Genomic DNA, 143,490 nt, shown 5'->3' on the forward strand with positions numbered 1-143,490 from the left:
AGAGAACTGTATTTAAAAAATGGATCTGGGGAGAAAGAAGCTAACACCATTGGAAAAATGTTTGCAGACCAAGCCCAACTGTGTTTATTATGAAATAAGTGCTTCCCTGTTCTGAATTGATACGGTTCACGCTGTTCTAGCAGCAATCAGGGTTCTCGGGGGAAGTTCTAACTAGTTTGTGGGTACAGGGCTTGGAACACCTTTTACATCAACCCCATTCTATGCAATGCAAAGCTAGGGTCCTTTCTTGAATTCCTTGACGTCAGTGGGAGGTTCAGCTGCAATCCAGGACTGTGTCTCTGTAGAGCAGCATTTCACTAACCTGTAATTTCATTTTATTTCTCTGCAACATTCCTTATCTAGGAAGCTGCTGAAACGAAGGGCCAGTGTGCAGTGCCAAGAAGCAAACAGTTGTTGGAACAAGAACTCTGCGTGCACATGCTCTGGGCTCTTGTATTATAAACCTAACCCCATTTTCAGGGGTAGCCAGATGCTTGCCAGCGGTGAAGTGTCTCTTACACACTTCCTATAGGTTTCAGAGTAGCAGCCGTGTTAGTCTGTATTCACAAAAAGAAAAGGAGTACTTGTGGCACCTTAGAGACTAACAAATTTATTTGAGCATAAGCTTTCGTGAGTTACAGCTCACTTCATATAAAACCGACTAACTCAACTGTAAGGATTTGCTCTAAGAGGAGAGCAATCAGAGGAAGTCTGACCCTAAAAATACATTTCTCACAGGTGCCAATTCAGAATCAAATAATAACAAATAAATAAAATAATAATAATAATAATAATTCTGGACATTTTAAAGTTAGATGATTTTTTTTTAATGGAAGTTTGCTATTTTCAGTCCATTCTCCCACTCCAGTAAAGCAAATGGCTCTGTTTGCTCCAGTGAAATGTTGCAGGCAGTCAGGACTCAGTTTCTAGGTAAATCCCCTCCTCCATCTTAAAAAGGAAGCAGTGAGCTGATCAAGATATCTTGGATGATTGCTTTCATATTTTCTTCTTCCTCCTCTGGAGTCCAGCTCCAAGCCACTTCTACTGGGGCAAGGTAATCAGCACTGCCAATCCCAGCATTTCCACAGTTTTGAGTCAGAACCTCCAAGATCATGAAATTAAGAAAAATTTAGGCCAAAGACATTTAGGCCAAAGAATAAATCCTGGGTTTGGGTCTGACCCCACTAGGTTCCTGTAACCCCCACTCCCTCTGGCAGGCTCCCAGAGATCCCCATTCCTGCACCCAATCATCCAGAGCCAAAATCCCCTAGCAGGTTCCAAGAGCCCCCCCATGATCCCAGTCTCCCCACTTCCCTGATGGGCTCCAGCAGCTGCCCCTGTCTCCAGTCTGCAAGGGAGGGGACTTCCTCTGGGCCCTTACTCCCATGAGCTATCCCTTCCCAGCCTGCAGTGGAGGGAGAGTGCTAACAAGCTTGGAGAGAGGGGCCATTTCTGAAGCTCTGCCTTGGTACTGCAAGGCAGCGCAGTGGCTTCTAGCTGGAGAAATGGCAGGTGGCACAAGCAGAATTCCTGTTTTATTGAGAGCCCCCCAAAACCAGCTACATAGAGTTGACATTATAGTGTAATTAAGAACAGCCCAGGTGGAAGGAGCCATCCAGAGACTAGCAGGGGTGGGGTCAGTATGGTACCTATGCATCTTCATACTTAAGCCTAGTACTGCTAATTCCCTCCCCAGGCACAGCATGGGGGTGTCCCCTGATGTCCCAGACAGGTGCCACCCCAGCAGAGCTATCAGATGATAGCAGTGGCTCCCAGGACAGGAGTGGGAAGTGAATGGAGTCAGCGGAGCTGGTCAGAAAATGGAATTTCCATTCTGCTGTCAATTCTGACGTTTTGCAATTTGTTTTGTCCAGAACTGGGATGAAATCTTGGACTATTTCGATTCAGAAACATTTTGTTTCAGTAATGGCAAAACATTACAACAGAGACCATTGACATGTATGTTATTAGAATAGAATAAGCATTGAAATGAAAGACTCCATTTTTATTTCAAACCTTTTCCATCAAACATTTTGTTGATATCGACACGTTCCCACAAAATGTTTCAATTTCAACAAACCAGCATTTTCTGGGGAAAACTGCGAGACCAGTGCTAGGTGACAGTAATTAAGCACAAGCTTTCCTCCCTCCAGCCTAAGCCCTTGGATGCAATCTTAAAAGGAGGAAGATGACATAAAAAGATTTCTGCCGGAAGTTATTTGTATAAGGAGAAAATGCAGGAACAGAAGTGGATAATTTCACCGTTACTTCACTCATACATTCATTAATGAAAACCTCTCATCAGCCAGAAGAATCATAGCACACGATGGGAATAAATCAAAAAGGCCATTAAGTATATCTAGAATCTAGAGGACATTATTAACCTTCGCCATCAGCATTCAATTCAATACTATGCCAAGGTCCATCAGTGCTAATGAATCATCCGCATTTGATGTCTCTCCTTTTTATTCCGTGTATTTAAACAGGGTAGGCCCTGAATTGTGGTTGGGGAGGGGTCCCCTGAAAAGCAACAAATTGTCCTCTGTCTCAGCTTACGATCAGGTCCCATATCCCCCTTGGGGTGCCCTCCTGCCTAACCTGTGATCCCCTCCCTCACCTCTGTGGAAGGTTGCACAGCCTCCTGTGATTGTCCTATAGAGACCAGAAAGCCAGAAGGTGGTGTTGGAGAGCTATTTTCCAGGTGGGCAACTGGTGATTTAAGCTGCTGGTGCCAGAGGTGTAGAGGACATAGAATTGGGAATGATTCCAAGGCTGGATGACCAGGGAGGTGGGTAGGTATGTATGGATATTTTATTAGCATAAAAGGGAGTTAAATTCATTGGAGATTTTAGTCCTTGCCAAAATATTCTCTTAGCTTTACAAATATTCTCAACAGTGAGAATGTTGCATGGAAAAAGTCAGAAAACTGTATTTAAAAACAGTAATCTATACTCAGCACGCTTAAAGGATGAGAAAAGTTCACCTTTAACTCCAGCTTATAACTGTAGTCATAGCATTCTACAGGGCTATGAAAAACTAATCAGGATTATCTCAAGGCAGCAAAAACAAATACTAATAAAAAATCCAATTGAATATAAATGACTACTGGTCTCAGTATAGGGATTGTATCCGTTTTCAGGTGTCACTGCAGGCTACAGAAGGGTGACCCCTGTTAGCCAGGGCTTTAGCAAAGGGGGAAAAGGTACTTTTGTCAAATATAAATGTGCAGAGAGGCTAGTTTTATTGGGGCTATAGTCTTGCAATATTCGTGCTTCTTCATTCTCCTCCCAGCAACCTATCTCAGTCCAGTTAAATTATACTGTTGGCTTTGTTATCCTCGCTTTCATCATCCTCAGACACCATTGTCAGCTGCAATGCAAAGACAGAGGTGACACAATCCTAGTGGTTTAATGGAAGGACTTTGTAATGTGCGCTCCCTTGATAATATATCCACGCTGTCTGTTCCTTTGGGAGCTCCAAATGCATCTATCCATGTCTTCATTCATTACTGAGTGTTCCACCTGCTCCTGGAGGTTCTGATCCCATTCCTGGGAGGGCTTGTGTTATTATTTGTATTATTGTAGTATCTAGGAGGCCTAGTCAGGACCCTCTTGTGCTAGGTGCTGTACACACACACACACCACAAAGACAGTCCCTGCCTAAAAGAGCTCTCAGTTTAAGTGCCCTCAACTCCTGTTGTCTTCATTGTGAGTGGAGAGAGCTTATCAGCTTGTAGAGGATGCTCAGCACTCTGCAGGGGTTCGTCAGCCAAGAAGGGAAGCAGTATCGGAAAACCCGACCCTCTTGGATGGCTGAAGAATCTGGCCTTGAATCTCCTGCCTCGCCACTTATACTACCTCCTACTCCCCCAGGGGTATTATAGAGTCTTGCCACAAACCACCGCACATCATGGATGAGACCCTGAGAATCGGCACCAGGACGCGCGCGAACTCCATAACCCGGTAAAGAGTCCAACAATGGAAACCTCAATGAAAGGATGAGCTAAGGGCCAGCTGGTCCATTGAAAGTACTGGTGAACTTGCTCACTTTAGTGAGCACTTATGCAAGTGAGTCCCACTGAAAGCAATGGGTCTACTCATGTGAGTACATGCTCCATAGTTTGCCCTTGAAATGGCAGTATGTAACCCTGTAACACACAGGAGGCCAGAATCCGATAGCCTTACTCTCAATGACTAGTTCTTTACTCTGCAAGCTGCCCCATTGAGATCAATGGGGCTATGTGCCTATTAAGATAAGGCCCTACAAAGTTACCCAAGAAGGGTTTCTAAGCCCCTAGCTGCTAACCTGCATGAGAAGTATAGTAGTTATATACGTGTGACCTGAAGTTCTCATTCCCTTGCAGGACTGTGATTTGAGTGCTTGCTATCTTTAATTGCGTATGGCATTTGATTTATTATTTACACTGCTTGATTATAAAAGGTAGAGGACAGCTTGAATTGATTTGCTGTGCTCTGATTATAACCACATGGTGTTACGTGATCTGATAAGTGATAGGTACGTACTTGTGAACTGCAAACTATCAGCCTGCGATACAGTTATATTACACCCCGAAAAAACTCACACTAAAAGAACATTAGTGAGGCTGCAAAGTCCAGCCCTCAAAATTTAAGAAATGCCAGGCTGCCCCGAGGCTGCAGCAGGGAGAAAGGATTCCCCACAGCCCTCTCTTGCTGCAGCAGACCGGGGCTGGGGGAGAGTGCCTCTCCTGGCCAGCTCCGGGGCTGGGGCCAGGGGAAAGGCACCTCTCCCAACCGGGGCAGCCCTTTATAGCCAGCTGTGTGGCCACGCAGCTTAGACAGGATCTATGAGACAGGCCCTGCTAATTGTCTCTGGGATATCGGCAGGCTTAGGCAGTGGCAGAATCAGGTTTTACAGCCAGGGGTGGTGATGGGTCACTGGTGGTGGGCTGGAGAGCAAGTCTTCCCCGCGTGCACCCAGCAGTGGTGGCTTCTATCAGTGCCTCACTCCAGGCATTATGACCTGGTGCACGGGGTTGTAACGCCATTGAGGTTTGGCCCAGCTATGATGGAGGGGAGGGATGGCTGGGCCAACTATGAGTGAGTAGCTTTGGGACCTGGCACATGGGGTCCCAGCGCCACATGACCCTCTTCACTATCTTGCAATGCTCAGGCCAGGTGAGCATGGGGCAGATTCACTTTCCTGTCTTTGCGTCGGACAATTCCTTTTGTCAATTGCAAAATATGCTTGAAAAGGTGCCACACATGCATATGAAGGCCACTGCAGGTGGAGGACATTATCCATGACTCTCTTATTAGCTCTGCCACTGGGCGTAGGGGGAGATTTTCAAAGGCTCCAAATTCTTCCTGAACATTAATAGGAATTAGGCAGCCACTTACCATTTGTGCCTTTGAAAGTCTCCCCTATGATCGGCAAGGTTTGAGCATCTGTTTCCCATCCTGAAGCAAGCAGATGTGGTAGTTGTATCCTGAGGGAGCCCCTCAGGATTGCTGCATGGGACTACTTAATATTTCAGGAAGTATATTTACCTAATGCAGAGTTGATTTCACTAAGTAGGACATCCTGTCTTCTGAGGATTCGGCAGCACTGATCAAGTGAGAATAGTTTCCAGACGTGTTAATTTAATAGTTGATGAGGCAGACACAGGATTAAAACAAGTCCTTTTTATAGCCCTTTCTCTCACTTTCATAGCTGAAATCTAAGTCATCATCACACTGAGGCTTATAAAGCAGCAACACCTAAACAGAGCTAGTTATTTGCAAAGTGCAGGTGCCAATTTCCCCAGATGTGGCTTTGCATTACATTCTGGGCTCTGGGCTTGACATCTCTGTTAGCATGAGACACCTCACTGTAATTTTTCCCCCTCCTGAGTTGCAGCCCTACCTTACAGCTCCAAGGAGCCACCTGCAGCTACATCTGTGCTCCGAACTAGGGGTGTGATTCCTTGCTTGTGTGCACAGACTCTGGTAGCTCGAGGAAAGCTAGCATGAGTATACATAGCAAAGCCATGGTAGCATGGGAAGTGGCGGCTTGGCTGAGCTGGGCCGAATGGGTGGGTTTGTAGCTAGACTGCTATTTATAAATATGCTAGTTCTCGCCAGGAGAACTAGTACATGAGCTGGGAGTCACCCCCCCCCCCAGTGCATAGCATAGATGCGGCTTTAATGTTATGCACAAGTCATAGTGTTTGTGCGAGAGAAACAAAGGGCTGGTCTACACTTGAAACACTGCCTCGGAACTGTGCGGCTGGAGCGCTTTAGTGAAGCCACTTTACGCCGCCAGGAGAGAGATGGTAGCTATGTTGGCAGGAGAAGCTCTCCCACTGACAGCACTGTCTACACAGGGGGTTAGGTTGGTGTAACTGTCACTTGGTCTACACTACGAGTTTATGTCGGATTTAGCAGCATTAAATCGAATTAACCCTGCACCCGTCCACACAATGAAGCCATTTTTTTTGACATAAAGGGCTCTTAAAACCAATTTCTGTACTCCTCCCCGACGAGGGGATTAGCGCAGAATCAACATCACTGTGTCGAATTAGGGTTAGCGTGGATGCAATTCGAAGGTATTGGCCTCCAGGAGCTATCCCACAGTGCACCATTGTGACCGCTCTGGACAGCACTCTGAACTCGGATGCACTGGCCAGGTGTACAGGAAAAGCCCTGGGAACTTTTGAATCTCATTTCCTGTTTGGCCAGGCGAACTCATCAGTACAGGTGACCATGCAGAGCTCATCAGCACAGGTGACCCTGCAGTCCCAGAATCGAAAAAGAGCTCCAGCATGGACCGAACGTTAGGTACTGGATCTTATCGCTGTATGAGGAGAGGAATCCATGCTATCAGAACTATGTTCCAAAAGATGAAATGCCAAAACATTTCAAAAAATCTCCGAGGCCATGAGGGACAGAGGCTACATCAGGGATGCAACACAGTGCTGCGTGAAACTTGAGGAGCTCAGACAAGTGTACCAGAAAACCAAAGAATCAAACGGACCCTCCGGGACAGAGCCCCAGACATGCTGCTTCTACGCTGAGCTGCATGCAATTCTAGGGGGGGTCGCCACTACTACCCCACCCCTGTCTGTGGACTCCGATGATGGGGTACTCTCTGCCATGCCTGAGGATTTTGTGGATGGGGAATATGAGGAGGAGGAGGACAAGCTTGAGGAGAGCACACAGCACACCGTTCTCCCCGACAGCCAGGATCTTTTTATCACCCTGACTGAAATACCCTCCCAACCCAATGAAGCCGGAGAAGGGACCTCTGATGTGTGTACCTTTTTAAATGTAATACATGTTATAAAAGCAAGCGTTTTTTAACCTGAGGACTTGGGATGCATTCGTGGCCAGTACAGCTACTGGAAAAGTCTGTTAATGTGTCTGGGGATGGAGCGGAAGTCCTCCAGGGACATTTCCATGAAGCTCTCCTGGAAGTACTCTAAAAGCCTTTGCAGAAGGTATATGGGGAGAGCAGCCTTATTTTGTCCTCCATGGTAGGACACTTTACCATGCCATGCTAGTAGCAAATAATCTGGTATCATTGCATGACAAAGCCTGGCAGCGTATGGTCCCGATGTTTGCTGGCATTCAAGCAACATCCATTCTTTATCTCTCTGTGATATCGTTCATGGTAACCTGGTTGAAATACAGGAATTTAATTAAGGGGACATTCAGAGGTGGCTGTTCCTACTGGGCTGTTTGCTGTGGCTGAAAAGAAATCCTCCCCGCAGTTAGCCACGCAGTTGGGGTGGGTATTGGTGCTGAGCTGTTTGCGTTTGGCTAGCAGGGATCTTCCCTGATACCAGCCACACGGTGGGGTCAGGGGTAAAGCGATCATCCCAGAGAATTGGATGGGGGGGAGGGGTTAGTTTGGTTTCTGCTGCTGCACGTTAACAGGAAAACCGCAGCACTAAATGGCCAACTTAACGTGCTTTGCTTGGTATGGGAGAGGAAGGCGCTGCTGTTATGAAGGTTGCAGAAGCCAAAAGAGTATGGCTTACCATGGCCGCCTGCCAGCCGAATTCTGTTGCCCAGCACTGCGTGTGGGATCTCTAACACCAAAGCCGCAGGCACTCAATATAAGATGCAAAATGCAACCTTGTACCAAAATCACATGTGCTATGTAATGTGAATAGTGTTGTTCACCGTGAAAGAGTATAGCCATTGTTCTGTAAAATGTATCTTTTTAAATACTTCACTCCCTTTTTTTCCTCCAGCAGCTGCAAATGTTTCAAGCCTCCCTCCTCCGTCCCAAAAGCTATCACAGATAAGGCAGCGAAAAAAAACGCACGAGCAATTAAATGTTCTCTGAGCTCATGCAGTCGTCTGGCACTGACAGAGCTCAGCAGAATGTGTGGAGAGACACAGTAGCAGAGTATAGGAAATTGGCTGATGAACGTGAGGAGAGGTGGTGGCAGGAAGATCAGAGGAGGCATGAGGCAATGCTGGGGCAACTGTGGGAACAAAGGGACATGCTCAGGCATCTGGTGGAGGTTCATGAACGGCAGCAGGATCACAGACTGCTGCTGCAGCCCATTTAACCACTCTCCCTCCTCCCCAAGTTCCATAGTCTCCTCATCCAGATGCCCAAGAATGCAGGGGGGGAGGCTCTGGGCACACAACCACTCCATACCAGTGGACAGCCCAAGCAACAGAAGGCTGTCATTCAAGAAGTTTTAAACTGGCCTTTTCCTTCCCTCCTACCCTCCTCCCACACCCCACCTGGGCTACCTTGTGAGTTATCTCCCTATTTTTATAATCAATTAATAAAGAATACATGTTTTTTAAATGATAGTGACTTATTTCCTTTGCAAGCAAGCTGTGATCGAAGGGGGGAGGGCAGGTGGCTTACAGGGAATTTAGAGGCAACCAAGGAGGCAGGTTTTCATCAAGGAGAAACAAATAGAAGTGTCACACAGTACCCTGGCCAGTCATGAAACTGGTTTTCAAAGCTTCTCTGATGCGCAGCGCTTCCTGCTGTGCTCTTCTAACCTCCCTGGTGTCTGGCTGCACGTATTCAGCGGTCAGGCGATTTGTCTCAACCTCCCACCCCATCATAAACTTCTCCTCCTTACTCTCACAGAGATTGTGGAGCACACAGCAAGCAGCAATAACAATGGGAATATTGGTTTCGCTGAGGTCTGTGTGAGTCAGTAAACTGCACCAGCGACCCTTTAAACATCCAAATGCACACTCTACCACCATTCTGCACTTGCTCAGCCTATAGATGAACAGTTCCTTACTACTGTCCAGAGTGCCTGTGTACGGCTTCATGAGCCAGGGCATTAAGGGGTAGGCTGGGTCCCCAAGGATAACTATAGGCATTTCAACATCCTCAACAGTTTTTGTCTGGTCTGCGAAGGAAATCCCTTCCTGCAGCCATTTAAACAGACCAGAGCTCCTGAAGATGCGAGCATCATGAACCTTTCCCAGCCATCCCACATTGATGTTGGTGAAATGTCCCTTGTGATCCACCAGTGCTTGCAGCACCATTGAAAAGTACCCCTTGCGGTTTATGTACTGGCTGCCCTGGTGTTCCGGTCCCAAGATAGGGATATGCGTTCTGTATATAGCCCCACCACAGTTAGGGAATCCCATTGCAGCAAAGCCATCTAGTATGACCTCCACATTTCCCAGAGTCACTACCTTTGATAGCAGCAGCTCAGTGATTGCATTGGCTACTTGCATCACAGCAACCCCCACAGTAGATTTGCCCACTTCAAATTGATTACCAACTGACCGGTAGCTGTCTGGCATTGCAAGCTTCCAGAGGGCTATTGCCAATCACTTGTGAACTGTGAGGGCTGCCCTCATCTTGGTATTCTTGCGCTTCAGGGCAGGGGAAAGCAAGTCACAAAGTTCCATGAAAGTGCCCTTACGCATGTGAAAGTTTCAGAGCCACTGGGAATCATTCCAAACCTGCAACACTATGCGGTCCCACCAGTCTGTGCTTGTTTCCTGGGCCCAGAATCGGCGTTCCATGGCATGAGCCTGCCCCAGTAACACCATGATCTCCAAATTGCTGGGGACCGTGGTTTTAGAGAAATCTGTGTTCGTGTCCTCATCACTGTGCTGCTCTCGCTTCCTCACCTGGTTTTTCAGGTGCTGGTTCTGCATAAACTGCACGTAAATGCGCGAGGTGTTTACAATGGTCATAACTGCTGCAGTGAGCTGAACGGGCTCCATGCTTGCTGTGCTATGGCGTCTGCTCAGGCAATCCAGGGAAAAGAGCATGAAATGATTGTCTGCTGTTGCTTTCACGGAGGAAGGGAGGGTTGACTGATGACATTTACCCATAACCACCCGTGACAAATTTTTGGCCCCCTCAGGCATTGGCAGCTCAGCTCAGAAGTCCAATGGGCAGCGAGGAGTGCGGGAACTGTGGGATAGCTACTCACAGTGCACTGCTCGGAATGTCGACCCTTGCCACGGTACTGTGGATGCACATCACTGAATTAATGTGCTAAGTGTGGACGCATGCACTCGACTTTATACAATCTGTTCCCAAAAATTGACTTCTGTAAAATCGGAGTACTTTCGTTGTGTAGACATGGCCTCAGGGTGTGGATTCTTCATACCCCTGAGCAACATAGTTATACCTGTATAGGGCTGTAGTGTTGACCAGCCCAGCCTGGGTTTAAGACCTTTTCCCATATATTTATGGGCCTAATTACTCCATAAAATCACTTTGTGCAGACACACTAGTTAATTGCACTCGCAATTGACCAAGGTTGGTTATTTGCATGAACAACCTTGGTAACAACACATATAAATTAAGCATGTAATTGCCACACTCTTCGAGAACCTTCTCCTTGGAGCCCATGGCTACTTGCCACTGACTTCTATACATCCATTGAAATCAATGGGGAGGTGCTCAGCATCTGCAAGGCTTGGCCATTGGAGGTTTGCCCATGTAAAGAAAACAGCAGGATTTGGTCCTTAGTAATTACCCCCAAGCTCCAGGAGTCTCTATGTCTACACACCAAAAGCTGAGCAGGGGTTAGCTGACCCGACCTAGCCTCATTCAGTTAGCAGGAGTAACAACAGCAGTGAAGATGGCTCGCCAGTGCGCTCTGCTCTGAGTACATACCCAGGGTCCACATTGGACTTGTTCTACCTGCACTGTCCTCACTGCTATAGTTACCCTCTCTAGGCTAGCTCATGTGCAGACATACCCTTGGAACTATACTCAGGAGATCCTAAACTAACTACCCTGGGACCAACTCCAGATTTGGGGGAGAGAGATAATCACTCGTTATTCATTTGCTTTGCAGTGCATGGTACTCTAGTTACATTACTTTCTATACACATGTAGAATTCTGAGTTTCTCTCTGTCAGATAAAGCGCTAGCCGGCTTTGGAAGCCTGAAGGAAAGGACCAGGGATTCCCAGAACCTGGTTATAACCCCTCCACTGTTTACAACAGATCTTGCAAAAGATGTTAAGAAAATACCATACGCAGCACCGAGGGCAACAGAGGTCCTAGGGGACAGGCTGGCTTTGCCTGGAAAAGTGTCCTCACTAGCCATCTCCACGGAGACACTGGGCTACTCATCAGGCTGCTCGCCCCGCTGACAAGCCTGTGACACTGGAGGATTTGTGAAAAACAAGAAATCAATCGGAGATGGAAACAGACCATGCATTGTCCAGAGGAGTGATGGAATAGTCGATTGGCCCTGGCTCCCAACACACTGGAACTGAATAGCGTGGGCAGAGGCCTGATGAATGCAACCCCATTAAGCCCACCCCAGCTCCCTCGTCTTGTATTTCTGTTGTCCTGGGAGAAGAGGACAACTTGGTGGTCCCTTCCTTGTTGTTAATGCTGAAAATAGCCCCGCTCAATGGAAAAGGAAAGGCCTGTGCTAGTCTGGTCCTATCCTCTGTGGCATTTGATTTTTCGGAGGCTCAGAGGAGGGCTTCTGTGATAAAGGGGGCATTGGAAATGACATCATGTTAATTTCAGTCTGGTGGAAGCAGCCAGAGCGTGACTCACAGTCACATGCCTGAAGTTCGACAGCCTGGCTTCCAGCTGCTTTCAGTGTTAACAGCAGCCCACGGAGACTGGGGATCCCAACACACAAGCGGTGCCCCATCTCCGGCCAAGCAGGCGGCTGCTTTGGATACTGGGATCTGCTCTCCCTATGGCCTCTTTGTTAAAGAGGACAGATGCTTTTTTCAAGAGGGGAGTATTGTACAGTGGGGCCTTCAATCTCCGTGGACAGTGCCCTCTGTAGCAAAGAGTTTACAGTCTGTTCCATTTTCAGCTGTCTCTTGTGCTCCTGGCAAGAAACCAGCGTGGCTCCTTGGTAAGGCCAAGTTTGGACACCCTGACTGTCTGGGAATTCCCTATGCCATTAGTGGGTTCAGCTGTTGGCTGCATTTGTGCTGTACACACCGATTGTATATCTGTAAGGAGTTACTGTGACAGTCCCAGAAGCATGGTTCTGATGTGCACCTGGCATGGTAAGGGACAGAGAACGATGTTCCACGGGCAGCAGTGGGAGGAGGGAGATGGAGCGTGCCCTGAAAGCCGGAGGAGAGGCATACAGCCTTGGGTACAGATGGCTCTGTGCCTCAGGTGGGCCCCTTGAGAGCCATGTAGATCTGCAGGGTTTGGCTCCTGTACTACAGAGACACAAACCCCACTCTTCTGCTGGTGAAATTCACACAATATTTCTCCGGATTTGTCCTCTTACGGGTTTTTCAGGACGGCATCCTCAGCATTAGGACTGCAGGACTGTACGCGTGAGGGACTGACAAAAGAGAAGACTCAAGGTACATACAAACAGACTCTAAAGGGAAATGGAGGAAACTCTTGGGAAGCTGGGAATTGAAAAACACGTGTGTGATAATTCCCCCCCGGGTGCCACCGGGAACTGGGATACAGCTGAGCCCTCTGTCTCACCAATCTGGATTCCCTATAACACTATGATGCTGTGACGAGCTGCAAAGCCCTCCAAGTTTGCACTCACACGAACATCCACAGGCAGGGGCCACACCCAGCTGTGTTCATGAATGCTCTGCTAGCCACTGCATGAAGCAACAATAGAGAGGCTTCAGCCAAAATATCCCCAGCTCCGAAGGCTAGGATCCAAGAGCGGTACCGTCCTGCCCTGGTCAAAAGCCTGACCAGCATATATGAATTATTACCCAGTCTGCCACTTCTACAAAGGAAAGTGGATGTGTACCAACTCTTGTTCGTGAGCTGAGATCTTTCCACCAAGCACTCCCCTGACAATTGCTGCAGAGTACAGCGACCAGGACAAGTGCTTGGTGCTTTCAGGCAAGTCCATGCCTCAGTCTTATTCTCTGAGGTCGTTATGGAGAGGTTCAAATACCATAACAATGAGCAGCACAGAATAAGCATCTAAAGGATACAGAAGCTTAAGCTCTGTTAGGGTCTGTGACACCACACCCAAAGTCTCACTGATGCACTATGGGTGGGGGCCAAAGTGGCAAGGTTCATAAGGAAAACTGAAAGGACAGAATAAATATTCTGGACTGGAAAAGCAATATCAAGTATAGGGCTAGTAACATGTGCCAGACTGAGCCTCGGAGAGTGACGTCCTTAACTGACCCACAGAACAGGTGTAGTCTGGGTAGTGGTAGTGCAGCCTACCCCCTCCCTGCCCCATCCATCTTCTTTGATGCTGAGAGGGAGAAGACATTCCTAAAACGGGGGTGGGAAGCTGATCATCTACGGGGACGGGTCCTGGATCAAGTGAAACAAAGGGGAAAAATACCCTCAGTGGCTTGAGTCAGAGTCTCATGTCACTTTGGATTTACATAACGATGACTGAGATCAGAATCCGGATCACTGTCATTCACACTCTATTCTTGGGAAGTCTTTATGCTCTGTAAGCTCTTTGGGCAGAGACCATCTTTTTGTTCCGTATTTGTACAATGCCCAGGACAGCAGGTTCTGATCCGCAACTGGGCCCCCAAAGCACCAGCACAATACAAATAAAGAAATCATTTTGTCTACGTTCCAAAACCCCACAACTTAAGTATCAACCCAGTGAAAGCAAAGCCAGATGAAATACACTGTCACGACAAGGGGCCAAAATGTTGAGGCCTAAGACAGAATCAGTGCTTGGGCAGATTTGTAAGGAAAAAGATATTAAAGGGCCTGGAATACATCTGCCTGCCACTGGGATGGTAACAGGCAGTGTTGTTGTAGCCGTGTTGATCCCAGGATATTAGAGAGACAAGGTGGGTGAGGTCTAATGAAAGATATTATCTCAGCCACCTTGTCACTCTGATTGTAAGTCAGGATCAAAAGCGAGCAGTTCCATAATGGCAGTAAAAGGGTGCCTGAAAATAATATTAAGAGGCCAGCTGGCAAGTAATAAAGGGTTAAACCCTTCAAGGTGCAATGTACCCTCAGTCACCCTGTGTGGTAGGTACTATCATCCCCATTTTATAGATGGGGACACTGAGCCACAAAGAGGCAATGCGACTTGTTCAGTGTCACACAGGCGGTTGCTAGCACAACTGAGGATAGACTCCCAATCTCCCATCTGCGTGCCTGAGCCGCAAGACACTTCTGTCAGCCTGTTTTTCCTCCACCTGTGACTCTAACACCAGTGGATGGCTGTATGTACCGATGTGAATTTTATGAGTGCAAGAGATGTGTATTTTTTGCAGGCTCTGCCCTTTTACTTGCCTTTGAAAAGGACACGCAACTTTGCCACACCAGGTATTATGGAAATCAAGTAGTTTTGTGAAGAGTTTAAACTCTTCTTAGTCTACTGCGGAATGTCTGGGCCTACCGAGCGATCAGGAAATGATATGCCCTCTTCTCTTCATGGGTGCAGAGGTGAGCCCTGGGTGATTCTATCCTAGTTCCCCTAGCACATGAATCCACCTTTTGTATTTTAGAACAACAGGGTCTTTTCAGAGCCATGTCTCTAAATTAAAAAAACAAAAGCAACACCACACATGCGTGTGCGCACACACACACACATACAATCTGCTTGCAGACAGATGCAGTGACTGGGAAGGGTCCACAGTTCACTTGCTGCACCCAGTGATGAAGAAGATATTGTCACATTTGTCTGGAGAAACAGATCAATCTTCTCATCTCCCAGCTGAATCTATGGCCCAGCACTTTGTGTTTGTAGCCAGCCAGGAGGCGGAGGGAAGAAGCTGAGAGAGAGAGAGAGAGAGAGAGAGAGAGAGAGGGGTCTGGCTAGGTAATTTTATCAGTGAAATTTAATAAGGCTTTTAAGATTTCACCCAGAGACTTATATGCAGTGGCACCTCTTCCTTCTGTTGACTTAATGTGCCTCCAACCTTCACAGCCTGCTGAAAGACAGGTAAGGTCACCTTTGCAATTCCCATCACAGCCTGTACCTGTCTGCCTTATACAAAGGGTTCCCCTGATGAATCACTGTTTGATGTGCTTTCTGAAGGGACATTGGCTGACAGTATTAACCTGGCACCCAGGCTGCCTGTGAAAACAGATTTACCCTGCCCTCAACCTGCTGCTCAACCCCTCTTTGGAAAGGAACTTGTACAAGGGTGGGACACTGTCTTATTTCTCCCATCCCTCTTTCTCAGCTTCCCTTCCTCCTCTGTGATGTTACTAACCAGGGAAGCTGCAAAGCCGGCTCCTTCAAGGCCTCTGCTGCCTCAACACAGGCAACTCTTGGCCTGACCTTTCCTCTCTAGTGAGTGCCAGGCCCTGCCCTGAAAGGTCCCTTAAGCCATTACTCCTTCAGCTGTGCTCTCCTCCTCCAGCGCCAGAGAGCAGGGAAGGAACATTGGCTGTGCGGAAGGAAGAGAGAGGAGACATGAATTTGTTCCTTACCTTCTCTTCTCACCCCCTTCCTTTCATTCTTTTTCCTCCCTGAATCTCTTACCTCTGTTCTCTCCCCTCCCCACTTTCTCCGCTGTCTTCTCCCCCTTCTTTTTGCCTCTCCACTTCCCCCCCTTCTTCCCTTCCTCTGAGCCCATCCATCCTCTCCTCTCCTCTTTCTCTGCATCCTCTTCTCTGACCCATTTGCTTTCCCTGACTTGATTTTTAACCAGTCAAGGTACCCAATGGTCCATCATACTGTTGCCAGGCCCCAGCTCCGTGACCAACAGCAAGTACTCCTCCTACCTGCTGTAATTCAGCTCAGCTGGAGGCCTGTGAGGAATGATGCCCTTGATCTGCAAAACCAGGAACCAACCAACCTTCCCAAGAGAGCCAGGCGTTCCCTGCCCAGGTTAAAACCCAGAAACCAATCAGAGAGTGACCTGTCCCTTGTGTAGGTAAAAGGTAGATAGGTGGCAGCACTGCGGTGCCTCCTCAGCCTTGCACAAGCACTGCAAGTGATCACTGTACATCTGGAGACACCATCCTAGCTCACAGGCCGGGGCCAGCCAAATTTCCCAGGAGGGAGGCAACCCACCACCTGATCTTCTGCAACAGCAGCAAGGCTGGAGGGGAGGCACTTCAATACTGAGCCCTCCTCCTTTTGGCCCCAAGTCCTTGCTTGGGGTCACAACATGATAAGTCCACCCCCCGACACAGTATGAGTACTTTTCAGAGTAGCAGCCGTGTTAGTCTGTATTCGCAAAAAGAAAAGGAGTACTTGTGGCACCTTAGAGACTAACAAATTTATTAGAGCATAAGCTTTTGTGAGCTACAGCTCACTTCATCGGATGCATTTGGTGGAAAAAACAGAGGAGAGATTTATATACACACACAGAGAACATGAAACAATGGGTTTATCATACACACTGTAAGGAGAGTGATCACTTAAGATAAGCCATCACCAGCAGCGGGGGGGGGGGGGGGGGAAAGGAGGAAGACCTTTCATGGTGACAAGCAAGGTAAGCTAATTCCAGCAGTTAACAAGAATATCAGAGGAACAGTGGGGGGTGGGGTGGGAGGGAGAAATACCATGGGGAAATAGTTTTACTTTGTGTAATGACTCATCCATTCCCAGTCTCTATTCAAGGTAAGTATGAGTACTGTCACAGAGAGCACAATTGACAAAGTCCCCCCCCATCCCTTACCCTGGTCTGCTCCCAATGAGACAAGCCAGACCTAAACACTGGCTCCCAGCTGTTGAGGCAATGATTGCAAAACACGCAGAGGGAACCTTCTAATGCCCCCCAGCTCACACCTTATGGAGAAGAGATGATTCATCTCGCACACCAACAATCCAGCCAGAGCACCCGTACAAAAGCCCAGCTGTAGCAATGACACTTTGCAGTTGGCTGGCCCCTTCCTTCCCAGGTTCTCAGAATTCAATGATTAGCAAACCAAGTCTCATGCTCCATCTGGGAGGCAGCTCAGTGTCATTAGCCCTCTTTTATGGAGGGAGAAACAGAGGCAAGGAGAAGTTAGGTGACTTGTCCAAAGTCATGAAGGGCAGTCCGTGGCAAAGCCACAAATGTTCCCAATGCTGCAAGTTAACCTCAAGACAATCCTTTTTCGTCTCACACGTGGCCAACCTTTCTTCTTTGGGTCAAACATTAAAATGGCAGGCCCAAGCCTACAACTGCATACTTACATTTGTGTGCACAAAGCAAGTAATGAACCATGCAAATGGCCATTTAGGAACTTACATGTCTGTCTGCCTAGCCAAACACCAGATTTTCCTCTAGAATCATGGTGAAAGCAATCCCCGGCCTTTTATGTGCATAGTTCTGTTTTGCCGTGCTCTCCCATTTATTACAACACTGCAAATTCCGGCAGCAGCAAAGGGATTACAGCCTGGCCTGCCATATTTGCCTAGAAAATGGCAGCTGAGCAGCTAGAAAATATTAAGCTAAACAGATTGACACTTCAAAGATAGGGTGGGGCAGCTGGGCTGCTTTATTCTCTGCTGCTTGCATTGACAGTGTTGTTCTCTGAAGATCTAATTTTAACAAATTGGCTCGTGCACAAGATGGTATAGGAAAAAAAATATTAGCAGCACCCAATCCACTACATAGTTATTGCAACTATGCTAATGGCAGGAAGAACCACAGAGCCGGGGCAAGTTTGCCTCTGGGAACCAGAGTTGCTTTGTTTTCTTCCTAAACTAGGTGAAATTTGTATTCCTAAAAGCAACTGGCTAATTGCCTTGGCTGGAGCCAGGCCTGGTGCACACAGGGAAGACTGCCCCATGCACAGCTTTCTCCTGACTGCTCCGGTCTTGGGGATTTCCTAGGGAGAGGCTGCCAAATAAGACATCTTCTGTGGACCAGCCTCAGATCTCTATGGTCATTTCCAGGGCTGGTCTTGAGAGGACAAGCAAGTAACCTCCTGGGGAGCTAGAACTTTGGAAGATCCTGCAACCACTTAGCAATTCTTGGTGCCTTCTCTCCTTCCAGCAGCAGGAATGGAATGGGAGGCAACTGACGCCAGCTCTGGGCTTGCTGATGGAATCAGAACACGGGCAACTCATGACTTGATCTCCTCCCCTCCAGCCTGGAGCAGCAGCTAACGCATGGCACGTGGCTCCCTACAGCAGTGTGGAGCCCTGTTGCTCTTGCTTGGGAACCCTCAACCTGGAACCCTGGGAACATCAAGGGAGGAGAAACTGCTTTTGTAGTTGGGGAGCCATTCACAGTCTTTGTTTAATCCTGAGCTGATGGTATCAAATTTGCAAATGAACTGAAGCTCAGCAGTTTCTCTTTGAAGTCTGGTCCTGAAGTTTTTTTGCTGCAGGATGGCTAGCTTTAAATCTGCTAGTGTGTGTCCAGGGAGGTTGAAGTGTTCTCCTCCAGGTTTTTGTATATTGCTATTCCTAATATCTGATTTGTGTCCATTTATCCTTTTACGTAGGGACTGTCCAGTTTGGCTGATGTACATAGCAGAGGGGCATTGCTGGCACATGATGGCGTATTACATTGGTGGACGTGCAGGTGAATGAACATGTACCCAGAAGCCTCCTGCTGCAAGACAAGCCCAAGAAAGAAACCAACAGAACTCCACTGGCCATCATATACAGTCCTCAGCTAAAACCTCCAACGCATCATCAGTGATCTACAACCCATCCTGGACAACGATCCCTCACTTTCACAGGCCTTGGGAGGCAGGCCAGTCCTCACCCACAGACAAGCTGCCAACCTGAAGCATATTCTCACCAGCAACTACACACCGCACCATAGTAATTCTAACTCAGGAACCAATCCATGCAACAAACCTCGATGCCAACTCTGCCCACATATCTACACTAGAGACACCATTACAGGACCTAACCAGATTAGCTACACCATCACCGGTTCATTCACCTGCACATCCACCAAGTAATATATATCATCATGTGCCAGCAATGCCCCTCTGCTATGCACATCGGTCAAACTGGACAGTCCCTACGTAAAAGGATAAATGGACACAAATCAGATATTAGGAATGGCAATATACAAAAACCTGGAGGAGAACACTTCAACCTCCCTGGACACACACTAGCAGATTTAAAGCTAGCCATCCTGCAGTAAAAAAACTTCAGGACCAGACTTCAAAGAGAAACTGCTGAGCTTTAGTTCATTTGCAAATTTGACGCCATCAGCTCAGGATTAAACAAAGACTGTGAGTGGCTCGCCAATGACAAAAGCAGTTTCTCCTCCCTTGGTGTTCACACCACAACTGCTAGAAGAGGGCCTCATCCGCCCTGATTGAACTAATCTTGTTACCCCTAGCCTGATTCTTGCTTCCATATTTATACCTGCCTTTGGAAATTTCCACTACCTGCATCTAACGAAGTGGGTATTCACCCACAAAAGCTTATGCTCCAATACGTCTGTTAGTCTATAAGGTGCCACAGGACTCTGCCGCTTTTACAGATCCAGACTAACATGGCTACCCCTCTGATACTGGGTCAATTTGTTCCCTATGCTGCATCTGAACTCTGAGATCCAGCCTCTCGGACAGAAGCCTGCCGTTCAGTGCCCAGCATTCATGATCCTCATGCAACCCCAACATTTTGCCTAAGGTGAATGATTTCAAAACTAAAACCAGAGAGCTCAATGTGAAACGCGTATGTGAAACCAAGCTATGTGTCCTAGCTACAGCTGCTTTACACTGCAAAATCCAGGGCTCAGCAACTTGGCAGGGACTTCAAAAGAGAGGGGGAGTCATTGGCCAGAGGAGCAGTGAGGTTTTCTGTGCTTGTCGGGTTCACATGCCGACATCTTTTCCTCCAGAGCCACAGGGCTCTCTCTTTTCCCTGCCCTCGCCGAGTAGGGAGTCAGTACAAGCTCCTTGGCTTGCCTGTTGGAAGAAAAATCTCCCTGGGCTTTCTCTTTCAGACAGTCTTTTATTTCTCCCCCCTTCCCCTGCTCAGATTCAATTGTACATACTACTACTGCCTCTGTACTGCAAACAGATGCCAGCCTCAAATTCCGCAGAGCCCTAATGAGAACTGCTGACGTGGCCCCAGCCAAGGCCCTAACCTTTCGTGAAGAGCTGCAGACAGCAGCTGAGCGCAGTGTGTTCTAGGATGACGGCTGTTCAGCTCCACGGGCCCGTTAAATCTGTGTAGAGAGATATTAATACTTAGCGCTTGTCATCTTCAAAACCAGTTTGCACATCTTAATGAATTAATCCTGATACCAGCTGTATGGGAAAGGCAAATTAATAAAGGCAAATTATGTTTACAGCTGGGGAAACTGAGGCAGATAGGTTAGGTGACTTACTCAAGACCACAGAGGGAATTAGTGTCAGAAACAGAATTAGAACGGAGAGGTTCCCTGAATCCCAGCCCTTTGCTTATGCTACTGAGTTGTGTAACTAATGTCTTCCCTTGTGTACACACACACACACAATTCTTCAGAGTCTGAGCTTTCATTAAAATAAAGAACCCTTTTCTCTTTGTGGTTGTGAAGACCCTTCATATGAATCTACAATTTGCTGTTTTAGGCCCCATTTACCCATCCCAGCTGCAGCAAATCTTCAGGGTAATAGGGCCTCTCTGAGTCTGTCTTCAGACAGATGGACCCGGCAAAGCAAGAGGGGGTGAACTTCCTCTACTCTGAATGGGCTGCTAAGCGGTAGAGATTGTTTCAAACTCCAGCCCCATTAGACAGCTCCCCAGTACATGCATTGCCAGTATGGCAGAGATGGAGTCAGCATGGGGATCATTTTGACTCTGGGGGATGCTGTGCCAAACGACCGCTCATCCACCTCCCCATAACCCAGAAATGGTTCCAAGTGTCCATGCTAGCACTGCAGGCTCCAGCTTGAAGGAAGATAAATTGTCTGAACTGTGGCTTCTCCCCTTGTATCTAGGTGTAACATGCATATCACTCCCGGATCGCTTTTGCAGGCTGCACCAAATGAATCATTTTCACAAAGTCTGGAATTTTGCTTTTCTACACAAAAGAAAGAGAGAGACTGACAGAACTGGTCTATGCTGAAGAATTGCCCCTACTTCAACCTAACGTAGGCAGGTGAAGATGCTACTGCCACAAATTGCTTTAGTGCAAATGTAACCTGTCCACACTAAGGGTTGTGCCAAAGGCTGGGAAACTGATTGGTGAAATTGGAGAAAATCATCAGTGCAGACAAGGTCACAAAGAGAGTGCCACCCTCCCACCCCACCTCCTGCACTGTTTATCCCTATCTTATAAAGTGACACCATTGCACGTGGCCTCTTTTGATCTATTTAGAGAGCCCCCTGTGTGGAATCCTTTTATAAGCTCTTGCATTTCTTTGTGGATTCACTCACTGGCAAAGGCTGATTGGCAGGGCTATCTCCCTGGCAGCTGCCAAGAGCTGAGCAGTGAAGAAGCATGAAGAGAGTTCAGAAACCAGTTGCATGAGCAATAAGCTGCACCAGAAATGAGACACCTTGTGTTTGCTTGTCCTTGGGCTTAGACTATGGAGACTTTTCTAATTGGTGGGTTGGCCCAGTTGACTAGAACATAGGTGGGGAAAGGAAGGTGTGGTTATGGCTGCCTGTTTTGTATAGTAGTGGGAGTAGTAGTTTTTTTATAGTAAGCAGTGTGGGCAGAAACCCCATCAATGGGCAGGTCATAAGGGCAAAGTTCCACCACCCTTACTTATGTTGAGCAGTTCTTTCCTATTTGCAGAGTAAGGGAGGCAGACTCGGACTCCATCTCGGTTAAGTAAAGGACTCAGGTTTTGTCTAAAGATAGGTGAGAAGTCGGTGTTTTCAATGGTTGACTTGGTGGTTGTATAATCCAAGCCTTGGAAAGATTTCACCCCATCCCTTACTTTGTTTAGCTGGACTCTACATGCTATGGAATTTTAGCCCCTAAACCTGCTGTAGAATTGGATCTAGAATCCACCACAGCCTAAAAGTGCAAGAAATCCAGACAGACCAGCAGCCACAGACAAAGGGCTGATGAAATTATTCAAGACACCAAAACCAATCAGCACAAAAACCTCTTCATAGTCACAGGGATAATTTGCCTTTGAAATGATTAGTATATTTTATACCAGGAAAAAAAAATCCAAGGTGAATTGAATCCTATACATAATCCAGCATGCATAGGCCAGTTCCGTGCCATGACTACTGGCACATAAAGCCAACGTAAGCTGTGTTTATGAAAGCAAGGAGGTGGCCGGCAGGAAGTTCTCTGTGAGGGTTCCAAGACTTTAGAGTTTGATCCCCCCGGGGGTCCAAAATACCCTAAATTTGGTGTCTTGCAGCACACCCTGAAAGTCACCTGTTTGATAGGGTCTTTGGAGAAGGCTGAGGATATGCTTCCTGGATGATGGAAGGCTAGGTGGCCAACCAGCCAACTTCCTGTGGAATCGATTTAATTGCTGCTGAGTTTTAATGTAATTGCATTTATTGGGTAATTAATTACACTAAGGTGCCTAAAGCCTCAGAGAGGCTCCTTTATTATTTTTTAAATCCAACTAGATAATTACACATCACTTAGGTAGAATTGCAGGCATTTTCCCATTCTGTGTTGCCAACTCTCCTAAGCCTTACACGATCTGGTGTTTTTCTTAAATCCTAGTACACCTCAAGCTCTGCTTTTGGTTATTTTAAAGCCAGGTTCCAGCCCTGAAGAGTTTGAAAATATGAACCCTAAAAAATTAATAAACAAGCAGGCATGTTTTAAAAAAACCCCTCAGTTTTAAATAAGATCTCAATTTTGGGAGGTGTGACATGATTTTCTGAATCCTTAGTGTTAGCAAAACTATGTAGTCAACCAGAATTATGAACTATATGAGTTAATACAAACACCAGTTATGGACATAGGACCCCAGCGTGCTAGACATTGTAAAAACAGAGCAGAGTTCCTGACCCAAGGTGATAATTCAAGTAATCCAAGACTGCTCCTAAATATCTAAATTGGTTTCAGAAGACAGAAGTTAGCTCAGTTCCTGATAAACAGGAGAACAAGCAGCCCTTGTACCAATAATGATAGCTTGGGGAGTAGAAGGTGGGCCTGACACAGAAGGAAAGGGTACAACAGACCAAGCAAGGTAAATTAAAATATATTAACCTCCTTTAGTGGAGAGAAAGAAGCCAAAGACACAAGAATATCAACAGGTTTCAGAGTAGCAGCCGTGTTAGTCTGTATTCGCAAAAAGAAAAGGAGTACTTGTGGCACCTTAGAGACTAACAAATTTATTAGAGCATAAGCTTTCGTGAGCTACAGCTCACTTCATCGAAATGCATCCGATGAAGTGAGCTGTAGCTCACGAAAGCTTATGCTCTAATAAATTTGTTAGTCTCTAAGGTGCCACAAGTACTCCTTGTCTTTTAAGAATATCAACAAATTACATAAGTAAAATCTTTAGACCAAAAGTAGAATGAGGTTTTCTAGCCAGCTCCAGTGTTAGACTCTCTCTTCATAGCTTCCTTATCTACCCTGCTGCTAAGTTTTCTCTTTATATTCCTGCACTTTGTGAAACTCAGGTTCCAAGAGATTGCCAATTCACTGCACCTGAGACCTAAATAAGGCTAATCCGACTGTATGAGTCAGCAGCAGCCTGGCCATCCCCATGGCAGTTCCTTATGCAGCAATGTAAGATTTATACATTAGGGCCCTGATCCTGCAATGGCATCCATGTGGGTGGACCCTTGGACCCATGTGGAGCCTCACCGAAGTCAATGGGCTCTCCATAAGCTCAAGGGACCTCCTGCATAGAGCCCTGTTGACTTCAAAGGGCATGCAGGCCTATATCCATGGATGTACCTATTGAGTTCCCAGGGCACTGGTGGGCACAAGCCCATCTAAAGGCCTATCCATGGATGCAGTTGCAGGATTGGAAACTAGGCTCAGATCCTCAAAGGTATTTAGGTACCTAACTTGGATTGATTTCAGTGGCAGTTAGGAACCTAACTATCTTTGAGGATCTGAAACAGAGAAACTTAAGGACCAGCACTAAAACCTCACTACCTGCTACTCCAAGGAGCATTTCTTTGGACTGGCCTTTTCTAACATAAATATAGAGCAATACGCACATTTAAACCCAGACCAAATCCTTAAATCCCAACAAAAACAAGGCACTTGACTGCACATGCTTGTGCCCCTGGAGAAACGGACAAGAAAACAATCCATGACAGATGTGTTAGTCATGTTAATATGCTACTGGAGGACACAGATACTATGGTGATGAACACGGAATCTACAGAGAATAGAATAGAATAGAATAGAATAGAATAGAGATTGAAAGTCTACAGCAATTTAGAACTTGCCACCATTCACACTCACATTTGCTAAGACATTCCTGCCACAGGGAAAAAGGAATATCCAGCACATGAACAAAAAAAATCAATCCTCAAATGGAAAACCTCCCCCAACAACCTCCCACCCCCCAAAAATCAAAAACAATTAGCCACCCGGTGGCAGGCCTTGCTTTTTGTCCTCTTCACTGTGGCACAAACAGGAAGCAAAACAGAAGCATGTTCATTTCAAGCGCCATTAGAAACAATGTGGGGTGAGGGGAGGAAATCAGTGTATGCCAAATGAAAAAGAACCAATTGGTAGGGGTATAAAAAATGTCTATTTCCAGCTTCTGAGATGGGCTTTGTAAAGGAAAGCAAGTAGAAAACAAAAGCTAAAGGGATACAGAAAGGAGGGAGTATGATCTAGTGATGCAGGAGTTTGCAGGGATAGTTGGGGCTTGGGAGTTCTATTCGCTGCACCGCCACTGACTTGCTATGAAGACTTGGGCATGTCACTTCACTGCTGTGTGCCAGTGCAGTCTTCCTCTGCAAAGTGGGATAATACAGAGCTATCTTACTGGGCGTGTTAAATTCATTAGCATTTGCAAAATACTTTAAGGTGTGGGGATGAAAAGCACAGCAGAAGGGCAAAATATTGTTAAGAATGTGTCTGACACCAGCTCATGCATTTCTGGAATCACCAGAGATGAGTGAGAGAATTTATGGTGTGAGAACTGCAACAAAGCTGAGTGCTTCCAACTCCTCTGGGATGCACAAAACGGCACGCTTTATACACCCACAGAGGGACATGCCTTTTATTTTATAAAAGCATTGCCAGTGTATTCTAAGGACTCAGGCCCCAATTCTGCCCATAGAACATGAGTGACTTTCCCAGGGCTCTGTGTCATTGCAGGTTGTTGCCGGCAGGATTGGGGCCTAAATCTGTGTTGTGTCTTTATTAGCCACTGTCACACTGGCCCAGATCCTCAAAGGGATTGAACTACCTAACTCTCATTGATTTCTATGGGAGTTAGGTACCTAAATACCTTTGAGGAGCTGGGCCATAGCTGCGCTCCATTTGTGTTACCTTTGCTACATCTAGCGGGTAATGGACGCGATGCCCTAAATATATATTTTTTTTAAAAACAATTTTTAAAAGAAACAATAGAAATTATTCTATGTGCAAGATTGCTGTGTGCCATTGAGAATTCACCAATGCCTCATTTATTTGGTACCTGGGATCTTTCCAATTGCATTGAGGGAATAACGTTATAATCAAATATTGAGCCGAATGAAGGACGCCACATTTGCCAGTAGTTTAAAGAGATTTACACAAACAATAATCCTGCTTTAGGCACCCTCTGCTGCAGTCTCCTTCAGAGGCCCTGAGTTATATGTGTTAACTCATTAAACCATGAAATGTGTAATTAGAGGACTGGGCAGATTAGTGGAGCTGGGCAGAAGCCTCCAGGAGGTAAGCTGCCCTGGGACAGGCTAAGGTGAACAGCAGGAGAAGGCCACTGAAAGAGATAAAAGAGTCAGAATAATTCTTTTTTTCTCTCTTCCTTTAGTCTTCGATAGGCCTTTGTTTTCCTCCCCTGGAGGCCTGGCCTCTTCCACCCTTTGATGACACAGCTGTTTTAACAGATGTGATGTGATGTAAAGGTCACAGGACATGGTAGCGGTCGAATTCTGTAATAAATTCTTGCCTCTGAGCCTCCGTGAAGTCATTTCCCTTTCCCTTAGAGATAAATGAGTGCTCTCACGTGGAAGATGAGAGACCCAGGTACTTCCCAGAGCTGTACATCAGCACATAATTCTCTCTCTGTCCTCCAACTGAGACTGTCAGATGTAGGATCTAGGCCAGCCAGCACTAGCCATGGACTGTCTGCAAACTGACTTGGACTACAGATGAATGCACCATATGCTCTTTTCCCCATCCTCTAAATCCAGGGAGTTTCTGACACCAATATGCAGAAAAATAAAAACCAGAAATTCTGCCTGATCTGCAAGCTTTAGATCCAGATTTGAAATACCCCAGATTTTGGTTGGGTTTTGGTTCATCACCTTAGAAATATAGGCAATGTTTGCAAAATCCAGAATTACCTCTGGATTCTGAACAACACCATAGCTGACAGCGGCAATGTTCAGATCGAGGGTTTTAGTGCTAGGCTGCCTCTTATATGTAATGAATAATAGTAATAATACTAATGGCCAAGATTTTCAAAAGTGAGTAGTGATTCTGGGTGCCTCTGCTTTTGAGGGCCCAACTTGGGACACCTAAAAGAGATTTGATTTTCAGAAAGCACTGAGCACCTGCTCTGAGCTCTCTGAGAATCAGAGCCCCTTGAGGTGTCTCAAGTGGCAACCCAAAGTCACCAGTCACTTTGATCAACTTGGCCACCATACTTTTCATGTAGGGATCTCAAAGCAGTTTAGAGACATTGATTAAGATTCACAGCTGCCCATGAGGTGGATAAGTATTATTGCTCTCTTTTTACCGATGGGGAAATGGAGAGCAGTTAAGGGACTCAGCAAAGGTCACACAGCAGGCCACTGGCAGAGACAGGCCTAGAACTCAGAAGACCCAACTCCCAGTGCTCTGAGCTAACCACTATACCATATTCCCAGAGACACAGAGTAGCTATAGATTCATTATGTCTGGAATAATTTACTGCATTTTTATATAAAATATGAAACAAGATCTAACATTATTTCAGATATACAATCTGGCATCAGCTGTCATTTCATTTACTTCCTCTGGATGTTTCAAAGTGAATACTGAAAACTAAGATCTAAATCCTGCTTATTTTAGTGGCTTGTGTAATCTCACTGAGTCCTATAGGAGTAATGACATGAGTAGGGTGACCATATTTCCCTATGCTGAATACAGGACACCTGGTAAAATTATTCATATTCAAGTGAGTTCAATAGCAATCGATCAGAATGAGGCAGGACAAACGTTCAAATTAACATCAAGGTGACTGAGCCCCTGTTAAAAAGAAATACTGTGTAGTTGGAGTCTTTTTATTTACCTTCTTATCTTTAAGGCCTTAGGTTTCACACGGGGTCAGGTGACATGCACCCCTACCCCCCACATACACACCTGGGGAGAGGTGACACACACACACTCATTACAACTCTCTCACGCAGGTGTGTGTGACTGACCAACCTGACCCTCCCAGCCAATGCTCTCCACCCTCCATGCCTGGCTGGGCCCCCAGGACGGACCTGCATCTGCTGGTACCTGGCACCACATATCCCTGAGGCAACGTGTCAGGGGGAGAGGGGGCACGCAGGGCCACATGCCCCCACTCCCTAGATTTCTGCCAGGGTTCGTACCAGAATGTGGCCCGGGAGGTAATGGATGGGAACTGCTTCCAGCTGTGGGGGGATGACCTGGCCCAAGTCTTTGCAGAGCTCATCTCTTCTCCCCCACCCCTGTGTGGCTAGAAACAGCTTGTCCCTTCCTGCCCCCACAGTGTCGAAAGGCAGCTAACACCTCCAGGCTGCTGCTGGCCACCGACATAACCCAGCCGCCTCTGGCTTCAGCATGTGCTGGAAGGGGTTAAGCCCTAAGGATGCAGAGGCTTCAGCGAACTGGGCCAGAGAGGTGGCTCAGCAGGGGAGTGTGCCTAGGGGACAAAGTAGCCCATGCTCCCTGGGGGCAGGATCCAGGGCGGGGTAGGGGGTGTGGGTGAAGAGGGCGCTAAGCCCCTGCCAGGGGGCTGCTGTGGAGCCTGCAGATTCAGGGTGTGACGGCTGAAAATCACTTCCTCCCTCCCCCAACCACTCCAGAGCTTAGCAGAGGGGTGGAAGGCTTCCCTTGCCAGCGCTATGTGTGTGTGTGGGGGAGAGGGTTGGCACATGCAGGGCTCAGTTCCTCCTGGCCAGCACCCCTGGCCGGAGGGTCTTGGGCTTTCCCAGGGCACCGGCCCAGCCAGAGGCAGTGGGGGAAGGAAGGAGCCTGCTGGCCAGTGCTGGGAGTAGGATGCGCCCCACTGGGGGGGAATATGGAGGAGCAGTGGGGCTGGGGGGGGCAAAGGGGCAAAGCAGGGAGAGGACAGCAAGAGGGGGAGCACGTAAAAAGCCGATGGGTGGGCAGCAGAGGCGACGTGTAACCCGGCTGCTGCCTGGCACCTGCCTGCACTCACCAGCCACCGCAGCTCACAGCCAGTGCTGGCTGGAAATGGGATGTGGGGTGGGGCCCTGCCGACCGAGAGCCAGCAAGCAGTGGGGACTGCGCTGACGGACCAGCAGGGGAAGAGGCCGGCCCCGTGCTGCATCTTCACCCCGCACCAGCCTTGCACACCCAACCCCATCATTGGCCACTGGAGCCCTTTCCCCCTGCTAGTGGGTGGGTGGCTGGTGAGCAGGGATCTGGCCAGCAGCAGGACTGGCCAGTACCGATGGTGCAGAGACAGAAAATATGGGACAATTTGCCCATTTTTAAGAAAAAGTCAGGATACCTGCAGGAGGGCTTAAATATGGGACTGTCCCATTAAAAACGGGACAACGGGATAGGTACGAGTCATGCAAGCTAGGTCAGGGCCTAAGTGGTCTAAATTTCATGTTAATAGAATTGACCTCACTGGGGCAATCTTACATTGACCTACCACATGTGTATTAATCACTTCTCTTCTAGTAGCTTTCCCTTCCTTTAAATCCAGTAATTTAAAACAAATTCTTAAAGACCTTTTTCATGTGAATTTTGTGCTGGTGAAAGATGCTGGCCTGACAGCTTTGGACACTTAGAAAGCAGGTAAACCATGTATGACAGTGAACTTCCACACCTGGACCCACCAATTTGCCTCAGTCTTGGAGTAAAAGTCTTCATGCCCATTCAGTCCTGGAGCTCTAATGAGACAGCCAGCAGAGGGCTGGTTAAATTTTGTGATGTGTACAGCCATCTTCTGGTAACTGGATTGAGACTGCCTGACTCATTGCACTTGTCCCAGGGAAGAGGATGTTACTATTTACTTTGCACTTTGCTTGTAAATAGAGCTCCCCCCCAATTCTTCTTCATCTACGTTTTTGATCCTAAAGCAAAGTAATAATTTCAGGTTTTGTGACACCACACTCATTGCTGCTGCAGCAAGAGGCTATGAAAGGAGATGAAGCTTCTAATATACCTAGGAGCCTTGCAGAGCCCTTTCTCGTTAGTTAATGTAAATCACTCCTGTATCAATGTCCCTTTTTGTCCTCACTGGGCAAGATTATGTACTGCCCTTCAGGGCACTGAAAACCTTCTCTATTTTATTGACAATTTTAACAGCGTATCCAAGAGACATGAACTCCAGCTGAGCAAATCTCAAGGCTGCTGGTTGGAAGATGAATGCAAAATATTTAACTTGGATCTTTAAATCACTGAGTGTTCCCCAGATTATTGCCATGTGCTTTGGCAGCCCAACAGCCCATTCCCAATTCATTATGTTTCCAGATATTATTCTGAAGCATTGTCCAATGCTGTGGAGGAAAGAATCAGGCTACTCCCTACAGTCACTCCATCTGCACAGCAGAAGCAAAGTTTTCTTTCTCTACCCAACGAGCTTACAGTTATGGACAAAATCCTCTTAGAAAAGACGGATAGCTCAGGAGAGGAAACACATCTATCAAAAAGACAAGGGCACAGTAGGTCTTTCTCTCTCCAGCATGATTAGAAATGAACTCTATAATTGCTTGTGCGAAAGCTTTCAGTGATCTCGGTAGAATGTCAAATCCCCATAAAATTTAAATTTCAAAGACCTTTAGTCTGGTCAATTAGTTTCCTTTTCCCTTTCCCAGAGGGCCTGATCCCAAGTCCACTGAAACCAATGGAAAGGGCTTCCATTGATCTCAATGGGCTTTGAGTCAGGCCAAGAGACAGCAGAGGTGCAGCAACACTGGGAAAATGTATAAGCAGTTTCCACACCTGTGCTGATCATCAGGGAAAGGTCTTCAGCACTGGAGACTGTTTTTCAACAGGAAATATGGACCTTCAGATCAAGAGACCTCAGCATCAGAGACTGGCCTTCTGAACTGTCTTGATCATTAGGTTTGAAATTCACCCCTATGCAAAAGGCCAGTTTAAGGCTAATGTGCCATTTAAAACCTATTAATCTTAAATGGGATTGAAGCAGGTCTAACATGGACCCTCTGAATAGGGTGAATTTCACCATTGGTGCTCTGCAATTTTTGTAATCAGCCAATCATAGCTACAACAAATAGCAAGAGCTGTACAGGTCCCCAAAAGAACAGAACCACAAAGTGGGTAAGGTGAGGCCTTTTCTTCAACCAATATATACATTACAAAACACACACTTCTGGGTGGCATAAGCCCCTATTTCAGATGAGAAATGACCCACTTCAAGTCATTTTAAGAAATGATTTATTTTGGCTTCTTGTCAATTTTGCAAAATGGCAAAACACAAATCACTTTTCGCTGGTGTAGTTTCACAAGATTTTCACTGTAAGCAAAAGGTCTTTTGCAACCATGAAAAGAAGGGGCAGCAAACCTGAGAAAAATTTTGCCACTGCAAAAGTATCATGAAATGTCTAAGTAAACCAAAGAGAATGCAGATACACATTTGATATTGTCTACTCAGCTGAGAGTAGGGTGACCAGATGTACTGATATTAGGGGCTTTGTCTTATAAAGGCAACTATCTCCCCCCCCCCCCCCGAAATAACAAAATGTCCTGATTTTTCACACTTGCTATTTGGTCACCCTGAGAATAATATATTTGAACTGTGTCTGTTTTCAGAGACAGTGTAACAGAGTTCTGGGAGCTAGCAAGGGATCCAGAACTGTGTTCACTGGCTTCCACAGGGAGGTATGATTGAGGAATAGAGTGTAATTATCTAATCGGCAGGGATTCTCGTTTTCTGTGATAAAAAACCCAAAATTCTCTGATAAAAAAACAAAAATCCATGTTTTTCCATAATTAAAATGAAATGCTGAACTTTAGTTTCCCTAGCCACACTATATATAGGTATCCGTTGAACTCGATGTTTTACTGATATACAGTAGAACCCTGTTTATCCAAGCCTCCATTATCCGGTCTCTGTATTAATCAAATCACCAGCTGCCTGAGCCCCAGCCACGCAGGGCTGAGTGCCCAAGCCCTCCCCTGCCCATCTTAAAGTAAGGGATAGAAATCTCTTTTTCAATTCTCCTGATTATCTGAATTTTTTATTATCCAGTCTGGGCCCGCTCCCAATCAGTCACCCCCCTGACTGATAAAAGTTTTACTGACAAAAGTGCTAGTGTAGACTTAGCCTCAGAGAGTTCTCAAGGAAGGGAGGTAGACCTCTTGGGTCCTGGAGATGCTGTAAATCAGGGGTTCTAAAACTTCATTGCACTGCAACCCCTTCTGACAATAAAAATTACTACACGACCCCATGACAGGGGAATGAAGCCCTGAGCCCCACTGATCGGGGGGGAGTTGAAGCCCAAGGGCTTCAGCCCCAGGCGGGGGACCTGTAACCTGAGTCCCAACATGTAGGGCTAGGAGTACTTGTGGCACCTTAGAGACTAACAAATTTATTAGAGCATAAGCTTTCGTGAGCTATAGCTCACTTCCAATGAAGTGAGCTGTAGCTCACGAAAGCTTATGCTCTAATAAATTTGTTAGTCTCTAAGGTGCCAAAAGTACTCCTTTTCTTTTTGCGAATACAGACTAACACGGCTGCTACTCTGAAACCTAACATGTAGGGCTGAAACCCTCAGGCTTCGGCCCTGGACCCGAGCAAGTCTAAGCCAGCCCTGGTGACCCCATTAAAATGGGGTTGTGACCCACTTTGCGGTCCCAACCCACAGTTTGAGAATTGCTGCTCTAAATAGTATTGTCCCATGGATCTGTAAAAGTGTTGGTGGACGGGTCTGAAATAAACTGCACAATGTGGACATCTAAGTGGTGGAGGCTGAACTGTTTCTGTGGGGCTGGAAAGCAGGAGCAGAGCTCTACCTGCAACAAGCTGATTTTCCATTTCTGTTCACATTCAACAGGCCATCCATTCTACAGACACCTCTGCATCTCTGGGAAGACAAAACTGAAAATTAAAGCCACTTGCACCTGATGACAACCTGCTGCTGCTTCTGGTACTGGATAGAAAATTACTTTGGGGCTTAATTAGTCTCTGTTCAGAAAGTGCTGTGCTAGAAAATGTTCCTGTATTAAAGTTCATGGTTAAGAAAGGAGATCAAGCCCAAGGGGCTCACTATGATTAATATGGCTCCCAGGAGAATATTGTTTTTAAACCTTTCAAATATCCCCTAAACATAAACACATTTACACAGAGGAATTCAGCAATAATGGCATTATGCCAGCTATAATGTCACATAAAGGAAGTGTCCTTTCACGTATCTAATATGCTTTGGACTATAACGGGACGATTAAAGGACAGTGAAGAAGGATGCTGAGGAGTTTGGTAATTGTTGAGAAAAAAAGTAATCCTTTCTCAGAGACCTCATTAAAAGTGTTTATTTAAAACACTGGGAAACTGTAGTTTAATAAAAAAAATGCAGGCTTAGCATTAACCTGCAATTTTCTATCTATTTATGTATTTAAAGCTCTTCTCTGGCTACTGGTCTCTGATAAGATTTACCAAGTTGTTGACCAAAGAGAGACTATTCTAGCTCAGAATTCCACAGCCTTCTTTTAGTTTCCTGTGTGGAAGGACTGTAACACATCCCAATAGTTTCCTCAGGGTGAAGCCTTCTGTTCCTCCCACTGCACTTCACTACTGACTTCTTGCCAGTAGCTGTACTCCCTTCAGTGAAATGGAGAAGTGTGATTTTTATTTTTAACTGCAAAGCCCACAACATATAGTCCATTTCTTTTCCCCGTATGTACCTTTAATCACTAGATTCCAAGCAGAGCAGAATATGGCTCCCCCCTTACTTCCTATTCCTGACAATTGTATGCCGTCCCCTTATTGGGCTAATTACCTCACTACCCAACCATTGCCCCCAAGTGTCAACAATCTCCACCATAAAAGTTTAATTGCTTCCAGTTAAACTTGTGATCTTTTCTGTTACACAATTACCTGTGACCAGCGAGCTAAAGCTAGCACACTCTCACAGGCAGATTTATTAAAGCACAATAGGTGCAATTGCACTCCCACTTTGTGCAAGTACAGTAGTTATTACAACAGCTTCTGCAAACTGGGTAATTGCACATGCAAACAGTAATTAAGCATATTTACATGTGCAATTACCCTATTTGCACACTCATCTGTGGTATCTGCATGCATGAATATGACATGCAGTACTCATTTTGCAAGCCTAATATTTTTGAAATTCTGGACCTTACTCTTTTAAAAGCAGTTTCTTCTTCCATTATTTTTGATATGCTCTGAAGTCAGGATACTCAGCAACTTGCCTGCTCAGGCCCTAGTGGCAGTGAGAGGTTAACTCAGTTAGCTCAACACTGGTTGCAAGGCAGAGCATGGATCAATGTTCATGTTGTCCCTCTTGTCAGTACCTGGCCCGGACCAGGGAAGCTAAGCATCCAACCAGTGGACCAAATTCAGTGATGAATCCTGGTCACATGCCACCTGAGGCACATTGTGCATATGCTAAGATGAAAACTGGTTGCAAGGGTGCCAATCTTGATGATGATTTTTATCATAAGGGTTTTGTCCCTTAGAAACTAGATGAAGTCATTACCACACAACCATCCATCTGATGTCAACAACTTTCAGTCTACGGCCCTGGAGTGGATTTGAACTAGTGACACACAGTCTAAAGAAAAGGAGTACTTGTGGCACCTTAGAGACTAACAAATTTATTAGAGCGTAAGCTTTCGTGAACTACAGCTCACTTCATCGGATGCATTTGGTGGAAAAAACAGAGGGGAGATTTATATACACACACAGAAAACATGAAACAATGGGTTTATCATACACACTGTAAGGAGAGTGATCACTTAAGATAAGCCATCACCAGCAGCAGGGTGATGGCTTATCTTAAGTGATCACTCTCCTTACAGTGTGTATGATAAACCCATTGTTTCATGTTTTCTGTGTGTGTATATAAATCTCCCCTCTGTTTTTTCCACCAAATGCATCCGATGAAGTGAGCTGTAGCTCACGAAAGCTTACGCTCTAATAAATTTGTTAGTCACTAAGGTGCCACAAGTACTCCTTTTCTTTTTGCGAATACAGACTAACACGGCTGCTACTATGAAACAGTCTAAAGGCAACATAGAGCATTAGCATACCTCTGGATCATCTAGCTTACCCAATCATAAATTTCTAATAAAAGATGACTTCTCCTATAGTCCTGATTCTTTTCAAAGCCTTTTGATGTAGCAGAAACCCCAGCACAGAGAGATTCTGATTATTTCAAGGGATATATAAGTTTAAATTAAGCTTTCACCATCTGTTCCAACTCTTAATTGGAAATGCAAAAGAAGAAGAACCCAATTTGTAATTAATCAGCAAAAAGATCCAAGTTATTTAAATGCATGTGCTCGTCTTTTGTTCAGTATGGCATGAATCTGTTAGGATTTTCTCATTATTAGACACAAATTAGGAGGAAAATTGCTATTGCTCTTTCTTATGGGCCAGATCCTCAGCTGTTGTAAATTGATACAGCTCCATTTTTTTTCACTGAAAATATCCCGATTTACACCTGTTAAGGATCTAGTCTTATATACTTATTTTCAGTTATTGTGCCTTTTATGTAGCAAAGCGAGAGGCACTGAGAGGAGTTTTTTTAAATCATATTTAGGCAATGCAGACTCTCCTTCTTTATGTTTACAAAAGCTCCTGAAAAGCTTAAAATTTGGAATATATCAAAGAGATGAATGTTTGGGGATGAGATGGAGGACAGGAGCTATTATTTAGACCTGGATGGCCTAACTCATAGTTACCACATATAAAGAGGTCCATCCATCAAGCAGTCTTCATTGCATGGCTGGGGATGCTAAAATGTGTCCTTCGTAAGCACTCTTCGGAACCGTCTGGAAATGCTCCAGCTATTGTCCAGGGACAGTGTCTTATGCCACTGATCTTGCTTCAGTCTCTATTGCAGGGCTTGCCTCAACAGGAATAATTTGTGAAGTAGTCCCAGTTGGGCAGTTTGTACCATCCACGATTGGCCTTGGGCCGGTACTGATGGGGTGGGTGGACTTATACCATTAGGGATTGTCCATGCAACACTGTGACCAGGATTTCGATCTCCTTCTATCTTCTAAGCAGAACTGCGGTGCCTCAAAGCAATAGTGCTGAAGAGATATTAAAGCCCTTGTCAAAGGACTTATTTGGGTTGCTTTTGATTAAGTTCAGCTATGCTAGTCCTGTGCAATACTTCACTTTTCATTTTTACAGTATCATACACACATGTTGTAAAAGTGAAATAACTGCACAATAAAAATATTTTAAGAGGCATGTACAAAATGAATTACAATTGCCAGAGGATAAGCTCTTTCTGCTGCCCTGAGCCAAAACTGAAAATGTTGCTCTGCGCCAATGGGAAGAAATAAAAAACCATAAAGCCTTGTCCTGTTTCTGGGTACTTGTCCTAATTTTGGCAAAGAAGCAAAACATCAAGTATATGCAAGGATGCATTAAGTACAGGACATCCAGTTCACAGAACATCCAGTAATAGCAAAACGTACAATGGAGTCTGGTCAAACAGCTTTGGAAACATTTTAGAAGAGTCCAGAGTTACAAAGGGTTTTATGTGTTGCAATAATCATAGTTGTTGGGCAAGCCAGCAGAAGAATGATTCTATAGCCTGCTAGTTAGAGCACCCACCTAGGAGGTGAAAGACCCACTTTCCTGTCCCATTGCTCCAGTGATTCTTTAATTATTAATCCACAATGCAACATCTTTCATAGGAAAGAGTGAGGGAGACCTACACCAGAATAGCTCAGTGGTTAGAACCCCCCGTCTCCCAAGAGGTGTTGGACTCCCCTATTCAAATCCTTTCTCTCCCCTCTGCCTGAAATGGGAATTGAACCTGGGTCTCCACATCGCAGGCAGGCTATGAGCATACCTATCAGATCGTGCCCCATGGGTGAGAGGTGCTCCTCCACCTAGCTTCCCCCTGGTTTGTGGCTCAGGCTAGGGATTTGGTAGGATATAGGTATCTAGATGTGGCGAGGAAGGCAGCTGTGCACATGTGCAGAGGCAGGAACACAGGCACCTGTGTAAGTTTAGGCACCTCCAGGGTTAGACAATGCCAAAGCAGTGGTTTTGTGAATTGTAGTGGTGCCTAAAACTGGGACTCATGCACCTAAGTCAGGGGTTTAGGCATCAAAGTAATTTTGTGGCTCCGGGCTCAAGTATATATGTATCCAATTTCTCTTTCCACTGCTGTTGTTTCCTGCTGCCCCAGGTTGCTGAATGCACATGGGATAAAACACTGAGCACGCTGCCAGTGCCAAGCAAATAATAACTCATAATAATGACACTGAGCACAGTCTAGAAGAAAAGAATAAGCCAAATGGAGTCCTAAAGAGAGAGCACGATCATTATTCACAACAGTGAAACCACTACTGACATTCAGACCCTGTCTCCAGTGGTTTCACTCCTTTCTCCACACATGTCTTCCACCCTGGATCAATTATTCACATTAAAGACCCATCCTTGATCAGCTATTCACTTTCTGTCCTGCACTTCATCAGTAGTTAATGGAACCAGTTTTACGATTCTGGGGGACATCAGCATGACTTTTTAGGAGCATCAGGGCCTTCATAATTTCTTCCCTCCACATGCCCCATAAATCCCCTCAATCCATCTTTCTTTGCACCCCTCTCAATCTCCTTTCCCCCTCCCCCTGTAATCAACGCACTGACACAGCAACACACCCCATGTAAAATATCCTACTGTTTTGCAATTTGAGGCTTACTATGAATGGAGTGGGACAGAGGGCTACACTTATTTTGAAGATCCTAAAAGCTATCAGCAATAGTTAATTCCACCCACCTATTCAGCGAAGATTTATCCCAGATATAAACATCACTGTAAAGTCCTACAAAGATGGTGATAGCAACACACCAGCTGAAAACCCTTTTGAAATAAGAATAGATTCCTAAAAGTGATCTTTAGTAGTACAATGGCAGTAATTGTCATGGTACTGAACCATGTTTGCAATAAATGGCACTTGCTGTTGATTAAATGCCACAGCTTCACTTCAGCATTTAATCAACAACAAGCTCAATTATTTGCTTTGCATATATCAGTGCCATGGATATTATCCCTTAAATAAGCAATATAGCAAAACACACCTACATAGATTAAACTTAACTTCATACAGAGAGCTAAGATATGGAATTAATTTTCTCATAAACATCTGTTACATGAGACACCAATTCACTTGATGTACAAAACTAGGCTGTAATCATTAGGCTGAAGAGTGGATAGAAATTTACTAAAGCTATGAAGACCTTTTTTCCCTTGAGTTTTGAATGAATTCTGGAAAGAAGTACAGTATGAAGATTTTACATGCTTTCATTCAGAAAGGTGGGTTTGAATGTTAAGTGTGGACATGCAGAAAGAATCTTTAGCTTCTTTCTTTTCCTCTTCAACTATGCATCTGTAAGATGATTATTTCTGATGGACAAATTCATGTGCAAAGTGCTCCATCTGGTGGTAAACAAAAAAGCAGAGGCCATCAGGAACCATCAAGATTTCACAGAGAAAAGTCTTTACTCCTCAACAAATTCTTAAAAGTCTCTCACAGTGGAAGAGTAGCCACTTGAGAGTTGAGTCAATGCAGTGGAGTTTTGTAGAGCTCTATAATATTTCTAATGCAGCTTTAAAGCAAATCTGCCTGGTTTTGCTTTGTCATGCATCCGACGAAGTGGGTATTCACCCACGAAAGCACATGCTCCAACACGTCTGTTAGTGCCACAGGACTCTTTGCCGCTTTTACAGATCCAGACTAACACGGCTACCCCGCTGATACTTGCTACAAATCTGTCCCTCAGGCCAGAATATGCTGAAAGTTCTGCCAAGGACATTTTTATGAAGTGGGGCTGAGATTCATTCCAGCGAACCTGGGTAGCTTTATTGGGTGAATGGAAACTGGGCAAAGCAAAGTAGCAGTGATGTTCTGACGATGCGAAGGACATGCTGACATACAGACATCCCATTATCATGCTGCATCATGATATGCCGAGGCAACAACAGGAAGTAAATGCTCTAACTTTACAATGTACCATTTTTCTCTCTCCAGACTACCTGCCTTCTCCACATTGATGAAGTGGGAAACCTCAGCTATGCTTCAGAGATACTTTATGAACAGAGGGCCAGAACCAGAAAGGAAACTATGCAGCTGCAACTTCACTTCCTTAACAGATTACTTTCTCCCATATCCACATTGGTTTGGGCCCAAAGACCCCTGCCTCTCAAGTACTCCCTGAACTCTGTGCTACCAATGAATGGCCCCCTTGAAAAACAAATCTGTTAATAATGCCCCACCCCACATACTCAGCACAGGTCTATGCAACACAGCTCTGTTCTACACTACAGGATTACTTCGGTTTAACTACGTATATAAGGTGCAGCTGCGCCGATGCAAGTTTCTAGTGTAGAGAAGCCCACACTGCTTGAAACACTAGTGGACACTTGGAGCTTTGTTTGCGCTCGCGCTCCCACTTGCCGGCCCAAAAGAGCAGTAGCAACAGTGGGAAATTGAAGAAAAAAAGATTAGACCTAGTGTAGACAAGGTCCTGGCTTCCTCAGTCAAAACATCCCCTTGTCGTGGCGGATGCAGCATCTGCACAGTTTGCCAAGTGTCCTGGGGCCTTTGGGGATGAAAGGTGCTGCATGTGCAATAGGGATCTTTGCAGGTCTGGGCCTAGGAAGGCTGCTGACCCCTTCTGTAACATACTGAGGGGATGTGTATGTGTGTAACACACTGTGTATGTGAGAGAGTGTGCTGATGTAGTGAGCTGGGTTAAATCCTTGTTGAAACTGATGGGTGTGCACATGCCCTTCATTTAAAACCTGTCAAAGACAGTTAAGGGACCCTACCTAAAACAATCTATAATGGAGTCTGCTCAGAAATTAACATCACATAGGCAGAGGGCTCCACTGGGCCAGTGTGTGTTTGTGTGTAAAAGACAAGCTGAAGATGGGGTGCAAACATGAAACTGAGAGAGACTTAAAGGCAGAGCAAGAAAGCCACGGAGCAGCCTCGAAGCATGATGTGGCCCTGGAAGAAGTCCAAAAAGAGGCTTTGGGGCACACATGCTGGATGAATGAAGTTTGGGCTTGTACGCAAAAAAGCTATCCCCTGGTTTTGGTTCCTCCTGGTAAGAAGTAGAACCTTGTACATACCTTGTAAATAAACAAAATTGCATCAAAGAAAATATCAAACTCCATCGTCAATTTCTGCTCCCAACTGGAATAACCTACAACGTCCTGACTAGCCATTCAGGTCAAAATGGGGGTAACAGTATATAAATAATGCATTGTGTGTGTATGTATATAATGCACTATGTGTGCCTGTGTGTATGTAATGCTGGGTGTTCACGTGCATATCACCGTGTGAATGCATGGGTAATTATTGTGTGTGCATGTGTGTAACACACTGTATATACGTGTTTGTATCTAACACTCTGTGTGCATATGTAACACACTCCACATGTGTATGTGCATATGTAACACACTGTGTATGTGTCTACGTATGTAACACTGTGTATGTAGGTGTGTGTATGTCTGTAACACTGTGTGTGTATGCAACATACTCTCTGTATGTCTATGTACGTAATATTATGAGTCTGTCTGTAGCATGTCTGTAATACTATATGTGAGCTGTAGCTCACGAAAGCTTATGATCAAATAAATTTGTTAGTCTCTAAGGTGCCACAAGTCCTCCTTTTCTTTTTGTAATACTGTATGTAACACTGTGTATGTCTGTGTGCATGAAAAACAGTGTAACATACCATATGGGTGTATGTCTATATATCACACTCTGTGTGTGTCTGTGTGTAACACGCTCTGTGGGTATATATCTATGTATGTGACATATATAACGTATGTATATGTAACACGCATTGCATGTGTCTGGGTATGTAACACACACTGTGTATGTGTAATGTGGGTATATATCTATGAATGTAACACACTGTGTGTATGTGTAACACTGTCAGTGTATGTCTATGAATGTAACACACTGTATGTGTAACATTGTGTGTGTGTGTATGTAACACACGATGTGTGTGTAACATTGTGTGTATATGTAACACACAGGGTGTGTGTGTAACACTGTGGGTGTATGTCTATCAATGTGACACACTGTGTGTGTGTTTAACATTGTGTGTGTATGTAACACACGGTGTGTATGTGTGTGTAACACTAAGTGTATGTCTATGGTAATGTGACACTCAGTGTGTGTGTGACATGGTGGATGTATGACTATGAATGTCACACTGTGCATGTGTTTGTGTGTGTGACACTGTGGGTGTATGTCTATGGTAATGTGACACACTCTGTGTGTGTGTGTGTGACACTGTGGGTATATGTCTATGGTAATGTGACACACTGTGTCTGTGTGTGTGACACTGTGGGTGTATGTCTATGGTAATGTGACACACTGTGTGTGTGTGTGTGGTGTGTGTGACACTGTGGGTGTATGTCTATGGTAATGTGACACACTCTGTGTGTGTGTGGTGTGTGTGACACTGTGGGTGTATGTCTATGGTAATGTGACACACTGTGTGTGTGTGACACTGTGGGTGTATGTCTATGGTAATGTGACACTGTGTGTGTGTGTGTGAGACGCTGTGGGTGTATGTCTATGGTAATGTGACACACTGTGTGTGTGTGAGACACTGGGTGTATGTCTATGGTAATGTGACACACTCTGTGTGTGTGTGTGTGTGACGCTGTGGGTGTATGTCTATGGTAATGTGACACTGTGTGTGTGTGTGTGTGTGTGTGTGACACTGTGGGTGTAGGTCTATGGTAATGTGACACACTCTGGGGGTGTGTGGTGTGTGTGACAATGTGGGTGTATGTCTATGGTAATGTGACACTGTGTGTGTGTGTGTGACACTGTGGGTGTAGGTCTATGGTCATGTGACACACTCTGGGTGTGTGTGTGTGAGATGCTGTGGGTGTACGTCTATGGTCATGTGACACACTCTGGGTGTGTGTGTGTGTGACACTGTGGGTGTAGGTCTATGGTCATGTGACACACTCTGGGTGTGTGTGTGTGTGTGAGACACTGTGGGTGTAGGTCTATGATCATGTGACACACTCTGGGGGTGTGTGGTGTGTGTGACACTGTGGGTGTAGGTCTATGGTAATGTGACACTGTGTGTGTGTGTGTGTGTGTGACACTGTGGGTGTATGTCTATCGTAATGTGACACACTCTGTGTGTGTGTGACGCTGTGGGTGTATGTCTATGGTAATGTGACACTGTGTGTGTGTGTGTGTGTGACACTGTGGGTGTATGTCTATGGTAATGTGACACACTCTGGGGGTGTGTGGTGTGTGTGACACTGGGTGTATGTCTATGGTAATGTGACACTGTGTGTGTGTGTGACACTGTGGGTGTAGGTCTATGGTCATGTGACACACTCTGTGTGTGTGTGTGTGACACTGTGGGTGTATGTCTATGGTAATGTGACACTGTGTGTGTGTGTGTGTGTGACAATGTGGGTGTATGTCTATGGTAATGTGACACACTCTGGGGGTGTGTGGTGTGTGTAACACTGGGTGTATGTCTATGGTAATGTGACACTGTGTGTGTGTGTGACACTGTGGGTGTAGGTCTATGGTCATGTGACACACTCTGTGTGTGTGTGTGTGACACTGTGGGTGTATGTCTATGGTAATGTGACACTCTGTGTGTGTGTGTGTGTGTGTGACACTGTGGGTGTAGGTCTATGGTAATGTGACACTCTGTGTGTGTGTGTGTGTGTGTGACACTGTGGGTGTAGGTCTATGGTCATGTGACACACTCTGTGTGTGTGTGTGTGAGACGCTGTGGGTGTAGGTCTATGGTCATGTGACACACTCTGGGGGTGTGTGTGTGTGACACTGTGGGTGTAGGTCTATGGTCATGTGACACACTCTGGGTGTGTGTGTGTGAGACGCTGTGGGTGTAGGTCTATGGTCATGTGACACACCCTGGGTGTGTGAGACGCTGTGGGTGTAGGTCTATGGTCATGTGACACACTCTGGGTGTGTGTGTGTGTGTGTTTGATGCTGTGGGTGTATGTCTATGGTAATGTGACACTCTGTGTGTGTGTGTGTGTGAGACGCTGTGGGTGTAGGTCTATGGCCATGTGACACACTCAGGGTGTGTGTGTGTGTGTGACACTGTGGGTGTAGGTCTATGGTCATGTGACACACTCTGGGTGTGTGTGTGTGTGAGACACTGTGGGTGTAGGTCTATGATCATGTGACACACTCTGGGGGTGTGTGGTGTGTGTGACACTGTGGGTGTATGTCTATGGTAATGTGACACACTCTGTGTGTGTGTGACGCTGTGGGTGTATGTCTATGGTAATGTGACACTGTGTGTGTGTGTGTGTGTGACACTGTGGGTGTATGTCTATGGTAATGTGACACACTCTGGGGGTGTGTGGTGTGTGTGACACTGGGTGTATGTCTATGGTAATGTGACACTGTGTGTGTGTGTGACACTGTGGGTGTAGGTCTATGGTCATGTGACACACTGTGTGTGTGTGTGTGACACTGTGGGTGTATGTCTATGGTAATGTGACACTGTGTGTGTGTGTGTGTGTGTGTGTGACAATGTGGGTGTATGTCTATGGTAATGTGACACACTCTGGGGGTGTGTGGTGTGTGTGACACTGGGTGTATGTCTATGGTAATGTGACACTGTGTGTGTGTGTGACACTGTGGGTGTAGGTCTATGGTCATGTGACACACTCTGTGTGTGTGTGTGTGACACTGTGGGTGTATGTCTATGGTAATGTGACACACTCTGGGGGTGTGTGGTGTGTGTGACACTGTGGGTGTATGTCTATGGTAATGTGACACTCTGTGTGTGTGTGTGTGTGTGTGACACTGTGGGTGTAGGTCTATGGTAATGTGACACACTCTGTGTGTGTGTGTGTGAGACGCTGTGGGTGTAGGTCTATGGTCATGTGACACACTCTGGGGGTGTGTGTGTGTGACACTGTGGGTGTAGGTCTATGGTAATGTGACACACTCTGTGTGTGTGTGTGTGTGTGTGTGTGTTTGACGCTGTGGGTGTATGTCTATGGTAATGTGACACTGTGTGTGTGTGTGAGACGCTGTGGGTGTAGGTCTATGGCCATGTGACACACTCGGGGTGTGTGTGTGTGTGACACTGTGGGTGTAGGTCTATGGCCATGTGACACACTCGGGGTGTGTGTGTGTGAGACGCTGTGGGTGTAGGTCTATGGCCATGTGACACACTCGGGGGTGTGTGTGTGTGTGAGACGCTGTGGGTGTAGGTCTATGGCCATGTGACACACTCGGGGGGATGTGTGTGAGACGCTGTGGGTGTAGGTCTATGGCCATGTGACACACTCTGGGTGTGTGTGTGTGAGACGCTGTGGGTGTAGGTCTATGGCCATGTGACACACTCGGGGGTGTGTGTGTGTGTGAGACGCTGTGGGTGTAGGTCTATGGCCATGTGACACACTCAGGGGGGTGTGGTGTGTGTGACACTGGGTGTATGTCTATGGTAATGTGACACTGTGTGTGTGTGTGACACTTTGGGTGTAGGTCTATGGTCATGTGACACACTCTGTGTGTGTGTGTGACACTGTGGGTGTATGTCTATGGTAATGTGACACTGTCTGTGTGTGTGTGTGACACTGTGGGTGTCAGAGTATGAACAAGAGGCTACTAGGCAGCTCTCCAACACCACTTTCTACAAGCCATTACCCTCTGATCCCACTGAGAGTTACCAAAAGAAACTACAGCATTTGCTCAAGAAACTCCCTGAAAAAGCACAAGAACAAATCCGCACAGACACACCCCTGGAGCCAGGACCTGGGGTATTCTATCTGCTACCCAAGATCCATAAACCTGGAAATCCTGGACGCCCCATCATCTCAGGCATTGGCACCCTGACAGCAGGATTGTCTGGCTATGTAGACTCCCTCCTCAGGCCCTTCGTTACCAGCACTCCCAGCTATCTTCGAGACACCACCGATTTCCTGAGGAAACTACAGTCCATTGGTGATCTTCCTAAAAACACCATCCTAGCCACTATGGATGTAGAAGCCTCTACACCGACATTCCACACCAAGATGGACTACAAGCCGTCAGGAACAGTATCCCCGATACTGTCACGGCTAACCTGGTGGCAGAACTTTGTGACTTTGTCCTGACCCATAACTATTTCACATTTGGTGACAATGTATACCTTCAAATCAGCGGCACTGCGATGGGTACCCGCATGGCCCCACAGTATGCCAACATTTTTATGGCTGACTTAGAACAACGCTTCCTCAGCTCTCGTTCCCTAATGCCCCTACTCTACTTGCGCTACATTGATGACATCTTCATCATCTGGACCCATGGAAAAGAAGCTCTTGAGGAATTCCACCATGATTTCAACAATTTCCATCCCACCATCAACCTCAGCCTGGACCAGTCCACACAAGAGATCCACTTCCTGGACACTACGGTGCTAATAAGCGATGGTCACATAAACACCACCCTATATCGGAAACCTACTGACCGCTATTCCTACCTACATGCCTCTAGCTTTCATCCAGATCATACCACTCGATCCATTGTCTACAGCCAAGCCCTACGATATAACCGCATTTGCTCCAACCCCTCAGACAGAGACAAACACCTACAAGATCTCTATCATGCATTCCTACAACTACAGTACCCACCTGCTGAAGTGAAGAAACAGATTGACAGAGCCAGAAGAGTACCCAGAAGTCACCTACTACAGGACAGGCCCAACAAAGAAAACAACAGAACGCCACTAGCCATCACCTTCAGCCCCCAACTAAAACCCCTCCAACGCATCATCAAGGATCTACAACCTATCCTGAAGGACGAGCCATCGCTCTCTCAGATCTTGGGAGACAGACCAGTCCTTGCTTACAGACAGCCCCCCAATCTGAAGCAAATACTCACCAGCAACCACACACCACACAACAGAACCACTAACCCAGGAACCTATCCTTGCAACAAAGCCCGTTGCCAACTCTGTCCACATATCTATTCAGGGGATACCATCATAGGGCCTAATCACATCAGCCACACTATCAGAGGCTCGTTCACCTGCGCATCTACCAATGTGATATATGCCATCATGTGCCAGCAATGCCCCTCTGCCATGTACATTGGCCAAACTGGACAGTCTCTACGTAAAAGAATGAATGGACACAAATCAGACGTCAAGAATTATAACATTCAAAAACCAGTTGGAGAACACTTCAATCTCTCTGGTCACTCGATCACAGACCTAAGAGTGGCTATACTTCAACAAAAAAGCTTCAAAAACAGACTCCAACGAGAGACTGCTGAATTGGAATTAATTTGCAAACTGGATACAATTAACTTAGGCTTGAATAGAGACTGGGAATGGATGAGTCATTACACAAAGTAAAACTATTTCCCCATGGTATTTCTCCCTCCCACCCCACCCCCCACTGTTCCTCTGATATTCTTGTTAACTGCTGGAATTAGCCTACCTGCTTGTCACCATGAAAGGTTTTTCCTCCTTCCCCCCCCTGCTGTTGGTGATGGCTTATCTTAAGTGATCACTCTCCTTACAGTGTGTATGATAAACCCATTGTTTCATGTTCTCTGTGTGTGTGTATATAAATCTCTCCTCTGTTTTTTCCACCAAATGCATCCGATGAAGTGAGCTGTAGCTCACGAAAGCTTATGCTCTAATAAATTTGTTAGTCTCTAAGGTGCCACAAGTACTCCTTTTCTTTCTGTGTGTGTGTGTGTGTGTGTGTGAGACGCTGTGGGTGTAGGTCTATGGCCATGTGACACACTCGGGGTGTGTGTGTGTGTGACACTGTGGGTGTAGGTCTATGGCCATGTGACACACTCGGGGTGTGTGTGTGTGAGACGCTGTGGGTGTAGGTCTATGGCCATGTGACACACTCGGGGGTGTGTGTGTGTGTGAGACGCTGTGGGTGTAGGTCTATGGCCATGTGACACACTCGGGGGGGTGTGGTGTGTGTGACACACTCGGGGGGGTGTGGTGTGGTGTGTGTGACACACTCGGGGGGGTGTGGTGTGTGTGACACACTCGGGGAGGTGTGGTGTGGTGTGTGTGACACACTCAGGGGTGTGTGGTGTGTGTGTGTGACGCTGTGGGTGTAGGTCTATGGCCATGTGACACACTCGGGGGGGTGTGGTGTGGTGTGTGTGACACACTCGAGGGGTGTGGTGTGTGTGACACACTCGGGGGTGTGTGGTGTGGTGTGTGTGACACACTCGGGGGTGTGTGGTGTGTGTGTGTGACGCTGTGGGTGTAGGTCTATGGCCATGTGACACACTCGGGGGGGTGTGGTGTGGTGTGTTGTGTGTGACACACTCGGGGGTGTGTGGTGTGTGTGTGTGACGCTGTGGGTGTAGGTCTATGGTCATGTGACACACTCGGGGGGGTGTGGTGTGTGTGACACACTCAGGGGGTGTGGTGTGGTGTGGTGTGTGTGACACACTCGGGGGGTGTGGTGTGTGTGTGAGACGCTGTGGGTGTAGGTCTATGGCCATGTGACACAGTCGGGGGGGTGTGGTGTGGTGTGTGTGACACACTCGGGGGTGTGGTGTGGTGTGGTGTGTGTGACACACTCGGGGGTGAGGTGTGGTGTGTGTGACACACTCGGGGGGTGTGGTGTGGTGTGGTGTGTGTGACACACTCGGGGGTGTGGTGTGGTGTGTGTGACACACTCGGGGGTGTGGTGTGGTGTGGTGTGTGTGAGACACTCGGGGGGTGTGGTGTGTGTGACACACTCGGGGGTGTGGTGTGGTGTGGTGTGTGTGACACACTCGGGGGTGTGGTGTGGTGTGTGTGACACACTCGGGGGGTGTGGTGTGTGTGACACACTCGGGGGTGTGGTGTGGTGTGGTGTGTGTGACACACTCGGGGGGTGTGGTGTGTGTGTGACGCTGTGGGTGTAGGTCTATGGCCATGTGACACACTCGGGGGTGTGGTGTGGTGTGTGTGACACACTCGGGGGTGTGGTGTGGTGTGTGTGACACACTCGGGGGTGTGGTGTGGTGTGGTGTGTGTGACACACTCGGGGGGTGTGGTGTGTGGTGTGTGTGACACACTCGGGGGGTGTGGTGTGGTGTGTGTGACACACTCGGGGGGTGTGTGGTGTGGTGTGTGTGACACACTCGGGGGGTGTGGTGTGGTGTGTGTGACACACTCGGGGGTGTGGTGTGGTGTGTGTGACACACTCGGGGGGTGTGGTGTGTGTGACACACTCGGGGGTGTGGTGTGGTGTGGTGTGTGTGACACACTCGGGGGTGTGGTGTGGTGTGTGTGACACACTCGGGGGGGTGTGGTGTGGTGTGGTGTGTGTGACACACTCGGGGGTGTGGTGTGTGTGACACACTCGGGGGTGTGGTGTGGTGTGGTGTGTGTGACACACTCGGGGGGTGTGGTGTGTGTGTGAGACGCTGTGGGTGTAGGTCTATGGCCATGTGACACAGTCGGGGGGGTGTGGTGTGGTGTGTGTGACACACTCGGGGGTGTGGTTTGGTGTGTGTGACACACTCGGGGGGGTGTGGTGTGGTGTGGTGTGTGTGACACACTCGGGGGGGTGTGGTGTGGTGTGTGTGACACACTCGGGGGGTGTGGTGTGGTGTGTGTGACACACTCGGGGGGGAGTGGTGTGGTGTGGTGTGTGTGACACACTCGGGGGTGTGGTGTGGTGTGTGTGACACACTCGGGGGGGTGTGGTGTGTGTGACACACTCGGGGGTGTGGTGTGGTGTGGTGTGTGTGACACACTCGGGGGGTGTGGTGTGTGTGTGAGACGCTGTGGGTGTAGGTCTATGGCCATGTGACACAGTCGGGGGGGTGTGGTGTGGTGTGTGTGACACACTCGGGGGTGTGGTGTGGTGTGTGTGACACACTCGGGGGGGTGTGGTGTGGTGTGGTGTGTGTGACACACTCGGGGGGGTGTGGTGTGGTGTGTGTGACACACTCGGGGGTGTGGTGTGGTGTGTGTGACACACTCGGGGGGGTGTGGTGTGGTGTGGTGTGTGTGACACACTCGGGGGTGTGGTGTGGTGTGTGTGACACACTCGGGGGGGTGTGGTGTGTGTGACACACTCGGGGGTGTGGTGTGGTGTGGTGTGTGTGACACACTCGGGGGGTGTGGTGTGTGTGTGAGACGCTGTGGGTGTAGGTCTATGGCCATGTGACACAGTCGGGGGGGTGTGGTGTGGTGTGTGTGACACACTCGGGGGTGTGGTGTGGTGTGTGTGACACACTCGGGGGGGTGTGGTGTGGTGTGGTGTGTGTGACACACTCGGGGGGGTGTGGTGTGTGTGACACACTCGGGGGTGTGGTGTGGTGTGGTGTGTGTGACACACTCGGGGGTGTGGTGTGTGTGTGAGACGCTGTGGGTGTAGGTCTATGGCCATGTGACACAGTCGGGGGGTGTGGTGTGGTGTGTGTGACACACTCGGGGGTGTGGTGTGGTGTGTGTGACACACTCGGGGGGGTGTGGTGTGGTGTGGTGTGTGTGACACACTCGGGGGGGTGTGGTGTGGTGTGTGTGACACACTCGGGGGTGTGGTGTGGTGTGTGTGACACACTCGGGGGGGTGTGGTGTGGTGTGGTGTGTGTGACACACTCGGGGGTGTGGTGTGGTGTGTGTGACACACTCGGGGGGGTGTGGTGTGTGTGACACACTCGGGGGTGTGGTGTGGTGTGGTGTGTGTGACACACTCGGGGGGTGTGGTGTGTGTGTGAGACGCTGTGGGTGTAGGTCTATGGCCATGTGACACAGTCGGGGGGGTGTGGTGTGGTGTGTGTGACACACTCGGGGGTGTGGTGTGGTGTGTGTGACACACTCGGGGGGTGTGGTGTGGTGTGGTGTGTGTGACACACTCGGGGGGTGTGGTGTGGTGTGTGTGACACACTCGGGGGTGTGGTGTGGTGTGTGTGACACACTCGGGGGGGTGTGGTGTGGTGTGGTGTGTGTGACACACTCGGGGGTGTGGTGTGGTGTGGTGTGTGTGACACACTCGGGGGTGTGGTGTGGTGTGGTGTGTGTGACACACTCGGGGGTGTGGTGTGGTGTGGTGTGGTGTGGTGTGTGTGACACACTCGGGGTGTGGTGTGGTGTGTGTGACACACTCGGGGGTGTGGTGGGGTGTGGTGTGGTGTGGTGTGTGTGACACACTCGGGGGGTGTGGTGTGGTGTGTGTGACACACTCGGGGGTGTGGTGTGGTGTGGTGTGTGTGACACACTCGGGGGTGTGGTGTGGTGTGGTGTGTGTGACACACTCGGGGGTGTGGTGTGTGTGACACACTCGGGGGTGTGGTGTGGTGTGTGTGACACACTCGGGGGTGTGGTGTGGTGTGGTGTGTGTGACACACTCGGGGGTGTGGTGTGGTGTGGTGTGTGTGACACACTCGGGGGTGGTGGTGTGTGACACACTCGGGGGTGTGGTGTGGTGTGTGTGACACACTCGGGGGTGTGGTGTGTGTGACACACTCGGGGGTGTGGTGTGGTGTGGTGTGTGTGACACACTCGGGGGTGTGGTGTGGTGTGGTGTGGTGTGTGTGACACACTCGGGGGTGTGGTGTGGTGTGTGTGACACACTCGGGGTGTGTGGTGTGGTGTGGTGTGTGTGACACACTCGGGGGTGTGTGGTGTGGTGTGGTGTGTGTGACACACTCGGGGGTGTGGTGTGTGTGACACACTCGGGGGTGTGGTGTGTGTGGTGTGACACACTCGGGGGTGTGGTGTGGTGTGGTGTGTGTGACACACTCGGGGGTGTGGTGTGGTGTGGTGTGGTGTGGTGTGTGTGACACACTCGGGGGTGTGGTGTGGTGTGGGTGTGTGACACACTCGGGGGTGTGTGGGTGTGTGTGACACACTCGGGGTGTGGTGTGTGTGACACACTCGGGGGTGTGGTGTGTGTGTGTGACACACTCGGGGGTGTGGTGTGGTGTGGGGTGTGTGACACACTCGGGGGTGTGGTGTGTGTGACACACTCGGGGGTGTGGTGTGTGTGTGACACACTCGGGGGGGGGTGGGTGTGGTGTGTGTGACACACTCGGGGGGTGGTGTGTGTGACACACTCGGGGGTGTGGTGTGGTGTGGTGTGTGTGACACACTCGGGGGTGTGGTGTGGTGTGTGTGACACACTCGGGGGTGTGGTGTGGTGTGGTGTGTGTGACACACTCGGGGGTGTGGTGTGTGTGACACACTCGGGGGTGTGGTGTGCGTGACACACTCGGGGGTGTGGTGTGTGTGACACACTCGGGGGTGTGGTGTGGTGTGGTGTGTGTGACACACTCGGGGGTGTGGTGTGGTGTGGTGTGGTGTGTGTGACACACTCGGGGGTGTGGTGTGGTGTGTGACACACTCGGGGGTGTGGTGTGGTGTGGTGTGTGTGACACTCGGGGGTGTGGTGTGGTGTGGTGTGGTGTGGTGTGTGTGACACACTCGGGGGTGTGGTGTGGTGTGTGTGACACACTCGGGGGTGTGGTGTGGTGTGGTGTGTGTGACACACTCGGGGGTGTGGTGGTGTGGTGTGGTGTGGTGTGTGTGACACAATCGGGGTGTGGTGTGGTGTGGTGTGTGTGACACACTCGGGGGTGTGGTGTGGTGTGTGTGACACACTCGGGGGTGTGGTGTGGTGTGGTGTGGTGTGGTGTGTGTGACACACTCGGGGGTGTGGTGTGGTGTGGTGTGTGTGACACACTCGGGGGTGTGGTGTGTGTGACACACTCGGGGGGTGTGGTGTGGTGTGGTGTGTGTGACACACTCGGGGGGGTGGTGTGTGTGACACACTCGGGGGGGTGTGGTGTGGTGTGGTGTGTGTGACACACTCGGGGGTGTGGTGTGGTGTGTGTGACACACTCGGGGGTGTGGTGTGGTGTGGTGTGTGTGACACACTCGGGGGTGTGGTGTGGTGTGGTGTGTGTGACACACTCGGGGGTGTGGGTGTGGTGTGTGTGACACACTCGGGGGTGTGGGTGTGTGTCCACTCGGGGGTGTGGTGTGGTGTGGTGTGTGTGACACACTCGGGGGTGTGGTGTGGTGTGGTGTGGTGTGTGTGACACACTCGGGGGTGTGGTGTGGTGTGTGTGACACACTCGGGGGTGTGGTGTGGTGTGTGTGACACACTCGGGGGTGTGGTGTGGTGTGGTGTGTGTGACACACTCGGGGGTGTGGTGTGTGTGACACACTCGGGGGTGTGGTGTGGTGTGTGTGACACACTCGGGGGTGTGGTGTGGTGTGGTGTGTGTGACACACTCGGGGGTGTGGTGTGGTGTGGTGTGGTGTGGTGTGTGTGACACACTCGGGGGTGTGGTGTGGTGTGGTGTGTGTGACACACTCGGGGGTGTGGTGTGGTGTGTGTGACACACTCGGGGGTGTGGTGTGTGTGACACACTCGGGGGTGTGGTGTGGTGTGTGTGACACACTCGGGGGTGTGGTGTGGTGTGGTGTGTGTGACACACTCGGGGGTGTGGTGTGTGTGACACACTCGGGGGGGTGTGGTGTGGTGTGGTGTGTGTGACACACTCGGGGGGGTGGTGTGTGTGACACACTCGGGGGGGTGTGGTGTGGTGTGGTGTGTGTGACACACTCGGGGGGGTGGTGTGTGTGACACACTCGGGGGTGTGGTGTGGTGTGTGTGACACACTCGGGGGGTGTGGTGTGGTGTGGTGTGTGTGACACACTCGGGGGTGTGGTGTGGTGTGGTGTGTGTGACACACTCGGGGGTGTGGTGTGTGTGACACACTCGGGGGTGTGGTGTGGTGTGGTGTGTGTGACACACTCGGGGGTGTGGTGTGTGTGACACACTCGGGGGTGTGGTGTGGTGTGTGTGACACACTCGGGGGGGTGTGGTGTGGTGTGGTGTGTGTGACACACTCGGGGGGTGTGGTGTGGTGTGTGTGACACACTCGGGGGTGTGGTGTGTGTGACACACTCGGGGGTGTGGTGTGGTGTGTGTGACACACTCGGGGGTGTGGTGTGGTGTGGTGTGTGTGACACACTCGGGGGTGTGGTGTGTGTGACACACTCGGGGGTGTGGTGTGTGTGACACACTCGGGGGGGGTGTGGTGTGGTGTGGTGTGTGTGACACACTCGGGGGGGTGGTGTGTGTGACACACTCGGGGGGGTGTGGTGTGGTGTGGTGTGTGTGACACACTCGGGGGGGTGGTGTGTGTGACACACTCGGGGGTGTGGTGTGGTGTGTGTGACACACACCCGGCCTGTGGAGCGACACAGAGCCCGCCCCGCCGGGCCCTTCCGGCCGCGCTGCTCGCCTGGGTAGCGCCGCCCCTCGCTCGGCTCCGCGACATGGCGGCCCCCGGCGCCTCGGCCTCCGCTTCCGCCGCGGCGCCCCCCGGGGGCTCCAACCCGGCCGGGCCCGGCGGGGCCTCGGGCCTCACCGCCTCCATCACCGGCACCATGAACAAGAAGAAGAAGCCGTTCCTGGGCATGCCGGCGCCGCTGGGCTACGTGCCGGGCCTGGGCCGCGGGTGAGCGAGAGGCGGCCTGGCCCCCCCCCCGCCGTCGCCGGGGTCCCCCCCCCCAGTCCCTCCCCCGAGCCGGGACGCTCCGGGCTCAGCGTCCCCATTTCCCGCCCTCGACTCATGTGTACGTGCCCCCCCCCCGCCATGCTGCGTGGGCGAGCAGGCGCGGCCCCCCCCCGTGCGGATGGGGGGCGCTGGGGCCGCCCGGCGTGGGTCCCAGCCCCAGCCCCACTGAGGCCAAAGACAGCCCCTCTCCTGGCACCTTAAGTCTTGTCCACATGAGAAAGTTGTACCCTGGGGTGAATTTAAACCGATTTAAATAGTGGACCTACTCCACTTCCAGGAGCGGCGGTAGAAGTCCTCCCGCTCTAAACCGGGCGGTTGGGTTGGGGTAACTACCTCGCTCGGGGTGGATTTGCGTCGGAAATGTCTACACCATGGTTGCTAGGCTACCTTGCTCGCAGGGGTTGAAAAATCCAGGCTCCCGAGTGACCCAGTTAAACTGACTGTAGGCTGCGCTTCTGTCAACCTAGCTACCGCTTCCCCCGGGGAGGTGGATTACCTGAAGCGGTGTAGCTAGCCTCTTCCCGGCGGTGTTTTAAGTGTAGACCAGCCCTAAATCAGTTTAAATTCACATCCTCAGTTAAACTGGTGCAACTTTCCCATGTGGGCAAGGCCTTAGGAGCTCAGTGTGAGAAACTAATGCAGTTAAAGAGCCTTGGGAGAGTGGGGAAAGGCTAGGGACAGGGGACTTAGGGCTTCCGAGCAGCCAACAGTCTGCCCTCGGTCTTACATATTTTTAAAAAGGCGGTGGACCTGGAGGAGTGGCAGTGTTGGGATAATAGCTGGTGGGGAAACAGGGAACAGGGCTGTATAACCTGGGTCCATCCTGCATAAAACTGTCTTTTTAAGAGGACAGTTGTTCCTGCATGATATCCTATCATTTAACTATGGAGGCCAGGTAACATACCTGTGAATTACAAGTTGGTTCGAAATGATCTGAAGCAAAAAGGATGAAATTCAATAAGGACAAATGCAAGTACTCCAGTTAGGAAGGAACAATCAGTTGCACAGATACAAAATGGGAAACAACTGCCTAGGAGGGAGTACTGCGGAAAGGGATCTGGGGGTCATAGTGGATCACAAGCTAAATATGAGTTGTCAGTGTAATGTTGTTGCAAAAAAAAAAAAAGCAAACATCCTTCTGGGATGTATTAGCAGGAGTGTTGTAAGCAAGACGTGAGAAGGAATTCTTCCACTCTACTCTGCGCTGATTAGGCCTCAGCTGGAATATTGTGTCCAGTTCTGGGTGCCACAGTTCAGGAAAGATGTGGACAAATTGGAGAAAGTCCAAAGAAGAGCAGCAAAAATGATTAAAGGTCTAGAAAACATGACCTATGAAGGAAGATTGAAAAAATTGGGTTTGTTTAGTCTGGAAAAGAGAAGACTGAGAGAGGACATGATAATAGTTTTCAAGTACGTAAAAGGTTGTTACAAGGAGGAGGGAGAAAAATTGTTCTCCTTAACCTCTGAGGATAGGACAAGAAGTAATGTTTTTAAATTGCAGCGAGGGAGGTTTAGGTTTGACATTAGGAAAAACTTCCTAACTGTCAGAGTGGTTGAGCACTGGAATAAATTGCCTAGGGAGATTGTGGAATCTTCATCTTTGGAAATTTTTAAGAGCAGGTTAGACAAGCACCTGTCAGGAATGGTCTAGATAATACTTAGTCCTGCCATGAGTGCAGGGGACTGGACTAGATGATCTCTCGAGGCCCTTCCAGTCCTATGATTCTAAGGTTTGTAATGGCTCACTTTCAGAGTGATTAAAACACACATCTGTATATTGTAGCACTATTGCTATTAGGCTAAATGGTGGCTACTGGTCTCTCAATATAGTGCCACGGGTTTTACCACCCGTTCTGATATTGGCCCAGCTCGAGATGCCAACGACCCAGTGGATGATCGTCATGCTCCACCAGGGAAGAGAACTGTTGGGGACCAGATGAAGAAAAACCAGGCCGATGATGATGATGAAGATCTGAATGACACCAATTATGATGAGGTGATGCAACTGTAGCATTCCTGTTAGCTTTTTCCTCCTGGCTGAGGGAGGGGTCTATAATTCTGCTCCCCATTACCCCTGCACACACATACACGCATACTAACCAACCCCCTTAATCATGGCAGATCTACAGTAGACGAGGAAAGGGCAGAGGTCCTTGTAGAGTCACTTAACATTACATTTTGTTTGTATAGATGCCACAGTGTTGTTTTGTTTTGATGTTTGTCTATTATGGTTTAATTGTCCATACCATGCCCTGAGTATCTTGGGAGGGATGTATAAATAAAACATTAGTCTCGGTACTTTGTGGGATGCATCTTTCATCTGCCTCCAGAAGTGAAATCTGAGCTCTGTTGCCCTTTGACGTGTCATTATTTTTATTTGGACTGTATAGTCTCTTGAGTTAAACCAGGCAAAATTGAAGGAAATGGTTTTTCCTTATGGGAATTTTTATTTACCAAAAAGTTTTGCTGTTGAAATTCATACAGTTTGGGCAAGGGAAGGGTTGCTTTTATTTAGGGTTGTGTTAGATGGATGCTCTTGTTAGAAGTGGCTTGCTGAGGTCTTTTCCTTATCCTGAATGATGTTGATAACTGTGCTAGATATATAATAGCATCTTTAAACTGAAGTTATTGGTTTTAAAATTCTCAGTTTAACGGCTATGCTGGGAGCCTGTTCTCAAGTGGTCCGTACGAAAAAGACGATGAGGAAGCTGATGCTATTTATGCAGCTTTGGATAAGAGAATGGATGAACGGCGTAAAGAGAGAAGGTATAATTATTGCACTGTCAAGAGAGGCGTTATTTGCTGATTTTAGTGGGAGGTGGGTCTAGGAGTCAGAACTTATGACTTCCGTTTCCAGCTCTTCCACTATCTCAATTTGTGTTCTTGGGCAAATCTCTAAAGGAAAAATTTTCAAAAGCAGCCACTGATTTTGGGTAGCCAATGTGAGAGATGGTGGGTCTGATTTTCAGAAGTGCTTGGCTTTTTGCATGACACCTTGAACAGATGTTAATACTGACTAGCTTTTATAGCATGTGGTTGAAGTGGCTGAGGTTTGGTGATTTAGAGATATGCTAATCCAAAACTAATATAATTGAACTTAAATGCATCATACAACAAGTGAGATATTGTTAGAAAAGTCTTCTGATCTGGATATTTTGTATGTTTATTAACAAACGTTACTAAAAACAGAGTATTTTATCAGATCCATAGGGAGCTGGGATTAAGACTAAACCTGGATGCAAAGTTCAATTTTTATTCTATAGTATTATTGCTTGAGGATCCTGAAATATGCCTTATTTGACTAGATATTTAATATTGTTCTATAAGTAGATAAATAACTTCAACTTGCTATATGCAGTATGTTAACAGTTTTCTGATATAGGCTTATGCCTTAAGAGCTCTGACCAAACAGGTTTCTTCTATTATAATGGTACTAGATTTAGAGTTTCTGTGAGCTTGACTTCAGCACTCTTTATTTTCTAGAGAGCAACGGGAGAAAGAGGAGATTGAAAAGTACCGTATGGAACGTCCCAAAATTCAGCAGCAGTTCTCAGATTTAAAAGTAAGGAGATAACTGTCCTACGCATTATGAAGAAAATAGCCCATGTGAAGAGATGGACGTGACTTTGGGCATTTATTTGCACAGTTCCTATTCTATATTATTTTGTTAAGAATGTTATGCATGTCCCCTGCCTTAAGACTAGAATTGCTTTCCATTGAATAATAGACAAGAATGGGTATGAAGGTAGTAGCTAGTGATGCAGAAACCCATTTGGGGCTGATAATGTCTTAAGTATTGTAGTATGATTTTCAGCAAATGGTTTGGGATTGTTGTTTTTCTTTTTTTTTTACTGGTCAGTATTGATTTAAACCGGAGTACTGTTGGTATATGCTGTTAACAGTAAATCAATATTATTGGTAGTTTGTGTGTGTGTGGTACTCTCAAGACTGGTAGGATTAAATACTTACCAGCCATTTAGTTATAGGTGTATGGGATCATTGCCATTCCTTCCTCTCTTCCAAATGGGCATATTAGGGTATTGAAATATACGCAAATTTTGGTATCCAGTCTTTTTGGCTCCACAAGTGTAAACAAGCCCTGCACCGTGAGACCTTGGTTGGTCCCGTCACCCAGCTGAGAAGCTATGTTCCAATTCTGCTTTGTTAAAATGTCCAGGATTGACATAACTGATGTGGAGGGAGAAAAATTTCAGTCCTGACTCTCAGCGCTTTCAAGATGGACATTGCAGTTAGTAAGATTAAACTACATATTCATAGCACCCTGTTAAAATTTAAAAACAATTTCTACCAATTAATAAGGCAAAAGTATAAAAATATCAGGTCAAGAGCCCAGTTGGTACAAAGAGGGTTCCTATTAAAAGTATACAACTCCCCTGTGCACTGAAATTCTTTAGTGTTGACTTTTTATTTCAAAATGGGACTGTTGACCCTGAATTCTCTGAAATCAATGGATTGATAGTCCACTAAACAATAGAAAAATTGTAAATTTTAAAAGCAAAATTTTCTAAAATTAGTAATGACAGCTTTTGTTTGTGTAGAGGAAGCTAGCGGAAGTCACAGAGGAAGAGTGGCTGAGTATTCCAGAAGTTGGTGATGCTAGGAACAAACGTCAGAGGAACCCACGTTATGAGAAACTGACTCCTGTTCCTGATAGTTTCTTTGCTAAACACTTACAGACTGGAGAGAATCACACTTCTGTGGACCCCCGGCAAACGGTGAGCATGAAAACAAACATGGAGAAGTTACCGCTTTACTCACGATAAATTGGAGAAAATGATTAATAGTAGCAAGAGACAAGTACTTGGCTGTGAAATGTCTTATTCTTAGCCTAGAACACATCCTGCAATTCCATTTAAAATAAAGACAAAGGCACTAGGTTTATAACCCTTTAAGTGAATAGCATATGGAAAGACCTCTTTAGTACTAGAGCCTTTAGAAGAGGTTGCTGTGTGTTGCAGTCCCAGGCTTATTGGAAACTTCTATTTTAGTCAGCAAACTCTGGAGCTGAGCAGAATCTGAGCAAGAATAATCAGACAGCCTTTTGTTTTAACATCGGAAGATTCTAAAAATCCTTTTGTTTTAGCTCCGTTTGGCTTAGGGGTGTCCAGAATTAATTTTGGTCAATGAACCAACATTGTATTTCTTATTGACTGAAACTTTTTCAAATATGTAACACGTAGTGGAATCTAAACTTCCCTTAGTGGCTGCTGTATTCAATTTCTTCTAGAATTAAGACATTTCACTTTCAGTTGACAGGTCAGTAGTTGAAGTTTTTGGATCATAATTAATTGTTTAAATGGATGCAGAGTACTGTGATTGGCTGATAGAAGAGAAAACTTATTAGACTTAAATTGACACCAAATGATTACATGACTTTATTGCTAATATTCTTTCAGTTAATATTGTCATGATCATCTTTTGACACTTCTTAATGAAATAAATCGGAGAACATACCTATTCTCATGTTTTATTGTTGAATAGTATCACTTGATAGTCTATAGGAAGTTATTCAACTCCCAATATAAGAACCAGAGTTCACACTGTGACTTGGCGGCAATTATTCAACTTGTACTGGCAATACTATGGGAAAGATTTTCAAACTCCTAAACATCTAGCACGGGGTGAGCAAACTTTCTGGCCTGAGAGCCGCATCTGGGTATGGAAATGTATAGCAGGCCATGAATGCCCTGTGGGGGAGGGGAACTTGATGGGGGTCTAGCGTGGGGGCATCTAAAAGGGATGTTACCGTGGAGGGGGGCTCTACAGGGTGGTACCAGGGACGCCTAGGGGCCCTGCCGGCAGTGACACCAAGGCTGCCGTACCAGTCACCGTCACGGGCAGAGGCACCCTAGCTGGGATGGGTGCGGCCCCTGGGTAGTTTCGAGGATCTCGAGGATGGGACCATAGGAAACCGGGAGGGGATTAGGCGTGCTGCTGCATGTGGGAGGGGAGGGCTGCCGCCGCGTAGGAGCAGGATTCCAATCCTGGAAACAGCACGGTGAAGTCACGCTTGCACAGTGTGGCTCTGTGTACCAGAAGATGGTGCTCGTCAAGGGAATTGGGAATCAGGGGCTGGGAAGTTCCGGGTGGGTGGAGCGAGGCAAGTCCCCAACCCCACTCACCGGCGGGAGAGGATTAAAACGTCTGACGGGCCGTAGTTTGCCCACTCCCGATCTATCACCTACTGAAACTCCATAGGAGCTGAGCATCTAACTCCCTTGAGTTCTGTTGTAAATCCCAGCATAAACCTTAATATGATGTCTTTTTTTTTTTTTTTGGCAGCAATTTGGCGGTCTGAACACTCCGTATCCAGGGGGTTTGAACACTCCATATCCAGGAGGAATGACACCTGGGCTAATGACACCTGGGACAGGTGAACTAGATATGAGGAAGATTGGGCAGGCCAGGAATACCTTGATGGATATGAGACTGAGCCAGGTAAGGGCACAGGAACACAATAACCCTGAAAGGTGTACCTGAGGTGTACCTGTTTTGTAATGAAGCCTGGTTTTGAAAAACTATTGTTTTATTCTCTTTGGGTTATTAAATAGTGGAAAAAAACATTGAAAAGCAGGGCAATAATAATTAAAAGAATACCCTACAGCCCTTAGCTACAGACCTGTTCTAGAGGAATTCTCTGGGAGATAGGTCAGTTCATTCTGGATCATCACAGTGGAGTTGAGCGTGCCAGTCATGGCAGAAATGAACATCAGACTTACAGAGTCAGTTTTTAGTTTGATGTGATGGTTGTTCCTCTTATCTTAATTAGTGAACCATTCAGTACACAACATTTATTCTGAAATGGTATCATGGAGTTCTATATTTATTTCAGTGATTTCAAGAGCAAATTTCCCTCTGGTTCAGAAGTGAAAAGATGGCCTTTCTTACCACCAGCACTACACTCTCCCATGGGATCTGAGTCAAGCTGTGCGCTTTTTGTGTGTATATTTGCAAATATTAAAGATTTGTCAGGCTAAATTGCACCTTTTGTTCTGCTTGGCCAACCTATTATCTGAGAGGGCTTACGCAGTATAACTAAAGGCAAAATTTGGCCAGATGTTTGGAACTTAACTAACAGTCCTGTTGATTCAGGTGAGAGAACAGAATCGGTCTTCCTTTCCTATATCTGTGTTAATTCTGCAGTGCTGTCACAGAAGTAAAAAATGCACCATATTATTAACATCATATATGATTGAATACATACACAGAGTATGTTTGTTTTTACATAATCATAGAATGTTGAATGAATAGCTGCATGAAAGGCAAATGCCCATTAGAGACATACTCATGGGGATATTTCTGTAGACAACATTACAAAAACTTTTTCTCTAATTGTCCCTTCTCCCCAGTAAAATCAAATATTTAATTGTTACTTTATTCTTCCGCGAAATTCCTTAAGGAAATCCCAGGAAAGGATTAACTAAGCAAGCCAGCTTCATGATATCTTCAATTGCAAGCTGGTACCAGTGCCATTTCTTGTAAAATCAACAGTTCTCATGCATTTGCCAACTTTTTAAAACATAAAACTAGAGTGTATGTAATATTAACAAATAACAGTTTATGGCTAGGATGACTATCAGCATAGGTGCCTGCAGCAAGTTCTCATGCCTTTGACAATTCTCTTGAATGAAACCCAGTCAATAGGACAGGTGATATCAGATGCCCTTAACTTCTCAAAACTGAAGATCTTGATATCTAATGTGATCAGCTCACTGAAGAAATTAATGGGATTTTTTTGTAAGTCTACACCATTAAACTTTTGGTGACGTGTGTCAAATATCAAATATTTTTCTGTAATTGGCATTGTATAGTAAGTGCACCAGATTTCAAGATCGGAATTCAGCAGGAACATGGAAATTCAGTCTGTCTTGGTTACACATATCTACACAGCACATGAAGGCTATTTATGCCTAGTTTCTCACATATAGAGAGGTTTGATTGCATTGTCTTGGTTTCAGTTCCTATTTTCTGATTGTAACAGGGTCTAGCTAAAAAGCATCCTCAGTGGACTGGCTCCATCCTGCTTCACAGATGTTTTTCTTCTCTACTCAGTCCTCCCCTTTCAGCTTCTGTACCAACACTAGTAACTTTGTAAAGGAAAAGTCTCCTCTGCAGCTGCCATTTGGAACACCCTTTCTGGATCTTTTTACCTCAGTAACTTTCCCTTTAATTTCTAATCTCATTTGCAAACATTTTTCTGCTTTTGATTAAGCCTCTTAATTCCCCTCTCTGTTTGCTTAAACTCTGATAATATGGCTTAATTGTGTAAATCATTCTGGGATACATTGTGTAGGAAAGATGCTCTGCAAGATAAAGCTGCATTGTCATTTGTTTTAGAAAAACAAAAAATCATGAGTATAAGCAAAGTTTTCCAGTTTACTCCATTTTGGTTTTCATACCAGAAGACCATGTAAATTAAGAGAGAACAGTTTTTGTGAGTTTTCACTCTTACTGTATTTTTCATTGCCCAAACTGTAGTGCTCTGACTGGTAATTTCATCAGCTTTGGATTTACTTTCCCAGGTGTCTGACTCTGTGAGTGGCCAAACTGTGGTAGACCCAAAAGGATATCTGACAGACTTGAATTCTATGATACCTACACACGGAGGAGATATCAAGTAAGTCTAGTTTGGGGTGAATTGGTTTGGCATTTATTAATGGCTGACCCTTCTGTATGTAAATGGAAGTTTATATTTCTAATGTATTTGGCCAAAATGGCTTAAATCTCACTTAAATATACACAACCTTCACATTGACCTCAGTCACATTGAAATATATTCTCCACAGAGGTATAGTGATAGTATACAATATGTTATTTGTGTGCAAAAATGTCTGAGGTCCAAGTTAATGTGCATCTGAGTGTGATTGTGAGGAACTGGGTGTGGGGAGCTTATTGGTTAAGGAAAACTGTTCCTTAGCTTACTAAAAGCTTTGTTTGTATTTTCTCCTTTACCAGTGACATCAAGAAAGCTCGTTTACTTCTGAAGTCTGTGCGGGAGACCAACCCTCATCATCCACCAGCTTGGATAGCTTCAGCCCGACTGGAAGAGGTCACTGGCAAACTGCAAGTAGCTCGAAACCTCATCATGAAGGGGACAGAAATGTGCCCCAAGGTAAGAGTTGTTTTGCCTCCCTGTTGATTATTCCAAAAATTTGTGAAAAGAATGTGGCTAGTTCTCTTACTAAAAGCATATTTTCATCCATTAAGCTTCTCGGTATAGATTAATATAACCTCTCCTGTAACCTCTCCTGTAACTTATCAGAGGAGCTGGAACAGTGTTTATCCAAAAGCTCTTGTTTAAACTTGTTATGGAACTTTTGCCACTGTTTTCTTTGATGGAAAGGGTGTCAATTTCACTGTTTGGTGACCCACAGAGTGAAGATGTTTGGTTAGAAGCTGCCCGGCTGCAGCCTGGAGATACGGCTAAGGCTGTGGTGGCCCAGGCAGTCCGCCACCTCCCACAGTCTGTCCGGATTTATATCAGAGCAGCAGAACTGGAGACAGATATACGAGCAAAGAAACGTGTCCTTAGGAAAGGTGAGACCTTCTACAGGGTTATAACAACTAACCCTTCAATTTCCTGCAAGCGTTCTTCTAAAAATATAATAAACTCTTTAGGGCATGGCCTGGGGGTTTAAATGTTGTTGTTCTTGTCATCAGCAAGAACATATTCTTTCACACTATGTGTGATTAAACTGTGGAAATCATTGCTACAGGAAGTTGTTGAGGCTAAGAACTTAATAGGATCAAAATGGGATTGGATATAGAGTTATAGTTTTGACAACAAAAACTTTGGAAGGGATATTAAACCTTGTGCTTCAGGACTTAAGCCAGTCTCTAACTATTAGAGGCTTACAAGGGGTAAGGTATTTATACTTTCTCTGAAGCATCTGGTCAGAGGATCCAGGAGATTGGATTGGATAGATCTCCAGTATGGACATTCCTAATAGTTTTTCTCTACATTATTTACTCAAATGCTTGCATCTTTTATGCTGTTGCCATCACAGCTCTCGTCCATCTGAAGTGTTATGCCTCCTTCAAACTCATAATGCCTGTTCCTTAACTAGCACATAACAGCATGGTTGGCACTTCTCTCTCATGACTGATTCATCCTGGTGTGCTGAAATTAGAGGTCTTGCCCATGGCACCACAGCATTAATTCTTTGGCTACTTGAAGTTAATCTGCTAGTCCCATTTCAGCAGAGACTAAAACTACCTCCCTGTCAAGTTGCTGAATCCTAGCATTTAAATTCTGTAACACACACTCAGAGTTACTGCAGTGTTCTAGGTGTACAGGGAAAAGGTTAAGGATTTAATGTCTTTGTAGCTCTTCAATATGCATCAATCCACAGTATTAAATGACTGCATAGCATCTAGTATGATTGCTGCAAGGATTAGGACCAAGGGAAGTAAATTACCTCCTACCTAACTGTTGCAATTTAGTTAATTATCTGTGATGAAATGACACTTGTGTTGTACTTGCCAACATTTGAATAAAAGATTTGCACTTCAGGGTTGCAGCTGTTGTTCTGGAACTTGCAAGAGTTCAGATATTTATTTTGTGTGTGGCTTTTTAATTACGGGTTAGATGCTGCAAAAGAATTTGTTCTGCAATGTGCTGCTAAGCACAGCTGCTGCTATTAAACTGTGTGTGTGCCTATAAGAATTGCAATAAGTATTAAATAGAAAAACAGATGTTAGTCATATGAGAAAGTGATAGATTTCTGGATCTGACTTGTGAGCTGGATTATAACGATGATTTACAGAATGTTAAGTACACAAGTTATTTTTTTCCATCTGATGTTTAAATTACTAGAGAGTTTGTATGTTCTGTGAGAAGCTTTTAGTTTTCAGGTCAGAATATTATCTGGAAAAAAGTTTGGGGTATAGCTGTTTATGTTGGTGGAAAAGAATACAAGTTTGTCATGCTGCTTCTAATTTCCACATGTTACTATCAGCATCATGGTGTTCCTAGGCTACTGCTTCCAGTGGTGCAGCACAGAATTGATGCCTGGAGGTATTTGGATCAAGAATCATGTGAGGACTGGCAATTTTAACCAGTATTTACCAGAAAATAATCAGGTTGAAGTGCCAAGTAACAGCACTGAAATATGATCCTGTAATGTGCTTCTCTTTTGTTCCTGTGGGTTGTATGATCCTATCACCCAGCAAACACTCTAGAGCTTCTAATGCTTTTATCCTCTTTAGTGAGGCAGCAAGCTGAGTGCTAGAATCCATTTTGAGGTGTAGAAATTAATGCTCTGTCTGTGAAGACATGCTCTTTCCTGACGAGTAGCACTTAAAGCTATCAGAGGCTGACATTACTCATTTAGAATGCTTTAAGAAAAGCTCCTGCCACTATAAACTTGATGAAGAACAGTTAACATCCAGCTAGTCAGAATACCATAATAATTTTCTATATCTATTTCCTACTGGTTTTGAGTCTGATAGAAACTCGGGATAACAATCTTTGTCTTCTTTGGACCTTTGTTGGAACAATTAAAGGGACACCATTAACTTGAAACCTGCTCAACTTCAAAAACTGAGTTTAAAAGTAATTTCAGATGTTACACTTGCCTTGGAATCATCTTTCAATTTTTTTATGGTTTTACAGTCATGTTTTCCTGTTTTAAAACTGTTTCTCTTCCCCGTTGCTATAACATTCCCATATAAGCATGGAGAAGACTAACCAGAGAGGCAAAACAATGAAACTGAATGTACACAAAGTGCATCAAATAAAAAACACCTGAAAAGCAGAGAAATATTCTATTGCAATCTTTTGGTTTTACTTGTAGTAAGAAAAGATTTAAAAAAAAAGTTTGATTTTTTTTTTTCCCCTTAAGTTCACAGTGTCACTTTAAATTCCAAGGTATCAAAAGGTGGACTGAGAGAAGTTTTGTTTTGAAGTTTAATATTTCAGACAGCACATCCAGGAAAATCTGCTGGGAACGCATTTCTATCAAGGATAAAAACCACTTGAACAAGACTAAAATAAGCTGAAAAGCTCTTGGTTAAATGGAATCTTTACTGAAAGGACACTGAGAATTCAATGGCTTGTATCTTTTTAGTGTTGGCCTGGAACATTTTTTTCAAAGCTCTTCCAAAACCATCATTTACATATTTTTGGGTAATATGTTGATAGATCGCTTTGGGGAAAACTAAATCACTGTCCATTAAACTGTCAGCAAATGCTTAAAAGAGAGCTTAATTGTCGAGGGATGGTTTTGACAATTAGGATGTGTTAGATGTTTGGCTGCGTGTGTGTGATCTCCCTGTGTGCTGTCCCAGCTCTGCGCAGACAGCCGGCACAGCAGACCTCAAGCAAACCACCCAATGACTGCAAGATCTGTTAAGGTGCAAAGGTGCCCAGCCAGGTTTAGGTGCCCACTACTTTAGCTCTGGTCTCATACCAGGCCTCTAATACGAGGACTTGTATCTCAGGCTCTCTTCCTACTACAGGATGGTGTCTAATGCATGATGTACTGGTGAACAAATTTACTATTGAATAAAATCTATACTCTCTGGAATACATGACTCTTTTATAGGAACTTTCAATGTTAAGGTGTTTTGCATATGTTCACACACCAAGATGTCTATGTGGCAGAGACAAGGAGGGTTTAGGACGCTGTGGGTTTCATGTTGTAGTGGATAAGATCTGTTTGGGAGGAGGAGGAGTAATAATATATGTCTGGTACATTAATCCAACTACAGCAGCAAGAGATTGTAAGTAAAATATAGAACACCCTCTATCATATCTGTCTTTGTCAGAATTAATCCCTACGTGCTTGTTTTTATACCTGAGTGAAAGATGCAGTAACAAAATGCCTGTCCTAAGAAGCTAAAACATTTATCATAATGTTCTAAAATTGATTTGAACCCTATTTAGACCTGTAATATCTAACAGCTCTAAAATCTCAAACTGGGCACAGTCAAGATTAAGTGGAAAAGCATTTAACTTGCACAACAGTTGTCTGAAAATCACTTTTGTTTGGCTTGAATTGGGGAAACAGTGCTTTATGGCTTACTTGCTTTCCTGATTTTGTGTTCTGACAACCGTTGAAGCAGTTTCTGAAAGAATTAACACAGATGTTACCAGTTAAGACTTTTGCAGCCTGTGGAATTTCAGGCTAGATTTTGCTCCAATTCTTCCATCTCTTGTACTAGCTGAAGAGAAACAAGAGGACCTTCTGGTTTGGACAAACAGTACTTTTTCTTCCTCTCCAACTCCACTTTTATTTTTCAGTGAGCAAAACTTTTAATGTTTTTTTTTAAGACGACTTCTGCAAATATAGCTATCCCTTTTCTTTCATAGAAGTGATTATTGCCCGTACAGCATTCTCTCTCTCTCTCTCTCTCTCTCTCTCTCTCGTAAAAGCCTTCTTTACCAAGATTCATATTATTATTTCACCTTACTAGCCCTTGAGCATGTTCCAAACTCAGTACGGTTGTGGAAGGCAGCAGTGGAGTTAGAAGAACCTGAAGATGCTAGGATAATGCTGAGTCGAGCAGTGGAATGCTGCCCAACCAGTGTGGAAGTAAGTCAACCAATCTCTCTGCTACAGGTTAAGGATATTCCTATAGAAAGGTCTGATGTTTACAAGGTTTGAAAAACAAAGTTGACAGTAAAGTGCAATGTGCGGATTTACCAGGCATTTTAACTGACCAGCAAGACAGGTTTGACAGTATCTTTCTGGGTTAATTTGCACGCCTCAGGTGGTGGTTTTCAGCATGTTTTTACACCTCATTTTGTTGTGTACTTGTTCATGTAGATTGGGTAATTGTACCCATAAATGGCTAGTTAGGCATATTTGCTTGCACAGTTATCTAATTTGCACATGCATCTATGATAATTGCACAAACACACACACATTACTTAGGCCACTGTTTTATTCATTTTAAAAACATTGAACCATATATTGAGCTATAAATCCAACTGACAACACAACAGAAAATATTACTGCAGAAGTCCAACAGAGACAACATATTCACACATTTGGAATAAGAGGTATTTTCAAGGCCAATAGTAAACTCTGATTATTTTATTACTTATATATTGGCATCTTGCAGCCTAGCTACTGTGTGGGATGGGGAGAATCTACCAAAGCCTTCTCTCTCTCTCCTGTTGACCAGGCAGATACTGCTGTATGAAGTGTTGTCGTCTCCTTGTTTTAATATATAATTTGTTGTTGCTGTCCAGCTCTGGCTTGCTCTGGCACGGCTGGAGACATACGAGAATGCTCGCAAAGTCTTAAACAAAGCCCGTGAGAACATTCCAACAGACCGTCACATTTGGATAACTGCTGCCAAACTGGAGGAAGCCAATGGAAACACTCAGATGGTGGAGAAAATCATTGACAGAGCTATCACGTCCCTCAGGGCAAATGGGGTAGAAATCAACAGGGAGCAGTGGATCCAGGTACTTGTGTGTGTTCCCTTTTTTAAAAAACCCTTCTGTGCATCCTAGTATTGAACTACAGTCACATTTCAGATTATTCATTCTCTTCCCGCTCTGAAGTCTACTGATGCTAAATAATATGGAACTTAACATTTCTGATATAAACCAGTGTCCATGTCTGAGTCACTTCTGATCAATAACTATCTGAGCTGGAAGGAACCAGGCTAGTGTCATGATTAAGTGGTATGTCTGGGAGTAACATGTAATTAAGCTGGAGAATGTACTTTACTGTAGTCAGATTTACATCTTCTTCTTCTTTTTTTTTTCTTTTTTTTTTTTTTTAAAACCATGCTACTTCAAGCAGCTGCTGTATGGGGATGTTGGGGGAACAAGCCTCCAGCTGTGCTTTTGTGTATTACCTACACCTGGATTTATTGGTTTAAGAGCCATCTACTCATCAAAAGGAGACCTTTTCCAACAACACGTTACAAGAAATGGGTGTAATTGATTGCATGTGGACAGCAAAAAGTAGGGGAGCGATTTTGTGCAGTGTCCATATCTGAATGTTTTGGGTAACAATGATGCCTGCAAAGCCCTTGGATTGGCAATGGCCTCTGTAATGTACCTCTCAATTGGCGTAATGTTCTAATCCTTCTGTTTAAAAAAAATTGCACTTGAAAGGCAGAAAATTATTTTAAAATAACTTATAAAATATTTTATTGGCCTAAAGCACTTGGTGGAGTGCATGAAGGCAGCAAAGTGTTTTCATATGCTACGCTCTTGTTCTGAATGCAAACTAAAATTCAAATAAGGCAGTGTTTGAGCCTACCCTGTTAACTTTAATCTCATATATGCATTAAGACAAGGTGGGTGAGGTAATATATTTTATTGGATCAACTTCTGTTGGTGAAAGAGACAAGCTTTTGAGCTACACAGAGCTTTTCTTCACCTCTGCATTGCACAATTGGCACACCACTCAAAAGAATTTCAGTAAGGAAACTATATTTTTTAATTATAAAACTACCATTCCCATTATCATTTAAACCAGATACAACTTCATTTATAGCAATAGGAACCAATCTGATGAGGGTTGAAATTAAAATTCCATTATAAACCTGCTGTCCTCCTTCTCAAATTTCTGTAGTGCTGGAATTTTCCATGCTGGATGTCCTGTGAAAAGCAGAATGTATTTTTCAGGTTTCAAGAAAGTCTGCTTAGCCTTTTTTGAGTTCTGTATATTAAAACAAATCTTTTCCTCTGTGTATTCTGATAAAATGTGCCAAATGTTTCTTAACTTGGTGGTGGCCGACAGCATTTTATTTAAACATTGAGATCTGAGAATTAAGCCAAATGTAAAGGAAGTTCAGTAATTTTGAGGTTATGAGCACTGATGCCACCATCCTCAATTTGTATATTTGTTTTCACACACAGGATTTTCGTTAGGTTTCATGACTCAGTCTGTCTTGGAGCATTTCTTATCTTCTCATGCTCTTTCCCCTCACTTCTCTTCATGGTTTTCAGCATTTTATTTTGGAAAAATTCACAGTTGGGTCAGTCCAAAGGGAATCTGTGAAATAGAGAGAGCACCCTTCTAGGCTGGAGAGGTCATGCTTTGTCAGTCCTTCTCCTGCTCAAAGGATGCTGTAGAGTGTGCTCTCTCCTTTTCTGGCTTTTCAGACTGAAATAACAGATTGTCTTACTGTTGCTCTCATTGTCTCTAGGATGCTGAGGAGTGTGATAAAGCTGGGAGTGTGGCCACATGTCAGGCTATTATGCGAGCTGTGATTGGGATTGGGATTGAAGAAGAAGATCGGAAACATACCTGGATGGAAGATGCAGATAGTGTATGTCCGATTATGGCCTTTCTGTTCTCTTTGAATTATAGTAGGGGAAAGGGACTGACAATTGGGAAGGTAGTTCTGTTTTTTATGAAAATGAAGGGCTGATATTACTGGCCAGACGCCAGCAGACTCTGTGCAAGCTTGTCTCTGAGTTCTGTCAGCACGTCTCAGTTTTAGTTGCAGCAACCTTCCTGTTCTAGAGACTGCTAGTTGCGCACAAATTTTGCAGTAATAGGAGTAGATATTGTAGGCCAAGATGGCAATTTTCAAAGGAACCTAAGGAAATTAGGTGGCAGACTTCCTTAGGCTCCTCTGAAAATTCTAGCTCAAATGTTTACATAATCTAACTGGATTTCTCTGTCAATCTGGACAGACTGAATATGCACTGAGAACTAAATTACCAGTATTACTTCCAAAGCTACATTTTCAATATGTTAACCTGGAACTGAGCCTACAAAGCCATGTGTGCACATGTAATCATGCTCACCAGTGAGTTCTGTAGGTAAGCAATGCATATTCAAGCATATAGGACCAATTTTAAAATCACCTAAGTGATTTAAGAGCACAAGCCCAATTGAAAATCATTGGCATTCATGTTCCTGAGACTCCTAGGTGCTTGTGAGAATCCCACCATTGCACCTTATTTAGAGTAAAATATTATTCCAAATCCAGTATATATTTAATTTCCGCTAAGTGATTGATGTTCAGATGTTTGTCGTGTTGCTAATATATGGACTTGGTAAATACCAGTCACTGGAATTCTTGTAAAACCTTGAGCTCTGTGTCACCATTGATATGTACGTCATTCTATCCTGCACTTTATATCTTTAGGCCCTCTACTGACTCCCTTTTGATTTACTCCCCTCCCTTCATTTTTCTCTAGTGTGTTGCTCACAATGCCCTAGAGTGTGCTCGGGCAATTTATGCTTATGCCTTACAAGTTTTCCCAAGCAAGAAAAGTGTGTGGTTGCGAGCAGCCTACTTTGAAAAGAACCATGGAACCAGGTACATAGCTGCATGTTTCTCACACTACCAAAAGGGTGTTCTTACAGTTCTAAAGTGTGTGGGTTGGGGTTATTGTAGGCAAAGAAGCTAATAAATTGACCACAAACTATTGAATAACAGGATTTAGAAAGTCTCTGAGCTGATGAAAACCCATTGGAATTGTATGCAGAGATGAATTTAATTTCTTATGGTGGTAGACAGCCCCTAATACTGGTGTGAAGTCATTAAAAATCCTCTTTGTGAATGGGGCTACCTTGTATGTGGGAATGATATGGACGTGGTGTTGAACTGCTTGGGAATGGTACATCTGAGAAATGGCGGGAATGTAGGATGGTAAGTCACTTGGAAATCTAGCATGTGTTTCATTTAAACTTCTCCAGGTACACTGGTTGGTCAGTGAACCAGTGTGTGTGCAGGGAGGTCCTCAGTCAGGTTTTAAGTACAAATTTTGCTAATTTGTATTAGATAACTGTTCTGATTAAGATCACTCTTGAACTTAAATTTGAAAAGAAAAGAAAAGCCAAACTGCAGATAGTGTATCTAAAGCTCGTGCTGTGTCACATGCATCTAATATTTTCTCCTTAGAAAGCTTGGAAGAGGGGCTAAACTTGTAAGGGCCTATGGCCACTATCGTACAAACACATACACATTCACAAGTAATCCTGTTAAAGCCAATGAGACTACTCAGATGTAACTGACTGCGGGATCTGAGACTTAACTTGTAATGTTTGAGTGCTTTCTCAGCATGTTTGTTTGTTTTGTTTTGTTTTCCTCCATTGCTGTCAATAGCCTTTCAAGTTTCCTGGTGGTGACTGACTTTTTTACCCCCGCATTTCACTTGTAATATAAATTTTTACTCTACTGAAAACATAACCTCTTATCAGTGTGATCCAGGCTATTTCAGCTGATAATCCTGGGAAAGACTTCTTCCTCAGTTGCCACCATATCTAGTACAGTTTATTGTTCGGCTGAACAGCACTTTCCAAGACACACACGCTGTATATGAGGTCTCTCCATAAACTCTTGCTTCAAATGATGGTGTCTTAACAACCATTCACTTTTTGTAGAGCTCTTTTCAGAAGCTGATTTTAGAAACTTCATGGAAAAAGAACCCATCCCCTCCTCCTTATGACATGATTTATCAGAGTTTACAGCATTGGACTTTGCAACAATAACTATTTATAACATCGAGTAATAATTGAAGTAGGGTCTGGCAGTTCAGCTTTATAGCTGTGCCTTCAAGTTATCGTAGCTCACATTTACTCATTTCAGGGAATCGCTGGAGGCTCTCTTGCAGAGAGCGGTGGCTCACTGTCCTAAAGCAGAAGTGCTATGGCTCATGGGAGCCAAATCAAAGTGGCTGGCTGGAGATGTGCCTGCAGCCAGAAGCATTTTGGCCCTGGCTTTCCAGGTGGGTGTAGCCTTCATTTAACAGACTTGAGCACTTGACAGATGCATAAATTAATTACAGCCAGGGTGGGACAGAGCAAAGCAAGTGAATAGGTCCTTTCTAGAGAGGGCTCTGAGCTCCCGCAGCAGCAAAGTTAGCCTTTCAAAATGGCAAAACTCCCATTCCTTTTTGTTTCTCTATTTTCCAGGTAAAAAAGAGAAGCAGGCTGGAAGCAAACCTATAGACTGCAACCCTTTCAAAATTGCCACTCCCAGCCCAGTTTCTCCCATTAGCAGTCTCCCCACTATCAGCAGAAAGACAAGGAGTACTTGTGGCACCTTAGAGACTAACAAATTTATTAGAGCATAAGCTTTCGTGAGCTACAGCTCACTTAAGCTTTCGTGAGCTACAGCTCACTTCATCGGATGCATTTCCGATGAAGTGAGCTGTAGCTCACGAAAGCTTATGCTCTAATAAATTTGTTAGTCTCTAAGGTGCCACAAGTACTCCTTTTCTTTTTGCGAATACAGACTAACACGGCTGCTACTCTGAAACACTATCAGCAGGTTCCTCTGGATGAATTAGTCTACTTCCTCCATTCATTGAAATGTACAGGTTCGGATTCCAGAACCAGGATCACACCCACAGATAGTGCAGTGCCCTCCCTATTTGCCCCCTGTAATTGTCTGTAGCCTGGACCAGTATAATCAGCGTACTGCATAATGAAGGAAGTTATCCTCCAGATACTGAAAGGAGTGGGGAGCTCCATAGTGCTGATGCTGAGGAGAGTGGGGCCTCCAAAGCAGAGTGGTAGTAAAACTGAATGACAGCAGAGACTTGTTCTTACTGGCGGTGACTGATTTTTGATTCCACAGCTAGGTTCTGGGAATTTTTAATTATTCTTAGAGCTCTGAACCTTTCCCAACATTGATGCCCTGAAGTTATTTGTATTGCAGGAGCGCTTGCAGACCCCAGTCAGGGATCAAGGGTTCATATTGCCAGGCACTGTGTTCGGGGTAATAAAAAAAGTCCCTGCGTCAGCGTTATAATCTTTTCACTGTAATTGATGGTTCAGAAGAAGGTTCAAGGACCATCTCTTCTGAGCAGTTTAGAAATGAAATGTCCAATTCCTAAACTGGCGTAGATCCTTGGATTATGGGTCTGTTTGGGAGAACTCTTTGTAACCTTAAAAGGCCATAGATGATTGGGAAGAGCTTGAGCTGAAAGAATCCTGGTGCAGATTGAGAAAGGCCTGATTACAGTTTTAATCTGAACCAAACAAAGGATTAAATCTTCTGATAAATCAAAGTATATATTTCACTCTGTTCTCGTAGGCCAACCCCAACAGTGAAGAGATCTGGCTGGCTGCTGTGAAGCTGGAATCTGAAAACAACGAATATGAAAGAGCGCGGAGATTACTGGCAAAAGCACGTAGCAGTGCCCCCACAGCCAGAGTAAGAACATGTTATGGGTGGAACGACAGTCGTCTTCTGATGTGGGGGAGAGGGGTGGGAAGATGAGGGAGTTCCTTCACTTTCCTGGCCCCAGAGACTTGGCAGATGGCATCCTGCTATTTGTGTTTTGCAGGGACATGGCTGATTTGTTAAAGTGCTTCCCCAGCGCATTGCAACATGAAGTAAATGTATTATGGAGAAAAAAGACTAGGATCAAATAAATCTTTAGACTGTTACACAGATGGCAAAGGTCAAGAAATTCTCAGTTACAACGGACAGTTTATGTAATAGTCATGTTACTTAAAGCATGTCTTGCATTTCATTTCTCACTTTTAAAAATGAAACTATCCTATTTGTAGGGAAGACTTTCTAATGCATATTTTTTTGAATTCCTAGTACAGGCGTGTTATCTAAAAGGCCAGACTCTTCTGGTTTGTGATATAAAACTACATTGGTGTGTCAATCCGTAGGATGTAGCTAGCAATATTACGTGTAGTCAGAAGTTATTTTGCCAGTTTTCAACTGGGCCATTTTAAAACAGCCTTCCACCGCACCCCTCAAACAAAATAGATCTAGTCTTTGTAATGGGAAAAATAAATCAAAATTTAATTTAAAAAATTTACCCCTCATCCTTGATCTTTTAAACATTCCTCTCTACCTGGCAGTCAGGCTTGTGAAACTTCCGTATGTCAGATTTGATGCTGTTGCTCCTTGGATGGGCTATTGGGGATGTTCAAAGATGTGGGAAGCTAATAGTATCTAAATATCTTGCAGTCTATATTTGATTTTTGGTTTTAGTCTGTCACACTCTGGACCAGCAAAGAAGCACATTACCTCTCAACAATGGCCCTTCTAAGTGGTAAAGTGAAGAATTGAAAGCAGTATGTGGCAGTTCTTAGCCTTCTAGTTCAGAGCTTTGGAGTGTGGGGAAGGAGGCAAAGAGGTCCTGGGAGCCACATTTACAACTGTGGTACAGACCTGGTAAAGGAAAGTGGGGTGTGGTAGGAAAGCCAGTGAGCAAATTCATGTTCATATACTCTTCTACTGCCTAAATATTTGTGTCTGGAATACTTCTTTAATATCACTTATCTGCACTCTGCTTATAGTTGGGGCAAAGGTTAAGTTTGATCATGTTGTTCCAACACCTGGATAACTTTGGTGTTGATCTCTAGCTGTTGCTGACTTCCAGAATTTTTTTAGCCTTAATTTTCATGTTTTCAGAAGTCTCTTCCTAGTCTGCTCATGTAATAGCTGTATGTTTGTGGAACAAGGAATCCACTGCATTGATATGTTACTGGATCAATAACTGCTAATGATAAAACACCTTCTTGTCTGGTGTTAGGTCTTTATGAAATCAGTGAAATTGGAATGGGTGCTTGGGAACATTGCTGCTGCCCAAGAGCTCTGTGAGGAAGCCCTGAAGCACTATGAAGACTTCCCCAAGCTGTGGATGATGAAAGGGCAGATTGAGGAGCAAGATGAGCTAATGGAAAAAGCTCGGGAAGCCTATAATCAAGGGGTAAGAATGGATATGATTCCATCCCTGCTTCATGCCTCCAGTATGAGGAAATTGTGTATTGACTATCTTCCTCCAAGCAAAAGCCATAACTTGTAGAAATTTGTCCCTGGCAAACTGGTAGGCTGGATGCTGACATCTTGCTAAAAGGGTAGAATGATCATATAGGAATAGCTAGGTGAAGAGGTTGAGCAAAGTATGAACATCTAAACCAGAGTCTCTGGATAGAATTTATCCTCCACTAGAGTAATATTCATTCCAAGTTAGATGTATTTGGTGCATTCAGATTTGTCTGTGTAAAATGAGAGGCTAATGTCTTCTTCGCCACACATTCATGCTCTATAGTATAAACATCAAACCACACATCCAAGTAGATTGACTATGGTTATGCTATAACTGAGTTACTTATTCTTTCAGTTGTATTGACAATGTTAAGAGGAAGCTGGCCATATACTTGTTCTTGATTGGAGGAAGGGGGAATTCAGGCTCCCCTTTAAAATATTTACTTTTTCCATTTAATATTCTAATGGCTACCAAAGCAAAAAAAGTACCCATTGATAGGTTTTATGAGGAACGAAGTGCAAGGAGAGAGCTTATGTAGTCCAAAGAGATTCATTAGCCTCCAAAAAGGTGCATGCTGCCATATACTTCAAATATATTTGGGGCACGTCTTGGGAATGATGTGGAATAAGAGAGTGACTGCTCTTAAAATTAGCCATGAAACTCACTTGGAGACATGTTAGTAATTGGAGGCTAAAAGTGGCCTAAAGTCCCTTAAAGTCAAAGGAAACCTAAATTTGGATACATGTTCTCTGCTCATGCAGCACTTTGTGTTCCATCTCAAGGCGGCACAGATTTTAAATACACCCATTAGTCAGGGTGTGTTTCCTCATAACACTGAGGCAGCTCAATAATATATAGTGCATTGCCCTTTTATTCCCTGGAACTTCAAGAGATAAGACAAAAAATTATTTTTCACAGGGATTCCTATCATAAAACTCACCAGAAAGGGTGTGAAAAATATCAAGTGACATCAGTGACTCCCATTTCCCCCTTCTCCACATACTCCATAGAGTTTCATTGGGGATTCGCTTCTCTGGAAGTTGCTCTGCAGCTTTGGCATAAAAAGTAGTCAATTCTATAAACTCCCCATTGTCATCTCTCCCTGTTGCCCGAAACCATGGTTTGTTTGCTTTCTTTTAAACAGTTGAAGAAGTGCCCCCATTCCACACCCCTGTGGCTCTTGCTGTCCAGGCTGGAGGAGAAAGTTGGGCAACTGACCAGAGCAAGAGCCATCTTGGAGAAGTCTCGCTTGAAGAATCCAAAGAATCCAGACCTCTGGTGAGTAGTGTAGAGCTGATCTGAGTACACATGAGCAATAAGGGCAATGTATTTTTTATGCTAACCACCTTTCACCCTTCCCCAACCTCTTGCCATCCAAGCATGGATTCTCTATTATCGCATATAGCCAGAAGGAAATCCTGGGTATTTCACTCTTTTGCTTTGGGGACAACAATTCCCTTCTGAATACCTGCAGTCCTCTGGGGGGCTCTTCTAGGACACAGTTGCCATCATGTTACTTGTTTGGGGAATGCAGTTGGTTGCCAGCTGTTTTCTTTTAATGGAAACTGTAGATTAATTTAAACTAATGTTCTGAAACCAGGTCTTTCCTTTTCCATGTTAATTCTGTCTCCTCTAAATGCTTTTATCTAAGATGACCTTTACAAAATAAAGGTCACAATTGTCTTTTAACCCAGGGGACGGAAAAATTATAATAGCCATTGATTCTTCCATGATTTCCTGCTGAACACATTTAGCCCAATGAGCTTATGAGAGGGAGCAAAATTAGTCTCCTGGAAGCTGTGCAGAGAGCACTGGTAGATATGTTCTTAACAAGTCCCATGTCCTTCAAATGAAATGTCTCACTGGGAGGCTCCTGCTTTCTTAGATACTGAATTGAGATGTTGACAATGGTGTCTTTTCTACACCAGGTTAGAGTCTGTGCGATTAGAATACAGAGCTGGACTAAAGAACATTGCTAATACGCTGATGGCCAAGGCATTGCAGGAATGTCCCAACTCGGGTAAGGAGGAGCTGATTTTCCTGAAATGCAGTTATTTTTGCTTAGTGGATAAGAGGGTTCCTCATCTCTCTAAAATGTTTCTACTAGCCATGTCGTCTTATGTACTGGTCAGATTATGATATGCTGTAGGAGTTGGTAATTTCCTTCTTCAAAAGAAGTGTTGCAGATCTGTTAGAGGTCCCAGATGCTCTTGACTTTTGCCTGAAGAGAAGGGCATGGATTGTTCACAGGTGGTTCAGTTTTTCTGCAGTGTAGCTTGGATTGTGGTATCAGGCCTGTGTCCAGTTTGTGGTTCCTGGTTTCCTGAGATAGTATCTTGGACATAGGTAACTTTTTTTCCTCTGAGAACTAAACGGATGGCTCCTGTTTTAAAAGAGGTGATGAGTTCTGGGGTTGAATGAAAGCACTCTGGGTTAACAGAGATTATTTGTGCAGTAGAACTGTTCAGCAGGATATGATTTAGTGGAAAAATTGTGAGATTTCTTTGCATCTTCCATTACGAGATGTGCACTCATAAGAATTCCTTATATTGTAGCTTGTTGGCACCTTGACAATACTTCCATGGGATATATAAATATTATCCCCATTTTATAGATGGGAAAAACTAATTGTGTGCACTTGCCCAGGATAACACAGCAGATCGGTGTTGGAGCCAGGACTAGAATGCAAGTGTTCTGGCTCCCACCCTCCCACTAAGTCAAGAGTTTCTGAACATTTTTGTAGCATGAACCACATAGAAGTATTTCATCCTGAACCTCCTTCCCTGCCATTCATGATTGCTGAGTTCTTTTCCTAGTCACAATTGTATAACAGCCCTCTAGCAACTACATAGGTAAATAATCTTGAGAAAGAAAAGCTTTTTATTTTAAGGATCTTTTCTTTTTTGTTGTGGAATACCACAATAGTCATAAAACAAGTGGTCAGGTCATGGACTTTTCTACACTGGTGCAAATATACTCTGCAAGTAAAGGGAAGTCCTGAAAGAGACAAAGGGAAAATTCTTGCTCTAAACGATCAGTGAAATCAGAACAAAGTTAGAGAGAGAGAGAGAGAGAGAGAGAGAGTGTGTGTGTGTGTGTGTGTGTGTGTGTGTGTGTACACATGTACACGTACACACCGACACACCCACCCACCTATGGTTAAGGCTACGATTATGTTACAGCAGTCATGGAAGTCACAGAATCCATGGACTTCTAGAGTCTCCGTGACATTGGGGGCCCTGCAGCTGACCGACCGCTGCGAGCAGCAGGGGACTGCCTCAGCAGCCCAGCCTCTGTGGATGGTGGTGGGACCCCCCCACAGCTCCCAGCCACCACGGGGACCCCAGAGCTCCCTGGCCACTACTGCTGACAGGCCTCCCCACAGCTCCCCAACTGTCACCGCTTGAACCCTCCCCTCCCCCCAACAGCCCTGCAGCTCCCAGGCCGGGGGGGCAGGGTGCTGGACCCTCCTCCCTCCCCATTTTGTCAGGGATGTTTTGAGTAAAAGTCAGGGACAGGTCACTGCTTCCATGAATTTTTGTTTATTGCCCGTGATCTGACTTTTACTAAAAACTCCATGACTTTTACTAAAAATATCCATGACAGAATTGTAGCCTTACCTATGTTTCATACGTGGCTACCACTTACAGGAAGCTATTGCTCTGAACCACCTAATGGAATCCTGACAGATGTAAGACTTCTAAAGATTTTCACAGATCTAGAGTGTTCCACAGGTGTGGCTGGCTGACATGTGAACCAGAAGATTTCCTGCTCCTTTAATCAGATTTCCTTTTCGGCTTTTGGCAATGAAAGAAAAATTCTCTGGGGATGTGTAACCTTAAACTTCTGTGGGCATTTAGAGCAGTTTTTCTGGGCCTCCTGTGACTGGCCTGTTTTTGGCAGCAGTGTACAGTAAGGATCATTGGGAGGACTTCAGCGTTCCTCATCAAACTCTTCCTACTGCTTCCAGGTGGTATATTTTATAGCTTCTTAATGTTTTTCCTCCTGAGGGTAATTACCTGCCATGTTCGCTTTGAAGAGACAAGTTGATAGTTCTTAGATAGATGTAGTGTGTCCCATACAATTAAAATTACATACTCAACAATTTCACTCCTGCGTATCTGAGAGATTTGGTTACCTTTTTAGTCTGTGTTGTTCACTATGGGCTTGTCTAGCTATAGTGTAGCTATGCTGGCAGAGCTCTCTAGTGCAGATGCAGTATAAGCTGGCAGAAGTAGTTCTTCTGCAGGCATAGCTGCACCATTCTTCTGTCAGCATCGTTGCATCTACACCTGGGTTTTGGTGGCATAACTGTGTTGGCTATGAGGTGTGATTTCCACCCTCCCCCGGACTCCTAGCCAACAACTATGCTGGCAAAACTTTGTGGTGTAGACCAGGCTCAAGTTTAGCTACAGCCAATCTGCCAATAATGATCTTGTGTGGTCTATTATTTTCATACTAAGTGGCCCCTTCGTAGCAGACTACTAGAAATGTATATATTTTTCAAGGCATTTTAGCTTTGCTTCTAATAATTTGTTGGCAGTGTTGTTGGGAAATATGCTGGGTGCATGAAGAGAGCTGTGAAAAGTTTCACCAGACCGTTTATCCCTTCATGCTAACCACTGAAAAGCTGATGAGTGTATCCCACCTTTTGGCACTCATGAATTAACTGAATTAGTTTGTAGGCAAATGTGTGTGATTTGTCTGTACAATTAAAACATTTACCTGCACTTGTGGGATAACCGTGTTCAAACATTGCTTACAGATGCATCCATAAATGGCCAATGGCCTCTGCATAACACCAATCGTGTGTTGCATGATGCAGGGTCTCCAGAAGAGGTTTGAGGATAGTTCTATATTGCACTGTTCCCATTGTGTGGTGGTCTCAGCTGACAGTCTTTGGGCCAGCACATACCTAGTGTATGAAGTACCAAAAAAAATGGAAAGCTAAGAGTGTGTATTGTAGAAACGCTTCATAACTGGCAACTCAGTACTCAGGGAATAGCAGCTGATACTGAAGAGCACAAACTAAAGAAACATTCAGTACAAAGTTAGTGAGTTTTGGTAAGAGCTATTTGAACATTAGGTTGGTTCATCACAGGATGATTATGAAGCACCAATATGATGCGGCTGTGAAAGAGGCTAATGCAATCCTAGGATGCATCCGGCAAGGTATTTCTAGGAGAGATGGAGAAGTGTTATTACCATTATACGAGGCACTGGTGAGATCTCATCTGGAATACTTTGTGCAATTCTGGTCTCCTGTCTTTAAGAAAGACAAATTCAAACTGGAACAGGTGCAGAGAAGGGCTACTAAAATGATCAGAGGAATGGATAACCTATCTTCCAAGAGGAGACTTAAGGAGCTTGGCTTGTTTAGCCTAACAAAACGAAGTAGAGGGGGAGACATGATTGATCTCTCTAAATACATCAGAGGGATAAACACCAGGAAAGGAGAGGAATTATTTAAGTTAAGGGACAACGTTGGCACTAGAACAAATGAATATAAACTGCCCTTCAATAAGTTTTAGGCTTGAAATTAGATGAAGGCTTCTAACATCAGAAGAGTGAAGTTTTGGAACAGTCTTCCAAGGGGAGTAGTGGGGGCAAAAAAACCTAACTTATTTTAAGACTGAGCTTGCTAAATTTATGGAGGGGATGGTATGATTGCCTACAGTGGCTTATGGCCCATCCCTGACTTCTATTAGCAAACATCTCTACTGGCCAGAGATGGGACACTAGAGGGGGAGGGCTCTGAGTTGAAAAGAATTCTTTCCCAGGTATCTGGCAGGTGGTTCTTGCCCACATGCTCAGTGTTTCATTGATTGCCATATGTGGGGTTGGGAAAGAATTTTTCCCCAGGTCAGATTGGCAGAGACCCTGAAGGAGTTTGCCCTCCTCTTCAGAGTGAGGCGCATGGGTCATTGGCTGTTTTGAACTAGAGTAAGTGGTGGATTCTCTGTATCTTGAAGTCTTTAAATCAAGATTTGAGGACTTCAATAACTCATCCAGAAGTTATTGGCCTACTACAGGAGTGGGTGGGTGAGGTTCTGTGGCCTGCCATATGCGGGAGGTCAGACTAGATCATCATGATGGTCCGTTCTGGCCTGAAAGTCTGAGGCAGTAATGACACTCCATTCTGGATTTAAGCACCTATCATACTCGTTATTCTTGGTAATGTGGCCCTTTAATCTCTGATTTAACAAAAATTGGAATCTTCCTATTTGGTTTTTAGGAATCCTATGGTCAGAAGCAATTTTCCTTGAGGCAAGACCACAGCGAAAGACCAAAAGTGTGGATGCCCTGAAGAAGTGTGAGCACGACCCTCACGTCCTGTTGGCTGTAGCCAAGTGAGTAGCTATTCCTATTTTAATTAAGTAAAAATAGACATTTTGTCTCTGGACACAAGTTGAGGTCACATACACAACAAAAACACTGCTGCAGATCGGTATCACGTGGTCTTGCTTCAATACAGTATTGATATGCCTCAAATCCAGGAACAATATGCATCTGTATAGCTGCCTCTGAGCATCAGTGCAAATCAGCTTCTTTCTCTTGGTTGAACACAAGCTGTCTGCCTTTTCTCAGAGTACTAATGTCAACTGGGAAGTATAGGAGTGCAGTGGGGAACACAGTGGATTCATGCTGAGATCTGTTCTAGTGTTAGGTTTATGTACACTGAAAACATCACTAGCAGGGGATACCTTGGTACATAACTTTGACAAAGACTTCAAGTCAAGCTGTAATTGCTTTTACTTTTTAGGATACGTTGTTCATGCCCATGAAGCATGGGGCTGCTTGTGCTGGCCACTGTGCCAGTTTAATGTGGACAAGTTATTTAAACTCCATCTCTTCCCCACCTGCCCTCTTAGTCCCCAAATTCTGCCAGTAGTCCATAATCTTGACCTGCTGTATTCTACTTTTCCAGTTCTGCTTCCATCATCCCATGCTGTTTCATTTTGGGCATTTCTTGAGTATAAGCTGCCAGATGTGTTGAATTTGCTTCTGTGAAGCAGGCAAATGTCCATTTAGGAATTGAAACGACTAAAATGTCATCTTTCTCTTGTTGCCTAGACCAAATTTTGAGTTATCGAATGTTGAAGGGCTAGTACTTTAATCCACTGTGCTTCATGGCTTTTTTCCTGTTCTTTTATGTTAAGGGCCTCCATTCAAGTGCAGGGCTGATTTTAGTACAATAGTGATTGAAACCAGCTGTTTTTTCTTTTGTAAATACCAGAAGAGTTTAATAGAGGAAGTGTGTAAAACAGTGCCCAACTCTTTCACAACTTTTCTTGTAAGCCAAAGCAAATCATACAGGATTCACTCCAGTTACTGTGGCACTAGGGTCTGCCAGACAATGACAGCTGACTTGTTCAGATTTGTCAGAAAAGGAGAAGAATTTTAACTTTTGCTTTAGGGAAACTGGTTCCAGGCCCCTTCTGGTACAGCCTCAGACTATTTAGTAGCTAAACTAAACCCAGCACAAGTTGCTTCTGCCTCCCATAATGAGACTTATGTATGTATCTCTGATACCTAGGGCTGTAACGTGATTGTGAAGAGCTTTTGTTAAAAGTAAATAAGTTACCTCAAATTGTTATTTTGCAGGTGTTTTGTCTTTTCCTATCAGTGTTCATGCTCTTTAAATCACAGTTTATCTAACACCGAACAATCAAGAGTCTCATAAGGCTTAAAAATCAATCATGTTATCAAACCATAAAATTATACAACTTAACAACTTAGCCAATCACACAGCCTCCTATTCATAAAGACCTCGCTAGTTTTAATTGAACTCTATTTGAATTACAGAAACCAAACCCATAAAATATTGACACAGTTGAGTAGTTCTTGGGGGGAGAAGTTTTGAAATTCATGAGCAAATTTTAGAAATGGCAAAAGGCAATGTGAGTGCAAAAGTTGGGTTTAAACACTAAATTCCACTCCTTCCCTTTTGCATTGAAATAGATTTTCAATGTACGTCTGGTTCAGTAGTATTTTAGTATTTCACTATATACATGCACAGTACGATGGGTTGGCCTTTGTAAATCTGGACACACTTCTGTAGGTACAGGACTTAAATAAGCTCCAAATATCTAAAGATTGTACATAGCTTGTTAGATAGCTACAAGATCATCTTAAAACATTAAGAACGTGGGAGTGGGAGATAAAAGTGCCTGCATTATCCTATCATTTTCTGAATTTGGTGCAGCATGGTTGACTGACAGTAAGCAAATGAGGGAGGAAGATTCTGTCTGGGTTTCAAGAAAGTAATAACATTCTTTCTTCAGAACATCTGACTCTCCCCCCTGCTTCCTTTTTTGGTTGGGGGCTAATTTAACTTTTTAGACTCAGCCAGCAATCAGCAAGGAAACAGTGGGTGTTCCATTTCACCTCTATAGTCCTTCTTCCACTTTACCAAGCAGAAGATCTCTTTTGCATAGCTGTCCCCTTTGTTCTGAGAGAGCCAAGAGCTGAACTTTTTAAACACTGTCAGATGACCAGTTGTCTCTGCAAGTAGAGAGTGACCTGCCAACTGCCCACTTGTGCTTTTCTCCCTTTCCTTCCCACAACAGGTTGTTCTGGAGCGAGCGTAAAATAACCAAGGCCCGAGAATGGTTCCATCGAACAGTGAAGATAGATTCAGACCTGGGGGATGCCTGGGCTTTCTTTTACAAATTCGAGCTCCAGCATGGCACTGAGGTAAGAGAGTGTGTGTGTGTCTCTAGATAGAAGCCGTGACCTCCTGGGGAGTGGTGTGGCATGCCCATCCCATCTTCTGCTGGCTAACAGGACTGTTTTTGCAGCCCATCGTCACTACACATTAATCAGCAACAGGAACTACTGCTCAGCCTTTAAGGGCATCCTGTTCCTAGCAGAGAGTGCATTGCTCTGCATTACACTTGGCCTGAGGAGTGAGAGGCTGAGACTGCTTTTGCTAACTAGATAATTATAAGCAGTGTGACTTAAAACATGATGTTTTTAAAACCAGCATTGTTAATAGATGGAATTACTTTTTAGATTTCACCTTCAGAAATTGCCAACTGACTGCCTTTATGAAAGGAAAATGTAAACCTACAAATGACTTAATCATTTTATGAATCCAGAACCTTTCAGAGCAGCTATCTCAAAGCTCTAAACAAAAAAGGTTATGTATCTTTACAGACAGCTTTATGTGGCTGGGAAACAATTGTATGCAAGCCTAGTGTTTGATTATAGATCAGAGCAACCGTCAGTCTAGTGTAGCCCATCTGTGTTCTCTGTGTGGTTCTGCAGGAAATGGTAATTGTCAAGCCAAATGCCATCTTGAATGCTCACTGCCATTGCACATCTACTCTTAAACTGAAGTGTGTAGTTTCTGCTTTTGAAGCAGAGAATGGGGGATTCTTCAGGATCAGTTAGCAATGCCACAGCTCTTGTACGTTTGGGCCGAATATGCACTTCTCGCTACATGCGCACTCTGGTGTTCCTTTACCAATTTGACTAGGTATCACAGCATGGAAAAATAATATAGATTTTAAAAATTAGAAACTGCTACCCCAAAAATAGCTGCAGTAAAATATGCATTGTTGAGCACTGACCCCAACACACTAATTTTTCTGTGTGGTCCTCCAAAGATAGTATTTCCACTCCACTCCATATTCCACCAGGAGTGAATATCATAAAAAACACCACCACAAAGAATGCAACACAGTTGGCAGCCTGTCTTGGCCATCCACAGTTACATTAGCAGAAACAAAAATGAATGAGATCAACCTTCATTCTTCAAGGCGTAAGCCATCCGCTAGCTGCTTGGGGTTAGTAAGAAGCTTCCCTATAGGCGTTGCTGGATAATTGCCCCTTATGAGGGTTTTTATCCCATCCCCTGAAATATCTATATGGGTTGCGGTTGGAAATAGCATATCCGATCCAATGGACCATTGTTCTAATCCAGTATGGCAGTTCCTATGTAATGCTCATGAGAAACCTGGTACTGAGCTGATGTGAGACTTCTCAGCTTCAGGGAGATGAGTCCCCCTCAATATGCATCATGTGTCTAGGCAACACAAGGAAAGCGTCCACCACAGTTGCTTTGATTCTGCCTGAACTGTGAATAGGGAAACGGTTTCATTGTCTGGCAGCTTAGAATGTACTAAGACTAGGCTATAGAGCACTGTATTAGATTCATAACTCTGCAAAATACCTGTTTTTGTGTGTTCTCTCACAACAAATCTTAGATTCTTTTGAAGAGCAACTATGTAGAGAATGTGGGGAAAGGTAGACAGTGGAAAATCAAAAATAGTTTGGCAGCCATTGGGCCGCTTTGCAAGGCAGAACAGTTGCCATTGCTGCCAATCTTTAACCTTCAGTTATTCCTAACCCTGATTTCCACCTCTTTCTTTTTTAATGGTTTGTATAGGCCCTTAACTCCCAGCACAATGTACCAGTGCGTTAGGAGGAATGGTAGGATCTGAAGACCTTCTTGCTCAGCTAGGGGAAAGAATTGGGGGATTAAGGTAGTCCCAGTCTGTTGTTTTTCTTCCTCCATAGGAGCAGCAGGAAGAGGTGAAGAAGCGCTGTGAGAATGCTGAGCCCCGCCATGGAGAGCTGTGGTGTGAAGTGTCCAAGGACATAGAGAATTGGCAGAAGAAAATTGGAGAGATCCTAGTCGTTGTGGCAGCCAAAATTAAAAATGCCTTCTAGAGTATACTGTGTTCAGCTGCGTCAATCACCCCTGGAGGACACGGCCCCTTTGCTATACATGTTTCCAACCCTGCCAGCGACACAATTGCGTAGAGCAAACAAAGGAAGTTGGTGGAACAAAGGAGGACCCCTGGTTTTCCAAAAAAAATATTATGATGAGGAGACAGTCCCTTCCACTTCTGCGGTAGCCCTTGAGACTGCACATTGACGTCGTTGGTGTGTCATAATCAGATGCGTTTGTGTTATGGTGTCTTCTGTGAACATTGCTGGCAGGTGGTGGTGCTGAGTAATTTTGTGTAGGTTTGATGGGCTTTCTCATTCGGATGTGTGAACCCATTCTGTAAATTCAAACCTTAATTATTACTTGATCGCTTTCTGATGACTTGCAGCTCCTCTGGTGTCTTCCCTGGCATGAGTTCTCTTCCTGTCAACCAGGCCTTCAGTTTCTTGGTGTTTGGCCCATTTAATGATGACTCTTTGTCAACAAAGCTATCTCCTTGATATTTAAGCATAGTGAGGCTTAAAGTAAATAGAGGAACCAAAGAACAATAATAGATGGAAGACATGCCTGGAATTTTAGGGTGGAAAGAAGGGCATGGTGGCAGAAATGGAAGGCAAAAATGTGGGTTTGGTGTGACAAAGCTAGACTGGAACTGCCTCCTCAACTTTTGGGGTAGAATCCTGGTCAGATTTTTGTGGAAAACTATTCTTAATTGAGTATTTTGTGAAATTCAATAACCAGAACCTATTTTTAGTGATATTTTCTCTAATTTTTAAATGTATAATGTAAGCATATTCTTTTAATAGAGTAATTTCACTATAATACTACAGCAGTAATGTTAAAACAACATGGTAAAAACAACTTGAGGATCTCTAAAGGAAAAATCCTTATTCTTAGAACCATTAAGAAGCCATGTGCTTTAGCAACTGAAGCTGACCTCCAGGATGGATGGATATGAAAAACTTCTCCAAGCTCAGATGGAGAAACTAGCTTGTTGCTGGGATGATCTTGGAGCACATAGATTATCTCTGTGTCTGTAGCCCCTGTAAGTTGTCTTAGGTTCATGAGTAAGGTTTTCTAAACCTATGAGCAGTGCCATTTTTTGACCCAAAGGGGTGACTTTCATTCTCTTGATCCTCCTTTGAGTGAAAAGAAATGTCCTCCAGAGAGATTGTGTCTATTTTCTTCACCAACTGAAAGATACAAATGTCTCCAACTTCATTTAACAGCATTTGTATATTAGAATATAGTGATTTTTTTTAAGTATGTATCATCATAGAATGTTGCTTGAAGAAAACCTGTCAGTTGCCTGGAAAACTGTACTGATGTAATGGGATGCTATAAAATACAACTGTCTTGTGTTTGGCTTTGAATTCTATTTGACCACCATCTCCTCCATTGCAGTGACTGTTGCGTGTCAAAGACTAAATGCAGAGTGGTTGGATCTGACTAGTGGGTGGGTATCCTATAAAAGGCCAGCTACTCCTTACAAAGGTGCCCATGTGAGGAATAAGAAAAGGAGTACTTGTGGCACCGTAGAGACTAACAAATTTATTTGAGCATAAGCTTTCGTGAGCTACAGCTCACTTCATCGGATGTGAGGAATGTATCTGTCTGCCAAGCTTTCTCATGTTCTTTTGCTTTAAGTGCCACATTGCTTAAGAAGTGGCCTCACTTATGAAAGTTTTTCTTCCAGATTTATAAATGCGAAATGAAGCCCCTGTGTTCTCTCTCAGGTATCTGGTGAGAACATGTGCAATTGCACCTTCATTAAGAAAGGTATACCTCATTGGTGTGCTGTGGGCTTGTAAGCTTTCAAAGGCTCAGGCCTGCAGCTGTTAGGGCAAGCAGCATGGAGAGGGAAGACCTCCACTATCCCAAGAGATTCTCCACCACCAACAGTGAATTTCCTTCTGTCGCTGGAGAACGGGGATTGATGCAGAGGGAGAGTGAAGATTCTCTGCATGGGGGATGCAGACAGTGGTGAGCTGGAGCCAATTGTTAAATTTAGAAGCCCTTTTAGAACCAGTTGTTCCGCGAGGGACAACCGGTTCTAAAAGGGCTTCTAAATTTAACCGGCCAAAAGTGGCACCTTAGGTGCTGACTCCATGGGAGCTCCAGCCCTGGAGAACCCATGGGGAAAATTTGGTGGGTGCAGCTCCCCACCCCATCCCCGGCCCCAGCTCACCTCACCGCTCCGCCTCCACCTCCTCTCCAAATGCGCTGGGGCTGGGGGGTGTGCGAGGAGGGCTGCCCACGCCGCAGCAGGTAACCCGGGGGGTGTGCAGGGGAACCGCTCCCCGCCCCAGTTCACCTCCGCCACCCTCGGCCTGCATGGGAAGCCGTGGCCTGCTTCTCAGCCCTCCCCGGCTTCGCGCCAAACAGCTGATTTGCAGGAAGCCATGTAGGTGGGTGCGGAGAAGCAGAGCAGGGTGGTGCATTCAGGGGAGGAGGCGGAGCGAAGGTGAGGGGAGCTGGGGCCAGGCACGGGGCGGGGAACTGCCAGTGGGGGCTCTGCACCCACCAATTTTCCCCGTGGGTGCTCCAGCCCCGGAGCACCCAGGGAGTCGTCGCCAAAGGCACCACTTTTGATGTGATCGGTGGGGGGAGTGGCCGCTTCCTCTGCTTCCCCCCCCCCCAGCTACGCTCCCCCGCCCCTAGGAGCCAGAGGGACCTGCTGGATGTTTCCTGGGAGCTGCCCCAGGTAAGCACTGCCAGGAATCCCCACCTCACCCCCTGGCAGGTGCCTCTGGCTCTTAGGGGTGGGGTGGGCACCCACTACGGTGGCCCACGAGACCCTCCTGCCCGGTTCTGAGGGCAGTCATGGGACAAGGGAAGGGGGTGGATGGAGCAGGGGTCCTGGGGGGGGCGTCAAGGAACGTGTGGGGGTCGGATGGGGAAGGAGTCCTGGGGGATGGGGGTGGGCAACGACCCCCTCATGGGGTGAGGAGGGAACCTGTTAAGATTTTGGCAGCTCATCACTGGATGCAGGGGCTGAGTCTGGGTTAACCGTACTGAGAGAGGACAGGAGTGTTGGTTGGTTGGGATGGGGAGGGTATAGATAAGGGGATAGTTTAACTAGGATTTCCCAGAGTTGGGTCAAACTAATGTTCTGCAGGGGGTCAGCTTGAAAAAATTTGTTAACAAATTAGGCAAGATGGGTGAGGTAATATCTTTTATTGGACCAACTTCCGCTGGTGAGAGAGACAAGCTTAAAGCAATGGAAGTTGGTCCAATGAAAGATACTACCTCAACCACCTTGTCTCTAATATCCTGGGACCAATATGGCTACTGCATATATTAACAAATGAAATTTACATATTGAGTACCTGTGCGGCCTATCCTAACCTCTCTGCTTATTGGTGGTATCCCTTCCTGTCTTTTCATCTGTCCTTTGTCTCTTTAGGTGGTAAGATCTTTGGGGAGGGGACTTTTCCTCTTGGTTGGAAAGTGCCATAGTACTGGAAATGTGTTAGACAATCTACATACAATAGTAATCTGGGCAGCAAGCTTGGGCTTCATGGTCACCCAGGTACCGAGGACCTATGAAGCCCTATATGGCACTTAAGTCCTGCAGTGAGGCTGTGTTGGAGGGAACACAGTGAGGCTTTTACACTCTGCTTTGCAATGGGCTGGGGAAGGGCTGTTGGCTCCAATGTCTGGGGAACTCCCAAATAGGGTTGTAGGGTTGGGACTCTGACCTCCACAGTGGATTCCTGCCCATTGGTTGAGGGCTGAATTCTATCCTCCCCTACACTTGCTTTGTTCTCAACACAAAGTCCATTCGTTAAGGCTTTGTGTGAGATTGGAGTGAACTTTCCCTTATTTAAAGAGCATAAAATGTAGCAACATACTAATGCAAAAATTCACCTTTCAGGGCAAATGTACTCTCCCAGTGCTGAGGCACAGAATGGGGTATTGAAAGCATCAGGATGTGAGGGCTATGTACCAGTATGTGGATTTGTTTCCTTTAGAGCATGAAATTCCTCTTCCAACCCAGTGTTTCTACCTTTCACCTTATCTTTCAAAAGGCTCTTAATTGTTGATGCTTATTTTTTTAAAAATGGACCCTTCCCTTTACCAGCTTAATGTTTTTAGATGTCTTAAAATTTTGAAAATGGATTTTTGAACCTGTAAATTTGATTTATGTGCACATAGGGCACAATAAACCTGTCCGGATCCAGCCTTCAGTGGTGTGGCGTTGAGTATACATAGTTCTTCCTGCTTCAAGCAATGATTCAGTAGACCATTCCCCTCTGGGAGGCTCAGTTCTGCTGTCTATAAGAATTTAGTTGGGTTATTCAGGTATCCTACGAAAAGCCACACATTTTTGCTTCATGGTTCTGTGCCCTCTCCTTTGTCAAGTAACTCTCTTTATTGCTGTTAACCCAGTTCTCCTTTGTTGTTTCATTAATCTTTGTTGCATCGTGTGTGAACTTAGATTGTAAACTTGTTGGGGGCATGGGCCATGTCTTATTAATACCCAAGGGCCGAGCATGCTTTTGGTTGCTGTCAAATCTTTAGATTAGTTATCCACAATTTGTTCTGTAAAAATCATGGTGAAAAGAATTTAAATTAGGTTTAGTTGACTTCACACTCCAAATACAATTCTGGGCTCATTCATCTGAGGCCAACAAAGGTACCTTTTTAACCTCTTTCTTTATTGGTGTGTATACAGTGCTAAAGCGTCTTAACCATTTCACACTGGCTACTCACACTAAGGTCTATAAATAGATAACGTGTAGCAAGATGATTTCATAGGACAAAGTGCAGTTATGAGCACTAAAATAGGTTAATTCCATTTTAGATCCACTTTCAGAAATTGCTAATGATTAAAACGTGTTGCTAGTAGAAACTGAAAAGGAAAGGTCTGGCTTGCCATGATCCGGGGTCTTTGACCACAGTTAGCCCTACAGCAAAAATTCTCAGCCCTGAAGAAGTGGTTCTCGGAGAGCAAGGATGGAGCCGCCTTATTTTTAAAGCAGGACTCGCAAGTGTTTCCTCTTGCTTTTGTTTCAGGATCTTCAGACCTCTGGCAGCTGGGCGTAGGCATGGCTGTCTTCAGCAGTAGTAGTCCATAGCATTTTGGAACCCTTACCTGGCCTGTGCATGCTTGATGGAACCGGCACTGAGTGCTTCAGGTTGAGATTGGCTTTCAGGAGCCTTTCTGGAGGTTGTTGTGGAGTTTGAAACATTTAGGAAGGGAGATGGTTATTTATTACCTGTAGTGCCGTAGCCCTATCCTGGACTGCAATGTACATACCTGGAACAAGGTCCCTGCCCCAAAGAGTTCACAATCAAGGTTCAGTTGAAACCCAGAAGGGACTTGCCCTGGTTGCTCTATATACAGGTCAAAAAGCACCTTCTTCAACCAGGTACTTCTGGGCCACACTGAAAATCCGACCCTCCACCCAATGGTTGAGGGTGCTTGATTCCTAGCAGTTTGCACTGTAAACCAGGGTGATCTGACCTGACCCTCCACTCCCAGGCCCAGACTTGCTTCTCCATCTCCTCTCTAGACAAGTTATAATCTTCTGCCTTGATCCTACCCCCCTGCCGAAACTTTAAGAGGCTGCTTCACTCCCCCCCCCCCGCGCCCCCTTTTCCCTTCCTCCAGCTCTGGGAGGGCAGGTGCAGGTCTCCCGCTGGGATAACTCGGTCAGCCAGGATCTGGGGATGGGGAGGGTGGGACTAAAGCCGCCAGTGCTTTATCCCCTCCCACTCCTACTCTTACATCCTGGAGCCAAGTTCAAATGCTGGGACCCAGCTGGAGCAGGGGAGGGAGCGGCCGGGGCTCGGAGGGGAGGCAGGGGCATAAGCTGGAGCTTGGAGGGGCGGGAAGGGACCATGCAGCTAGGCTTGGTCGCCTCCCTCCCCGGGCATTTGCGGATGTGGGGATCGGCACCGCGAGCGATAAATGGTGAGTGTCCCCATGGGGGGGGGGCGAGGAAGGGGGGCGACTTGATCCCCGCCCGTGGCAGCTGACTCCTGGAAGTTTGCTGGGGGAGGGGGCTGAGGGGGTCGTTTGGGATCATCTGGGGGTCCCCCCCCCCGCATAGGAGAAGCATCGATTGCGGCTAGATCCAGGAGAAGGAACTGGAAATTCCCACTCAGCACCGGCCCCCAGGGACGGCTCCTGTCCAAGTGAGAAACCCCGCGCCCCGTGGGCCAGACTTTCCTGTAAATGTTCCCTCTTTTCAGCTGCGGCTGCTTGTTTCTGGAAAGGGCAGGAGCCCCCCTCCCCGCAGTCCCGGTGCTGGCTCCTGGCTGGAGCCGGCTGGCTCGGAGAGCGTGGGCGTGCGTAGACACTGCGGGGAGCCCTGTGTTGAAACCGATTTCCTTGGGCTCCTCTTCATGCTTCTCTGCGAGGTTTCAGGCACAGCCAACCAGACCTATTCTGCCCTCCAAGCTACCCAAAGCTACAGGGGCCACACCCCCTGGCAGATTTATCAGGGCGGTGCAAGTCAGGACACAGTGCCGGGGGGGGGGGGGGGCAAAGTGATTTCTGCCGGAGCAGATTCTGTGCCGCTGAGGTCAGTGCATGTGCCACCAGGAACTGCTGTCAATACTGGTGATTTCCCTTATCTGTCCGTGTTTGCTAGAGGATTAAAGCCAGGAAAGAAGAGATTAGCCCCTTCAGGCATATGCAAAGCACAATTTAACACGCTGAATTTTTCTACCTGGCTGCCTGTGTAGTTCACAGACCTGTTCTTAACCTTACAAATAACTCCTGGTCCTTCCATGGAACCAGGTGACTTCTAAACCCAGAATGAACTTTTCCTGGATGCTACTAACAAACATTAAGTGATGCCGATTTTGAAACGTTTCAGAGTAGCAGCCCTGTTAGTCTGTATTCGCAAAAAGAAAAGGAGGACTTGTGGCACCTTAGAGACTAACACATTTATTTGAGCATAAGCTTTCGTGAGCTACAGCTCACTTCATCGGATGCATTTGGTGGAAAATACAGTGGGGAGATTTATCACGAAAGCTTATGCTCAAATAAATGTGTTAGTCTCTAAGGTGCCACAAGTACTCCTTTTCTTTTTGCGATTTTGAAAAGTTGGTGTGTGTGTGTGTGTGTGTGTGTGTGTGTGTGTGTGTGTGTGTGTGTAAGGTGGGCCAGGGACAAAGCCTTCACACCGTCATGGAGAGAGAATTAGTAATCCCCAGGCATGTGAATTAACTATAACTTTTTCCACCTCTGAACGGTGCCAATTACTAAGAGAAAACAGTTCTCATGATTTGTTCATTAGAGTCTTCCTTCCACAAGCATGTATCTCTTACGGGCGCCCCTCCACCAGGCTGGTCACATGAGTTGTGAGAATCGCGGGTCATGGCCTTTGAGAGTGTAGCCTGTCTTTTTAATGGCAGACTGTGTTTCTTCACATATTAAGTACTGAAAATGTAGTACCCGTCCCAGCTGCTTGGAAATAGTGCAAGTGTTGCTCTCTTCCGGAATTTTATATTTATGGAAAGAGTCCTTTACTTAATAGTTCAAGTGAAGTGACATGGCCTTCTTTCCTCTGTGGGGAAGCCTTTCAGACTAGCAACCCTTAGACTTTGACTGGTGTCTGTGTGGAAAGGGATATTCCGTTTGCAGCGAAGCTGGCATTTTGATGAATGGCTTTGAGCATTATGTATATCTCCTGTGCTGTTTTGAAGTTTGCTCTGGAGTGATATCTCCCTTCTCTTGGGGAAATGTACAGAGAAAACAAAGCGGTGCAATTGGCATATCTGAGACGATTCTGCCACACCCAAATAGAAATTCCACTCCCTGCGCTGGGGCAGAAGAAGGTAAACCCAAACCATTCCTTGACGCGTCTGAGGATCACTGATTTTTCAAAGACAGGACAAGCATTAAGATAAAATTTATTTACTCCATCCACTCAACAGTCTCAGATATCAAAGCTTTGGCTTCAGGGCTGTGCCACAGCTGGCTTCAGTACTGCGTGGAAAGCATGAAGCCTGAAGGTTTGACTAGGGATCTGTGCTGCACCAGTGAAAGCAAAGAGCTGCATAGGTTATTTCCCCCCTCATTTAGCCATCAAGAGCGTCTGTTTCATTCCTGTGGGAGACCACTGAGCACCTGGATTAAAGGAACCTTTTGAAAAACTGGAGCAGGTGCAGAACTACCTAACGCAGAACAATTGCACAAGAGACCACATCTCACTGGATTTTATTGCTCCTGAATTTGATATTCAGCACCTTTTTAAAATGTGACAAAATAGGCTTCCCACACAGCAGCCATTCTTCTGCCTATGTTCCTATGCACCATTGTCACAGCTGCCCCCAGTTTAGCTTGGACACATAAAAACACCTCTCCAAAGATTGAGATTCTCTTGCCATTAATTCTAAATGAAGTCTTTGGATCTGACCCTGAAATGTCCTGGGATCATCCTACTTAAAACTGCATCTGTCCCATGCTGCCGGAGCTGCAAGCTGGGGTGAAACGGAAGCTCCTTTGCTGTAAAGGGAGAAGGAAGTGCCGGCAGCGGGTTCTCCAAGATGGCCTCTCAGCTTTGGAGTTTCCTCTCCCCTGGTCTGAAAAAGCCCAAATCTCTCGGGAATGCTGCACAACCTGGTTAGCTGACCCAGGGACATGTATTCCCGAAGGATACCTTATTTATACTACAGTCCAATGCACTCTTAATACTTCCCACTTCTTATATAGGAGCTCCCCATATGCACTTCTGGAGTCTGAGTCCATGCTGTACTGCTTTTAAACCACACAAGGGAAACCAGCTTCCTGTCAGCCTATGTGGCAAGGGGAAGGCAGGTCTGGCACTAGCATACAATGCTGAAGCTGAGTTGTTCTTTCCCATCTAGATTCTCCCCAGGACTCTCCTTTGTGCTGTTCTGCTGCTACTGCTTGTGTCGGTGCTGAGCAAGGGCAAGGCAAAGTGCAGCATTGTGGAAATCCTGCGGCAATACCAAGCCGTGATCTTTGATGAGCTCCAGAACCTGGTGAGCGGACAGTCCCCGGCAGGTGGGCGGGTATAAGAATGTAGCTGTCTGGCCAGGTGGCACGGGTTGTCTTAGGCTGCCTCGGCCCTTTGGAGCAGGGACTGTGGCTTCACTGATGTGGGTATAGCACCCAGCAGAATCGGGCCTCCATCCTACCGGGGCCTTTAGGCATTGCTGGAATATAACAGTGTTCCCTGGGAATGGGAAGCGTGCACCCAGGGTGCCACTGGAATCCAGCTGCCAAGGCAACAACAAACTCCCCGCCCCCACGAAAAGTGCCAGGAGATTTTTGTAAGGAGCACTCTCCCCACTCTCAAGCCAGCCATAGAGCTTCATGGGGTGCTCTGCTCAGTCCAGTGGGTCTCTTCTCCCCAGCGCATAAAGCCTGCGCTATGTACAGAGCGCGGGATAGTAACTTCAGGGGAGCCGGAGGGAAAGGCCCAAAGCTGAGCAGCTTGTAATCCTTGTATTTTACACAGAAAAACTTGACAGGATCTGCTGGAACCCCAAGGAGGGGGAGAGCTGGCCTAACCTGCCTCTCTAACAAGGTAAATACTGGCTTCTAGACAAACGCTTTCTCTGCAAAGTGCTTTGGTGTGGGTGCGGGTGTGGGGGTGTACACCAGCATCCTGTACTAGATGAAATCAGGACTGCTCAACTGTGTGTCATCAGCCCTGTACTGCTAGCTAACAGCCAGTACTTCCCTTTAGCTCAGTGAGCCCTTTCTGTGTATGTGGAACAGCGTGATCTGGGTTCTCTTCCTGTTTTCACACAGGTTTTGCCATTGAACATGTGTGTGTTTGTGTGTGAGAAAGAGCATGGAGGCTGAGATGTGAGTTTGTACAATGCTGGGTCACACATCAGGCCATCCTGCAGTGTATGCAGGCAGGCCATTTGTCTGGTTTTAAGCTGCAGAGTCCTCTTCTTGGGTGGTTTGTTCCCTGTCCGGGACTGAGACAAAACCAGATGTGGTTTTGTCCAGTATTGGACGGGGGTGACATTTTGGAGAGTGCACCGCTCCACCCGCCCTTGCTGTGACTTGCATACCCAGTGCATGCGAGGTCACGTGGCAAGGCTGGAACGGCACGCTCTTCAAAATGGCGTCATCTGTGCAACGTGACTTTATGCATGCTGTGTGTGCGAGGTCACCCCAGCAGGAGTGGAGCGGCGTGCTCTTTAAAATGGTGCCTGCAGAGCGGCTTCCTGTGCCCCACGTGCGCAAGGTTGCACCGCTGGGGTGAGCCCATGCCATTCCCAGAAGTACTGGAAAGCCAGGTGTTGTAGGAATGCATGAATGGCCACCCAGTGTCTAATCCTCATGCCAGGGCCACTCAGCATTTTGTGACAGCAGGGACACGGCCAAATCGTTCTTATTGCACTCAGCAGAGGTCCGTGACTGATGCTCGCTCTCTAACCAGTTCGACACACTCCCCTTGCTAGACAAAGCCCAGCCACAAGTGTCTGAGACTCACAGAAGTTCCCGTCTCACTTTGACCCTGGTGTGACAAGTCCGCAGCCAGTGTTGTCACTGGGCTGTACACCAGGGCACCTCAGAGCTCCATGGCTACAGAACTCCAAACCCCCGGGACTCCGAACCGCCATTAACTATTGGAGCAGTTACGATTCCACCCAGGAGGAGGCAGTAGAGCATAGACACACTAACCAGTTCATTGTGGTATGTGCCCCTTTCACTAGGGCCCAGACAGCAAGTGTGAAAAATCGGGACAGGGGGTGGGGGGTAATAGGCGCCTATATAAGACAAAGCCCCAAATAGAGGGACTGTCCCTATAAAATCGGGACATCTGGTCACCCCACCTTTCACACTGTTTGCTGCTAACACCTGAGGATTTTGCTGTTTGCTCTGTTCTGTGTTCCTGCCCCCCAGCTTTTGTGTAGTTAATAACCAAGGGCTTTTTCTTTTGTATTCAAGCAAGGGGAAGTGTGTGTGTGTGTGTGTGTGTGTGTGTGTGTGTGTGTGTGTGTGAGAGAGGGGGGATCATCAAAAAAGGGAAATGGACGTGCCCAGGACCTGTCCTTTGAGGGAAAGGCTGCGGGTCTCTTTAGCGGCTGGGGTGGCTCCTGCTGGGCAGCAACAATGCTAACGTGGCGGTACAGGTGGATAGGCAGCAGGTAACACTTGTATCACTTCCCCGGTGACACTGCCTCATGCCTTGTTCCCCAAGCGGTCAGCAGAACAGCTTCCCTAAACTGTATTCTAGTGGGCATTATGGCACAGAGTGGGGGAAGGGAATTTTTTGGGGGGGAGGCAGAGGTGGCCACCGACTATATTTTAGGGCTTTCTTTACTCCAGTGATCTAAGACTCTGGGATCCCGAGCTTGTATTAAGCTAGCACTGGCTCCTCTACTAATCCTAGTGTTTTCTGCTTGAGTTGGCTCTGCTCATCTGGATTTGCATCCTTCTTTGTTCAGGAGCAGAAAATCCTGCTGTCTATCTCCACCATGAGCATGTCTCTCAGGGACATGGTAAGAGGCCCATGGAGGAATCCTGAAGTGGTGGCTGTGATGCAGGTGGTCAGCAACACGGAGTCTGTGACCAAACAGAACTGCAAGAAAATCTACAAGGTTGGGGCTTGCTTTTCTCTTCTGCCATGCAGCTGGGACAGTGCAAAAAACAGCAGCCATGGGTGGGGAGTACAGGGCAGTGGGCAAATCCTTTCCCACAGTCCTGATTGTCCAAGTTCTGGGCCATCATTTGAGTTTGGGGTGCAGCTGTCCTGCACCTCTTCCCAACTGAAATGAGCTCAGTGATTCTGATTAGCTCCCAAGCTTTTCACCTGGTATCCCAGTCCAAAGGAGTACTCCCAGTGGAGGTTTAGCCCTTGGGGCCCCTGGGCTTTGACCCACTCAGAAAATAAATGCAAGGAAAAAGAAAGTGATCTTCCTTCAGAGTCTGTACCATTCCCAGCAGCTGGTCCATGGAACGGATCTCCCAGAGGGCTGATCCCTATAGAGGAAGCTGCCCGCTTGCACCAGACTGCACCATGCACATTCCAACAAGACTCCAGCATAGAAGTGTAACACCAACAGAGCCCGGTAGATGGCAGGCAGGATTGAACCCTGGGACCTCTGGAGCTTAGTGCACGAACCTCTACTGCATGAGCTAAAAGCCATACGGCCCTTACCTAAGGCTGTAGCACAGACTCATTAATCTGTCTCTCTAAGTGCTGTCGATGCCACTCAGTGGGACAACACCACACCCAGGAGGTGTGTGGGTTACAGAAACACAGCTGCAGAAAGCAGCAGTCTTTCCAGTGCTCTCCAACCCTTTAAGAAATGCCATTCGTTAAGACGTTTAAGTGTTGGTCCCTGGATGCTAGAGAGACAAGGTGGGCGAATTGATATCTTTTGTGGGACCAGCATCTGGTGGTGAAAGAGACAAGTTTTTGAGCTCTTCTTCAGGTCTGTGCATGCAAGCTCAAAAGCTTGTCTCTTTCACCACCAGACATTGGTCCAATCAAAGATATTATCTCACCCACTTTGTCTTTGTTGAGCATCACCTGCAGGCCTGGGGCAAGATCCAGGGTCTGCCCTGAAATGATGCCTTCGAACTGTCACTGAGCTGTTCTGTTGTGTCTGAAATGAATTCCCTTAGCCCTCTCCTGCGAGAGAACCTTAGGGAAACCCCAAACTGATAGCCACCCTCTCCCTATCTGGCACTAGTGCAGGGTTCATTAACGGATACTCCTCACCTGGGAGAGTCGCGGGGGAAAGCCCGAGCTGAGGGAATCCATTCATGTTTGATGCCCTTGTGCAAGAGTCTGCCGATGAGCTCAGGTTACCTGGCACAGTCTCAGGGAATCCCTGGCTCTGCCCCTCCTCCACCCAATTTGTCAGAGACATTAATGTATTTAGTGTTGTCTCATTGGGGAATGTGGCTAATTGGTTTGAATAGTCTATCAGAGCACCTATGAATGGAGACTGATACCTGGGGGAGGGAACCATTTCAAGTCATCTGGGGAACAGATCTTGTATCTTCTCCACTTCCCAGGTGACTTTCCTCCATACTAGATGTGTGTGGTCTGCATTAATTAGCCAATATCCAACTCTGGGATTATTTATAAGGATTCTAGGCTGTTGTTGAGATATATATATATGAGAAACACCTCCATGCCCCATCCCCCTCATTGGAAGTTTTACCTTGGAAAGTTCCACCAGGTTGGAATGCACCCACCCTCTCTGGAGAGCGATGCTTGATGGTACAACCCCACACCTCACAGGTGGCTTCTCTCCTGTACTGCCAGATGTGCATGTGCCCATTGGGATGAGCGTCCAGGTATCCAGCAGAGTGCACGCAACCCACTGGGAAGTGTGTGTGATACAGATCCCACCATTACCTGTGGGTTACATGCATGCTTGGGGACCCTTATTTTCCAGTGCTATCCCCCTCCCTGGGGTACAAACAGCCCTGAACTGGTCTCTGTCCTGTTTGATGTTTGTATCTAGGCCATGGTTTTCATTGGCATGACTGTTTTGTTTTCTTTCTTTGCATGCTAACAGAAGAGTCTGTCCACAGCTACAGAGAAACCACGACACAGAGGCCAGGGCAACAGGAGAAAGCAGCTGAAGGAGATAGCGCGAACCGTGGAAAACTTGGTCACCTGCTGGGAGAAGCTGTTCTCTCTGCACTCAAAGGACTGGGACACATAGGGTCATTAGGAAGCCATTTATGGTGCTTTCCCCATGGGTGTTGAGCACCTGGGATTGTACCACCACCTCCGTACTAGCCAGTAAGCAACACTGATTTCATGGAAACTCCTTGCCTTCTGATTTCTTGGTTCTGCCGTTGGGTGAAGCAGGCAGTGCTGGGGTTTGCTTTCCATTGCATCCCATCCTTCTCTGTGGGGATTGGAGAGGGACTTCTCTTGTGTTCATGGCCCGCTCCACTACTCTTCCAGGCAAATACTGAGGGTCAGATTCAGTCCTGAAATCAACTGAGTGGCATTGACAGAATTTGCTCCTTTGTTCTGAATAACACTTTGTAGGACATTTCCACAGTGGGGGCCTTGGCTCCGGTGGGTCTGTACATTAGGAATTTGTAACGACAGGGCAGTGAAAGAAGAGGGTAATAGGGTAAGAAGAGGCTCCCAGATCATGAAAATGCTTCTTATCTGCTAGGAAATCTCTAGCACTGTGTAACGCTAACAGACCCTGATTGGTGGGATTGAAGCTGGCACCCCTCTGGAGCTTAGTCCATGAGCCTCTACTGCATGAGCTAAAAGCCCCCTGGCTATTAGCTAAGGCTGTAGAGCAGACTCATTTTATCTCTCTCTTTAAGTGGTCTTGGTACCACTAGATGGGACAGAATACCACACCCAGGAGGTGTGTGGGTTACAACTGCACCACCTGAGATGTCTGCTGCTTTCCCGGGGCTGTTCATTGACATACAATATTGGCTTCCTATCCCATCAGATGCTGGGAAGAAAGCCATCTAGCTCCCGAAGGGCCAGTGCTTCAGGAAAGGCTGGGCATGGTAGCCATAGTGGCAAGTTGTCTAGGAAATCTTAGATTTCCCTGATATTCCATGGGTTTGAACTAGCGTTCTTTTCTCTCCCTTGTTCTTTCAACCTGAGCTCAACAGGCTGGTCAGAGAATGAAATGGACTTTCTACAGCTGCTACCGTCTCCTGGAAAAACCAGGAAGAATAGGCAATTGAGAACCACTTGTATCTCCTCTCGGGGCCGGGTTTCTCTTCCCGTCATTCTTTGTGATGGACACTTGCAAGAGGGCAAGGGAAAGCCAAAGTGCTGTAGGAGGTGGGGTTGGTGACTCAGTAAGTGGTGCTCTTCCCTCTGGGTCAGGGCTGAATTGATGTTGCCTCATGGTGCTAAGGGGAAGGCTATGCTGCCTATATGTAAAACCAGATTTAGTTGCCCATCATTTATGCTATTGTAACTACTGTTCTCTTCCTGCCAGCAAAACAAATCCCCTGCTTCTAGAAGAGAGGCACCAGACCTCACCCTTTCATCAGTTATAGAAAACCAGTTGTTGCTAGTAGGGCTCCAGCCCTGGAGGCAATGCTGCTCCCATTAGCTTCACCAGAGCACATGACTTGCTGTGGATTCATGCTGAGCTGTGCAGTAGGACATTCAGGGACACCCTAGCCAGTGGCTGCTGAGAGCAGTCTTGTATCTATATGAGGTGGCATTGGGACTTGGCTCCTGCTTGCAATGCTAGAGGGCAGTGGTTCAAATCCCCCTGTGGCTGTGGCAGGTGGAGTGAAAAGTGTTTGATCACAGTAGTTCCTTTTGGCCTTGGAATCTATGAATCTTCATCTCTCTGCTCTTCATGGGACAATGCCGTTGTTGTACTCTGCATCCTTACTGGTGGCAACCAAGCCCCTACATATACAGGTGGCTGTTGGCCAAGATATCTACTTGGTTAGAAACACAACACCAAAGGCCAAATTCTTTGCTGGAGTTAGGGAGTGCCACTCCATTGCTGTCAGAGGCGCTGAGCCCTCTTATGCCAGTGGCAAGTCTGAGTTCAGGAGGAGCTGCTCTGAGATTCACTGAGTTCCTGCAGCTCTTTGAGAAGCACTCAGCCAGCCTAGTGAAGACAAGTGAACATCATAGGTGGTGAGCAGAGATCGTAAAGAAACATCCTTTTACATACTGGCTGCCTGACATTTAAACGTGAGCCTGTCCGAAGGAGCAGCATTGGAAAGGAGCGCGTTTTCCATGCACCAAAACAAAAACCTCTGCAAAAATCCTTCAAATCCATGAGCTTTGGAAATAAATAAATTTATAAATCCCCAGTGTATCCAATGTTGAAATACCATAATGGTGATAATTAAAAAAAAAAAAAACCCAGATGGTGGGGGATTGGATAGTTTGTTTCATGAATAACAAATTTTCTCTTACCAGCACATTCTGCCTTCTTTCAGTTCTTGGGTGTGAATGCCCCATTGTTTGCAGCTTCTCAGAAGCTTGAAAATAAAACTTCTTCCCCTACCAATTCTGGATATTTTATCTAGAAAACACAGATTCCCCCCTCTCTTCTAGAGTTTGTACAGCTGGAGTGGAAGTCCGGGCCTCTACGCCTTGGCTGCTGTTTTCAGCCATGCCAGTTGAATTAAAGCAAGCGCGGGTCTGGCCTACCTGAGCTGCAGTCACATCTTACTCCGTCCCTTCCCTTCCTTGCTGCAAAAATACAGTCAATGGCTCTTCAGTCTGGGGACCAGATTTTATCACTAAACTAGAATCCCCCCTGCTGGCTGACAAGTGGTGCAGACTCATGGGAGCATCCTGTGCAACTCCCAGTTGTTCTGTGGTGCTTCTTGCAGGTAGGGTCCCTCTGCTGCAACAGTAACCCTTTGCAACAACCTGTCTAGGTACATCTTTGGCTCTGCTTCACTCACAGGCATAAAGGAGTTTACCCTCACAACACCCCTGGGAGCAGAGAAGTGCTATTATCCCTGGAGTACAGATGGGCAACTGAGCTGCAGAGGGACCAGCTTATGTGTACACTGCAAAAAAACACCCAACAAAACCCTGCCGCCGCAGGTTTCACAGCCCGAGCTGACGGACGCAGGCTAACGCTAAGGCACTAAATGTAGCCGTGCAGGCATTCCCGCTTGGGCTGGAGCTCGGGGTCTGAAAGCCCCCCACTCCCCAGGTTTCAGAGCCCCAGTGAGAACATCTATGCAGCTATTTTGAACACCATACTGTGAGCCCCAGCCTGTAGGCTTAGAGACTAGCTGCTGCAGGGTGTTTTTTGCAGTGTAGATGTCCCCTAAGTGATGTGCCCAAGGTCACTCGCAGAGTTGGTAGCAGACTCAGGAAGGAGAAGCCAGATCTCCTGGCTCCCGGTCCTTGTTTGAACTCCTGGATGATGAGGGAGAGGTGAGTGGGACTGCATTCAGAGAAGTGGCTGTGTGTCTCCCAGGCCTCTGAGCCCCCCCACTGCAGAGCCACCATGGCTACACATTTCCCGCATCTGTCCCTGCTGACACAACCTTAACTGCTGCAGATGCTGGAGTTCCTACAGTAACTGTGGCAGTCTGGCCTAGTGGTTAGAACAGAGGGCTGGGAGGCATCATTTTGCTGGGTTTTGTTCCCGAGTCTGTATCTGGCTGGCCTTGGGCAAGTCACCCAGCCTGTTAATCTCAGTTTCTCTTGCTGTAAAGCAGGTATGATACTAATCGCAGGACTTGTCATACGAACTTGGACCAGGGGACAATCTAGGCTGGTATCCAGTCTCTGACTCTGGCCAGAACCAGATGCTTCGGAGCAAGGTGCAAAGAACACTGCAGCGTGCAGGAATGGGAAAACCTGCCCATGGAGCAAGTTTCCTCCTGACCTCAGTTAATTAGAGGCTGGCTCATGCACTGAAGTATGAAGGTTTAGATCCCTTTCAAAACCCTGGATGGCTTTTAGTCCTACTGTCCTTTCCCTATCAATGCCCAATCCTGATCTGAACCCTGCTATCATCTGGCTTCAGTGCTATCTTGTGGCAGGGGGGTCTGCAGGCTAGTTATACACCGAGTGAAAAAAATCCCTTGATCAGTTTTAAGTGAACCTCTCCCCAACTGCCTTCGAGGGCACTGTAGACATGCAAATGATTCTGCTGGTTTTCTTCTAGCAAGGAAGGATTGTACCCTGAGCCAGCCTGTTTGGAACTGGACAGGGTGAATAAACAGGGAGCCCCATGTGTCGTTCCTGGGAAGGTGGCAGGTCAGAGAAGCGGCACCTAGGGCTGGGTGGTCCATTGCCAGCATGCAGCCGCCCGTCTGTTTGGAACGGAGCCAGACACCCTTGTTCCGGGACGCCACACTGAGACGAGTGAGAGAGGCAGGCTCAGGCCAGGGCTGTGACTATTCTCTCGAGCCAGCTCACACCAGGGCGACAGCCACGAGCGGCCGAGGGCCCCCGCGCTGGGAACGCCTGGCTTGGGGCTGCTCGTCACTGATGCAGCAAAACCCCCTTCCTTACAGGCCCCCGTGTAAACCTGCCCGGAGCGGTGCGGCTGGCGCTGCTGCTAGAGGGTTAATGGGCGTGGTAGGCCTGGCCTCTGCCCTCTCCTGCCCCCAGCCTCCACCAACGCACCTGGGGGATGTGTGATAAAAAGGATGGCAGTGGCCAGCCAGCCCCTCTGGGCCCAATCCTGAGGGCCCCGTGGTCAGTGCACCGAGTGGCTTCAGCAGGGAGCTGGTGAACGGGGCAGGCTGGAGAGGAGCTCAGTCCACAGCCATTTCCGTCAGCCCCTGCCCCATCCCTTTACCCTCATGTGTTCCTTGGCTCCCCCATCCCCGCTCTGTCTCTGCACTCCAGCCCCCTGCTTCGCCTTGCCGCTGTGCGGTGCCCTGGCAGCCCCACGTCCCTCCCCGTCCTGACGCTGCAGGCTGCCTCAGTGGCTAAGGTTAGTACCCAAACAAACTCTCGGGAGTCATCTCCTTATGACCCCTCCCTTCCAAGAGACAGTGATCTCCCTTCTAGAGCAATGCACTTTCCCTGCCCCCAGCAAGGGGGTAAAGCATGGGCTAGTGGTTAAAGCAGAGGACTGGGTGGGAAGGCATCTCCCCCCAACTCTGCCGCTGGCCCTCTTTGTAACCCTGGGCAAATTCCAGCCTCGCACCCTGCCTGGGTTTTCCGAGCTGTGAAATGGAGCTAATCTCTCTTTATTTAATACTCAGGGTCAGGGAGTGCCCAGAGGCCCTGCTCAGGATCCCAAGTGTGCTTGGTGCCATACAAGCCCAGAAAGACCTGGCCCGTGCCCCAGAGAGCTTCCCCTTCCTGCTGGGCTGAGCCGAACTGACTGTTTGCAAAGTGCTCGCAGCCCCTCTGCGAAAGGACTGCTCCTCCCACGGCCTGAGTCCAGGTCCCAGCACTGGGGGCCAAACGCTGCCTCCAGCTGAACCTGGTCAGCGCCACTGACGCTGGTGAGCTAGCATGGGGGCAGGACACGGCAGACCTGGCTTCTCTTAATTCAGCTTGTCACTCTCCTTCCCAGGCCCGCTCGCCGCTGGAGCCTTTGTGCAGCCGTTGCACTGGGGCCAGGCCTGCACATGGAGCAAGGTGGGAGATTGGCATCCAGAGCCATGATCTGTCTGGCTCTGCGTCGGCCGGGGGACGGCCGTGGTCCAGCCGCATCCTCTGCAGGACGCCCGTCCATCAAAGAGCTCTCGGGCTTGAGAACCAAGCCCGGCCAAGGCCCTTGGACAATCTCAGCCTGAGAGCAAACATAAGACAACACGGGGTGGAGCACAGAACCTGGCCCTGGTCTCCTGGCGTTTGCACGACGCTAGATGGCAGGAGAGGGCTGTGCAGCAAGGCTGTGCTAGAGAAAGACTGTGCAGCCAAGCGGCCAGGACCTTGGGGTTTGAGCCACGTTAGCTATGCCACGCAGCGTGGCTAGCGGCCACTGTGTGGGGCTGCCGAAAGAATTGCTGGAGGGTGGAACTCGGGTTCCTGGAGAGGATCCAGCCTGCCACCCCACCCTCCTTATGTTCTTGGTCGGGGGAAATCGTCTGCTCACTTGCTCCGAGTGAAGTCAGTGTGATTTCACCAGAGATGGGGATGGAAGGTCCTCGTGGGCCTGTCGTGACCCCGCTGCCCGGGGCTCGGTCCCCAGCAAGATCTAGCGCTTCCTTGTTTCATTGGCTACCGGCTGCTGCACCATTGTAACTGGAGAGGAAGTGTCCCTGCATCAATCGGAGGGGCTTCGCCAAGGGGAGCTTTCCGAAAGCCTGAGCCCAGCTCCAGAAAGACTTAAAAATCACGAGATCTAAAAAAATGGGGCCTCCTTTTGCTTTGCCTTCTGGTTCCTAAGCCTTTAGGGCAACCTTGGCTCATGTTTGCAGGCAATGGCTAGAAACTGACTTTAAAAAAAAAAAAAAAAAGTGAGAGAGAGCTGAACGTCACCCACAATCACCTGCCTCCAGGAGCTGGGGCTTTAAGGAAAATCAATTGTCACCAGGCCCCTTCCCCACCCTGGCCCAGTGTCATTAGCAGGAAGTGCTGTGGCAGAGTTGGAGGAAAGAGATCTTTACTGGCAGAGAGGCCACTGTTGGCCAGCAGCAGCCTGGCGAAGGGTTTGCCGTCCTGAGTGCTGGGTGTCTCACCAAACTAGCTCCCTCTTGACACTTGACCCTCTGTCTCCAGCCCCGCCCCTCGCATTATGCCCCTTCTGCCTGCCTGTGCTTCCCCTGTCCTGATCTATGGTGGCTGGGTCCGTCTCCTTTCCTCACAGTCTGGGGTTCCCTCCTGGTGGCAGCTGCAGCCTATACAAGGATGTCAGACTCATGGGCCCTGGAGCTGGGGTGGAGTTTATGCCCATGGGTGTGTGAATCCTATACAGGGATCCCGTAACTCCCAGAGCCCCCTCCTGTCCATGTCCCCAGGCAGGCCTGGCAAGTCAGCGGGGAGCAGCGCTTTACCCCGGGTCCCCCTCCAGTCCAGCAAAGTCGGCTGGGAGGTGGCAGGGGTGGGCAGAGTTTGCTGCTTGGCTCCCGAGAGCCAGTAGCTTGTGCAGAGAACAAACACAGGCTTGTTTTGCTGATCCACATTTTGTCAGCTCTGCAGGGGGCTTTGCATTGAAAACATTGTTTGGGTTTGGGCTTTTTTCCCTAAACAAAAGATCAGATACAAAGAGCATTTTAATTGTTAAATGGAGGGGGAGAGAGACCAGCTATCCCGCCCCCCAGCAACCATCCCCCTGAGAGTCCTAAAATAGCAAAGATTTTGCCAATTTACATCCAGGTTTTATAACAATATCGGGGCGGGGGAATGCCCCCTGCTCAATTGCCCCCAGTCTCAGCCATCAGCCTTTCTAGTGCACCAGGGGAAGCATGATTCATGCAGGTCCCCCAGAGCTAACGTTTTCCCTGTTTGTTCTCAACAGCAGTAGGCTGAGGGTGGGATGATGGGTGCTGCTTAGTGTGCCCCGGGCGTCCCGCTAGTGCCATGCACTGTCCCCTTCTCTGCTGCAGAGCCTGTGGCAAAGCCAAGGGATTGCATAGCAGCCCAGTGATTTGCTCAAGGCTGCCCTGAGGGAGCTATTTTAGGCAAGGTGCTTTGCAGCATTGGCCGGTGCTGCCCCGTGCATTGCTTCAGCTAGCTGCGTTTGCAGCTTGCAGGCAGGGCCACAACTGAGATGCTGCTTGGGCTGGTGGGACCGGCTGGCCCTCGGTTTGAGTGTCTGTCGTTTGGGCTGCGGGGGCAGATCAGTTGCCAAGGGCCTGGCCGAGGGGAGTGTTCGCTTAGGGGTTGTACGTACGGGGGACAGTAGCATGTTCCTGTCGCTCAAATCCCACCAGTCTCTGAAAGGCATTCGGGCTCTGGACCATAGCCCCCCACCTTCTACGGGGATTCAGAGGTGGCCGGGGGCCTCCGTCTGCCAGCTCCCAGCATAATGGGTCTGGTGGCTCCATGCGACAGGACGGGCTGTGACTTGCGTTGTCTGAACGACTTGCTCGGTTCTTCACCAGAGCCATGGAGCCAAGTCCCCCCCGAACTGGCAGCAGACTCCCAGGGAAAGCAGGGCAAAGACTGGGCAGATTGTGCCATTCTCTTGGCCCACGGCGCGTAATGTGGAGCAGCCGTGAAACTCCCAGGCTGCTGCTTGTCCTGGAAACTGCAGGCAAGGCCTTGCAGTGCCTAGACAGGCCTGAACTCGGATCCAGGCCCTCCGGAGCGTGGGTGCCGCTTGGATCCACGTCCAGACGTCATGGTTCAGGCCTTGCCTCAGAGACCTAGGACAGCCGCCGAACAATCAGGCAGCGGGGTGGGAGCAGCAGCAGCCAGAGCTGGCAGGCAGCTTACACTGACAGCAGAAGGCTGAGTTATCAAGGGGGAACGTGACAGAGGCCAGGGCAGTTACATGCACATGGGAAGCGAGATGTGGAACGCACTGGCCCCGGGGACAGGGGAGCAGGTGTCCTTCCAGCGGCTGCCCGAGACCATGGCACCACCAGTGACGAGGGCTTTACAACGATTGCAAGAAAGAACAGCTAATAAACACCAAACCCCTGCCCCTCTCCGGTCCGGTCCGTTCCTCTCGCTGCTCCATCCGGCTGCAGCTCTGCCATCCCCTGCCGGCTGGGAGCAGGATGCGCGGAGCTTGGTGGAGACTGAAGCAAGCCAGGGGGGAGGGGGGGGTCAGAACCAGCACCGAGCAGGCGGAGCGTTATGGACCATCAGGGAGGGATGAGCGAATGGAAAGGAAGGAAAATGCGAAAGGGAGGGAGGGGAAAAGGGAGGTTGGAGCGTTGGTGGAATTGCAGCAAAACAGCCGGAAAAAGGAAACGGGCCTGAAAAGTAAAATAAAAATAGAAGGTAAGCAAGGCCAAGTGCGGGAGTGAGCGCATTTCCTTGAGGGCGCACGCTCCCTGCCCGGCGGCTGGGGCTCCTGGCAAGTGGCCCCGATCCCAGCCCCTTGGATGGCTCCTTGCAACCCATCACCGCTCCTCCTCGCAGTGCTAGGTGGTTGGTTGGCACCCAGCAAGGTGCCCAGCTCTGGGGCACTGGCGCTTTGTAGGATTGTGCAGTCTTTGCCTGCTGACTGCTGAATGTGAAAAGCAAATGTATGTGTGGGGGGACGGGTGGGTATGTGTTGGGGGGAAGGTCTGGGATTGCCCTGAGTGTGCTTTTCTATGTGTCTGTATGCAGGCAGGAGTGAGCAGCAGTGACTGTTTGGGTCCATGCCCATGCCAAGCCACCGTGTCTTTTATATTCCATGCATGTGCAAGAGCACGTGTTCGTGTCCAGGTGTGTGGCCATCATGTGTCTGTGTGCGTGTGATGGGATGCGTGGGTGTTGCAGAGGTCCATTTAACGGCCGTCACAGATGTGCTCCACGCACTCGATAACATCTGAATCCAAACTTCCTTCTCTGGGGCTCTTGTTGTGTAATTATCACTCATTACACCGTCCTTCGGCTGCGCCGGGGAAGCAGCAAAAGTGGGGTGGGACCAGAATGGGGTAGCTACTCCCTGCGGATGCTCCAGAGGATTTAGCCCAGAGCCTGTCTCCTAACTGGGGTAGTGCAGGGAGTGGTTGGGTAGGTCATGGCATCAGCCTGGGAAGTCACAGCTCCCAAGGGGATTGGGAACAGATTTCAAGGGGGCTGCCCCCTCCCTCTGCCCTTTCCATGTTGCTAAATACAGGCCTGGCTAGATTGAGTGGAAGCTCTGGGGTGAGATGCCCAGTATGGAGAAGTCCAGTGATCTGTTCCTTCTGGAGAGCCCTGGGGCGCTAGCCCAGCCCCTTTGATGGATGAACTGCCAAAGGGTTAGAGCCAAGACGCTATTGGCTATTTTGCTATTCCCCAAAACTCTTAGACTGGGGTCAGGCCTGGAAGAGCAGAAACCTGGCCATCCTGTTATGGACCCATTCCTGGAGACTCAAAAACACCACAAGAACATCCCAGGGCAGCTCAGGGGCTCCTGGAGCTAGAGAGCATGCAGATGTTGGAGCTGAGGAGGGAGAGGGACAGCTGCAGTTAAGACAACTGTTTCTAATGGCCAAAGATGTGCGGTTTGGGTCTGGGTTCTGATGGCGTCCAGACCAGCTGATCCTGTATCTGCCCATGTCCGGTGACACGCTAGGGATCCTTCGGATTGGTGCTGCAGCATTTCCTCCTCCAAGGATGCGATTTAATAACATCTTTCACATTTCTACAGTGCTGTTCACCCCAAGGGCTTCACAATTGCCAGGGACTCTGCCCCACCAAAATGCAACTGCCTCTGGGGTGAAGGTTTGGCTGAGTGCAAATGCCCTTGGAGGCGCATTTGCTTATGGGGCAGACTCTTGGTTTCAAAGGTCTCGCTCAAAAGACCTTCCTGGAATAAACCACAACAATGCTCCTTTTGTCCGCCTCCAAAGGAAGGCTCGTTGTCTTGACCCTGGCACTTGTACCTGTAGTTGCAGAGCACCTGTGGGTGTTCCAGACCTGGAAGGTGGGCTCCTACACCACCACCCCCCCATACCCGCAGGCCAGCTTGAGTGAGAGGCACTGAGGGAGAAGGGAATTGGCCTGGCATGTTAAGTCTGTGTATGACAATGGGAACAGTGTGTTGTTCTCTCCCTGTCTCTGCGCAGCGTCATAAAGCTGTTGAAAGCCCAGATTTACAGTGTGATAAATGCTAGGGGCTCTGGTTAATATTTTACGGCTCGATCCTTTGGAGAGCGGTTGTTTTTGGAGAGCCCTGCGACACGCCCATCTGCAGGCCCTCCCTGGCGCTGGCTGGAGGAGAAGAATTCCTCTGGGGGCAGGTGTGGAAAACAATGGGAAGACACCCAGACTGTCCCCATCCAATGCAGCTGTGGAAATCCACAATGCGAGGGGCCAGGTCATAAACCCTTGAGGACATTTGTCCGCCCCACCGAGACGTGCTCTTCACAGCTCCGTGCAGGACTAGAGTAGTAGGGATCCCGTAGGCCTGCATGGCGGTGCCTCGCCCTTCAGGGCGTCTGGCTGTCTCTGGTGCGGGCTGCAGCTCGGGAGGGAGGTGCCTGAGCAGAGCTGCCTGGAGACACTATGCTGTCTGCTAGCTCCATGCCAGGCTTTAGGCAGTGCTCTGAGCCCATGAGCAAGAAACACACTGAAAACCTCAGGCTAACTAATAATAAAGAGGCTCTCTGGGTGGGGGAGAACCTCCCCCTTTCTCTGGTCCTGCTGCCTGGTTTTCAGGCTCCTGCATGACAACAAATATTCCTGCCATCTGCCAAGCAGATTGAGTGCCACAAAGCATGGGGGCCTCCCCGGCGTGCCTGCTCTGGGACTCCATTAGCAGGATGTCCTCAGCGGGGGATGCTCCTTTCAAGGGACCAGCCCTTTCCAACCACACCAGAGAGGGGATTCCAGCCCGAGCAGCTGCTACAGAAATCAAGCGACGCCAATATCTCTGCAGCTCCAGCCCCCATCTCTTCAGCCCCACCTAATTCTCCATGGGATGGTCCCAGGACACCTGCTTGCCTGGAGGCAGGCACCAGACTGGGAGAGGAGCCAGTGGGTACATGCTCTGCTGGATAACAATTTCTCCAACACCTGAGCTCCTGTCACTCTCTGGGTGGCTGGGTCTCCAGAGCTGCACAGCATTCCTGAATGATGGATGAAAATGGATGTCGTAAATAGAGCTGAGACGATAGTTAAAACAACAACAACCAAATAGTTCCGGGGGGAATCAAAAATAAAGGGTTTCAAAATTTTTGGTCACTCAAAAAGTTGGGGGGAAAAAAATTATTGCAGGCTGAACAGAGCGTTTTATTTAGATCCTGGGGATTTTTTTTACATTTTTAATTAAAAAAAAAATAAAATGAACGGACGTTCCGAACCCAAAGGTCGTTTCGAATAAAAAAATTGAAGCATTTTTGTTTTGAAATGATCAAAACGAAACCTTTTGATTTTTTTCCTCTGACCAAAACAATTTGGAAAAATTGACAGGAATTCGTTAAATGTTTTGGTGCAGCTGAAGCTGCATTTCTCACCGAAAAATGTTTCAGTTGTAAAATGTTGCCAGGTTCTAGTCATTAAAGGGCCATGAGGGTGCTGAACTCCCTCTAACCCTGGCATACATTGAGTTCTCTGGTGCAGAGATGGGGGGGGGGTGTTTGTGTGTGTTGGGGGAGGGAGAGTGAGTGCTGCTGGCTTCAGCAGTGTGATTGGGGATGCTCAGTCCATGTGAGCATGCTCAGTACAAGCCAAACAGCAAATTAGGGAGGGATGGGGCAAATGATTCTCCCCCACCCCCCAACATGTCACCTCCACTCTGGAGGATCAAATTTTCAAAAGTGACTTAGTTTCTTAAGTCTCTTTGCAAGCAAATGGGTTGCTTAGGCTCCTAAATCACTCAGACCCAGATCTTTCAATGGGAGTTAGGAGCCTAAATACCTTTGAGGATCGGCCTGGGGCACTTTTGAAATTGTGACCCTGAGTCAGTGAGGCCTAGGCTACACCCAAAGTGACACTGGTTTAACTAAAGGTGTGAGCTGAAACTGATGAGATGAACCCAATGTAATGTTGAGTGTAGACACTTAATTCGATTGAATCTGGATTGGAGTAGTTTATCTTGGGGCCAAGTGAAACCCATGTAACCAGTTTCAAACACACAGGAGTTTGCATTGATTTAACTAATCGGGTGCCAGTTTGAGTGCTGATGTGATCTTAGGAGAAGATCAAAATAAACTACAATAAGCTGTTTGCACAGACATATGGGTGTCCACACTGGGTTGAAGCGAATTGATTTCAAACCGGATCTAGATTAAACTGGTTCTGTTGGAACGTTCAGACAAAGGTCTGAGCCACGGGCCCTCGTGTGGAGTTGATGGGACACGGGAAAGTGGGAGCCCACACGGCTCTGAGTTACACCTCTCCTAGCCCCAGTGGGTCAGTCACCCCACCCTGTGGCCTCCACTTGGACAGGCCCTTTGCTCTCGGGGAAGAGGATCCGGAGGGAGAATCCCTTTGGGTGAGTTTAACACTATTTTATTCTAACAATTAACAAAACAACCCCATGACAGTTGAGCCTGTTTCTGATTATTTCAGGACCGACTCCCAAGCCTTGTTCTGGGTGCTTCCTCTCCATGGCGCTGCGCCAGGAGGAGGGGAGATGCTCACAGTGCAATCCATCAAGTGGGGTCTGCTGGCTCCAGGCCGGCAGCTGGATGCCCTGTGTTCTGGACCTCCAGCCATGCAGAAACTCCAGACTCCTCAAGCAAGGGCGAGGGGGAGGAGGGGTGGTTTGGGGCACCCTTGCGAACAGAACACCCTCTGTGGCATTGTGTCTGCAACAGCAGCAGGATCAGGGGGGACTAGTGCCACCACATGGGGTCATGACTCATTTGCCCTTTGCAGAAAGGGGTGTGCAGGGGGGCAGGCAGGGGGAGGGGCTGCTCCCTGAATCCCAGGAGCCTTTGGGGGGGGATGTTGGCCACTCAAGGAGCCACTGCTCTGCCTTCCAATGGGCAGCCGCTTCCTTCCCTCCAGTCAAGTCCAGATGGTGGTTTCCTCACGGGGCTCTCCAAGCCCACCCCTTCCTGGGCTCCTGTCTGGGTAATGCACAGGGTGTCTTGCCCGAATGGAGCCTCAAACAGGAGCCAGCGCTTCTGGGGAAGACTAAAAGACAACACACACACACCGAAGTGCGCCGCGGCGGGAGGAGCAGTCCGGGAGCAACCAGGAAGCCACAGAGAAGCAGCGAGGTTTGTGCTGCTTTGCCAGCCCTCCTGCTGCAAGGACGGGGTTGCAGTTCATTTGGATCTCTGCTGCAGTGGTGTCTTTTTTCTGACATTTTTGTCTCCTCCCCCCTAAATTTTCATAGTCATGGGCAGGTAATGGGTATGGGATTCCCCTTGCAGCGATGGGGCAATCCCCTCTGGATGCCCCCTCTTACTGTCCTGTTTACAGCTCTCTCTGGGGCCAAGTGTTTGCTTTGTGCCCAGCAATCAGCATCCTCTTTCTGTCTTGGGCCAGACTCTGAACTGCTGCTCCACAGCCCCAGCAGAATAAAGGAGGAAACTTGCTCTGTGCTGAGGAGGGGCTGCAGCTGGGTCCACACAGTGGTGCAGAGATATAGGCACAGCAGAGTCATGTCAGAGAGAAGGTTACACTTTGGGAGACATGTCCATAGGGGTGCAGGCCTGTGCCCCTATAAAAAAGTCCTTAGACCTCTCTTTGGTATCTGCATTGGAGAACTAGCCACCGCTGCGCCCTCCCTGACACATTCAGATTCTGATGAGGCCCCAGCAGCCCACCCAGGAGTTCATCAGGCAATATACGTTGACTCAGCAGGTCTAAAGACAGAAAATGAAAGTTTGCCATCAGCACAATAAAAGTTTCCGGATTGCAAGTGCTCTTAGGCAGAGAGCCTTCCACAAGGGAAGTCTTTGGAGGATCCATGGCTGGGGACGTTTAAAAGTAAGACTGGACAGAGGCAAGATATTTGTAAAACGTTTGCGCAGTGTGGGTCCTGTCTCCCTCCAGCAGCCAGACCACAAAGAGATAACAGTTGGCTACTGCTGCCAGCTCGTGGAGTTGCTCCTTTAGGTTTATGTGCTGGTGCAGAATGTCCCAGGTTTAAAGCCTGTTGAAAGGGGGAATCACTGCACATATATATGAGCCAAACCTTAGATTGGTCTCACTAACCTTGTAGATTATCCTCCCTAGGAATCAATGGAGATGGGTCCTTTCCCCCATAAAGAAGAGAGGGGGGACTGGTAGGCAAGAAAAGTAGAGGACTTAGACTTCATAATCCAAAGGAAACATGGTGCAGGGACACTGTGAGGTGTTTTGGAGGAAGACAAGTGAGTCTCACCAATTCACTGCTGAGGGATTTGGGAGATTGTTCGCCTGGCAGCCGGCAGCCCTAAGAATGCATGAGCCTCTGGTTCACAACAAGATGACAAAAAGCAAGGAGAATGTGCAGAGGCAGTTAGCAGCACAGGTAGAGACAGGTCCCCCAGGTCTGCCCTAATACCTCTGGCTCTGTTCCCTCGCTCCCCACCCCTTGACTTGGTAAATCTATTGCCTGTATGTGCGCTCAGTGCAGATGGGCCTGGCTGCATGGATGCTTTCCCCAAGGCTTGGGGAAGGGGCTTGGTTGAGACCCAATTGCAATGTGGGACCCATTCTGGCAGCCCAAAGCCTCCCCACTGGAAAGCAAGAATGAGACAGAATCCAATCCAGGCCCACATGTGACGCTATTTTGATTTGAACAGCCAAGTTGCCTTTCCGTCGATTTAAATCATTCCCACCTAAAGCAGAACAAGATAGACACAATGCGAGGACACAGCATCATTTAGATACAGCCATGGGAGACAGGCCTGGAGATTTCAGAGGCCAAGTGGACACCATGAAAGCTTCTAGTGCATCCTTCTTCAGGGACCAGTACAGGCCGCAGTCACTGAATAATTCAAAGTGCCATGCACACACAGCTCCCTGTCAGGGAGAGGATGGGGGCCTTGATCTAGCTGGTGCTTGGAGAGGAGGTCAAGTCGGGCCTGCAGCCCCAACAGAAGAGGACAGTTAAACTTTGTCATTCATTGGCAGGTGAACTTCCTGATGGAGGTTAACAGTGTCCAAGATCTCAGTCGGATGCAGGATCTTAAAATAAAGAGCATCATCAAAACAGAGGTGATCAGATGGCGGGACCAGGAAGGGGAGTTTCAGAACCAGCCCACAGAGGTACCCTCCAAAGAGGGACACCGCAAAGGATGCCCTAAAACCTTCAGCCTGGTAGAGAACCTGCTCCGAGGTGCTCAGTCCCAGTCTCTTCCCCCGATGAGGATGCATCCAAGCTGACATTGCCACCTGGCCAGTCACACAGAGGGAAGACCTGGTAGAGGTGGGGGCCATAGATCTCCTCAGAAGCAACCCAGATGTCCACCAGCCTGCCCATGGTGACAGTGATGCCACACAGGTCATGGAGGTTGTTAATGCCACACTGTTGCTGGAGATGGAGATTCCCAGTCAAGAAGGGAGTCACAGACTTAAGACCCAGGATGCATGCCAAAGAGGAGATGATGCCCAGGGTGAAGGGTAGCAGCTGGTGTGATCATCATGTTGGCCAACGCCTCAATGGCCATGCCCCCAGCAGAGGTAGCATTAGGCAGGTGGCACATCCTCAGCTTGTCCTGCTTCTCCAGAAGGTGAGAAGCCGTGAATGTGATCAGAGCACTGGCGCTGAGGGTGATGAAGTTGTACAGCCCAGCCTGGTGCTAGGCATCCCCTGGCTGGGCAAGGGCTGCCACAAAGATCAGCCAGAAGATCCAGAGAAACATGGTTCCTACCAGGGACAAGAGATTGGACTGGTAAGAGGGGGTCTCTTGGGGGGGTGCTCCTGCCACATCTCCAGCAGGCACAGAGCAGCAGAGACAACAACTCCAAAATAGCAAGTAAAGACAGGGAGAGTATGGTTTCTCCAACATAAGTGACCTTCAGATGGGCTTTGACCATCCATTCGCAGGCTACACAGAAGGGGATTTCACACAAAGCTAGGAGAAGGAGCTGGAAGGGGCTAGTTCTGCCAAGGCCGAGGTGAACCTAGCTATGGTGGTAGTCGTGCACAAACCCCTGCACAACGAAGGCCCACTGGGTGGAGAAGCTGGCTAGTAAGATTGGCATTGAGCCCATCCAGCTTTGTTAAAGCCAGGAGGCCCTGTCCCTCCAGCTGCATCACCTGCATGTCCTGGAAAAGTAGAAAGAGACTGTAGAGCTGGTTACCACCCAGGGCTGTCATCTTTAGCCTGAGAGACAGTGTCCGTGTGCTCATTATAGGTCAAAGAGCACCAGCAGGGCTCCCTGAAAGAGGCCAAGTGACACGGGCAATTGGCAGCAGAGACTGGGGCAAAACACTTTGGACATTCTGCACTGGGCTGCGCCAAGCAGATTCTGTGCAGAGGAGAAGATTAGGCAACAAACCAGCAGACAACACACAGCCTGTGAGATAGTTGCCATTCTGGGCAACGTCCACCATCTGCCTCCACATTCGCTCGGAATGGAAACCAGTCCAACCTGAGCCAGGATCATGTGCTGGGCTGAACACTGAGGCACTCTTACGTTTTAGGTTTTGTTACTACAGTTAAAAATTAATCAGGGATACACTTTAATGCTCTAGGAGAGCAGACTTTTAAAAAAGTAATAGTCATAAATTGTGGCTCGTCTCATTTTGTAATAATAAAAGCACACACAAGGGTTTTAAGATTTCCAAGAGATAATAAAGAAATAAATAAAAATTACAATGTGAGGGGACTGAACACTTGAAACATGTACAATTGGACCCAGGGTAATTGTATTATGTAACCCTTCTGCCAGGTGGAGCAAGCAGCAACCAGGGCTGGGTTCAATATCTAGGGGTTCCTTTTCAACAATGCAACACAAAACCGACTTGAGCTCCCACCCAGTAACCAGGGAAAATTCCTTACAACTCCTGGGCGCCTCTGAGAGGCAATACTTCCCCACTCACAAGCACAGAGTCTGAGTGTAGAAAAGAAACTTTTAATGAAAGGAGAGAAGTCACCTGACATTAATTAGGGAAAATGACACAAGTAGGATTCATAAACATAAAACTGTGAGCAGAACGCCCACCCCAGAGTGCATGGGACAGAGCCTTCTGCCTCATGTTCTTGAGTTGTACAACCAACAGTTCCTTTACTGTGCCCCCCCTCTGCTCTCTGACCATACCCCGCTCACAGAGGTTGTCCTTGATTAGTGAGGACCCAGGGTTCAGAGGTGCAGCTGTGTGAGTTCACCCCCTAACAGGGGGAAGAAGGCACCTTGCTTGCTCCACCATCTGAGCAGTTGCTCTGGCTGGCCACTCCTTCCAGCCACCTGCTCGCTGATTTCACTGGCCACTTGCTCGTTGCTCTTGGAAGCCACTCTGGCCGCCTGCTTGCTTGCCACCCTTTCCTGCCGAGCTCCTGCTTGCCCTCATCAGTCACCTTCTGTTGCACCTGCCTCTCTACTGTGATTGCTCAGGTCAGTCTCTTCATGACTTTTAGCTCTTAGCAGGCTGGGCAGAAACACACTCTCACCACTAGTGATTCCAGCTCTGATTGAGCATTTAAAATAACAAAGAGGCTCCTAATGAAGTCTATTTAGCTCTTTCTTTGAACAGTGGGGAGGAACAGGTTAAACCAGACTGGCGACCTTTGGGTCGCCACCTCCTGGCTGGGACATCTTTTATTTTCATAGGGCACTGGCATTTGAGTCCCTGGCTTTACGAGGTCCTTTCAGCTAAGCGTGACCTCCTCATTTGGGACATGTTAAGCACAGTTCTGCTCCCCTTTATTCATATAATAATGACAACAATATTAATAACAGCATTTCACTACCCCTGCATTCATTACTAAAGTGATTTGTAACCCAACACCAGCCAAAGTTGATCACTTTGAGCAACACACTGCTCTAACTGCTGGATGTTTAAGCAGAGCAGGCATGGTCATGTAAATACAGTTTGCTCCTGAAGTCTCTCCCCTTCCCAGCTAGCTGTCAGGGGAGAATCCATTCAGACCCTGTTTACATCATAATGATTAGCATCCTGAGGTCCGAGCCAGGACTAAGGCCTCATTGCACTAGGTTCTGCACAATCACAATGAGAGACAGCCCTTGCCAAGAGTTTATTTCTAAATAAAACAAGGTGCAGAAGAGGGGGTGACAACCAGTCAGAAGGAACAGAGGAGGAGGGATGATGGTAAGACACAGGAAACCCAGGGCTAGCCAGACTAGCCATGTACCACGCTTTAACCCTTTCACTGGTCTCTGGGCAGACTAAGCATAATCTAAGAATTGTTCTATTTGGTTTATGTGATACTAGGCCAGGGACAAATTCAAGGGGTCAAATATGAGTCAGCAATGTGATGTGGTTGCAAAAAAGAGACTAATATCATTCTGGGGTGTGGTAACAGGAGAGTCTAGATAAATTTATGGAGGGTAGGTCCATCAATGGCTATTAGCCAAGAGGGGCAGGGATGATGTCCCTAGTCTCTGTTTGCCAGAAGCTGGGAGTGAGCGACAGGGGATGGATCACTTGATAATTACCTGTTCTGTTCATTTCCTCTGAAGCACCTGGCATTGACCACTGTCAGAAGGCAGGATACTAGGCCAAATGAACCTTGGGTCTGACCCAGTATGGCCGTTCTTATGTAGAGTCATATGTAAAACAAAGGAGGTCATTGTCCTACTCTACTTTGCACTGGTGAGACCTCAGCTGGAGTCCTGTGTCCAGTTCTGGATGCCATGCTTTAGGAAAGATGTGGACAAACTGGAGAGAGTCCAGAGGACAGCAACAAAGATGATAGAAGATTTAGAAAACCGGACCTGTGAGGAAAGGCTAAAAACCTGGTCATAGTTAGTCCTGAGAAAAGAAGACTGAGGCAGGGGAATGACCTGATAACAGTCTTCAAATGTGGTAAGGGTTGTAATAAAGAGGATGATGATCAATTGTTCTCCCTGTCCACTGAAGGGAGGATAAGAAGTCATGAGCTTAATCTGCAGCAAGGCAGATTTAAGTTAGAAATTGGGAAAATTTTTCTAGCTATAAGGGTAGTTAAGCATGGGGACAAATTACCTTGGGAGGTTGTGGAATCTCCATCATTGGAGGTTTTTAAGAACAGGTTGTACAGACACCTGTCAGGCATGGTCCAGGCTTAGCTGGTCCTGCCTCAGTGCAGGGGATTGGAATTGATGACTTCTCCAGGTTTAGAAAACCTGACTTGGCTCGGGACAGGTTTGTAAATCCTGGGACGTCCCCAGCCAGACAAGGACTGCTGGCAGCTATATCGGATTCGCCACGGCCTTGTGCAGTTACTTACGCTAGTGCAAAGTAGGTGTTAAATGTTTCCAGCTCAGGACACGCCCACTTTGCCTAAGTGACTACCCGAGGCGCGAGGCAATGGTGAATCAGGCCCACTCATGGAAAACATTTGTGAGTCAGCCATTGTGGTATGGGGAGGGGCCCTTTCAGCACCTGCAACAACCCCTGTAGCCACTGTAAACCCATCATAATATCTACAGTACAAAAGTGCCTCATGCCCTTGGACCCAAAGACTCCTTGACATGGAACTATTATTCAATCAGCACATGTTATTCTGATGTACTCAGTACAGTAGGAGCATAGGAACTGCCAGCCTGGAGCCGCCCCAAGGTCCTCCTAGCCCAGTATCCTGTTTGTGACAGCAGCAAGTACCAGATGTTCCAGAGGAAGGTGTAAGAACCCTGCAGCAGGCAGATATCTGCTCCCTCCCTCGTTAGGGCTCCTACTGAGGTCTAATAGTGATAATTAATAATAATAAATCAGCCTTATGAAGTGCTCCAAACAATTCCCCAGGGAGGGAGGGAGGGTTTTTATTATCCCAGTTTTACCAATGGGGAAATTGGGACACATAAAGGTGAACTGGTGGCTTGCAAATCATGTCAGGATGTGAGTTCAGGAGCTCCGGGTTCCTTGCCCTGTGGTCAGTCCGGTAGACACAATGTCTCGCCTGTGTCTCTCTCTCCATACTGAAATGTCAATGTGAATCAGTTCCAACACAGACGCCTACAAATCAGAGCTGTACAGAACCTAGTGTGCCCCGCTGCGTGATGAGTGCAGCTTGATTGAGAAGGGTTAAAACTATAACCAGTAACACCAGGAAGGGATCAGTCTGCTGAGTTCAATCAGCAACAGCTGCCAGTTGCCCTCAACCAGTCTGCATAAAGCAGGTGTCAGACAAGAGGTGTGACCCAATCAGTAATGGGGGAGGAGCCCCCTGTGTGAGCCATTCAAAAAAAAAATCCAAGTGATCCCTGGTCCTTGGGGCCAAGTCCCCGCATGATGGTGGGAAGGAATGGGGAGCCACTGATCAAACCCAAGACACCTGTTTTAAGAGTAAAAAAAAATAATTTTTATTGCCCCTATAAAAGGGTTAAAGTCCCTAAGAAGTCTGAAGTTCCAGCACAAGCAGTCACCAGCAATGTTCCAGTCACACCATTCCCAGTCCAAGGAGTGTGGGTCCCTCCCCTGCAGATCTGGGCTTGGAAGGGTGCTGTGTGTGTCCATTCCCTCCACCCCCTACTGTAGTGCATGAAGAGGTGAGAGTGGTGGGGTGGCTTTGTCCCCTCTGTTAACTGTATTGTTGTTAGCAGCAGTGTTTCTTTGGCACCCAGGCAGCTGAGGCTAGGGGTGTCCCAGCCAGATGAAGGAGGCATCTAGAGAGAGCTGGGGCAAAAGGGACGTGAATTTTCCCCCATCTCCCTTTAACTGCATGGGCAGTCGCTTTATGATGGAAGGGCTGGGGAACCAACTCAGCACCATCCATGGTGGGAAGGCAAGAGGCATGCTAAGCAATTGCTTGGGTCCCCACAGTCCCGTAGCACTGGCCCATCCATGCCCAGTGGCCGGCAGGCGTTTCCTACCCCACCCTGCAGCGGACGCAGCCACTGGGCTTGCTCCATCACTGCAGGACACTGAGAGGTAGGTGTCTGCCTGGTCTCTCTCCCCCTCACCTCCAAGTCACGCCTCTGCTCCACTGGGCTGGGGAGCAAGTCTCCTCGCTACCCCTGTGACCAATCAGACGTGAAGGGCACAGAGCTGCCACCCACCTGGCCGGTGCAACAGCAGGTCCACTAGAGAAAAGCCCTAAGAGCTGGAACTTGGTGCTTGAAGCTCCAGCTAGGACAGTGGGTTCTGGGGGGCCACCCAGGATCTGAGACAGTGGGGTGGGATGTTAGTACTTTTATTAAGTACATTTTATTTCAAGTGCTTAAGCACAAGTATATAGAGACCCTCAAAATACCTGACTACATGAGAACACTGCCCTTGAGACACCTCCCCCCAGTATACCCCCTTTGGGTGGGTGTACAATGGTGTTCTGGGCAGGCAGCCTGGCAGCTTTCTCCCCCAGTGCCTGCTCCTACCTGAGTCTTTAGGGTCTTTTATGCTGCTTCATCCCTTTTATGTGTTGTAAAGAGGCTGGCGTGGGAGTGAGGATCTCATCCCCAGTCTTGATTTGAAGACTTCAAGTGATGGAGAATCCACCGTGTCTCTAGGTAAGTTGTTGCAGTGGTGACAGACCCTCACCATTCAAAGTTTGCACCTTATTTCTAGTCTTAATTTGTCTAGCTTCAGTTTCCAGCCATTGGCTCTTTCGCTGCCTTGCTCTGCCAGATTAATGACTCTGCTGTTCGAAATCTTCTCCCGCAGGTACATGCTGAAAGCATGGCCCAGCCAAATCTTAATTTAAGCTAAACAGACTGAGCTTCCTTAGTCTCTCATTGTAAGGCAGGTTTTCCAGACTTCAAACCAGTCTTGCAGCTGTTTTCTAAACTCTTTCCAATTTTGCCTTTATAAAATGAGCACAGCTCTCATGGCAGATCCAGGAGAATAGACTTCTCTGAAAACCTGTGAAATCCCTTGGCACTGTAGGTCCTACATAAACAGTATCTGTTGCTGTCATTTTTGTAATGCTTCATGGGTAATGTGGTCAATGGCAGCATGGTGAATAAATATATTTAAAAACAACTAGATATTTCAGACCCAAATAACCTTGTCTCTCGAGTTATTACAGTCATAAAATACTGACAAATTATGGGCAGGTGGCCAAACCTCCAACAAAACCCTGTAAAACCTGGGGGGAAAAAAAATAAAGACGTCACATTCTCATTACCCAGTCCAAATGCCCCATTCCATCTTGTTAGCACATTGTGTAACACAACATGTTGAGGCAGCAGGACCGCACACACACACACTCACAAACAGCCAGAGGGAAAAAAAAGGAAGCAATTCAAGCTTTGAATCTTTCTCTTAAAATGTTCTCATGGCTTCATTGGAACTCATAGCCACAGATGCTTTGAAGTCCTTGGTATAAGGAGTGAAACATCTGGAAAAATTAATATTAATGAAAACATAATTCCCAGGGCTAAAGCAGAGATTAATCCTGTGTTACCACTTGTGTGTTCCACTCATTCCCCAACTCATAAAGCTGAACTTATTAAATTGCCTTGAGCTGGGTTTTCCTCTTTCTCTCTCTCTCCTCCTGTTAGTGCAAATGGAAGTTACTTACATCAAATGCTTGTAACTACAACCAACTGTACATAGAAGTGTGTGTGTGACGGAGCAGGAACAGCAATGCAGGGAATGACCGTGTTCATCCCAGGAGTATATACAGTGTAAGGATCAAGACAGAGGGGGACCACCTTTTTGTTCTTTGTTTGCACAGTACTTGGTAAAATAGGGCTTGGTCCATGACTACGTTTCCTATGCATTATAGTATTACAAATAATAATAATTAATAATGGGAGAGGGTAAAAGTCCTCTGGGTACGACCAGCCTAATTCTGCTCTCCATCACACCCAGCAACCCCAGGGAGGTCAATGGGAGTTTTGCATGTCGCCCTGAGATATACAGTGTATCGCAGCTGGCTTGCACCTGCTCTCATGGAAGTCAATGGCACTTTAGCCGCTGACTTGAGCAGGATCAGGATTGAGCCCAATACGTGTTCTCTTGAAATACGGGGAACACCAACAGGATAAAGACAAACTTTCTAGGCCTGAATAAAGACTGGGAGTGGATGGGTCACTACAAAAACTAATTTCCCCTGCTGATACTCACACCTTCCTGTCAACTGTTGGGAATGGGCCACCTTGATTACATTGGCCTCATTAGCATTACAAAAGTGATTTTTTTCCTTCCCTTGGTATTCACCCCTTCTTGTCAACTGTTGAGAATATCCCACTTCCACCTTAATTGAATTGGCTCGTGAGCATTGACCCCCCACTTGGTAAGTGCTATGTATTTATACCTGCCTCTGTATTTTCCACTCCATGCATCTGATGAAGTGGGTTTTAGCCCATGGAAGCTTATGCCCAAATAAATGTGTTAGTCTCTAAAGTGCCACAAGGACTCCTCGTTGTTTTTGCTGATACAGACTAACATGGCTGCTACTCTGAAACCTGTTTCCAATCCCTGCTTTGCAAGTCTCTTCGCGGATGAAATCTATATCTCTGGAGATGCTGTCTGCTCTGGGTGGGCATTAAAGACTCCCATCTCACTTTCCACAACAGCAGGGGGATTGACAAGAATTTCCTATCCCTACTCACCACTGTTGTGCAGAGTACTGTGCACGGGGTGGCTGCTGCCCTCTACCCCAGAGGTGGCTGCATTTCTGCTGTGATTTATGTGTAGAGTTTGCAGAGCTGTGTGAAATCAGGCAGCTGTTGTATGCAGAGCACTGTGTAAACATTCTCCTTGGTTATGATGCATGTGGGGTCTGCTCTCCTTCAGTTGTGCTTTGGGGGTTGAAAAAACCTGGAAACTCAAAGAGAATATCAATCCAGTGTGTGAGCTTTGCTTAATGCTGAAGTGAAGCCATAAATCATCACAGGCTTGTCCACATTGGGCCTGGGGTTACTTGAGTGGTGCCTTAGCAAAACCTCCTGATTCATCTACACTGGGATTTCAGGTTGCAATGAAACCTGAAACTAGTTGAATTTTGCATGGTTTGGGTTTTACACACAGCAGTCATAGCTTGTGAAGTTCTTTCTGAATGAAAGACCCTCTAGAAATGTAAAATATTGTAACAAATTCCTAGTCACTTAGGACTTAACTGTTATCACCATGTGACATACAAACAAGAGCTTTTACCAGCAACAAGGTTAGAACTCAAACATTAGTGCTCTGAAAGCACAAGTCTTCGCCACTTGGGCTAACAGAGAATCTCCGTATCTGCTAACACTATAAGGCCTATGGCACAATGCAGAACAGTTCTGATTCCATACAGTGGAGGGCAGGGTTACAAGTCAAGCCTGGTCATTATAATGTTTTATAGCTTTGACTCAGAACCTTGATCACAGAGTAGGTTGAGCAAATACAACAGCAAGAAAAAAAGACAGTATTCGGGTGAGTTAGGGAGGGCTTATTTTAAAAAAAAGTGATTTACAATTCATATCTTTATTTAATTAAAATAATGTAAAAGCATGAATTCACTTTATCTTTCGATTCATAATACAGCTGCTCCTTTTACCACATTCCAGTATGAACAAAACAAGAACAGTTCCCAGAACAGCTGCTCCACAGAAGCACCATTTTGTCAATTTCAGAGATTTTAAAGACAGAAGGTCCATTTACAATCATCTAGTCTGACCTCCTTTTATAACACTGGCCATAACTTAACCTGGTGACTTCTTCATTGAGCCCAATACCTTGTGGTTGAGCTAGAGCATAGCTTTTGGAAAGATGTCTTACGGCATCTAATCAAGACAAGTCTTGATGTAGAGACTCCAGCAGTTGGAGATTCCACCATAATCCTTGGTAAAATGAGCCTATAAGTAATTACCCTTCCTGTTAAAGCTTTGCACCTTCCTTCAATGGATCCGGGTTCATTTGGACTGGAAATCTGCAAAGGTTGGGTTTTTTCGCAAGAATTCCAGTCTGCTACAGCTGATAGAGATTCCTTTTATCTCATGGGGTAGGAGCTGTCTTCTCTGGGAATGTTCTTTCCTGCATCTCAGCTGTCCACCCAGGTTGTCATAGATGGCATGGTTTTTGTGTGTCCGGGGGACTGTGTAAGGGCACAAAAGTGTGTGTGTGTGAGTGTGAGAGAGAGAGAGAGAGAGCACTTTGAACCTCAGAACTTCACATTTGGCAGAGATTTAGGTCATTTTTTTTATTTTATCCAAACCCATTTGCTCATCCTAAGGTTTCCTTAGCAAATTAAAAAGACAGGGCTGAGATTCTGCACTGTGCCTCTAAGAAATGCAGCCCTGAACTCCCAGCCTAGTGGGAGAGGAGCTCTGGTGACTTTAAGCCACCTTTGCACCTGGGCTACTCTGAGTGCTGGAGAGACCCTCTGTGTCATATAGACACCCTGAAGGCACTGGAGATAATGGAGAAGAATAAAATAAGACTGTTTAAATCCCTCCCTCCCTTGCCACAATGCCTGTCTCTCTCTGCCTTGGAGTTTGTTTTGTACAGAGGAAATCTGCAACCTTGCTTTGTGTGTGTGTGTGTGTGTGTGTGAGTGAGAGAGAGGATACAACACAGCTGGGAATGACGGGAGGTGGGGGAACACATGCATGCGTCCGGCTCCGCCTGCAACACTAACGACATGTGTGTGAGGGCACCAGGTGTTTGCACCGGCACTTCAGGAGGGGCCATTTTTTATTCTCCACTGTAAATCATTATTGTGCCATGGGTATTGTCTGATTTCGGAGGAGATGGATGGAGTTCACATCCTGTCACTCTTCCCATGCCCGGGATCAGGAAAAAGCTGTGCTTTGTAAATACAAAAATAAACAACAAACTCTTCCCCCAATTTACCACCCCCCCCCAGAATCCCTGCAGTCACAGAGCCACCTGCTTGAGGAAGTGATTTTTCATATAGAGAGGAAGTTGGGTTCTAATTAAATCTCGGGTCAATAACATAAAGGGAGAAAGAGGCTTATTTACACTACCTACAGTTAGTTAAACTGTGGGGGAAGAGGCGTGATGCTTTGGGACCTGCACGGTGGGACATTCCTTAGGGAATCTCTGCATCTGGAAGGGCTGTGTCTGCCTCTGTGCTGTGTATATTTATATGTCTGCATGTCCGGGACAGATTTTGATTTGTTTTGTCCCTATGTACAGGTGGCATCAAGGAAAAGAGAACCCGGGATGGAAGCTCTGGCTCTGGTTTCCTCCTGTTTGTTTGGCTTTGTTGTTGTTGTTTGTTGTTTGATCCCATGGGGGATCTAGTGGAAGCTGAACTTTGAGAACATGAACCAAAGATGACCTATAAGGGAGAAAGTCGAGTAAAAATGTTCAAATAAAGGTAGGGCTGGTCAGAGAATGAAGGAGGCGGAGGTCTCTCAAGCTGACTTCATGTCAGATATAAATCATAGATTCATAGATTCATAGATACTAAGGTCAGAAGGGACCATTCTGATCATCTAGTCCGACCTCCTGCACAGCGCAGGCCACAGAATCTCACCCACCCTCTCCTACGAAAAGCCTCACCTATGTCTGAGCTATTGAAGTCCTCAAATCGTGGTTTAAAGACTTCAAGGAGCAGAGAAGCCTCCCTCAAGTGACATGTGCCCCAGGCTACAGAGGAAGGCGAAAAACCTCCAGGGCCTCTCCAATCTGCCCTGGAGGAAAATTCCTTCCCGACCCCAAATATGGCAATCAGCTAAACCCTGAGCATATGGGCAAGATTCACCAGCCACATACTACAGAAAATTCTTTCCTGGGTAACTCAGATCCCATCCATCTAATATCCCATCTCAGGGGATTAGTCCTATTTACCCTGAATATTTAAAGATCAATTATTTACCAAAATCCCATTATCCCATCATACCATCTCCTCCATAAACTTATCAAGTAGAATCTTAAAACCAGATAGATCTTTTGTCCCCCCTGCTTCCCTTGGAAGGCTTTTCCAAAACTTCACTCCTCTGATGGTTAGAAACCTTCATCTAATTTCAAGTCTAAACTTCCTGGTGGCCAGTTTATACCCATTTGTTCTTGTGTCCACATTGGTGCTGAGCTGAAATAATTCCTCTCCCTCTCCTGTATTTATCCCTCTGATATATTTATAGAGAGCAATCATATCTCCCCTCAACCTTCTTTTAGTTAGGCTAAACAAGCCAATCTCCTTAAGTCTCCTTTCATAAGACAAGTTTTCCATTCCTCGGATCATCCTAGTAGCCCTTCTCTGTACCTGCTCCAGTTTGAATTCATCCTTTTTGAACACGGGAGACCAGAACTGCACACAGTATTCTAGGTGAGGTCTCACCAGTGCCTTGTATAATGGTACTAAAATCTCCTTATCCCTACTGGAAATGCCTCTCCTGATGCATCCCAAAACCGCATTAGCTTTTTTCACAGCCATATCACATTGGCAGCTCATAGTCATCCTATGATCAAGCAATACTCCAAGGTCCTTCTCCTCTTCCATTACTTCTAATTGATGCGTCCCCAATTTATAACTAAAATTCTTGTTATTAATCCCTAAATGTATAACCTTACACTTCTCACTATTAAATTTCATCCTATTAGTATTACTCCAGTTTACAAGGTCATCCAGATCCTCCTGTATAATATCCCAATTCTTATCGAATCAAACTGAAGTCCTTCAAAAAGAGTAGCTCATCTGATGACATGTTGAGATTGAGATTATGGGTATGGTATATGATAGGGTCCTCTGCGTATCCCATTGCCTAGTACAAGGCAGTCTCTGTCCCACCCTCTGGGAGAGGGACAGAAAAAATTATTGAGGACTTTCCTCAGCAATAAGACAGCAGAAGCAAGTGGCCTCATGCCAAGAGAGCTCTTTCCTGGATGCTTCTTTTCTGATCTTCCATGCTGGAGATCTGGTCCTTTGCAGTCCTTTCTCTTGCAGAGACACATCTCCCTTTCCAATATATACAAGTTTTGCCTTGTCTTCTACCACCAGAGGTTGCAACCCAGGCCCCTTGGAGGAAACAAAATGCACTGACAGTCTTCCATTCTCCTCTATCCTTGCAATGCACCATACAGGAGAATAACCGGAAGGACCATCATGATTGGCCCTGCAGGGAGACCCCAGCCTACAGACAGAACACGCCATGTTTCTGCCATAAAAATGCTAACATTTCCTTTGGGCTCGGTTGGGGTTCGTTTTCAAATTGCAGAAGCTTCCATGCTTGATCCATGAGGTTCCTCTGTGCCAAGTCTCATCACTGTCTAAAAGGAACCAATAGGCCCCGCTTCCCTCTTTCATTAAACTCAGCGCTGAATCAGTTCCCTGCTAGCCTGAGAGCTCCTCTCCGCTGACTCCCATGGAGTCAGAGGCTGGAGGGCTCTGGGTGGTTAGGTACGTGTGAGCAAATGGAGCGCTCCTGAAAGAGACGGACTGAATGTCCTAGCAAGATCCAGGAAGAGTGCTGGCAGGCACTGCACAAGGTGGTCACACAGCTCTGCACATGCACCTCCGTCCCATTCTGGGCCTTCTGAGCAGACCAGGCCTGGTTGCATGGTGATTTGGGGATGTTGGCAAATGGGGATTTGCATAGGGCCATCTAACTCACTTCCTCTTGTGGATTTACCAGGCTTGTGCCCTAACTCACTATGGACCTGACTTAGTGCCCATTGAAGCCAGTGGAAAGACCTCTACTGACTTCACTGGGCACTGGATCATGCCCTATGCTTGAGGACATGCTGCCTTCGAATGCTAGTCTCAGGACTTGCTGCTCCAGGATCCCCCCTAGAAATCCCAGCCCCAGCTGTTGCCTTGACAGTAGCACTGAGTCCCGCCAAAAACATGAGCCCAGATTCCATCTTGGAACAAGAGCCCTCTTCCATGACAGGGCCTGGACTCGTTGGAGGGAAAAGCCTGGCCTGACACGCCACTAGTTGCCACATCCCAGCTCTGCCGCGGGCCTCCCTCCAGCTGCGCTCTGTTTTTTAAGGAATTCTGGGCCTCTGCTGCACAGAGATAAGCTCAAGAATTCACAGGCCGTTCCAAATATCCTGTCAGCTTCCGCCTGCTTCCTTGCTGCCGCTGCATTTCATTTGTCTCATTTCCGCTGCATCACGCTGGGGAGAGCTTCCTGTTTTCTAGCCAGCCCCTGGAGTGGCTGCAGTGGGGGCCTGGAGGAGCCTCGCTTGGGGAGTGAGCAGGAGGAGCGGGGGGTGGGGGACGGGTGATGGAAGACAATAGGGCGTGGAGGAGAATGGGGGTGGCTCGCCCCTCATGAGAGCTGGGGAGGCAAGCAGCCTTGAACCTGAGGGGACTGGCTTGAGCTGGTGCTGCCCTGCAAGAGCCCGCCACAGGTTTCACAGAGAGAGCCAGATCCACTCTGACTTCCGAGGAAGCGCAAAGCATTATAATTAACTGATCATGGTGAATGTGGGACTACTGCCCTCTACTGGCTGGAATCAGAACTGCTCAACTGTGTGCCATATGCCCTCTACTGCTATCAGCGGTTCCCCTTTGAGGGGAGGCAGATGTTTGCCCTTCCAGAGCAGGAAGATCCTGGGCCCATCTCTGCAGCTACTGAGACATCATGAGTGTGCAGCAGAATGATGCTGGGATGTCCTTTGGTGGCCATGGCTGTATTACAGCAGGACAGCAAGGTAATTATGGTGCTGCTGCTGACGTAGGCCAGCCAGAATCCATAGGTTGATGGATCTTAGGCTACAGTCAATGGATAGGCAGGGGTCTATGCAGCTCTTCCTTTCGCCGGCAGAATGAAACACTTTGAGGAGCAAGCGGTGGAGGATTGAGGGCTGGGATAGGAAGTGGTCCTGGGGATGGATGCTATAAATCTAATCATCATCTCTCTGCGGTTTCCTATCTGAACCAGAGAGTCTATAACATCACTCTCTTGAAGGGAGAAGGAAGAGAGGTTGTTTCTCTGGAGACAGGCAAGAGGGCCCCTCTCTGGCTGCATTCTGTTCTCAGAGATGGTGCATTTGAACCTAGTTCCGATAGCCTTCCATCAGACTCAGCCTGGAGGAGGGGGAGAGAAGGAAGTGGACTAAAGTCCTCCCAGAAGGACCTGGCAATCGGTGGGGGATACCCTAGGAAGGTGTCTCAAGAACAGTAGGTGATTTGGGAGAGCCCTATTGGAGATACCGCCTCCCTCCAGAAAATCCAAGAGAGAGCTGCACCTCCCTTTGAACAGATGGGTTCCAGCACAGAGCCGCAGGTCCCACCAGAAAGCAGAGGCAATTGTGTACCCCTGCATTTTCCTTTTCTGCCATCAGTAGATAGAGATTGGAGAACTCATCCCAGCATCCCCTGGGTCCTGATGCCACACCAAAGAGAGGGGAAATCAGACTCGCTCCTGGAAAGACAGACCCCGGGACCTGAGGCAGCTGCTGGGGATGGACAGAGAAAACGTGTTTGGGGGATCGTCCCCTCCCCCTGCACACTCAGAGCTGATGTGGTAGGAGGAGCACAAACCATGGGTTTGAGCTCCTGCAATGTCAACGCTAACTGCCAGGACTGAATTTTCTCCATACGCCTCCGTATTGAGGGAAATCGCCCCTGAAGATCTGCCCCAAGAACCTGCTGTGTTTTTATTGCAGCCATGGAGCCGGGGGCTGAGGGGGACATTGACAGGACACATCCTGGCCTCCGAGCTAGCCCCTGACCAAGACAGAGCTTGGGGCATGCTGCCTGCTCGGTCTTCTGGTTCCGGGCTTCCCAGCCTTTTCTGGTTCCCAGTACAAAAATGAGCTGGGCCCCTCCCGCTAGATGGGAGCCTTTCAGGCTAGGGGTGAGACATGGTGACACGGCCTGGTGGGGAATCTTGCCTTGCCGTAGCCTGGGCTGTGTGTGTGGGTAAACGGAGGACATCAGCTTCCGGTGGTACCTTTTGCAACAGCTCAGAATGAATGGCCTGCTGTACTGGGGTATGTTAGCTAGAGTCCAGGCCTCCAGGTATCTGTCTTTCCTCTCCTTCCCCCATCCCCTCCCCAATGCCCTCCAGCAATGACCTGAGCGGTTGCGGCTGAGCAGTGATCTTGTCCGAGCAACGCAGGGAAGTCTGTGCATTTCCTGAACAGTGACTACCTAGTGGTGTTGGGCTACCTGGGACAGGCACAGCCTCACGGCATCCCGGGGCATCAGCTAGACCTTGAATTAGTAACTGGCTACTACAAACCCCAAAACAGGCCAGGAGACCCACTCCTGATCCCCAGGAAGAAGCAACATCGGTGCAAACTGGGAGATGCTTAGGATGGAAGAATCCAATGCACCGCTACAGACTAGGGACCGAATGGCTCGGCAGCAGTTCTGCGGAAAAGGACCTAGGGGTGACAGTGGACGAGAAGCTGGATATGAGTCAGCAGTGTGCCCTTGTTGCCAAGAAGGCCAATGGCATTTTGGGATGTATAAGTAGGGGCATAGCGAGCAGATCGAGGGACGTGATCGTTCCCCTCTATTCGACACTGGTGAGGCCTCATCTGGAGTACTGTGTCCAGTTTTGGGCCCCACACTACAGGAAGGATGTGGATAAATTGGAAAGAGTACAACGAAGGGCAACGAAAATGATTAGGGGTCTAGAGCACATGACTTATGAGGAGAGGCTGAGGGAGCTGGGATTGTTTAGTCTGCAGAAGAGAAGAATGAGGGGGGATTTGATAGCTGCTTTCAACTACCTGAAAGGGGGTTTCAAAGAGGATGGCTCTAGACTGTTCTCAATGGTAGCAGATGACAGAACGAGGAGTAATGGTCTCAAGTTGCAATGGGGGAGGTTTAGATTGGATATTAGGAAAAACTTTTTCACTAAGAGGGTGGTGAAACACTGGAATGCGTTACCTAGGGAGGTGGTAGAATCTCCTTCCTTAGAGGTTTTTAAGGTCAGGCTTGACAAAGCCCTGGCTGGGATGATTTAACTGGGACTTGGTCCTGCTTTGAGCAGGGGGTTGGACTAGATGACCTTCTGGGGTCCCTTCCAACCCTGATATTCTATGATTCTATGATTCTATGCTTTTAGGAACTGGATCATCCTTACAGGCTGCTGGGGAGAGCTCAGTGCTCTGCCTTGAAAGGGCTTTGAGGCGGATCAGGTGGCGGGGTATTGAGCTAGCTCCCCTAATGACAGACACCCCAATCACAGGATCAGCCCATGCACCAAGCAACAGGTGCAGGCAGCCCTCTTCCCAGCCACTTCCCATCAGGCTCCTCACCTGAACGTCAAGCCAGGCTGATTCAGAATGTTTTGGAGCTGGGGCAGGTGGGCCAGAGTGGTCTCTTTATTCAGCGCCTCAGCCGGCAGGCCAAGAATCCCTGCTGGAGTGTGAGTGTTTATTCCCAATGATTCTCATCATTTGCAGCAGGGCAGGAGTTATTCAAAGTGAGGAGGAAGCGAGAGCAGCAACTGAAACAACAATGAAAAGGAAACGACGGTTCAAAAAATTCTCCGTTCATAAATCAAATGAACCGCAGGTGATCCCTGAGCAGGACAGAGCCAAGGAAAAGACACCAGGCCAAGCAGCCAGGAAGCGGCTTGGATACAAAATCCTGCCTCTTGGTAACATAACAAGAAATTCCTAAAGGTTGTCAATGGAACCAATGCAAGTGTTTGGATATAGTGCGGGAAGAGAGGGAAACCGAGAGGAGCTGAGCAAAACAAAAGAAAGAGGATTCTTCAAGGGGTTTCTATGTGTTGTGGTAGGAGAATTGAAAGAGAGTTCCCACGCTGCTGACCCTATGACCTGCTCTAACAGGGTTCATAGAATGATGGGCACAAAGTTTGGGCTGTGGTGTGAAAATTCTTAGGATTTCAGGGTGCTTAGATCCAGGTTTTCATCCAGTCCCTTAAAGAGATGGGGTAAATCACCAAGTTTGGATCCAAATCCCAAGTTCCCAAGAGTTTGGGACTTCTTGGGTCTGGGGCTTTGGTGCGGGCTCAGTTCTAGTTTAAAATATTTATTTTTCTTTTTAATCTTTGTTCTGAACCAAATTGTAGTGGAGGATGCAAAGTTTTTTCCATGCTGAATTTTATTTCGGCACCACGTCCGGGGCCACGCACAGAAATGCCACTCAAGGAATGGAAATGCAGGGAAATCTAACCAACCAAAGGCCAAGCATTGAGAATCAAACTGGTTCCCCACCTAGACCTCTCTCCCTCACTGCACCGAGAGATTCTGCAGCACATGGGCTATAGAACAAGGCTGCAGCTTTTGCAGCTCGTCCCATCAGGACAAATGTGTGGCATTGCAATATTGAACATAAGAACAGCCATCTGGGGCCAGACCAAAGGTCCCTCAGCCCAGTATCCTGTCCTCTGACAGTGGCCAATGCCAGGTGCCCCAAAGGGAATGAACAGACAGGTTATCATCAAGTGATCCATGCCCTGTCACCCAATCCCAGCTTCTGGCAAACAGAGGCTAGAGATACCATTCCTGCCCATCCTGGCTAATAGCCATTGATGGGCCTATCTTCCATGAATCTATCTAGCTCCCTTTTGAACCCCATTATAGTATTGGCCTTCACAACACCTTCTGGCAAGGAATTCCAGAGGTTGACAGTGAAAAAAATTGCGTGAAAAAATACTTTCTTGTGTTTGTTTTAAACCTGCTACTTATTAATTTCATTTGGTGGCCTCTTGTTCTTGTATTCTTGTATTATAAGAAGGAGTAAAAAAAATTGCACTGAAACATTTTCCCAGCATGTACCATGATGGGCTTGTAGGATGTGGGACTTCGCTGGAGAAACTGGAATGATCCTCCAAAGTTCAGGATGGTGGGCAGAGCTATCATATGCCACAACCAAGACCCATGCACAGAAGTGTGAGTAATGGATGCCTCAAGATTTCTCTCCTGCTTTGGTAGCAGGCTGTAACTCTGAATTTCCTGGCTCCTGAGTTCTGAGTCAGGGCCAGTTTTTGGTCTATGTGGCTTTTATGTGGGAGAAATAATCACCTAGAGTTACTATGGCACTGCCTAGATTTTACTGCCCTACGTCACCCACTGCTCTGGTCATCCCTGCACAGACTTCATTTTAGCTCAGTTGAGCAATTGAGTGTGCTGGGGTTTTTTGGCTAGGGAAGGGGATGCATTTGATGCTAATGGGTGTCCAGGCAGAACTGGCACCCAGAGCTGGGCACAGTGTGTGCATATGCCATGCAAGGTCTTCCAGTGCACTCCAATCCTGATACGCAGCATCCCTGTTAATCCAGCTCAAGGGGACTCGGACAACTCTTCCAACAGATCCCAGATCTGCCTTATCAGTTCGCTTTGTGGCCTCATCACCCAGCTCCAGCTCCTAAATGCCTCAATTCTGCTGTGCCCTCCCCTCCCCTGAATTGGCAGACCCCTTAGGACTATCCTTCTAAGTCTCACAACATATTTTTGGGTGGCCTCAAAGTGCAGCCAACAACTCTTGCTGTTGGCTGCTCTGAGAATTTTTCCTAAAATACTTAATTAACTTTAAGCAAAATAAATAAATATGCATACACACATATCCAGATTATTGTAATTTATTTATGTAGGGTTCCTTTGCAGATTCAAAAATAAAAAGAATGTACAATTGTCTCTATTCTTTACTGGACCCTAAGAGAATAGAAACAAAAACAAGGTGCTTTGCATATTTCGATATTTTTTAGATTGCTAGTTAGTAAGTCTGCTACCGTGAAAACTGATATTTGTATATTTGTTAATATCACTTTTCATAGCAGACTTACTCAGCCCTGGCATGCTGGGGGACAAATTAAGCCCTGGATGAGGAGGTGGGGGGGCAGGAGGCAATGGGGGTCTGGAGGAGGCAGCGGGGTTGAAGTGATGAGGGGGGGTGAATCCAGGGATGAAGCCCAAAACCCTGCAGCTGGGGGACAGAGCCCCTGCCACATAGCCAGAGCCTTCCACCCACCACCCCCGGGTGGAAGCCTGAAGCCCTCCCCTGGGAAGGTGGGGAACTCCCACTGATGCCTGCTTCTACAGCATTGGTGGCTCCAGAAGCGGGTAGAGACCAAACCCTGCAGGCAGCCCCAGGGGAGGAGCGCTGCTTTGCTGCCCCTTCCCCCAGTCACAGCCCAGGAGGCTGTGGCTGCAAGAAAAGCCCCTGGTGGCCGCATGTGGCCACGGAGGCCGCATCTGAGAAATGCTGTTCTAAGTGATCATCCCTGGGAAGATGCTGCTGAATTGCCTCCAAGGATTGTCCTTGTGTCCTGGGAGCTGTGCTAACGGCACCGAACCGGCTGCTGCCGGGGAGCGCTCCATTTTGCACTTTGCAATGAGTGCGAAGACTGAGAGAAGTCCCTTGGTGTCCTGCCACCTCCAGTGGGTACGCTCTGGGTTCCACCGCACATGGTAATGGACCAGCCTCGTTTTCTCGGCATGTTCCATTTAGCTCGGGGATAGAGTGACCGGGGATGCTGCTGCAATTCCTGTGGTCTTGTCAGTCTGGGCAATTCCCTATCTGCTTAGCTGCTTTGCAGCTGTCTTCCTCGGCCCGTTCCCCTCTCTCCAGCCGGCCTGGAGAGTTTTAAGTACACAGGCAAATTTAGTTTTTCAGTTGCATAAAGACACATAGAGGGATTTTTCATTTTTGCCCTATCTTTTTCCCCCTTCCAAAGTCAGTTTGGTTCCCTTGAAACTGAGTGACTGCCTGCAGTGGGAACCAAGCATAGTTCAGGTGAGCATCTCACACTTCCCCGCACACAGCTGTTTGCCAGCACTTTAAAACCCACATCCCCTGCCAATCTTATCCTTGGGGGGCTTCCTTCTGAGACTGGCAGCTGCGCCTCATCATAGGACATAAACAAACCAAAGGCCTCTTTAGCATTAAGTCATGGCTGTCAGACTTGATTAAAGTCTCCAGAACTGGACATCTGTAAATCCACCAATTCCTAGATTCCAATCAACCTGTTCCCTGAATAGGAGGTGTTTGTGATTAAGGGAATCAAATTGCCAGGTGTTTGCTTCCAGCTCTGCTACAGCCTCACTCTGTGACCTTGGGAAAGTCACCCAGGAAACATTTTCAAAAGCGGCCACTGATTTTTAGGTGTCTTGGGTTTTAGGCGTCCAGCTGGAGACACAGGGAAGCAGATTTGCAGGTGTGCTGAGTAGCTGCAGCTCCCGTTGCTGTCCCCAGGAGATGGGGGTGCTCATCTGCACTTCTCAAAATCAGGCCAAAGTCATCTCCAATTGGGCAACATTAGTGGCCACTTTTGAAAATTGGAGTCTTCTGTAAGTTGGGGACAGAACTGACCTGGGTGACAGAGGGATTGTGAAGTTAAATAAATGCTTTAATGTTTATAAAGCCACATGCAGTTACTAATAGCACTGTATTCATATTCAAGAATAATTACCAGTAAGGAGCATCTGCAAAATTAGATGCTTCTCTAAATGTACCCAAATCTCTTTGCTCTAGACAAGGAGCTGCATTCTCCTTAGATCCAAGCATCCTGGGAGATTTCTGGTACTTCCTGGTTGTTCCATTGAGATTCAACACTCTCGTATGGTGGTTTTGATGCTTTTGCGTCCAGAGGGCATAGAGATGCTTGAAAATTAAATTACAGAAATGGGGGCAATGGATTTGAATCTCATAAATGGTTTTTGTTTAGATAAGGACTCAACATGCATAATTTAGACCTAGATCTAGATCTCCCCAAAGCCAAGCCAGGGTCTTGGTTTAGTCATTTAGAGAAATATTCAGGTTCCAGTGTCCCCAAAGTAAGTGTGTGTGTGTGTGTGTGTGTGTGTGCGTGCGCCGAGGAGTCAGATGTGGGAATTTGATTGAGACTCATTCCTGTTGCATTTGGGGTGCTAACGTCAAGTATGGAGTAATAGTTCGTGTTGGTCCCTAATTTATACAACCCTATTTACCTACCCCCAGCAGAAGGTTCTTCTAAAATAATTCTGTGACAGTAACTCATGAAAGCCATGCAATGCAGAGTGGTTTGAGTTTGTAGGTGGGTTATAATGAACTTTTACATACTCCCTGAGATTCACTTTGAGTTTTGGGTACAAATGGGATGATGTTAGAGGAATGGGGCAGTGCAGGGGCATATTGTGCACCCTACTCAGAGGTGTGAGATGCTCCTTGCATTTGCACTTCTGTTTCTCTATGTCCTTGTTAGACAGTGGAGCAAATAATTCATTCATTGGATAAGCCTCCTTCTGTTTGAGCCTGTATATTCTTCCAGCAGTTTAGGATTCCCTCACATTTACCTGCTGCTCAGATTGCTTTCTGAATTTTTTACTCAATGGATTGAACATGAATATTTGAAAATCGAGCTGTGTTGGTTACTTGGGATTGGTCAGATAAGTCCCACGGCATCATCTTTGTTCCCTAATTGGATGATACACAGGCATGTCTCACACAAACCCTTGCCCATGTGAATTTAAATTTCAGTTTCCATGAATAGTCATGGCAAACTTTGGAACTGGTTTTCTGCGAACATTCGTGTCTGCAAAACTTGCTCACACAAACTAGTTCAACCAGGAATTATTCTGGGGAAGTTCTCCAGACTGTGTTATACAGGAGGTCAGACTAGATGAACACAGTGCTTCCATCTGGCCTGGGAATCTATGAAAATGTTCACAGAGACCAACGTGGCTGAACGAACTTCATTTTTAAAATTAGAGCTAATATTGATGAGAAAGATTTTTTCAGTATTCACCAAACTCTAAAAGAGATACTAGATTGTCAGTTTGTCCAACTGTCTCTCCCTCCCTTTTCCCCTATCCTCTTGTCTGTCCACAGAACGCCGTAAATAAACCCTGTTTCTTTAAGCAATTTTGTACAGTACAAGAAAACGTACTTGTTGAATTACAGCTTTTTAATCAAATACATGTAACCATGTCACTTAAAGTGCTCAAGAAAAAAAAAACACAATTGGAAGAGCAAGATATTAAAACCATCTGTTTTTTTACCCCCACCACAGTTAATAGTTTTTGAATGTTTTGAATGGGAGAGAAAACAGAGCCAAACTCCACTTTCATGTCCATCTTTCGGCTCAGACTTTGTCTGTATTAAACTTTGGGGAGACCAGCAGGCTTGACTTCCCAATGAGGTGGGGGGGGGTTGGGGGTTCTTTCTATTCTTTCTGGTTTTCCTCTCTTTTTGTCTGTCCCCCTCAGTGCCAGCTATGAAAGGACATGAGAGAACCCAGGTTCTGACTCCAGCCAAAGAAATAAAATTGTACAAGCCCAGCACATCTGGGATCTAATAATGTAAGGATGCAGCTACAGGTTTCCAAAAACCAACCAGCATGAACAATTCAGCTGCAGAGTTTTGCTGTGTTTCAGCCATGTAGAAGCACATACCAGTGGCAGTTATTCCAGGGGCCGCTACTCAAACAGACCTGTTTCTTTTTTTTTGGCTTGCATTGGGAAGGGAGGTCAGTTGAAAATGGTGGTTGTGAAAGTGAGGAAAGCCCAGTGCTGAGTGAGGGGTCCATGTGCCAGGCTGGTGAGCGTCGGATGGACAGCTAGGCAGGCATAGTGCACTGACACACGAATGAACGTTGCTATTCCAGTCCTAGGCCTATTACAGCTCTGCAAGGGCACCCCCGTCCTGACCCACAGCCCCCCCCCCCCTCCCGTTTCTGTGCTCAGCCTCCCGGCACACTGTTCAATCCTGAGCTGTAGCATCCCTGCTTTCCCACACTGCTCTGCCAATTCATCTCCGTTCCGACCTGCAGCAGCCCCTGCAGTTCCCCTCCTGAGTGCTCACACAGCTCTGCCAATGTACCTCTGGTCTCCTGGCTTGCAGTACTTGCTATTATTAGCGTGCTGTACCCCCATATGCTTCCCCCCCCAGTCCACTCAGACCCGATCCGTTATGCCCCTCTTCTTTCTGCCGTGAGCTCCCCTTGCCGCACCTCTCTACCTCCACCCATGTCGGCCAGCACCACTCCAGCCGTGACCTCCGGCACCCTGGTTGCCCCGGCCAATGGTCTCAAGCTGTGCAGTTAGTTTGTAACGTGGACAAACATTCATTAAGTGTGAGGCAGAGACCACCAAATATGTCAAACCCCCGTTAAAATTTATGGCTTCATACCATACGTTTGAGTAGCTTGAAAGCTGGCCAGAGCTTCCATCTCCATGATGGGGCCCGATCTGCTGTCGCCGACATTTCACATGGACACGCAGCCCGGTTTTTTTTAAATGAAAAAATACAAACAGTTGATGGAAAATGTACATTTGTTCCATATGGGACGGCCGGCGTGTGGAGGGGAGCCAGGAGAGTCATTTTTAGGCAGGCTCCTCCACTGATGGCTGGAGCGGTTCCCAGAATGGCCCCTGTGCGGCCTGGCCTGGCTTTCCTGATGGGCCTCAGAGAGTCTGTGACGTTTCTGCTCCAGCAGGAGAAGGATGCGAGTGAAAGCCCTGCCAGGATTTACCCCACAGGAGGCAAGTGAGCACAGAAGGAAGGAAAGGTTTCAATTGAAATCTTCATGTTGGATGGTGTTAACTCTGAGCCCTAATGTAGGCCTGGATTTCCAGACAGGGGGAGCCCCTGCTGACATCAGTTGAGACACTCAGCTCCTCTGAGAATCAGGCCCATAATGCTTCTGGGGGATGGCTGTTCCTTCTCAGGGAAGTACCACCAAGTGTCTTAGAAGGATGTTCACGGGGGCTCAGCACAAAGCCAGGGCAAATGCCACTGAAGGAGTCTCTGATTGCAAGTGTGATGTTAGGGATGGGTCCAAACTGAAACACAGCTCTCCAGCATTGAGAGCTCTTGGCTCAGAGCCTGGGTCTCAGCTTGGCAGCTCCCCTTGTGGATCTGAGGGTTTGGCTTGGGCTCATCTCTTCAAACTGGCCCTGGGGTCGCTGCACATATGGAGAGTGTTGGCTTGCTGGCCTCCATGCGCCTGGGTGCTAGAGGAGGGCCTGTCAGAGACCTGAGCACTCTGAGAACACTGAGCTGCTCCTAGTCTGCTGGTGGGAGATGGAGACCAAGTTTCTAGAGGAGGAAACCAAAGTGAAAAAGCAAAGTCTGAGCCATCGGGTGCAGGGCAGGGGGAGCGCTGAGGGCAGGAGGGACCAGGGCAGGGAGAGAGCATGTGGAACAGCAGCCAGACCTCCCTCAAGCAACGGTATCTCCATTCCAGGGTTGTTGAGCTACACAACAGTAGAAACGCTGTGAAAAAATTAGTGTCAGTTGGGGGAACTCGTCCAGGAACGCATTGACGGACTCTGCTGGCTCATTGCTTCTTTGCAAAGCCTATAATATGGATGATATGATGGGCCAAATTCTCTGTTGGCATCGTAAGTCTGCTGCAACCAGTGGAGTGGTGCCTGCAGATGGTTTGATCCATACTGTGCGCATGTGTGTGTGCGCGCTTGTGTATTCCGGGTCTGAGTTTCTCCTGTGCTGAGCCCCGCAGCTCCCACTGAATCAATGATTGCTGTGTGTGCTCAGCGGCCTTGAAAACCAGCTCCTATGTAAGTTATTTGCAAAAGCAGCGGGGTGGCAGGAAGGCCTCCGTTCGTTTTAGATTTGTGTTTTATGGAAATTCTTTTGTTGTTGTTGTTACTAGTTTTCTTGAGAATAGGCCTGTAACTTGCAGAGAAGCCGGGGGCGGGGGGGAGGGAGGGTCTCTGGCTGCTGCAGATGCAATGCTGCAGAGATGAAAGAGATGCATAAACATAAAGGTCCTCTGTGGCCTGCAGGCAGCACCTTGGTATGTGATCAGTATTCCCAGAAGGAGGGTAGCCCTCCGCTACTGTGCTGGACCGGCACCAGTGCAAGGTAGTAATAACAATTATAGTCAGGGACGTGAAGCCTCTTTGATGGAGCTTTGACTCATGCACAGACAGTGGAATTTTGCCAGCGTTTCATTGATCACCAAAAGCAAACCCTGATATAAGTGAATCAAAGATGGCTGCCATCTGGCTCTGCTGTGTTCCCCATCCACCACCCTTCCATTGCTGCATTCCACCTTCCTGTTTCCTCCTGCCTGCCAACCCGCCTCTTTCCTGGGCCCAGTGACTTAATATAACAGCAAAGCTCCACTACGTTTCAGAAATGTCTCCAAATCAAACCAGAAGGGGAATTTTAGCCAGAATGCAATGGAGTTTGGCCAGGACACCAGGATTAAACAGTCCGACTCCTGTGGAAAGAGCCAGGGACGTTTAGTAAGCACCAGGAGTTGAGACCCTCTGTTTTACATCTCCTTTGAAAGAGAGTGTCTCTAGCAGACGGCACAGCATCCCTCTTCACATGTGAGTGGGGAGGCAGGGAGGAGACCACCGCTTGCTGAATTTCTAGCATCATTCCCCGCAGCACCTTGTGCCGTGGGCCCCAGCAAGTCTAATGCTGTCCCTGCTTAGCAGATCCCCTGAAACCTGCTTGCAGCCCCCGGACTCCCGGTTGAGAACCACTGCCTTAAAGGTTCTTATTCCCAAAAGCCAGGTGCTCAGTACTTTCTGAAAATCAGACCCTTTCAGGTATCTCAGGTTGGGCACCCAGAATCACTGGTCACTTTTGAAAATCTCAGCCACCAAGAAAGAAAGTTGGATGTAAACCATCTAGAAATGTTCATTCCAGATGACTGGCAGAATGAGAAATATGAATGAGTTTTTCTAAAACATCCAGGGTCAGTAGGTGGCCATCTCCTGTTGAATGTCAATGGGATTTTGGACCCTAACTCCCTTTGAAAATCTCTGCCTTGATTACTTGTTGCGCTGATTCCCTATCTGATTCACTTTGCCCCCTTCCCTCCCTCCCTTCCTGGCTCTCCATGTGAGACAATAAGACTCAAGCCAGCACTGCATGTTCAGTGGAAGCACCACAGCTTTGTCAAGTCCAACAACAAAGACCTCCATGTCTAGAATCTCTTTACCCATGAGCACAAAGAAGCTAAAGGATGTTGAAGATGAAGGATGGGGAGGAGAAACTGAGAGATGGAGCAATTGAAGGTGGCGTCCAAAAGAAAAAGGCCCCATTTTCCAAAACTCCTCCTTTGGTTTTTCACCCTTGAATAACTTCAGATTCAAATCTGTATATTCCACTGGAAGGCCTCATGGCCCATGCTGTTTTAATATTTGGCTGATGTCATCGAGTACTTCATAATGCCATAAAAACACCAGAACCTCTATAAACCTGACCAATCATCCTCCAGCAGAACACACACAGGCTCTTGTGCACCGACACGGGCACTCACACAAACACATCCACAGGCACACACAGAGTCAGACCGTTCCTCATCCCGCCTACACACACGGCATGTTCACACCTACACATATGCTGAGAGGATTGCTCTCAGAAACACAGACTCACCAAACCTTGTCTGTGCCCCCATAGAGAATGCTCAGGGGCAGATGTGCTCATTCGCACAAACACACACACACAAAAGTTACTATTGCTGGATGCAACATTTACATACACGCTCAAGTTCTACACATATGTGGAGCCACACTTGCCACATGCATGAAAGCTGAGATTCTTCTCTGTAGGGCCCTGTGGGGGCTCTGTTAATGAGGAGATCATGGGAGCGGCTCCCCCACAGCTCCTCAGAGAGCTACCCATCAACCAGCCAATCCCTCTGCCGAACAGGGAGCAGCAGCTGTGGCGACTGGAGCGCTGAGGCTGCAGTAACTTCGGAGCAGCCCCCCTGCAGCTTTGTGAAGTGGGGGAAGGATTATGGGCCCCACCATGGAACTGTCATAGAAACCCCTGCTCTGTGCCTGTTTCCATGTGCTTGGTGCAGAGACCTGGCTTGGACCAGCAGAAAATGCATACAGACATCTCCCCCACCAGAGACCCACACATACCAAGTGCATACTGACCCACATACACAAATCTCCCCCCCCCATACAAAAAACTCTCTGCTGATTATGTGTGTAAGACTGGGAGTTTCTGTGGGCTTCTGAATGTTGTTCCCTGCCCCAGCCTCTGCCCTTCCTGGCTGTGCACCAGTGGGGTTAGTGGCAAGTTGAGCTGGATGAATCTCAGCAGGTTTGCTGCACGGAAGCATTATCCAGATCTTTTCTCTAGGTCTCTGGCCAGGTGGGGCTGCCCCACAGAGAGGTCTTGGATTCAACCCCCCCCCCACCAAACCCCCCCCAAACTCAAAAGGAAATGTCACGTAAATGAATCTTTCTATCTATTCCAGAGCTCCCAGTGGCATTTCTAATGCACCCATCGGGGCAGTATGTAGCTGCCCCGTGCAAAATTAATATCCACATTGAGTGCATCCAAAAGAGACCTTGAAAATGGGGGTGTTTGGACTCCATTGGGAAGCCCTCTGCCCACAGCTCCCCCAGGATTCAACCTAGATGCCATCACTCGCTCTAAGGTACTTACATGGCTCCCATTACCAGAGTATCTCAGCACCTCACCTGCTTTAGTGTATGTGTCATTGTGAGGTGGGTGGATACCCCACTGCACAGATGGGCACAGAGAGACAAAGCGACTTGTCCGGGGTCACACTGGATGCCTGTGGCAGAGCAGGACCCAGGTCTTCTAACTCTCAGCCTAGTGACCTCCTCACTGGGCTGCCCTTCCATCACCGGTCGCAGGTCTGATGAGAACAATTGTACGGGATGGAGAAAGAAAAGGAGTCAGAAAAGGATGGAGAGGCTCTCCCTAGCATAGCTGGGCCTTGCCCCTTTAAGGGTCTTAAAGACTAGGACCAGGACCTTGCCTTGTGTTTGGGAATGAGTGGGGAGCTCACAGAATGTGTGTGTGTGTGGGGGGGGGGGGGGCTGTTAGAGCTCTCGGTAAAGTCTCCCTAGCCCTGAGCTGCCCCTGCAGAGCTTCCTGGTGTTGCCTCTAGGAGGAGCTCTTAGAAGAGTACAGCCCGATTCCCCACCACTACTAGGAGCCCGAGCGCGCCCCCATGTGTGTCCTGCCCCATGCCATGTTACCAGCACAGGGAGCAAAGGTCCCCAGCTAACACCTACATTCTGCGAACCGGTGTCCCTCGGGTCTGCCTGAGCTTTGAGAGTTTAATCCCACATTGCATTTCCCACCCTGCTGCAGAGACGACTTGTTCTCCATGCAGCAGGCCTCCATACTGGTATCCCCCAGCTGGCTCCATGTTGCATCCTGTGCATGCATGTTCGTGTG

The 143,490-nt window shown here is 47.3% G+C and overlaps 2 protein-coding genes and 2 long non-coding RNA genes across 4 annotated transcripts; 3 read left to right on the forward strand and 1 right to left on the reverse strand.

Moving 5' to 3' along the window:
- Positions 1–15,020: 15,020 nt before the first annotated feature.
- Positions 15,021–23,751, reverse strand: LOC122456444. Its single transcript, XR_006275379.1, has 3 exons — positions 23,686–23,751; positions 20,375–20,455; positions 15,021–15,145 (listed from the first exon to the last, which is right to left on the reverse strand). It is a non-coding gene; the product is annotated as an uncharacterized LOC122456444 (long non-coding RNA).
- Positions 23,752–52,949: 29,198 nt separating this feature from the next.
- PRPF6 (pre-mRNA processing factor 6) lies at positions 52,950–86,965 on the forward strand. The gene is made up of 21 exons (XM_038369547.2): positions 52,950–53,181; positions 55,072–55,237; positions 55,889–56,007; positions 56,725–56,803; positions 57,801–57,977; positions 59,545–59,700; positions 61,785–61,879; positions 62,218–62,374; positions 62,637–62,799; positions 66,679–66,797; positions 67,460–67,678; positions 69,379–69,501; positions 70,382–70,503; positions 71,776–71,914; positions 73,228–73,347; positions 74,690–74,866; positions 76,071–76,204; positions 76,855–76,946; positions 81,162–81,276; positions 83,497–83,623; positions 85,451–86,965. Exons 1-21 carry the CDS (start codon positions 53,000–53,002, stop codon positions 85,601–85,603), a joined length of 2,934 nt encoding a protein of 977 aa, XP_038225475.1. The 5' UTR covers positions 52,950–52,999; the 3' UTR covers positions 85,604–86,965.
- A 241-nt stretch (positions 86,966–87,206) lies between these two features.
- Positions 87,207–89,788, forward strand: LOC122456563. The gene is made up of 2 exons (XR_006275495.1): positions 87,207–87,587; positions 88,596–89,788. It is a non-coding gene; the product is annotated as an uncharacterized LOC122456563 (long non-coding RNA).
- A 1,555-nt stretch (positions 89,789–91,343) lies between these two features.
- Positions 91,344–101,536, forward strand: C13H20orf204 (chromosome 13 C20orf204 homolog). The gene is made up of 5 exons (XM_038369890.2): positions 91,344–91,524; positions 94,431–94,568; positions 95,048–95,116; positions 96,999–97,151; positions 99,087–101,536. Exons 1-5 carry the CDS (start codon positions 91,522–91,524, stop codon positions 99,234–99,236), a joined length of 513 nt encoding a protein of 170 aa, XP_038225818.1. The 5' UTR covers positions 91,344–91,521; the 3' UTR covers positions 99,237–101,536.
- The last annotated feature ends 41,954 nt before the right edge of the window (positions 101,537–143,490 follow it).

Source organism: Dermochelys coriacea, chromosome 13 (assembly GCF_009764565.3).
Source record: "Dermochelys coriacea isolate rDerCor1 chromosome 13, rDerCor1.pri.v4, whole genome shotgun sequence".
In the NCBI taxonomy this organism is placed as follows: Eukaryota; Metazoa; Chordata; order Testudines; family Dermochelyidae; genus Dermochelys; species Dermochelys coriacea.

What these genes read in the sequence shown, in the direction of transcription:
- C13H20orf204 (XM_038369890.2), top strand. An exon ending in TTGATGAGCTCCAGAACCTG is followed by an intron (nt 94,569 to 95,047) that starts GTGAGCGGACAG and finishes TATTTTACACAG; the next exon opens with AAAAACTTGACAGGATCTGC. An exon ending in ACTGCAAGAAAATCTACAAG is followed by an intron (nt 97,152 to 99,086) that starts GTTGGGGCTTGC and finishes GCATGCTAACAG; the next exon opens with AAGAGTCTGTCCACAGCTAC.
- PRPF6 (XM_038369547.2), top strand. Translation starts at nt 53,000, where the DNA reads ATGGCGGCCCCCGGCGCCTCGGCCTCCGCTTCCGCCGCGGCGCCCCCC. An exon ending in GGGAAGCCTATAATCAAGGG is followed by an intron (nt 74,867 to 76,070) that starts GTAAGAATGGAT and finishes TCTTTTAAACAG; the next exon opens with TTGAAGAAGTGCCCCCATTC. An exon ending in GCAGGAATGTCCCAACTCGG is followed by an intron (nt 76,947 to 81,161) that starts GTAAGGAGGAGC and finishes TTTGGTTTTTAG; the next exon opens with GAATCCTATGGTCAGAAGCA.